This window comes from Bubalus kerabau, chromosome X (genome assembly GCF_029407905.1).
Source record: "Bubalus kerabau isolate K-KA32 ecotype Philippines breed swamp buffalo chromosome X, PCC_UOA_SB_1v2, whole genome shotgun sequence".
NCBI classification, from domain to species: Eukaryota; Metazoa; Chordata; class Mammalia; order Artiodactyla; family Bovidae; genus Bubalus; species Bubalus kerabau.
In genome coordinates, this window is record NC_073647.1 from 65012765 (window position 1) to 65152358 (window position 139594).

At 38.1% G+C, this 139594-nt stretch overlaps 1 protein-coding gene across 7 annotated transcripts; it reads right to left on the bottom strand.

Moving 5' to 3' along the window:
• Positions 1-64912: 64912 nt before the first annotated feature.
• PWWP3B (PWWP domain containing 3B) lies at positions 64913-99471 on the bottom strand. Of its 7 annotated transcripts, XM_055564540.1 has the most exons (9): positions 99346-99471; positions 96234-96419; positions 93572-93651; positions 91770-91875; positions 90957-91055; positions 89336-89525; positions 88122-88239; positions 68256-68334; positions 64913-67508 (listed from the first exon to the last, which is right to left on the bottom strand). In XM_055564540.1, exon 9 carries the CDS (start codon positions 67281-67283, stop codon positions 65199-65201), a length of 2085 nt encoding a protein of 694 aa, XP_055420515.1. In that variant the 5' UTR covers positions 67284-67508; positions 68256-68334; positions 88122-88239; positions 89336-89525; positions 90957-91055; positions 91770-91875; positions 93572-93651; positions 96234-96419; positions 99346-99471; the 3' UTR covers positions 64913-65198. The 7 variants fall into 7 exon arrangements, 5 of the variants coding, with proteins under 5 accessions (XP_055420515.1, XP_055420516.1, XP_055420512.1 ...); XM_055564541.1 differs by lacking the exon at positions 88122-88239 and having other exon boundaries at positions 68256-68330; XM_055564537.1 differs by lacking the exon at positions 88122-88239.
• Between the last annotated feature and the right edge of the window lie 40123 nt (positions 99472-139594).

A 139594-nucleotide genomic window follows, 5' to 3' on the forward strand; every position in this document is an offset into this window, starting at 1 on the left:
GATGGCATCACCGACTAGATGGACGTAAGTTTGAGTGAACTCCGGGAGTTGGTGATGGACAGGGAGGCCTGGCGTGCTGCAATTCATGGGGTCGCAAAGAGTTGGACATGACTGAGCGACTGAACTGAACTGATTATGAAAATAACTTTTACGTTATGAAACATAAAATTTTGAAGTAAATAATGCATGAGCTAAAATATACAAGTGAATTATAATACATATTTCTAAAATGAATACAGAAAGCTGTAAAAAATATATATGCCAATCCATTAATACAGAAAATGGCCAACCCATTAACAGAATATCTGGGTGGGAAGGTGGGAAGAGAGATTGAGGGAATGATTTCACCTTTCACATTATTCATGCCTGTTTTCATTGAATTTTTAAAAAAGACATTTTGGAAACATTGATACATGTTGAAAATCGTTTTAAAAGAGGTTTACTAAAAATGACATTGAAAATAGTTATTTAGGTTAAAAAGTACTCAAATATGCTGTTGAGTGAAGAAATATAGTTTTATGTAATATGTGCATGTTATATGTATACAGATGCATAGGAAATGTGTTGGAAGAACACACACTATCATATTAACAGTGAGCATCTTCTCTGTATACCTTTCTACATATGTTATAGGCTCTCTAAGCTCTTTTAATGTTGTTTTAGAATAAAAATATGTTAACATCAAAAACCCCAGTTGGGTTTCATACACACAATCACACTGTTACATACACACACACACACATAGAGTAGTATTAAATCTCTGTGTCCAAAAAGGATGTTATCATGAAAGCAGTAGCTTGCATTGTTCTGAAATAGGAAAGAACTAGCATAATCTAAGAAACATAACATGGAAATACTTTGATATGTAGCAGAAGAAGGAAAATAAATATGACATCTACAATATGACTGAGATTAAGTTATCACTTCTCTTTCAGAATAACATATTTTCTAGAGTTGGGTAAGGAAATTATTATCTTTAAAATTTTTTTTGATGTGGACCATTTTAAAGTCTTTATTGAATTTGTTACAATATTGTTTCCATTTTATGTTTTGTTTTGTTGGCCAAGAAGCTTGTGGGATCTTAGCTCCCTGACCAGGTATTGAACTCTCATCCCCTGGGTTGGAAGGTAAAGTCTTACCACTGGACCACCAAGGTAGTCCCTGGGGTGGGGAAAATTATTAATCAAATCCATTTGATATGATTTTGTTCCTACTTTGTATTTTATAATAGAAATTAGACGTGTACCATACCTGGATTACCATATTTGAAGCACTTGACCCTGGGAAAGCAGTGTACTTCAGAAGTGCTGAACAGGGTAGAGGCTCTGGTGAATAGTAGTTGGAGTAAGGATCAAGAGATCTAGCTATTGATACTATTAATATGTATAAAACAGATAGCTAATGAAAACCTACTGTATAGCTCAGGAAACCTTACTCAGTGCTCTGTGTTGACCTAAATGGAAAGGAAATCTAAAAAAGAGAGGATATTGTATATGTATAGCTGATTCACTTTGCTCTACAGAAGAAAATAACACAACATTGTAAAACTATACCCCAATAAAAATTAATTTAAAAATAAATAAATAAAAATAACCCTAAAAAGAGATCTAGCTAGCAGAACCAGACTTGATCCATGTAATAATGGGTAAGATTGTTTCCATTTTCCTAGACATGTTTTCCCAATCATTTTATGTTGAGACTTTTGTGGTACTCCTTGCTCTACAGCTACTTCATAATGTAATAGCAGAAATTTGGTGTTGGCAAACAACAAAATGATTTAAAACTATAATACAGGAATGAGGATAGACAGGTCCCAGTTGAAGGCTTGTGTCTCAAGAAATCTTATATTTTAATCATGATAAAATATGTATATCATGCACTTTATCATTGTAGCCATTTTAAGTGTACAGCTCAGTAGCATTCAGTACATTCGTAGTGTTGTACAATCATCACGATCATCCATCTCTAGAATTTTTTCATTCTTCCAAAACTGAAACGCTGTACCTATTAAATAGTAACTCCTCATTCCTTTTTCCATCTGGCCCTGCAAACCACTATTGTACTTTCTGATTCTATGAATTCGATTATGAATTTGAGACACTTTCATACTCACATAAGTGGAATCATACATTAGTGGTCCTTTTGTGTCTTGCACTTAACATAATGTTTACCACTTTCAGCATTTTTAAAGCTTGTGTCAGAATCTGCTTCCTTTTTAAGGCTGGATAATTTTTCCACTGTATGAATATATGACATTCTGTTTATTATAATCATCTTACAATCAACATGGGTTAGACATTTTGGCTGTTATGAACAATGCTTCTTTGAACATGGATGTACAAAAATCTGTTTGATTATCTGACTTCAATTGTTTTGGGCATATAGCTAAAAAGTGGAATTGTTGGATCATAATGCTATTTTTCATTTGGAAAATTATATTTAATTCTTATAGAAATAAAATATATTTAATTTTATATATAATTATATTTTAATTTAATTTATAATTTTTTGATATGCCATATTTTTTTCCATAATGGCTGCCCCAGTTTACATTCCCAATAGCAGTGCACAAGGGTTCCAATTTCTCCACATTTTTTCCAATGCTTGATACATTCTCTTTTGTTTTTTTTTGTTTGTTCATTGTTATTTGGATAATAGCCATCCTAATAGTTGCCATATAGTATGGGACTGTGGCTTAAAATTGAGTTTTCCTAACAAGCCAGGCTTCAGCAATACGTGAACCATGAACTTTCAGATGTTCAAGCTGGTTTTAGAAAAGGAAGAGGAACTGGAGATCAAATTGCCAACATCCGCTGGATCATTGAAAAAGCAAGACAGTTCCAGAAAAACAGCTATTTCTGCTTTATTGACTATGCCAAAGCCTTTGACTGTGTGGATCACAACAAACTGTGGAAAATTCTGAAAGAGATGGGAATACCAGACCACCTGACCTGCCTCTTGAGAAACCTATATGCAGGTCAGGAAGCAGCAGTTAGAACTGGACATATAACAACAGACTGGTTCCAAATAGGAAAAGGAGTTCGTCAAGGCTGTATATTGTCACCCTGCTTATTTAACTTATATGCAGAGTACATCATGAGAAATGCTGGGCTGGAAGAAGCACAAGCTGGAATCAAGATTGCTGTGAGAAATATCAATAAGCTCAGATATGCAGATGACACCACCTTTATGGCAGAAAGTGAAGAGGAACTAAAAAGCCTCTTGAAAGTGAAAGTGGAGTGTGAAAAAGTTGGCTTAAAGCTCAACATTCAGAAAACTAAGATCATGGCATCTGGTCCCATCACTTCATGGCAAATAGATCGGGAAACAGTGTCAGCCTTTGTTTTTTTGGGCTCCAAAATCACTGCAGATGGTGACCGCAGCCATGAAATTAAAAGACGCTTACTCCTTGGAAGGAAAGTTATGACCAACCTAGATAGCATATTGAAAAGCAGAGACATTACTTTGCCAACAAAGGTCCATCTAGTCAAGGCTATGGTTTTTCTAGTGATCATGTATGGATGTGAGATTTGGACTGTAAAGAAAGCTGAGAGCCAAAGAATTGATGTCTTTGAAGTGTGGTGTTGGAGAAGACTCTTGTGAGTCCCTTGAACTGCAAGGAGATCCAACCAGTCCATCCTAAAGGAGACCAGTCCTGCGTGTTCATTGGAAGGAGTGATGTTGAGGCTGAAATTCCAATACTTTGGCCACCTCATGCAAAGAGTTGACTCATTGGAAAAGACTGATGCTGGGAGGGATTGGGGGCAGGAGGAGAAGGGGACGACAGAGGATGAGAAGGCTGGATGGCATCAAAGACTCAATGCACATGAGTTTGAGTGAACTCTGGGAGTTGGTGATGGACAGGGAGGCCTGGCGTGCTTCAATTAATGGGGTCGCAAGGAATCAGACACAACTGAGTGACTGAACTGAACTGAACTGAATGATTAGTGACAATGAACAAATCTTTTGAGGGATGCAATATCCAATGACCCAGGAATTAGAAGAAATATACAAACCTGTCCTTACTGCACCTACAGGAATCACATGGCCTTACTGGGTGAAGGATCTTTGTTGGGCTAACACAGCAAAAGGAATCAGAAAGGAAAGGCTCTCTCCCCTCAATTTCCTGTCTCCCTATGGCAATCTGAATGATCAGACCCAAACAGGTAGTAAAGGACAAACAGGGCTGCCAAAGTCCTGGCCACAGCACCTGCACATATTCTAAGGAATGTTGATTAAGAGATTCAGATATCACTTGCCTACCATCTTCTTCCTCTTAAAGCATATTTCATACGCAGAAGGAAGGAAAGACTATGCTTCTATCTCAAAACATAATTAATAGAATTGATTACTAATTGCATCATCAACAACATCAAATAGCAGGCACTCAAGCTGACATAAGAGTCTTTGTTAAGGGACTTGTGCTTTATGCTACAGGTAAGGGGAAGTTATATTGAGATTTAAATGAGTGGTGGGAAAAGACATAAATATTCCTTTTGAGAATTGGTTCCCAAAATGATGCTCAGCTATGTGAGCAGCTGTAAGCAAAATGATAACGAACTGGAGCTCAGAAAGATAATATTAGATTTTTCCAAACATTTAAAATTTAATCCTTTATAACAAGATCACAAGCTAGAGTTTGGTGGTTATATCTGGCCTGCTCTCTTTTTTTTAAAAAATCAATTTTGGAACATAGCTATCTTCATTTTTTATCTTATTGTCTATGGCTGACCTTCTGTTACAATGGCAGAGTTAAGTAATCGGGACAGAGACTTGTATGGCCCTCAAAGTCTAGGTTATTGAATATCTGGCATTCTACTGAAACATTTACCAACTCCTGTTTCATAACTTTGTTTACTTGTTTCCCGAAGTGTAAAAAGATTATTTATGTAGATACTATCATGACATATGACACATCTTTAAAGTATTAGAAAAAAGCTTTCTTAAACAAGGATGCTTGCTTAGAAAAATATAGAGACTTTTGTATCATTAAATTGGATATCAAATTGCCACACCTAGCCTGCCAGGCTCCTCTGCCCATGGAATTTTCCAGGCAAGAATACTGCCATTTCCTCCTCTTCCTGACAGGAAGATCTTCAGGGGATCTTCCTGACACAGGAATTGAACCCACGTGTCCTCTGGCTCTTGCATTGGCAGGTGGATTCTTTACCACTGAGCCACTAGGGAAACCTTCAAGGAGCATACTAGCAACTTTTAAATAGTAAGTGTTTCATGAACCAAACTTTTCAGCCAATGGTAATGGACAAATTTTTGGATTGTTTATAGGCTCAGATTTCTCCTCAGATTCACTGTTAGGATTAACTTGGAACTGACAATCCCACATGCTTGCTCCTGAAGGGATGCCCAAATCAAGCCTCCAACATTACCTCCAATACTAAGTTGCCAAAGTTGCCTCCTAAGACTCAAGAACAGGGAGGAGGCATTGGAAACATGCCAGAGATGCCCTTCACTTAGTGCCTCAGAACAGACTCTTCTGCCAAGAGGTCTCTAACTGTTACCATTGGCCAACAAAAGCACACACTCAGTTCTAATATAGCTATTTCACAGGAATTCCTGATAGCAGACTCTGCTGCACAGAAGACCCAGTCCACTGAGTTCCTTGCAGTGCTCTATTACCTCAACCTCCAGTCGTAGGTCAATGGAACCTCCAATCAATAAGAAATTCCCTTGGCACTTGAGTCACACTATGAATATGTACTTTTGGTGACTCATTAGATTTAGTATTAGAATATCAGCATCGTCCCAGACCACAAAGTCTTAGATGTGACTCACATTGTTACAATAAAATAAAAGTAGAAGAGGAGATGTCAGAATCTGTCATTGTGATGACTCTGTGCACAACTAAGGGCTAAAGCAATATATAGGAAAGGGCTTTTTTTTTTTTTTTTTTTTTGCTCCTTTGAACAATGCTGGAGTTGTGATCAGAGATACTCTAGTTATAACAGGCTGTCATAAGGTTAAGTAAGTTGCTTACTTACTTCGTGGTGGAATGCCCACGATTTCTCATGATACTTTGAATAAACTCATAATGGTGAAAGTAGAGCTGTAAAACTCTACAGGTACAGAGGCAAGCAAGTTTCACATGGATTTAATGTTTGGGTCAAAACAGGCAGAACAATATACAGAAAAATATATATGAAGAGAATAGCAAAAAGGAAAAGAATTCTGACAAGAAACTGAACTCCCACAGTCTGCCCTATCTTTGGCAAACACAGAAATGAATTTCAACCAGTTACATTTAAGGTTCGCTTCCTTCAGGACATGAGGAAATTTGCATGCTGCCAATGCATAAGGATGTTCAATTGTATGACTCTTACAGATATGATAGATTAAGAATTTTGAAAAGAAACTAAATGATAGTCAACAAAGAATACACAGATTTATCAATGTACACGAATATATAACGTTTCTGTCACACACAGCTCTACAAGGATTTATCAATGTACACAAATATATACAGTTTCTGTCACACACAGCTCTTCAACTTAGAGAGACACAACTGTTCTATGTTATGTTAATCTCAGAATTAAAAAGCAAAGATAAAATTCCCTTTTTATTTCGTAGTCCTGGGCTCTCTTAATTAAGAAGCCACCACATTCTTCCTGGGATACATAGGAATAAGGCCAGGTGGGACAGAGTCATACCTGCATATTAGTGAAAGAGAGTTTTCAACAGTTTCTCTGTGAGGAGAAAACCAAGACAGATATCACAGCCCACATTCTAGCTGTTACATTTTTTCATGGATGTAAAACAGTAGGGAAATTCCATGGGTAGCTTTCCAACTAGAGAATCATTCAGTACACTAACTGAGGTTTGAGTGCATGGTTGTAAGCATTTTCCTTAGCTGATCTGTGTCCCAGTCTCCTTTTCTGACAAATAGACAAAATATCAATATCTCTTCAATGCAAGGCTTGATTAGAGGTCAGAAATGTATGCTATGTTTCATCTGGAATATCAAGGATGAAAAAAAGTGTTTAAAAGAAGTCCAAAGCTATTTCTGGTAGTGTGGAAGGACCCACAGTTCATGGGAGCATAAGATTTCAGTCTAGAAATGCTAGACTACAATTTTCAGTATTTAAATTGCCAGTAGATAAATATTTATTTATTTATTTTTAAATTGGAATTTTAGATAAACAACAAATCATTTTTATTAGTATAAGTATATTCCAGCTATTGTGTGGAATATACTCATAGTTGAATTTTCCCCCAATTTTATCTAAAATTAAAATTTAACTCAGCATCTAGTATTTGTCTGGCAATGCTGCCAACTAATCCTTCAGCCATTCTATGGAAGCACTTAACCTCAGGCTCATACACAGTAGATATGTAGTCATATTTACTGGGTAGCAATCATCCATATTATTTGTTCAGTGTACACGTCCCTGCCTCTATGGATGTACCCAAGTATGTCTCAGGCAGTGGGCTCCAGGGGAAGGGGGCTAATTGCACAGCTTGCCTTTGTAACATGGTGAAGCCACTGGAATGAAAGATGTGGGGTGCCCACCAGTTCTGCCAGAGGCAGGTGGGTGAGACTTGAGGCTATTTATACTGAATTCTGAGATCGGAAACTGGCCCAGGGATTCACTGTGAGCTCAGCTTCCTGGAGGATGAAGGCCTTCCTCAATGTCGCCATCAGTTGTTGCCACAGCTTTTCTTGAGCCCCTCCCTGATAAGGAGGCTCATTACCTCATAAGCAGCTCACCACCTGTGGAAATAACAGTATCTGTTGGTCTACTCTTCAACCCGGCTCCTTCATCTCTGGCCAAGGAAAGCTTGCCTCCGGAGGGAAGGGAGTTTCCCTCAAATCAGGGTGTCCAATGAGGACTTCTGATCTTGAATTCTGCTCCTTTCCCTATGAACTCTGCTTTCTATTTTCTTTCTTCCTTTTAAAATTTTAATTGGGGTATAAGTGAAGTTGCTCAGTCGTGTCTGACTCTTTGCAACCCCATGGACTGTAGCCTACCAAGATCCTCCATCCATGGTATTTTCCAGGCAAGAGTACTGGAGTGGGTTGTCACTTCCTTCTCCAGGGGATCTTTCCAACCCAGGGATTGAATCTGGGTCTCCCACATTGAAGGCAGACGCTTTACCAACTGAGCCACCAGGGAAGTCCTAATTGGGGTATGCTGCTAAGTCACTTCAGTCTTGTCTGACTCTGTGCAACCCCATAGATGGCAGCCCACCAGGCTCCCTCGTCCCTGGGATTCTCCAGGCAAGAACACTGGAGTGAGTTGCCATTTCCTTCTCCAATTGGGGTAGAGTTGCTTTAAAATGTTTTGTTAGTCTCTGCTGTACAGAAAAGTGAATCAGTTATACATATAAATAAATACCCTTTTCTTGGATTTCCTTCCCATTTAGGTAGCCACAGAGCATTGAGTAGAGTTTCCTGTGCTATACAGTAGGATCTCATTAGTTATGTATTTTATACATAGTATCAATACTGTAAGAGGAGGGCATGGTAACCCACTCAAGTATTCTTGCCTGGAGAATCCCATGGACAGAGGAACCTGGCAGACTAAAGTCCATGGAGTCACAGAGTCAGACACGACTGAAGTGACCTAGTGTGCACATCAGCAGTGTGTGAAAAGTGAAGTCGCTCAGTCGTGCCCGACTCTTTGGGACCCCATGGACTGTAACCTACCAGGCTCCTCTGTCCATGGGATTTTCCAGGCACTAGTACTGGAGTAGATTGCCATTTCCTTCTCCAGGGGATCTTCCCGACCCAGGGATTGAACCCGGGTCTCCCGCATGGTAGACAGACGCTTTACAATCTGAACCACCAGGGAATTCCTTCAATAGTGTATATGTTAATCTAAATCTCCCAATTCATCCCACCACCCTTGCCCCAAGCTGGTTTTAGAAAAAGCAGAGGAATCAGAGATCAAAATGTTAACATCAATTGGATTATCAAAAAAGCGAGAGAGTTCAAGTTAAACACCTATTTCTGCTTTATTGCCTATGCCAAAGCCTTTGACTGTGTGGATCACAAAAAAACTAGAAAATTCTTCAAGACATGGGAATACCAGACCACCTGACCTGCCTCTTGAGAAATCTGTATGCAGGTCAGGAAGCAACAGTTAGAACTGGTCATGGAAAAACAGACTGGTTCCAAATCGGGAAAGGAGTACGTCAAGGCTGTATATTGTCACCCTGTTTATTTAACTTGTATGCAGAGTACATCATGAGAAACGCTGGGCTGGAAGAAGCACAAGCTGGAATCAAGATTTCCGGGAGAAATATCAATAAGCTCAGATATGCAGATGACACCACCCATATGGCATAAAGTGAAGAAGAACTAAAGAGCCTCTTGATGAAAGTGAAAGAGGAGAGTGAAAAAGTTGGCTTCAAACTCAACATCCAGAAAACTAAGGTCATGGCATCTGGTCCCATCACTTCATGGGAAATAGATGGGGAAACAGTGGAAACAGTGGCTGACTTTATTTTCCTGGGCTCCAAAATCACTGCGGATGGTGACTGCAGCCATGAAATTAAAAGACACTTACTTTTTGGAAGGAAAGTTATGGCCAAACTCGACAGCATATTAAAAAGCAGAGACGTTACTTTGCCAACAGAGGTCTGTCTAGTCAAGGCTATGGTTTTTCCAGTAGTCATATTTGGATGTGAGTTGGACTATAAAAAAAGCTGAGCGCCGAAGAATTGATACTTTTGAACTGTGGTGTTGGAGAAGACTCTTGAGAGTCCCTTGGACTGCAAGGAGATCCAACCAGTCCATTCTGAAGGAGATCAGCCCTGGGATTTCTTTGGAAGGACTGATGCTGAAGCTGAAACTCCAATACTTTGGCCACCTGATGCAAAGAGCTGACTGATTTGAAAAGACCCTGATGCTGGGAAAGATTTAGGGCAGGAGGAGAAGGGGATGACAGAGGATGAGATGGTTGGATGGCATCACTGACACAATGGACATGGGTTTGGGTGGGCTCCAGAATTTGGTGATGGACAGGGAGGCCTGGCGCACTGCGGCTCATGGGGTTGCAAAGAGTCGGCCACGACTGAGTGACTGAACTGAACTGATACCCTGTCCAGCATTTATTTTTGTAGACTTTTTGATGACAGCTGTTCTGACCGGTGTGAAATGATACCTCATTGTGGTTTTGATTTGCATTTCTCTAATAATGAGTGATGTTGAGCATCTTTTCATGTGTTTGTTAGCCATCTGTATGTCTTCTTTGGAGAAATGTCTATTTAGTTCTTTGGCCCACTTTTCGATTTTGTTGTTTGTTTTTCTGGTATTGAACTTCATGAGCTGCTTGTGTATTTTGGAGAATAATTCTTTGTCAGTTGCTTCACTTGCTATTATTTTCTCCCATTCAGAAGTCTGCCTTTTCACCTTGTTTATAGTTTACTTTGTCATGCAAAAGCTTTTAAGTTTAATTAGGTCCCATTTATTTATTTTTGTTTTTATTTCTATTGCTTTGGGCAGTGGATCATAGAGGATCTTGCTGTGATTTATGTCAGAGAGTTCTGCCTATGTTTTTCTCTAATAGTCTTATAGTTTCTGGTATTACATTTAGATCTTTAATCCATTTTGAGTTTATTTTTGTGTTTGGTGTTAGAAAGTGTTCTAGTTTCATTCTTTAACAGGTGGTAGACCAGTTTTCCCAGCACCACTTATTAAAGAGATTGTCTTTTCTCCATTGTATATTTTTGCCTCCTTTGTCAAAGATAAAGTGCCTATAGGTGCATGAATTTATCTCTGGATTTTCTATTTTGTTCCATTGATCTATATTTCTGTCTTGGTGCTAGTACCATACTGTGTTGATGACTATCTTTGGGCATAGTCTGAAGTCAGGCAGGTTGATTCCTCCAGTTCCTTCTTCTTTCTCAAGATTGCTTTGGCTATTCGAGGTCTTCTTGTATTTCCATACAAACTGTGAAAGTATTTGTTCTAGTTCTGTGAAAAATACCGTTGGTAGCTTGATAGGGATTGCTTTGGGTAATGTACTCATTTTCACTATATTGATTCTTCCAATCCATGAACATGGTATATTTCTCCATCTATTTGTGTCATCTTTGATTTCTTTCATAAAGTGTTTTATAGTTTTCCATATATAGGTCTTCTGTTTCTTTAGGTAAATTTGTTCCTAAGTATTTTATTCTTTTCATTGCAATGGTGAATGGGATTGTTTCCTTAGTTTCTCTTTCTGTTTTCTCATTGTTAGCGTATAGGAATGCAAGGGATTTCTGTGTGTTAATTTTATATCCTGAAACTTTACTATATTCATTGATTAGCTCTAGTAATTTTCTGGTGGTGTTTTTAGGGTTTTCTATGCAGAGGATCATGTCATCTGCAAACAGGGAGAGTTTAACTTCTTCTTTTCCATTCTGGATTCTTTTTATTTCTTTTTCTTCTCTGATTGCTGTGGCTAAGACTTCCAAAACTATGTTGAATAGTAGTGGTGAGAGTGGGTACTCTTGTCTTGTTCCTGATTTTGGAGGAAATGCTTTTAATTTTTCACCATTGCGGATAATGTTTGCTGTGGGCTTGTCATATATGGCTTTTATTATGTTGAAGTATGTTCCTTCTATGCCTGCTTTCTGGAGAGTTTTTATCATAAATGGGTACTGAATTTTGTTAAAGGCGTTCTCTGCATTGTTGAGATAACCATATGGTTTTTATCTTTCAATTTGTTAATATGGTGTATCACATTGATTGATTTGTGAATATTGAAGAATCCTTGCAACCCTGGGATAAAGCCCACTTGGTCATGATGTGTGATCTTATTAATGTGTGGCTGGATTTGGTTTGCTAGAATTTTGTTGAGGATTTTTGAATCTATGTTCATCAGTGATATTGGCCTGCAGTTTTCTTTTTTTGTGGCATGTTGTCTGGTTTGGTGTTAGGATGATAGTGGCCTCACAGAATGAGTTTGGGAGTTTACCTACCTCTGCAATTTTCTGGAACAGTTTAACTAAGATAGGTGTTAGCTCTTCTCTAAATTTTGGGGGTGGTACTCTAATATAAAATAAGTTGTCATTTTTTTTTAATATGTGATGCATATATCCAATGGAATGCTACTCAGGCATAAATAAGAACAAAGTTGTGCCATTTACAGATACATGGAGAGACTTAGAGACTGTCATACAGAGTGAAGTAAATCAGAAAGAGAAAAACAAATATTGTATCACTTATATGTGTAATCTAGAAAAATGGTAGAAATGAACTTATTTGCAAAGCAGAAATAGAGACAGATGTAGAGAACAAACTTATGGATACCACTGAGGAAAGAGTTCAGTTCAGTTCAGTCGTTCAGTAGTGCCCAACTCTTTGTGACCCCATGGACTGCAGCACGACAGGTCTCCCTGTCCATCAACAACCCCTGGGGTTTACACAAACTCATGTCCATTGAGTCGGTGATGCCATCCAACAATCTCATCCTCTGTCATCCCCTTCTCCTCTTGCCTTCAATCTTTCCCAGCATCAGGGTTTTTTCAAATGAATCAGTTCTTCGCACCAGGCAGCCAAAGTATTGGGGTTTCAGCTTCAACATCAGTACTTCCAATGAACATTCAGGACTGATTCCTTTAGGATGGACTGGATGGATCTCCTCGCAGTCCAAGGGACTCTCAAGAGTCTTCTCCAACACCACAGTTCAAAAGCATCAATTCTTCAGCATACATGACTACTGGAAAAACCATAGCCTTGACTAGATGGACCTTTGTTGGCAAGGTAATGTCTCTGCTTTTAAATATGCTGTCTAGGTTGGTCATAACTTTTCTTCCAAAGAGCAAGCATCTTTTAATTTCATGGCTGCAGTCACTATCTGTAGTGATTTTGGAGCCCCCCAAAATAAAGTTTATCACTGTTCCCACTGTTTCCCCATCTATTTGCCATGAAGTGATGGGACCTTTCCCAGTCCTGTGGCCACTGCTGAGTTTTCCAAATTTGCTGACATATTGAGTGCAGCACTTTCACAGCATCATCTTTTAGAAATTGAAATAGCTCAACTGGAATTCCATCGCCTCCACTGTGGAGAAAAGGGAACCCTCTTACACTGTTGGTGGGAATGGAAACTAGTACAGCCACTATAGAGAACAGTGTGGAGATTCCTTAAAAATTGGAAATAGAACTTCCATACAACCCAGCAATCCCACTGCTGGGCATACACACCGAGGAATCCAGAGTTAAAAGAGACACATGTACCCTGATATTCATTCCAGCATATTACAATAATTAAGACATGGGAGCAACCTAGATGTCCATCGGCAGATGAATGGATAAGAAAGCTTTGGTACATATACACAATGGAATATTACTCAGCTATAAAAAAGAACACATATGAGTCAGTTTTAATGAGGTCCATGAAACTGGAGCCTATTACACAGAGTGAAGTAAGTCCAAAAGAGGAACACCAATACAGTATATTAATGCATATGTATGGAATTTAGAAAGATGGTAACAATGACCCTATATGCAAGACAGCAAAAGAGGCACAGATGTAAAGAACAGACTTTTGGACTCTGTGGGAGAAGGTGATGTTGGAATGATTTGAAAGAGTAGCATTGCAACATTTATATTACCACATGTAAAATAGATGACCAATCCAAGTTCCATGCATGAAGCAGGGCACTCAAAGCCAGTGCTCTGGATCAACCCAGAGTGATGAGGTGGGAAGGGAGTTGAGAGTGTGTTTCAGGAGGCAGAGTCACATGTGCACCATGACTGATTCATGTCAATGTATGGCAAAACCCTCCACAATACGGTAAAGTAATTAGCCTCCTATTAAAATAAATAAATTAACTTAAAAAATAAATATTGGAGTATTGGTGATTAACAATATTGTGATAGTTTCAGGTGGACAGCAAAGGGATTCAGCCATACATATACATGTATCCATTCTCCCCCAAATTCCCCTTCCATTCAGGTTGCCACATAACTGAACAGAATTCCCTGGGCTACACAGCAGGACCTTGTCGGTTATCCATTTTAAATATAGCAGTGTCATATATGTATAATAATAATACATTATATATGTATTAAATATAATACCTGTCGATCCAAAACTCCCTAACTGTCTCTTCCCCCAGTCTTCCCTGCTGGCAACCATAAGTTAGTTCTTTTGAGTGAGTTTGTTTCTGTTTCATAAATATATTAATTTGTATCATTTCTTTTTAGATCTGGCATATAAGGGATATCATACAATATTTCTCCTTATCTGTTTGACTCACTTCACTCAGCATGATTATCTCTAGGTCCATCTATGTTGCTGCAAATGATGTTATTTCATTCTTTTTAATGGCTAGATAATAGTCCATTGTATATATGTACCACATCTTCATTATCCATTCCTCTGTTTGTGGGCATTTAGGTTGCTTCCATGCCCTGGCTATTGTAAATACCTGCCTCATTGAACATAGTGGTATGTGTAACTTTTTGAATTATTATTTTCTCCAGATATATGCCCAGGAGTGGAATTTCTGGGTCATATTGTAATTCTGATGTGAAAATATTGGCTGTCTGTGCACCAATGCCAAAAAGAAATACAAAGACAGTGTTTTGGAGGAACAAGAGAAACTAGCTTTATTCTTCGTCAGGCAAAGAGGGAACACAAGAAGATACTGTCTGAAAAACTGCAGCCCCTTCCTTGGGAATAGGGAGAGGTTTTATATCGTATATAATGGTCTTGCTTTTTTTTTTTTCTTTTCCTTTTTTAAGATTTCAAATGGCCACAGCTGGCATAGGCAGTTCTGTAACTAGGGTTTGCCTTTTCTAAAGTTATCAGCCCGTGACCTTCCTGAAACAAAGAATGCTACAAGGGAGTGTGTGTGTGTGTCGCGGGGGGTGGGGGGAGTGAGAATGCCAATTGCAGTGTGTAATTTACAAAGAGTCAGAGTAATTAACTTTGTGAAGGACAAACTAACTACAAGTGTTTGTTAGTAGTAACAGCTAAAGAATAACCAAGATTGCTTAAATCTCTTGTTTATGCTGTTTCCCCAACCTGTTCATTTTCTTATTTTCCTTATTTATCAGAAAAGACTCATTTTTATTTAAGAAAAGCCTCATTTCAGTTTTGCTGCAACAGTTCTATTTTTAGTTGTTTTCTTTTTCTTTTTTTTTCTTTTTGAGGAACCTGCATACTGTTCTTCATAGTGGCTGTACCAATCTGCCAGTAGATAAATAGTTAGATATTATTCCAAAATTTTCAACAAGTTCCATGAGGAAGAAAAATGAGATTTATTGTGTACCCTCAATTCCATAGTAAGGAAACATTAAAAAGATAATGGCCAGTAAATAGTAAAATTGTCTTCTTCGTTAATAAAGAATTTCAAATGCAAAAGTATCCCATATTTTTACCTCTTAAGATTGGTAAAACAACAAAAAATTGGCAAGGGCGCCCCTGGTGGCTTAGGGGAGCCACCTGCCAATGCAGGAGACACGGGTTTGATTCTTGGGATGAGAGGATCCCATTCACTGCACAGCAACGAAGCCTATGAACAACTATTGACCCTGAGCACTGGAGCCCAAGAACTGCAACTACTGAGCCCATGTGCTGCAACTACTGACAACCGTGTGCCCTAGAGCCTGAGCTCCGCAACAAGAGAGTAGCCCCTGCTTGATGCAACTACAGAAAAGCCCACACAACAATGAAGATCCAGCACAGCCAAAAATAAATAAATACAATTATAAAAAATTGGCAACATCAGATTATAGAAAGTTTGATGAAATAGACACAGGGGCATGGCGGGGGGGTCAGTTCTATTTCTTAAGGCCGCACAGGTGGGATGTGAAGCACCCAAATCAGAAATCGAGTTAATCGAGCACCAAAGAAGATAGTTATCTCTCCTCAATATTCATTACCATAGAAATGCCTATTGGAAATGCTAAAAAAAAAAAAAAGTGGTAAAAAGATTAATGTCAACAGTTGAGACTTTTTAATTTATCTTTTCTTTAGGTCTTTTTTAATTTTTAGAATAAAAAATCTATATTTTGGGTTCTACACTAGATATTACCAAATATACTATATTTGTATATCACTTAGAAAGTGTGACATATTGATGGTGTATTTCCTACATATCCTCAAAATAAAAATATCAGTTCTTTTCCTGATTACAAATGATGCATGTTTAATATAAATGAATAATAGTAGGAAAATCTCTTTCATAAAAAAATGTCTAAATGAATTGGCACAGCACGCAGTGGCCCTTCTCAATATATCCTCTACTACCAAGTTGATATATAAAGTTCCAATAATTTTATTTCATATTCTGTATCTATAGAAATCTCATTCTGTCACTTTTCTTTCTTATTTTCTTTATTTCACTCTTCCTTTCTTTTTCTTTCTTTCTCTCTCTTTCTCCCTGTGCTCTCTTTGTTCATTGGTGCTTGCACTGAACAATATGTAGCCTGTTAAAGTATCCCCCAAAATCTCAGAAAATTTCAGCTCTTATCCAAACACTTATTCTGATCCAGATCTTCTAGAACCTGGTGTAATATTTAAATACAAAATCAAATTAATATAAATAACAAATATTAATCTTGCTGAATCCATAACTCATTAATGCATAGTTTTTAATGATCAAGAAATAAAATATTCAAGAGTTACATCAGCAATGTGGTGGTGTAATAAGTCTTGGACCCTCCTTTCCCTCAGAAACACATCAGTTTAGCAACAATTCATGGATGAATTCCCTTTGTCATAAATCCAGAAACTAAATGAAATGCTCTTGCACCATGGGCAAACTTTAAACCAGACTCACTGAAGTCAACAGGCAGATTCAGGACACCTTCTCACCTCAGTCTCTGCCTCTGGCTCAGGGCTATATGATCAGGAAGAAACCATTTAAGTCTCAGCTTCTCTCAGGGGAGGGAAGAGATTGACTCAGCACCCCAACTTTTCCTGAGGGGCTCCCCAAAGCACTGGCTTTTGGTCTTTCTAGTCATGGAGCTCAGATAGGCTTGATACAGACTAGCCACCTGGGGGAGAATGGAGATGATAGCTTAAACTGTTAGATACCAAAGACCCTTCCTTTCTGCTAGGCACAGGGTGAGTGAATGAAAAATTCTAGGTCTCAGCCTCCCGGTGTGAGGTTAGAAGTAGATTTACACATCTAATACTCCATCTATTCCAGGGATGCCCAAAGAAACGGCATCTGACTTTCCAGTCTTGGGGTTCTCATAGGTCTACCACAGTCCTAACCATCTAGGGGAGAATAGCAGTTTGGACTTGTAGAGGCCATAGATCCTCCCCTGCTCAGGACCAAGTGAGCAGACAAAATTCAGCAGCTTACTTCTCCTTGCAGAGGGAAAGAGTTGCTGGAAAGCCCCCAAATCTTCAGCCAGAGTGATGAATAGAGATCTTCTCCTGTGAAAGGCCAGTTCATGAACTGATTTGGAGAAGTGACTACTTTGTCTAATGTACAGACATCAACACCAAGAGTCAAAAAAAAAAAAAAAAAAAAAAAGAATAGGCAAACATGCTCCAAACTAAAGGAACACGATGAGTCTCCAGAATCTAACCTTAATGAAATCAAGATACATGATTCACAGAGATTGACAGAGAATTCAAATTAAGTGTCATAATGTTGTTCACCACAATCAAGAGAACAATACACAAACAAAGCAAGAATTTCAATAAACTGAAAGACAATCTTAACAAGTACCAAAGAGAATTCATGAAACTGAAGAACACAATAACTGAAGTGAAAAATCTACTAAAGGAGTCAACTGAGACTAGATCAAGTAAAAAAAAAAAGATAATCAATTGGAAATAATTTAGTCAGAAGATTAAAAAAAAGAGAGTGGGAAATTGTATGGGATATTGTCACATAGATTATGCCTTGTGGGAGTCCCAGATGGAGAAGAGAGAGAGAGAACCAGAGAGGTTATTTGAATAGCTTATTTTCTTCTTTGAAGAAATAATGGATGAAAACTTCCCAAATTTAGAGAAACAACACACATATCCAAGAAACCTAGTAGATCCTAAATAAAGAAACCCAATTGATTCCAAACATGTAACCAAAGAAATACACAGTGAGGCACATTTTAATTAAACTGTCAAAGGTCAGAGATAATTTTGAAAGCACCAAGATGAGTGACTTTTCACATACAAAGGAACCTCTTAAGACTATGAGTGGATTTTTGAGGAGAAAACTTGCAAAGGGAGTGGGATGATATATTCGGACCGCTTAAAGAAAAAAAACGCCAACCAAAAAAATTACACCTGGCAATACTGTTCTTTAATAATTAAGGGGAGAAAGAGACTCTGCCTACCAAAAAAGTAAATAAAAAGAAAAGCTAAGGGAGTTCATTCCTACTTGCCTGCTTCACAAGAAATGCTAAAGAGAGTTGCTCGAGTTGAAACAAAAGGATCCTAAACAGGAACACAATAGCATAGGAGAGTATGAAACTCTTTGGGAAAGGAGTATTTAAATAGAGAATACTTTATTACTGTAATGGTGTTGGGAAAGAAATGCTTTTAATTATAGTATTAAAGGCAGAGGACAAAAGTATTAAGATAAATATTAAAACAACTATAATTTAAAAATACTTTAAAAGATACACAATATAAATATTTGTAAACTGTGACAACAATACATGAAGCATATGTGGGAGGCGGTTTAAATGGTTTTTGTATGTGATTAAAGTTAAGTTGTTGTCAGCTTAAACTATATTAAAAAAAATGACACGTTTACCAAGAATATTCAATGCAGAAAGGATAGTCTGTAACAAATGGTGATGAAAAACTGAGTATTCACGTGTAAAACCTGGACTCATGTTACACTACACACACAAAAAAAAATCAACTCAAAATGGATTAAATACTTGAATATAAGACTTGAAACTGCAAAAATCCTAGAAGAAAACATAAAGAAGAGCTTCATGACATGGATCTTGAAAATTACTTCATGGATTTGACATCAAAATCACAGGCAACAAAACCAAGTGAAACTATATCAAATTAAATATCTTCTGCACCACAAAGGAAACCCTCAACAGAGAGGACAGGCAACCTATGGAATGGGACAAAATATTTGCAAAACATTTATCTGAGAAGAGGTTAAGCTCCAAATTATATGAAGAACTCCTACAATTTAATAGCAAAAGGAGTAATAACTCACTTTAAAAAATGGCAAAAGAATTGAAAAGAATTTCTCCAAAGAAGACATATATGACAGCAGGGATATGGAAAAATGCTTAACATTATTAATCATCTGTGAAAAGCAAATTGAAACTGCAATAAGATATCACTTCACAACTGCCAGATTGGCTATTATTTTAAAATAATAAAAGATTGCAAATGGTGATAATGTGGAGAAACTGGAATACTTGCATATTGTTGTTGGGTATGCAAAATGGTGCAGTCACTATTCAGAGCAGTGTGAAATATCATATGATCCAGTGATCCCATCTGGGTATTTGTCCAAAAGAATTGAATCAGGATCTTGAAGAGACATTGACATTTCCATGTTCACTGCAGCACTATTAACAATAGATAAGATGTGGAAACAACCTAAGTGTCCACCAACAGATGGATGAGTAGAGAAAATGTGGTGTATGCACAGTGGAATATTATTCTGCCTTTAAAAAGAAAGGAATTGAGCCATATATGACAACATAAATGAACCTTGCTTGCATGCTAGTCACTCAGTCATGTCCAACTCTTTGTGATCCTTCAGACTGTAGCCTGCCAGGCTCCTCTGTCCATGGGATTTTCCAGGCAAGAATACTGAAATGGGTTGCCATTTCCTTACATAGGGGATCTTCCTGACCCAGGGATTGAACCCATGTCTCCTGCATTGCAGGCAGATTCTTTACCCATTGAGCCATTGGGGAAGTCCCCCCACCATCCCCTGTCAAATGAACCTTGATGACATGTTAAGTGGAAAAATCCAGTCACAGAAAGATAAATACTGCATGCTTCTATTTACATGATATACATAAAACAGTCAAAGTCATAGAATCAAAGAGTGAAATGATGATTTCCAGTGTCTAGGAGAAGGGGTAAATGTCAAGTTACTAAAGTTTCAGTTAAGTGAGATGAATAAGCTCTAGAGATCTGCTACATAACATTGTACCTATAGTCAACAATAATGTATAAATTAAATTTCATTGAAAAGGTAGATATAATGTTAAATGTTCTTACCACAATAAACTTAAAAATTTTTAAGTATTAAAATGTAATAATTAAGAGTTTTAATTCCTAAACTTTTAACAAAAATGAGTTGTTTTCTTCAATTGCTCATTGGTTGAAATAAAATCACTAATCAAAAAAGTTTTCATTTATCCAACTGATAGTCATGCTCTATAGAAATAGTATTTTGGAAGCTATATTCTGATTACCATGTATCCAGGTGACTGATTAACATATACCTCAGGGAAAAGAAACTCTAGTACGGAGTTCTCTTTCAATAAGTGCACATGTCTTAAAATGACTCCCATGAATACCAACATCCATGGACTGAAATTCATTTTTTTCATTTTCACCAAATCCACATCACCAAAATTCCAAGCTATTATCTTAGAGCTTCTTGTAGCATGTAGCCTGTGGAAATTTATAGGCATCTCAATGGAGTATTTCCTAAAAGTAATGTGTAAGGAGACTTTATCACACTAAAAGATCAATTTGTAATGGTCTGACATAGTAAAAATATTTTAGCTATTCTGGCACCTTACTGATACATTTTATAATTATTTACTAGATATATTTTATAATTGCCTTGTGTAATTAGAAGGAACTTTTGATAATTATTTTGGTATTACATATATAGGACAATTAAAGGAGAATTTAGGTCCTTACTAAATATTTTTTCTGGTAAGTTATACCCATGTTGTCAAGGGAGTTCCTTTTTGGTTTTATTTTTTAACTGAAGGATAATTGCTTTACAATTGTGCCTTTGTATAAGTATATATGAAGCTTCCCTCACTCTTGAGCCTCCGTCCTACACCACCCCGCATCCCACCCCTATAGATCATCATAGAGAGCTGGGCTGAGCATTGTCAGGGGAGTTTTCAATACATAATGTTAAAACTGAAAAATATTACATACATTTTTTAAATCATGAAATTAATTTAATCCTCTTTTGAATTGCCCACATTTTACTCTATGTCCACCAACAGAATCTATTTGAAAGAATCAAAGGCTTAATAAAGCTCTCTGCTCACAGATGTCAGGCTATTTTAGAGCACAGAGGCAAGGAAATTGAATAAATAACTGATGACTCAGTTATTTACCACTCTCATTAGGACCTGACAGGCTCTCCCAAATTACAGGGGGGATCAGAAATTCAGGCTGTCCAATAAAATAACTCATTCCCTCAGACTCATACACATGAAAAGACACATAATAACAGTTATAGTGATGGTAGAAGCCTTAATAGGTCTGTTATAGATGCATGTATACCATTCTTTATCTATGAATATCTTTGCTAACTGTTTCTACCTCTGACCATTAGATAGCATATTCCAGTTGTCATGGAAACCAGCATATCAGCATAACAATCACTTTTACATTAGCTTTCTTAGGAAACTGAAGTACAAATTCTTCCTCAGAATCAATGCAGTAAATGAATACATGAATAAAATATTAAGAGAGATTATTTCAGCAATTCTCCCAAAATTTATTATTGGAATAAAATAAAAGGATTTTGAAACAATGAGTTAAAGTGGAAGAAAAGGATAATTAATTATTCTGAATTTCCTGTCAGACACACAAAAACCAGGTTCACTGTCTGTTGTGGACCACCTTAGAACCTGAAGAAACAGATGCTTGTGCTGAAAGGGATTTCAAAATACATATAGCCCCAAACCCAGTGTCAACATTTAATAGCTTCAAATGGCCTGATTTACAAGATTATCATTCTTTCTTTTCTTTTTTTTTTAATTTTATTTTATTTTTAAACTTTACATAATTGTATTAGTTTTGCCAAACATCAAAATGAATCCGTCACAGGTATACATGTGTTGTACCTTAAATTTATCATCAAAATCAAAGCATTGTACAACAGCTTAGTGGTTTATTTATTACTCAGATGCTAAAACTAAATGACTGACTGACTCAATGAATGAATGAAGTAGAACAAAAAATGTTAAAATTTGGACATCTAGATGACTCTAAGGATGAAGCAGAACCTGAGTAAAATGTGAACAGGAGATTTTTCCCTCCACCAAAATTCTTGTTGATAATGGAGACAGTTGATTAAAGCAGTCTCCAGGAATGTACTGAGGCCATGTCCAAGAATTTTTGGTACTTTTGGAACAATATGGTGAGGAGAAAATTTAGTGACTGTTAACTTTTCAGATATAGTACTAGGAAAACCAGGCATGGAAGAGCTGCATGGGCTAAGGAAACTGGCAAATTTTTGCAGAAATGCTTATGAAAATGGTAGGATGAAGAAAATGATTACAGAAAAGATAAACTGACTTCTAGTTCCAAAAAAATTGGCACTGACTAACTTTCCATTTTTCTCTTCTCTAAATACCATGGGAGCAAAAGGCAAAGGGGAAAAGGAAAGATATACCCATCTGAATGTACATTTCCATAGAAGAGCAAGGAGAGGTAAGAAAGCCTTCTTAATTAAACAATGCAAATAAAGAGGAAAACAATAGAATGGGAAAGACTAGAGATCTCTTCAAGAAAATTAGAGATACCAAGGGAACATTTCATGCAAAGGTGGACACAATAAAGGACAGAAATGATATGGACCTAACAGAAGCAGAAGATATTAAGAAAAGGTGGCAAGAACACACAGAAGAACTATACAAAATAGATCTTAATGACCTAGATAACCATGATGGTGTGGGCACTCACTTAGAGCCAGATATCCTGAAGTATGAAGTCAAGTGGGCCTTAGGAAGCATTGCTATGAACAATGGAGGAAGCTAGAAAGGTGATGGAATTCCAGGTGAGCTATTTCAAATCCTAAAAGATGATGCTGTTAAAGTGCTGTACTCAACATACCAGCAAATTTGGAAAATTCAGCTGTGGTCATAGAACTGCTAGAACTGAAAGGTCAGTTTTCATTCCAATCCCAAAGAAGGTCAATGCCAAAGAATGTTCTAACTACCTCACAATTGCACTCATTTCACATGTAGCAAGGTAATGCTCAAAATCCTTCAAGCTAGGCTTCAACAGTACATGAACTGAGAACTTCTAGACATACAAGCTGGATTTAGAAAAGGCAGAGGAACCAGAGATCAAAATGCCAACATCCACTGGATCTTAGAAAAAGCAAGGAAATATCAGAAAAACATCTACTTCTTCTTTGTTGACTACCCTAAAGCCTTTTCCTGTGTTGTTGCTGTTCAGTTGCTAAGTCATGTCCAACCCTTTGCAACCCCATAAACTGTAGCATGCCAGGCTTCCCTGTCTTTCAGTTTCTCTCCAGTTTGCTCAAATTCATGTTCATTGAGTCAATGATGCCATCCAACCATCTCATCCTCTGTCACCTGCTTCTCCTTTAGCCCTCAATCTTTCCCAGCATCAGGGTCTTTCCCAATGAGTCGGCTCTTTGCATCAGGTGGCCAAAGTATTGAAGTTTCAGCTTCAGCATCAGTCCTTCCAACAAACAGAATATTCAGGGTTGATTTCCTTTAGGATTGACTGGTTTGAATCCCTTGCTGTCCGAGCAATTCTCAAGACTCACAAGTCAAAAGCATCAGTTCTTTGGCACTCAGACTTCTTTATGGGACAACTCTCACATCCATACATGACTACTGGGAAAACCATAGCTTTGACTAGACAGATCTTTGTTGGCAAAGTGATGTCTCTGCTTTTTAATACACTGACTTGGTTTGTTATAAATTTTCTTCCAAGGAGCAAGCGTCTTAATTTTGTGGCTGCAGTCACCATCTGCATTGATTTTGGAGTCTAAGAATGTGAAATCTGACACTGCTTCCACATTTTCCCCATCAATTTGCCATGACATGATAGGACCAGAAGCCATGATCTTCATTTTCTTAATGTTGACTTTTAAGTCAGCCTTTTCACTTTCCTCATTCACCTTCATCAAGAGACTCTTAAGTTCCTCTTTGCTTTCTGCCTTTAATGTGGTATCATCTGGATATATGAGGCTGCTGATATTTCTCCCAGCAATCTTGATTCCAGCTTGTGAGTCATCCAGCCAAGTATTTCATATAATGTACTCTGCATATAAGTTAAATAAGCAGGGTGACAATATACAGCCCTGACTCACTCCTTTCCCAATTTTGAACCAGTCCATTATTCCATGTTCAATTTGTGGATCATAGGTAACTGTGGAAAATTCTTAAAGAGATCACAAAAAAAAACAAACAAAATTTCTTAAAGAGATGGGAATACCAGACCACCTTCCCTGCCTCCTGAGAAATATGCATGCAAGTCAAGAAGCAACAGTTAGAATCGGACACAGTATAATGGACTGGTTCAAAAATGGGAAAGGACCCTGCTTATTTAACTTCTATGCAGAGTGCATCATGCAAAATACCAGGCTGGATAAAGCACAAGCTGGAATCAAGATTGCTAGGAGAAATATCAGTAACCTCAGACATGCAGATAACACCACCCTATTGACAGAAAAAAAGAGGAACTAAAGAAGCTCTTAATAAAGGTGAAAGAGGAGAGCAAAAAAGCTGGCTTAAAAGTCAGCACTCAAAGAACTAAGATCATGGCATCTGATCCCATCACTTCATGGTAAACAGGCATGTAAACAATGGAAACAGTGAAAGCCTTTATTTTCTTGGGCTTCAAAATCACTGTGGATGGTCACTGTAGCCATGAAATTAAAAGACACTTGCTCCCTGGAAGAAAAGCTATGACAAACCTAGACAGTGTATTAAAAAACATAGACATCACTTTGCTAACAAGGGTCTGTCTAGTCAAAGCTATGGTTTTTCCAGTAGTCATGTATGGATGTGAGAGTTGTACCATAAAGAAGACTGAGCACAGAAGAACTGATACTTTTGAATTGTGGTGTTGGAGAAGACCCTTGAGAGTCCTTGGACAGCAAGGAGATCAAACCAGTAAATCCTAAAGGAAATCAACCCTGAATATTCATTGGAAGGATTGATCCTGAAGTTGAAGTTTCAATACTTTGGCCACCAGATGCGAAGAGCTGATTCATTGTACAAGACCCTGATGCTGGGAAAAATTGAGGCCTAGAGAAGAAGGGGGTGACAGAGAATGAAATGGTTGGATCGCATCATTGAATCAATGGGCATGAATTTGAGCAAACTCTGGGAGATAGAGAAGGACAGGGAAGCCTGGTGTGCTATAGTCCATGGGGTCGCAAAGAACAGGACAAGACTGAACGACTGAACAAAACAAAAATAAATTCAACAGACAATCATAAAAGGACTCTAAAGATAGAAGAAAGAGCTGACAAGCCATAGAACTTAAGACTTGAGGAAAGACACCACTGTGAATCTCTTGGACTTTCTCCATATCTCTTATATATCCCTAAGTTCCAAAGAAACCCACAACCTGGAAGTTCTCACAGGCATAAAACAAACACATAAGAAAACAAACTCTTTCTGTCCCAAGGAGTTGAAATAAACCAACCAGTTAAACACCTGGAGGGAAGAGCCACCGTATCCAACAATAGAAGCAGTGGTGACCCAATCAACAGCAGGGGTGCAGTCATGAAGGTCCAGCCAGGGACTTGTTCCAGAGGCCATGCATGGAGCAGTGGTGGGTTAGACCACCACATTATCAGCAACCAAGACCCAATATTTCATCTGCTCCCATACAGTGACTTTGGGTACACAGGTGAAACCTGCAGAGATTGAGAGGGAGCCTAGTAGAGCTAGAACGAAGCCAACCAGCTTAATACTGAATTGGGCTTGAAAATTAAATTACCATTTGAACTAAAGGTCACAAAAGTTGGCCAGGATCTATAAGCTAGACCTAAAAAAGGATGAGTGCCTGTGTGTTGAAATAGAATGGTTACATAAAATCAAGTATGTCCCAACAGAGTAAAGTGTCCAGGATTTGTTGGAAAGTCACTCATCATACCAAGGACCATGAAGAACAACTTGAATGAGATGGATTCACTGCTCCATAGTGCTCAGGAACACAGGACAGAAGATAAATATGAGGCTGCTACATTAGGGATTATGCTGGTCCCTAGGCAACTATAAAACCTACAGATTATCATTGATAATATGTTCATAGGTGTTTTACATTTATGCTATTTTAAAATTAATTTTAAAAACAAAATTTAGGTACATTTGGTGAATACCACACTAACTTATAAACAATACATAAGCACACACACAGTTTCTATAATATATATTTATTCAGGTTAGAGAGGCTGAGATTACCACAGTTTTACTTCCTACTAGCAAGCATAGGCGGAGAAGGCAATGGCACCCTACTCCAGCACTCTTGCCTGGAAAATCCCATGGATGGAGGAGCCTGGAAGGCTGCAGTCCATGGGGTCGCTGAGGGTCGGACACGACTGAGCGACTTCCTTTCACTTTTCACTTTTATGCATTGGAGAAGGAAATGGCAACCCACTCCAGTGTTCTTGCCTGGAGAATCCCAGGGACGGCGGAGCCTGGTGGGCTGCCGTCTATGGGGTCGCACAGAGTCGGACACGACTGAAGTGACTTAGCAGCAGCAGCAGCAAGCATAGGCAGAGAAGGCAATGGCACCCTACTCCAGTACTCTTGCCTGGAAAATCCATGGACGGAGGAGCCTGGTAGGCTGTAGTCCATGGGGTCATGAAGAGTTGGACACTTACTGAGCGACTTCACTTTCACTTTTCACTTTTCACTTTCATGCATTGGAGAAGGAAATGGCAACCCACTCCAGTGTTCTTGCCTGGAGAATCCCAGGGACGGTGGAGCCTGGTGGGCTATCATCTATGGGGTCACACAGAGTCAGACAAGACTGAAGTGACTTAGTAGCAGCAGCAGCAGCAGCAAGCATAGGAGCATCCCCTGAGTGGCTAGCCAAGGGACTCAAAAGCAAGAAAAACCTGTCTCAAACCTCCTAGGACCCATGGTGTATGTCCCAGGCAAGTTCAGAAATATACCTGTATATAAACCAAAAGATTTTCAAACTTTTTCTTTGTGTGACGAAAAAAATGAAAAAGGAAACCAAGGCACAGAGCTTTTATACACAGAAGATAAATAAGATAAATATTGGTAGGATTGCCAGATTTAGCAAATAAAATAACAGAAAGTCCAGTTAAACCTGAATTTCAGTTACACAACAAATATTTTATGGATCATGCTTACACTAAAAAAATTCCTCATGTGACGTTGAAATTAATTGCGTGTTCTGTATTTTATCTGGCAACTTTTGCCCTGAGATCATTCACAACTGTACTTCCTAATCAGAGAGATCCACAGAGACATTTGTGGGCTTGAATCCTAGCTCTGTCACTCACTACCTCTGTTACTTTCAGTATAACCTTTCTGTTTCTTAGTTTTATCTTCCTAGTTTTATTTGCAGGGAGTATTTTTTAACACTACAGAAAATTCCTCTTAATTTAACACTCTCAATAGTTTTCTATATAAAACTCACAATTAGTCCAAGTTTCACTGGGCCAACTTTCTTTAAATAATACATTTCATTTCTTCCTTTCTCTATAACCTCAAAGACAGGAGATTTCCTAAATCTCATATAATTGTAAATTACTCAGGCATCAGCTTGGGGATTTAAAAACTAGTTGTCTCCTTATTTTGGAAGTGAGAGGTTTGTGAATTGGGTGCGTAAGTCTTTCAGCATTTATTGATATCTCTTTGCTGTGCTTCAGGAGAGAACTGACTATTGCCATGACTATTCACTGCATTGGTTTTGTAATAAAACAAAACAAAACAACTGGTAACAAAGTAGCACTAGAAGGGATAGAATAATTGATATAAGGTCTGTGTGTGTGTGTGAGTGCTCAGACGTGTCTGACTCTTTGAGATCCCATGGACGGTAGCCCGCCAGGCTCCTCTGTCCATGGAATTTCCCAGGTAAAAATACTGGAGTGGGTTGCTATTTCCTTCTCCAGGGGATCTTTTAACCCAGGGACTGAACCTGCATCTATTGCATCTCCTGCATTGGTAGGTGGATTCTGTATCACTGCACCACCCTATGCATCCAACAAAAGAATGAGATGGATTTAAATATATTAATATAGAAAGAGAATCATATTACATACCAAAAGATAACATGTCATTAATTTAAAATCCCATACAGATGGAAAACAATATTCTCTATATTATTTTAGTTTAACATAAAGGCATCCATATTTATGGAAAAAGATCTTTAATGGCATATACAAAACTGATAAAATAGATTTGATCTGAAAGAAGTGGAGGAAGAAGAGTATACTCAGGTAATGAGTATCTAGTTAGATACTAATATTATAGTCATATTGTAAGATTTAACTAGAAGAATGTACTTGTATTTAATTTATGCATCTGAAAAATAATGCTTTGTGAAAAACAATAAAACAATGAAAAGATATAAAGTTTATGTCAAGATATATTTAAAGAATTGAAGAATGGGATATTAATACAACAATATTAATACAACATAATTATTAATGGGATAAGTATTAATATAAGTAATAACATAAGTATTAATGGGATATTAATACAATATTAATACAACATAAAAGAGAATTCAAGGGGAATAGCTTTGAAAACACATAGAAGACATTTTATATTTAGTAAGAAATTGTGTACAACTAAGAAAAAAAGCTAAACAAAAACATTAAAAATTAATAGAATTGGAGACAGTGACAAATTCAACAATATATAAAATTTACTCAAATATAGAAATCAAGAATTTTTAAACAGATTAGTCAGAGTGAAAAGAGAAAAAAGTGGATAAAAAGTAAAAAGAACTTTTAGTAATAAAGCAGAGGCAACAAAATGAAAGTGTAGAAAATGACATAAATTTGTAAGTCACAGTGCAAAGAAGAGTGAGAGAGACTGAAGAGTAAGCAATATTTGAAGAGATGGAAAAAGTTGTCCAAAAAGTATTGAGGAAAATCAAGTACCAGATTCAAGAGGTGATCCTGAAAAGCACAGGCTAAGAGGAAACCTGAAAAACCACCACAGAAAAAAAAACCCTTAACATTTGTCAGGGTCCAATCAGAAAAAAAAGCATATCAGTTAGACTGTAGTCAGGAAACAGAAACCACACATGTTGATAAGAGTGAAGATTAAATAGACGAAATTGGCTAAACAGTCTGGGAGCATTTAAATAAACATAAAAGGAAGACTAAATTTATATAGAGACAAAAAGGAATGCCACTCCAAAGCTGGGCAAACCAAAGGAAGATCTGGGTGTTCTGAAAACTGTAAGAGGGGAGGATGATTCCCTCAGTGCTAAAACTCGGACCTCTGAGGAAAAGAGACTGCATAGCTAGTGTTGGTTCCTAAAATGGTTCAGCAAAGGAAAACCACACACCAGGGAATGCTATCTTTGAGAAGAGGGAGCTTCCAGGCTTGAGAAGAGGGAGCTTCCAGGCTGGTGCTGAGCCTCAGAATCTCAGAGGAGGATCCCACTCCACACACTAGTTGGGAACCAGACATCTGAGGAAAGCGGATCCCAGAAGACTTGCTGTTGGTCTTTCTGAGTGGTGCAATCATGAGTGCCTTGGAGTTGGAGGATAAACAGAAGAAAGGACATTGCTGAAGGTCCTTTACTAATATGACACTATGAATGGGAAGCAGAGAGGGAATCCTTTCTTTCTCTCCCCCTTTCTCCCTTCTGTTTTAACCATTTTAGCCTTGGTTGAGTTATGGTGAGGTTTGCATGTATTTCAATTTTTGGTGCACCTATAAAAATACTCTTTGTTCATTTCAATTTCCATTTCTTATTGATTATGCATAGAAATACGATTGATTTATATATATTCCAAACCTGCAACCTTGTTAAACTCAATTATTAGAATGGCTTTTTAGTAAATTCTTTGGGATTCTTTATGTCAGGAATTATGACATCTGAAAATAAAGACAGTTTTATTTTTTATGTTTTATAAAATCTCTTTTCCTTGTTTAATTTTAATACCAAAGGACACCAATATGTTAAAGACGAGTGCTGAGAGAACACTTCTTTGTCTAGTTCCCAAACAGGGGGAAAAGCATTGTCATTCACCATTAAATACAATGTTGAGTGTAAAAACTTTTTATTAGTACCTTTCATGAGTTTGAGGAAGTTTCTACTTATTACATGTTGTTGGATGATTTTTGTCCATTTGATTTGGACAAATTCATATTGAATGTTGTTAAATGCTTCTGTATTGATTGAAAATACTTTTTTTTCTTTTGTCTTCATATGGTGAATTGCATTAATCGATTTTTGAATTTTTTGTTGTTGTTGTTTAGTCATTAAGTTGTGTCTGACTCTTTGCAACCCCATAAACTGTAGCCATCCTCTGTCCATGGGATTTCCCAGGCAAGAATACTGAAGTGCTTTGCCATTTCCTTCTTCAGGGGATCTTCCTGACACAGGAATAGAACCCTGGTCTCCTGCATTGCAGGCAGATTCAGTTTAGGCCAACTTGAAATTCATGAGTATTTCCCATTTGTTGATGATATATTATCATTTTTCCATGTACTGTTAGATTCAATTTGCTAGTATTTTGTTAAGGATGCTTGCCTCTATATTAATAAGTCATTAGTCTGTAGTTTCAATTGTTTAACATGTTTTTGTCTTTTTATGCCTTCAGTAAAATTGTGTTCTCATGAAATGAGTGTGAAGTAAAGCCTTTATTTTCTATTTTATAGAAGAATTTGTGTAGAATTGGTAATATTAAGCATTTTGTAGAATTCTCCCCAACGAAGTCCTGGTTCTGAAGTTTTCATTGTTGGAATGATTTTCACTATGAATATAATTTCTGGAAAAGACATAGAATTATTAATTCAGAGGAACCAGAGATCAAATTGCCAACATCCACTGGATCATGGAGAAAGCAAGAGAGTTCCAGAAAAACATCTATTTCTGCTTTATTGACTATGCCAAAGCCTTTGACTGTGTGGATCACAATAAACTGTGGAAAATTCTGAAAGAGATGGGAATACCAGACCACCTGACCTGTCTCTTGAGAAATCTGTATGCAGGTCAGGAAGCAACAGTTAGAACTGGACATGGAACAACAGACTGGTTCCAAATAGGAAAAGGAGTACTTCAAGGCTGTACATTGTCACCCTACTTATTTAACTTATATGCAGAGTACATCATGAGAAACGCTGGACTGGAAGAAACACAGGCTGGAATCAAGATTGCTGGGAGAAATATCAATAACCTCAGATATGCAGATGACACCACCCTTATGGCAGAAAGCAAAGAAGAACTAAAGAGACTCTTGATGAAAGTGAAACAGGAGAGTTAAAAAGTTGGCTTAAAGCTCAACATTCAAAAAACTAAGATCATGGCATCCAGTCCCATCAATTCATGGCAAATAGATGGAGAAACAGTGGAAACAGTGTCAGACTTTATTTTTCAGGGCTCCAAAATCACTGCAGATGGTGATTGCAGCCATGAAATTAAAAGATGCTTACTCCTTGGAAGGAAATTTATGAGCAACCTGGACAGCATATTAAAAAACAGACATTACCTTGCCAACAAAGGTCCGTCTAGTTAAATCAATGGTTTTCCCAGTAGTCATGTATGGATATGAGTGTTGGACTATAGAGAAAGCTTAGTGCTGAAGAACTGATGCTTTTGAACTGTGGTGTTGGAGAAGACTCTTGAGAGTCCCTTGGACAGCAAGGAGATCCAACCAGTCCATCCTAAAGGAAATCAGTCCTGAATATTCCTGAATATTAGAAGGACTAATGTTGAAGCTGAAACTCCAATACTTTGGCCACCTGATGCGAAGAACTGACTCATTTGAAAAGACCCTGATGCTGGGAAAGATTGAAAGTAGGAGGAGAAGGCTATGACAGAGGATGAGCTGGTTGGATGGCATCACCGACTCAATGGGCATGAGTTTGAGTAAACTGTGGGAGTTGGTGATGGGCAAGGAGGACAGGTGATTGACAGTGTGCTGCAGTCCATGGGGTAGCAGAGAGTTGGACACGACTGAGCGACTGAACTGAACTGAATGCTGTAGATTTCTTCTTGAATGACTGCTGATAGTTTATTTCAGACAGTAGTTGATATAAAGCATGTTGTTGAATTTATGCATAAAAACATTTATAATATTTCCTTATTATATTTTTAATGTTTACAGTATCTGTAGTGATATCCTACCTTTAACTTCTAGCAATTGGTAATTTTTTCTTCTTTTTTGATCTCCTTTTTTTTTCTGGTCAGTCAGGCTAGGGTGCTATCAATTTTCTTATAATGAAAGAATCAGCTTGTATTTTCATTCATTTTCCTCACTGATTTTCTTCTTTCAAATTCATTGATTTCTACTCTTATTTTTATGATTTCATTCTTCCTGCTTGCTATGGGTATAAATTGCTCTTCTTTTGCTAATGTTTTAATGTGGTAGTTTAGATAATTGATTAGGGATCTTTATTTCCTCTTCCAAATATTTCATGCTATAAATTTCTCTCTAAATATTGCTTTAAAAAGCATCACAAAAATTTGGATATCTTGTGTTTTATTTTTATTCCTTTCAAAATAGTTCCTAACTTTTCTTATGGCTTCCCATTTGACATATTATTTATGAATGATGTTTAATTTTAGAACAATGGAATTTAAACAAATTTTTTCTATAATTTATTTCTAGTTTAATTCCATTATGGCCAGAGAAGATATATTGTATAATTTTAACATTTTAATCTTATTGAAGATTTTTAGTGGTCCAAAATATCATTTATCTTGGTAAATGATGCATATGCATTTGAAAAGAATATTTATTATGCCAGGTGCCGTGTGGAGTGCTTCACAAATATCAATTAGATCAGTTATTTGATAGTCTTGTCTAAATCTTATTCAAACTCACTATTTATAAGTTATTCAGAAAATAGTGTTAGAACATCTAACTACAAATGCCTAATTTTCTATTTCTTCTTTAATTTCCTTCTTTTTTGTTTCAGTTATTTTGAAGCTCAGTTAAGCACATATCTGGGTTTCCCAGGTGACGCTAGTGGTAAAAGATCTGCCCGCCAAGGCGGAAGATGAAAAAGAGTCATGTTTGATCCTTGGAGTAGGAAATGGCCACCCACTCCAGTATTCTTGCCCAGAAAATTCCATGGACAGAGGAGCCCGGGGCTGCAGAGTCAGACTGAGCACACACACAAGGCACATATCCATTTGGGATTTTCAATCCTTCAATTGAATCCTTTAGCATTGTTATACCCTTCTTCATCCCTTAAATGACCCTTGTTTTGAAATATAATTTTTACCATAGTAATATATCCACTCCAGCATTATGTTTAATGTTTGCATGGTTTGTCTTTTTCCATTATTTTACTTTATTAAATGGATGTATGAGGGTATGTTTGACATAAAACATGCTGTTACACATTTAAACTATACAGTACAGTTTTCAACATATATGTGTGTGTGCGCTCAGTCACTTAGTTTTGTCTGGCTCTCTGAGACCCCATGGAATGTAGGCTGCTAGGTTCTTCTGTCCATGAAATTTTCAAGCAAGAATACTGGAGTCGGTTGCCATGCCCTCCTCCAGGGGATCTTCCAGACCCAGGGGTCTAACCCATGTTTCCTGCTGTAGGTGCATTCTTTACTGCTGAGCCACCCAGGAAGCCTTTTGACATATATATGAGCTCATAAAACTCTCTCCACTCTCAAGATGATGACATTTCATTTCATTGATTCCTAGAAGCTTCTTCATTCCTCTGATAATCCTTTCTTGTTCTCTCTGCACCCTCCCTCCTGTTCCATGGTTACTCACAGGTCTTGAATTTTGTGTGATTTCATACTAATGCAATAATGCAGTGTGTGCTTATATTTTGGTGGTCTTGTTTCACTATGATAATTGTTTTGAGATTCATGTATATTGTAGCATATATTACTAACTCATTTCTATTACTGATATATTTCTATAGATATCTGGATAGATAGGTATAGAGATGTAGCTGTAGGTATAGATGTAGGTGTGTGTGCATGCTCAGTCGCTTCAGTCGGGTCTGACTCTTTGTGACCCTATGGATTATAGCCCGCTAGACTCCTCTGTCCATGGGAGTCTCCAAGCAAGAATACTGCAGTGGGTTGCCATGCGCTCCCCCAAGGGATCTTCTTGACCCAGGGATCTAACCTGAGTCTAGGTGCATCTCCTGTATTGCAGTTGGAATCTTTACTGCTGAGCCACTGGGGAAGCCCAGGTAGAGGGATAGGTATAGATATATTACAGTTTGTAGTTTATTAATTTATTTCCTTTCTAAAATTGAAGTATAGTTGATTTACAGTGTTGTGTTAACTACTGATGTGCAGCAAAGTGATTCAGATATATACCTATATACATTATTTTTAAAAAATATTATTTTCCATTTTGGTCTATCACAGGATATTGAATATAGTTCCCTGTGATATACAGTAGGAATTTGTTCTTTATCTATTCTATGTATAATAGTTTGCATCTGATAATCCCAACCTTTCATTCCATCCCTCTCCCACCACCCTCCTCCTTGGCAATACCAGTCTGTTCTCTATATCCCAATTCTGTTTCATAGATAAGTCCATTTGTTCATTTGTGTCATATTTTAGAATCCACATATAAGTGATATCATATGGTATTTGTTTTTCTCTTTCTGACTTACTTCACTTAGTGTGATAGTCTCTAGTTACATCCATGTTTTTGTAAATGGCATTATTTTTATGGCCAAGTAGTATTCCATTGTATATATGTAACACATCTTCTTTATCTATTCATCTGTTGATGGACAATTAGGTTGTTTACTTGTCTTAGTTATTGTGAATAGTGGTGCTATATTTATTTACTTCTCACATTCGAAATTTTCCTGTTTACAGTATTTTTTACTAATTCAAATTAAATTGCTATGAACATTCATGCACATATCTTCTATGGATGTATTGTTTCATTTCTCTTGGGAAATATCTAAGAGTGAAATGTCTAGATAATATGATAGGCATGTGTTTAATTTTTAAAGAAACAGCCAATCTTTTTTTTCCAAGCAATCATGTTTATTTATAACCCTGTGATCAGAAAGAGGCCAATTAGAAGCCTTTGAGAGAGGTTGAAATCAAAGGAAAAGAAATGTATTAAAAAATATAAAAAACACCTACTACAAAAACATAACATTTGTATTTATACATAACCATTCATTTCATATAGATGTCTCTGGTGACACTAGTGATAAAGGACCCACCTGCCCACTAATGCAGGAGATGCAAGAGATGTGGGTTTGATCCCTGGGTCAGGAAGATCCCCTGGAGGAGGGCATGGCAACACACTCCAATATTCTTGCCTGGAAAATTCCATGGACAGAGGAGCCTGGTGGGCTACAGTTCATGGGTTCACAATGAATCAGACATGACTGACCACAACAGCAATAGAGGAATAACAAAAAATGGGAGGTAGGAAGCAAATGCCCCATTCACCACTCAGCTGGCACAGAAGACCATAAAGCCAGCTGACAAACATTTTCCATAGCATCAATCCCTTAGAATTCTGTCTTCCTCTTTATTTTTATTTTTATCAATATATAGTTGATGTACAACATTATGTAAGTTACAGGTGTACAGCACAATGATTCAATATTTTCATAGATTATACTGCATTTATATTTATTATTAAATATTTGCTATATTATCTGTGATGTATAATATATCCTTGTAGTTTATTTATTTTATATATAAGAGTTTGTACCTCTTAATCCTCCACCCCTATCTTGTCCCTTCCCCTTTCCTTCCCCACTGATAACCACTGCTTTGTTCTCGACATCTGTGAACAGATATCCATTTGCTTTTTGTTACATTCACTAACTTGTTTTACTTTTTAGATTCCACACATGATATTACATGGTATTTCTCTCTGTGTGTCTGAATTATTACACTTTAGCAAAAAACTCTCCAAGTCAATCCACATTGTTATGAATGGCAAAATTTCATTCTTTTTATGGCTGAGTAGTATTCAGTTATATATATACATATATATATATATATATAATTTTATTTATCCATTCATCTTTTGATGGACACTTAGATTGTTTCCGTATCTTGACGATAGTAAAGATGCTGCTATGAACACTGGGGATGCATGTATATTTTTGAATTAATGTTGTTTTTTTTTTCAGATATATACAGAGGAGTAGAATTGCTGGGTCATTTGGTGATTCTATGTTTAGTTTTTTAAGGAACCTCCATATTGTTCTCCACAGTGGCTATACCAATTTACATTCCTATCAACAGTGAGTAAGTGCTCTTTTCTCTACATTCTCAGAGACATTTGTTTCTTGTGGTCTACCAAACTGTTTTTTAATGTGTCTGTGACATTTCATATTCCCACAGTTCCAGTCTTTCTACATCCCATTCAATACTTCTGTACATCCCATCCAGTACTTAGTGTGGTTAATATTTTTAATTTTATTCATTTTAAAATGTGTGTGATGCTAACACATTGTGGTTTTAATTTGAATTTTCCTGATAATTAATAGTGTTAAACATCTTTTGATGTACTAATTTGTGATTCCTATATCTTCTTTAACAAAATGTCTGTTAAAATTCTTTTCCCATCTGATGTTTAATGTTTATTATCATATTATTGAGTTTTGTGATTTTATGTTGGTTTGTTTATTTGCTTCCTGAGTTCTGAGTTTGTGTGTATGTGTGTATGTATTCTGGATACATGTCCTTTATCAGGTGTGATATGAAAATATTTTCTCTCTGCAACTTTTTTTTTTCATTCTCTTAACAGTGTTTTTCAAGGAGAATAACTTTAATTTTGATAATGTCAAGTTGTCATGGATCATGTTTTTGGTGTCATATCTAAGACGTCTTTGCCTCCCTGAAGGTCATAAAATTTTTTCCCTATATTTTATTTCAGATGCTTTACAGTTTTAGATTTTGTATTTAATTTAATGATGCATTTTGAAAAAAAATGTATGTAATATGAAATGTGGGCTTCCCAGGTGTCTCGGATGGTAAAGAATCTGACTGCAATGCAGGACACACAGGTTCGATCCCTGGGTTGGGAAGATCCTCTGGAGGAAGGCGTGGCAACCCACTCCAGTATTCTTGCCTGGGAAATCCCATGGACAGAGGAGCCCACAGTCCATGTGTTTGCAAGAAAGTTGGACACAACTTAGCAATGAGAGGTGCTAACAATGAGAGGTGTATTTCAAAGAAAGGAAGGAAAGGGCTATATAGGTAATCTCAATGAATGTTAGGCATTTTTCGTCCAACTAGTTCAAGCTCTCTAAACTCTCACTTTCTACACCACAGTACTCACTTTCAGAGTGTATTACATTCAAGACAGAGAGTACAAGAAGTAAAAAATATGTTAAACCCACTGTCAGTTCCCTGATATTTTGAATTTGGTTGTCCTTTCTCAATTTGCCCGCTGCTATTTATATTTCAAAGTCCTCAGCTTCTCCACTCATTCTTTCCCAGCTGTAGCTGTATTCAGTGGAGAGATGGGTGGCATGTTTTCATTTTGTATTACCTGAAATCAGAATCAACATTCCCATTTCCATATGTTTCTACCACTATGTTCACCTCACAAGCACACACATAGCTTACAAAACAACTCCCTATTCTTCAGTGGACTAAATATAAATGTTGATCAGTCCAGAAGTCAATAGCCCAGACTTGCTTTGGATGCCAGAAGCACCAAAAAGTAAAGATGCATAAAATATACTCTATTGTTCAATGAATAAGCCCTGTATACATGAAAGAAAAGTGAAAGTGTTATTTGCTCAGTCGTGTCTGACTCTTTGTGATTCCATGGACTGTAGCCCACCAGGCTCCTCTGTCCATGGGATTTTTCAGGCAAGAATACTGGAGTGGGTTGCCATTGCCATTTACTCCTGACCCAGGGACTGAACCCGGGTCTCTTGTGTCTCCTGCATTGCAGTCAGATTCTTTATTTTCTGAGCCACCAGGGAAGCTCCAATAATGCAATGAAAGAATTCTGTTTCTCACAAGTGTGCATACAAAACTGTCCTTTGTTGTTGTTGTTTTTTTAAATGTACATTTTACTCTGCTAAGTAGTTCAATTGCATACGTATCTGCTGGACTCTCAATCTGGATAAACAGAATGTTTTCTCATTGCATACCATTTGTGCCAATAACTTACCCCAAACTTCTCAATTTCAAGGGAGGATTTTTTTAAACTTCTCATTTAGTATAATATTTCCTTTTATCCTAAAATTCCAAATATAATTGAATTTTCTCTTTTAACACAAAGGCAGGTTTATATAAAGATGATATATAAATACATCTAAAGACAATTGCTTTTGAAAAATATTCTGGGATTAGAAGTATCTCAGACTGTAGCCCGAGTTCTGTATTGCTCACCCAGGAACAGAAGTGACAAAGGCCTTTCAAGAGCAATCTCACAGAAAAAGAAATATATTCTCAGTGTCTAGTACAATGATTTTTAAATTTGAAGCTTGAAATATCTTCCAAAGTTCCTGAAATGGAAGAGTCCACAAAAAATATTTCCACTTTTATCTTCCTGCTAATTATTCATATTTATATTAAGTCATCCTGGAAAACTCATGAGATTTGAACTGCTTTATTTTTCTTTTTGAGGTTAATACAGCAGATGTGTTAAGCACTTTTTAAATGTTTCCTAATTATAATCAACAAAAAAATAAGACTCGGATGACAGAGAATAGTCAAAATGAAAGTCACTCATTTATGTCTGATTCTTTGTAACCCCATGGACTATACAGTCCTTGGAATTCTCTAGGCCAGAATACTGGAGTGGGTAGCCTTTCCCTTTTCCAGGGGATCTCCCCAACTCAGGGATAGAACCCAGGTCTCCCATATTGCAGAGGGATTCTTTACCAGCTGAGCCACAAGGGAAGTCTACACAGTGAAGTGAACATCAAAATGTTAGCTTTATTCCTGATACTTAACCAAAGTGCTTGCAAATAATTCCCCCTTGAGCTAGACAAATTTAGTGACCCAATCTCTGTTACTGCTAGAAAATTGCTGCCTTCCTCATCTCCTAGCACCACAGAACAAGTCCATTTTAACTTACAGCATAAAGAAGGCTGGACTGAATCTTCATTGTAGACAGTAAGATCCAAAGACAGATGACAAGACCGACCTAGGAACTCAATTTCTTCTCCCAAGCTCACCAATCATCCTCCCCAAGGGAGGGAAGCTTAGGGAGAGAGATCAGGAGTGCAATTGTGAAATCTTTCAATGTGGAAACAAGTAGCCAGGGAAATGGAGGACCTTTAATCCACCTTCATTCCAATGTTTCATAAAGTCTTTGCTCTTTTAACTCACATATCTTAATCATTAATTAAACTTATGATAAGTCAAGTGTGTAGCTGCATATCCCATCACCAGATTTTATTAGAGTTGTCTTTTCACTCAGCATATGAAAACTTTTTATTAATAATTGCCGATTGAGCCCTGTGCTCCTGGTGCTATAGATAGTAGTACCATGGATTCATTCTGGATTTTGTCTAGCCACCTGGCTACCATGCTCTCATTAGCAAGATTTCCCACACCTATAGCAGTAAATTATTCATTACAAAGATAGTCTTTCTCTGTAGTTCTAGTTTTGCTCTCCTATTTCTCATCCTTCCTTACATCCACCTATGTTGTAATAAAGTTCATCAGAAGTTCTAATATTAGATCACATTTAGATAGACCAATAATAAAATGACCAGAATGTAGAGATGCTCTGAATTTGAAAACAAACAAAAAACCCTCTCCTTTCCCTTTATGAATTTCCCATAAATAAACTCCAAAAAATTTAATAAAAATTAATTTTCTCCTGTGTCAAATTAAATTAAAATCCAAGGATTTTAGGGGCTTCCCAGGTGGTGCTAGTGGGAAAGAACACACCTGCCAACACAGGAGATGGAAGAGATACAGGTTAAAGCCCTGGATCAGGAAGATCCCCTGGAGGAGGGCATGGCAACCCACTCCAGTATTCTTGCCTGGAGAATCCCACGGACAGAGGAGCCTGGCAGGCTATAGTCCATAGGGTCACAAAGAGTTGTACACAGCTGAAATGACTTAGTATGCATGCACTAAGATCTTACACTCTTCCATCATATTTTACTTTCTATTTAATTTTTGCCAAAGGTGTTCCCGATGCTTGGATAATGCTGGGCTTATGTCAAAAGCTCCATCCTCTGATATATCTCATTGGAATGAGTATAGTGCTTTTTTTTTTTTTAATCACTCTATTGAGATAGAATTGACATAAAAAGCTGTACATTTTCCACCTATACAACTTTGAATATGGAGGTAAGTATACAGCCAGGAAAACATGGCCACTATCTGTTATGAATATATCCATCACCTCCAAAAGTTTTTTCCTGTCTTCTTTATTACTATCATTTTTGTGATAAAAACACTTAACATATGATCTAGCCTCTTAGCAAAATTTTCAGTATTAAATGCATTATTAGCTACAGGAACTATGCTCTATGGTAGACCTCTAGGACTTATTCATCTTGCATAACTGTTTGTACCTTTTGGTTAATACCTTTCTGTTGGTAAAGTATTTTTAAGCCTCAGAAATCAAAGGAGTTGAATGACAGGTTTCTCAGGAGCTTCACTTTTTAAAAAAAGTACAAATAAAGAGCAGATCTCAAGAGACATGATTTCCATTTCCTTCATTTAACAAATATTTTGAGGGTACCTCTTATATGCCAGGCACTGCTCAGAGCATTAGATATTAAGCAGAAATAAAAGAGCAAAAATTCCTTTGAAGCTGGTCCTGAAGCTGACATTCAAGCTCATAATAAGTATAAGTAGAAAACAGAAGCAAATTCCAGATTTTTAAGGCAATTATTCCATGGAAAATTATGTTCCCATAGCACAGTACATGATGTTGCCAAGGACCATAGCAACAACTGAATGGTACTTGATGAAAAGAGGGGAAATGGACACAATCTTAGCTTCAGTACTGCCAATCATTTATGTAGCCTGTTTAGATGATAAAGCCAAATTGTAAATTCAATGAAAGAAATGTCCTTTTAAAAAGGCAATACAAAAAAAAAAGTCAATATGGAACCATATTATTTAAACATCTATGGTTGGTTAGGAAAGATCTACTCATGAATACTGAATTCTGACTCGTCTATTAGAGGTGTCATTTGAGACACTGTTATCTTCTAAGATTAGAAATTTAGAGTTATTGGCAGCCTCAATGACAAGTTCTTACCTGAAGTGCATGTCTTTGTTATTAAGTATATTTACGTCTTCTTAATTTCCATTTCTACTCCATGTTTCTCATATGATGATACATAGTGCATGTGAGTTTTGTTTAGTGACATAGTTTCTAGGCTCTTTCATGAGTGTACATTTTTATTCTATGCCATAATAGATCATGAACTCCTTATTACCTAATTCAGACTTAAATTGAAGAAAGTAGAGAAAAACCACTAGACCATTCAGGTATGACCTAAGTCAAATCCCTTATGATTATACAGTGGAAGTGACAAATAGATTCAAGGGATTAGATCTGATAGAAAGAGTGTCTGAAGAACTATGGACGGAGGTCCATGAATTATACAGGAGACAGGGATTAAGACCGTCACCAAGAAAAAGAAATGCAAAAAAGCAAAATGGTTGTCAGAGGAGGTCTTACAAATAGCTGTGAAAAGAAGAGAAATGAAAAACAAGGGAGAAAAGGAAAGATACACCCATTTGAATGCTGAGTTCCAAAGAATAGCAAGGAGAGATAAGAAAGCTTTCCTTAGTGATCAGTGGAAAGAAATAGAGGAAAACAATAGAATGGGAAATACTAGAGATCTTGTCAAGAAAATGAGAGATACCAAGGGAACGTTTTATGCCAAGATGGGCACAATAAAGGACAGAATGGTATGGACCTAACAGAAGCAGAAGATATTAAGAAGAGGTGGCAAGAATACACAGAAGAACTATACAAAAAAGATCTTCATGACCCAGAGAATCACGATGGTGTGATCACTCACCTAGAGCCAGACATCCTGGAATGTGAAGTCAAGTGGGCCTTAACGAGCATCACTGCGAGCAAAGCTAGTGGAGGTGATGGAATTCCAACTGATTATTTCAAATCTTAAAAGATGATGCTGTGAAAGTGCTACACTCAATATGCTAGCAAATTTGGAAAACTCAGCAGTGGCCACAGCACTGGAAAAGGTCAGTTTTCATTCCAATCCCAAAGAAAAGCAATGCCAAAGAATGCTCAAACTACTGCACAATTGCACTCATCTCACATGCTAGCAAAGTAATGCTCAAAATTCTCTAAGAGAGGCTTCAACATTACGTGAACCATGAACTTCCAGACGGTCAAGCTGGATTTAGAAAAGGCAGGGTAACCAGAGATCAAAATGCCAACATCTGCTGGACCATGGAAAAAGCAAAAGAGTTCCAGAAAAACATCTACTTCTGCTTTATTGACTATGCCAAAGCCTTTGACTATGTGGATCACAAAAAAACTATGGAAAATTCTTCAAGATATGGGAATACCAGACCACCTGACCTACCTCTTGAGAAATCTGTATGCAGATCAGGAAGCAACAATTAGAACTGGACATGGAACAACAGACTGTTTCCAAATCAGGAAAGGAGTACACCAAGGCTGTATATTGTCACCCTGCTTATTTAACCTATATGCAGAGTACATCATGAGAAACGCTGGGCTGGAGGAAGCACGAGCTGGAATCAAGATTGCCTGGAGGAATATCAATAATCTCAGATATGCAGATGACACCACCCTTACGGAAAAAAGTGAAGAAGAACTAAAGAGCCTCTTGATGAAAGTGAAAGAGGAGAGTGAAAAAAATGGCTTCAAACTCAACATTCAGAAAACTAAGATCATGGCATCTGGTCCCATCACTTCATGGCAAATAGATGGGGAAACAGTGGAAACAGTGACAAACTTTATTTTGGGGGCTCCAAAATCACTGCAGATGGTGGCTGCAACCATGTAATTAAAAGATGCTTACTCCTTAGAAGAAAACTTATGAGCAACCTAGACAGCATATTAAAAAGCAGAGACATTACTTTGTCAACAAAGGTCCATCAAGGTAAAGCAATGGTTTACCCAGTGGTCATGTATGGATGTGAGAGTTGGACTATAAAGAAAGCTGAGCACCAAAGAAATGATGCTTTTGAACTGTGGTGTTGGAGAAGACTCTTGAGAGTCCCTTGGACTGCAAGGAGATCCAACCAGTCCATCTTAAAGGAAATCAGTCCTGAATATTCACTGGAAGGACTGATGCTGAAGCTGAAACTCCTATACTTTGGCCACCTAATGTGAAGAACTGACTCATTTGAAAAGACCCTGATGCTGGGAAAGATTGAAGGTGGGAGGAGAAGGGGATGACAGAGAATGAGATGGTTGGATGGCATCACCAACTCAATGGACATGAGTTTGAGTAAACTCTGGGAGTTGGTGATGGACAGGAAGCCTGGCGTGCTGCAGTTCATGGGGTCGCAAAGAGTCAGACACAACTGAGCGACTGAACTGAACTGAACTGATAATCGTTGTTACCACATATTTACACAAAGGAATTGTAGAGCCATATGAAATATGCTCAGAAAAATTTTAGTTCAATAAGGTCACAGGATAAAGGACTAACATACAAAAATCAATTGTATTTTTAGATGATGACCATGGACACGCAGAAACCAAAATTGAAAATATCAGATCAGATCAGATCAGTCACTCAGTCGTGTCCGACTCTTTGCGACCCCATGAATCGCAGCACGCCAGGCCTCCCTGTCCATCACCAACTCCCGGAGTTCACTCAGACTCACCTCCATTGAGTCAGTGATGCCATCCAGCCATCTCATCCTCTGTCGTCCCCTTCTCCTCTTGCCCCCAATCCCTCCCAGCATCAGTCTTTTCCAATGAGTCAACTCTTTGCATGAGGTGGCCAAAGTACTGGAGCTTCAGCTTTAGCATCATTCCCTCCAAAGAAATCCCAGGGCTGATCTCCTTCAGAATGGACTGGTTGGATTTCCTTGCAGTCCAAGGGACTCTCAAGAGTCTTCTCCAAGACCACAGTTCAAAAGCATCAGTTCTTCAGTGCTCAGTCTTCTTCACAGTGGGGACATAGATACAAAGTTTAAGGGAACAGAATTGATAACCCAGAAATAGACTCATACAACTATACCCAAGTGATTTTTTACAAAGTTGCAAAACAACCCACTTTTCAACAAGTAGCATGGAGCAAAATAAGTAAACTGTCACCTAAACATCATACCTTATTAAAAAGCTTAACCCAAAATGGAGCACAGCTTTAAATGTACAACCTAAAACTATAAAATCTCTGGAAAAAGATAAAGCATAAGGAAAAATCTTTGAGAAATAAGGCTAAGCAGTGTTCTTAGTTCTTAAATGAACAACACAGTGAAAAAAAGGAAAAAAAATGGATCAATTAGACATCATTTAAATTGAAGGCTTTTGCTCTTTAAAGTCCATGTGAAGAGGATGAAAAGTACAGCTACAAACTGGACAAATATTTGCACAGTACACATCCAACGAAAGACTAGTGTTTAGATTATATTAGTGAACTCTGAAAACTCAACAGTAAATAGAAGCTAGAAAGTAGGCCAAAGATATGAATAGACATTTTACCAAACAGAATATACAGGTACAAAACAAGCACATGAAAATGTATTCAATATATTTAAACATTGGAAAAACGCAAGTTAAAACCACAATGAGATATTGCTACATACTTAATAAGAAAGGCTATAACTTCCAACATATTATTTCAAAGAACTGGTGAAAGCAGACATTATCATCTGGCTTCTGATCTCAGGGGAAAAGAGTTCAAAGCAGACATTATCATCTGGCTTCTGATCTCAGGGGAAAAGAGTTCAGTCTTTCATCAGACATATATAAGGTGTGTATTTTTCTTAGAAGACTTTTATCAGGTTGAGGAAGTTCTTTACTATTCTGAGATTGTTGAGTGTTTTTATCACGTTGAAAATTGTTAATATTTTTTTCTACATTAGTAGAAATGATCATTTGGGGGTTTTTCCTTTGTTCTATTAAGGTGATGTATTACAGTGCTTGATTTTTATATGATGAACTGCCACTGAATTCCTGAGACAAATTCCATTTGGTCATAGTGTCTAATCTCCTTAATTTGCTGTTGTATTTAGTTTGCCTGAATATTCATTGTAAGGACTGATGCTGAAACTGAAGCTCCAATATTTTCGCCACCTGAAATGAAGCACGGACTCACTGGAAAAGCCTCTGATGCTGGGAAAGATTGAGGGCAGGAGGAGAAGGGGGCAACAGAGGATAAGATGGTTGGATGGCATCACCAACTCGATGGACATAGTTTGAGCAAACTCCAGGAGACAGTGACGGGCAGGGAAGGCTGGCGTGCTGCAGTTTATGGGGTTGCAAAGAGACATGACTCAGCAACTGAACAAAAATTCAGTTTGCTAGTCTTTTTTGGAAGATGTTTGCATTTATATTCATAGGGATATTTAGTCTGTAGTTTTCATGTGTTGTTTTTGTCTGGCTTTAGGTACAGGGTCATGCTGGCTTCACAAAATGAAGAAGGAAGAATTTCCTCTTTTTTCGAAGATTCTGAGAAGGATAAATGTCCATTCTTATTTAAAAATTTCATTTTGATATTTGGCAAAACTAATACAATTATGTAAAGTTTAAAAATAAAATAAAATTTAAAAATAAATAAATAAATAAAATTTAAAAAAAATAAATAAAATGTAAGGTGAGAAAGAAAAAAAAAATAAAAAAAAATAAAAGCAAAAAAAAAAAAAATTTGGTAGAATTCACCAGTGAAGACTGGTCATGGGCTTTTCTTACTTGAGAAAGAACTTATTACTTATTTTAATATCCTTATGTATTGCAGCGCTATGCATATTTTCTACTTCTTCCTGAATCATTCAAAAATATTTATTTATTTTAATTGGAGGATAATTACTTTACAATATTGTGATGCTTCTTGTCATACATCAATATGAATCAGCCATAGGTATATGAGTGTCCCCTCCATCCTAGGACATGGAAGCAACCTAGATTTCCATTGGCAGACGAATGGATAAGGAAGTTGTGATATATATACACAATGGAATATTACTCAGCTATCAAAAGGAATGCATCTGAGTCAGTTCTAGTGAGGTGGATGAACTTAGAGCCTATTATACAGACTGAATCACTTTTGATAGTTTATTTCTAAGAATTTTTCCATTGCAGGTAACATACAATTTGTTGACATCCAGTTATTCATAGTATTCTTATTACTCTTCTGATTTCTATAAGTTCAGTAGTAATGTACTCACTTTTATTTCTGGTTTTAGCAATTTTTATCTTCTTTTTTTGTTAGTCAGTCTACATAAAAGTTTTTTAATTCTGTTGATCTTTTCAAAGAACCAATTTTGGCTTTGTTGATTCTTTCCATTGTTTTTCTATTCTTTATTTTTATATCTCTGCTGTAAGTTTTATTATTTTCTTTATTCTGTTAGCCTTGAATTTAGTTTGCTCTTCTATTTATAGTTCTTTAATATATGAAGTTAAATTATTGATTTGATACTTTTTATTATAGACAATTATGATCATTTTCTCTTTGAGCCTTGCATGTTTTGCACCCTATGACTTTTACATATTGTGCCTTTCATTTTTTCATTCATCTCAAATTAACTTTCAAATTTCTCTTGTGTTTTCTTTTTGAGCCAGTGGTTGTTTAAGTGTCTGTTTCATAATTTTCACACCTTTGTGAATTTTAAAGTTTTATTTTTGTTACTGATTTCTAGTTATATTCTTTCATGTTCAGAAAATATACTTTGTATGATTTCAATCTTTTTACATTTATTGAGGCTTGTTTTGTTGTCTAATATATGATTTATCCTGGATCCATGTGCACTTGAGATGAATGTGTGCTCCACTGTTGTATGGTAAAGTGCTATATATATATATATATATATATATATATATATATAATGCTTTGTTGGTTTATAGTGAGTGAAGTTGCTCAGTTGTGTCTGACTCTTTGCAACCCCATGGACTGTAGCCTACCAGGCTCCTCCGTCCATGGACTTTTCCATGAAGAGTACTGGAGTAGGGTGCCATTTCCTTCTCCAGGGAATCTTCCCAACCCAGGGATTGAACCCATCTTCCGCATTGCAGGCAGACACTTTACTATCTTAGCCACCTGGGTTTATAGCATTGTTCAAATCTTCTATTTCTTTACTGATCATTTCTGTAATTCTATCCATTATTGAAAGTGGGACATAGAAGACTATATTATTGTAGAATCTATTTTCCTCTTAAATTCTATCAATTTCTGTTTCATATATTTTGGGGTTTTATTTTTACCTATGTATATGTTTTTAACTGTCAAATATTCTTGCTTACCTGACCCCTTTATAAATATATAATGTCCTTCTTTGTATCTTAATTTTTAAAATCTAATATTAATATAAACAATTAATTCTCTTTTGGTTATTCTACTCAGGTTTATTTTATTTTTTTCTGCTGTTATATATTGTAGTTTTCTGTTAGTGACTTTTCTAATTTTTCTGTCTTTGAAAAGACTGTATTGTTTGCTGTGTGTGGTCACTGAAGTCTCTGTTCCATTAGCCTAGTGGACAGCTAGTAATTTGACAGAGATTTCCTTAAAAGCCTGGAATCAATAGAAAAAGAGAAAGTACAAGTAGAAGAAAGAGGAGGAGGAGAGGGGGAGGAGGAAGGAAGAAGAAGAGGAAGAAGGAGATGAGGAGAAGAAGGAGATGAGGAGAAGGAGGAGGAAGACAAGGAAGAGGAAAAGGAGGAGGAAAGGAACAAAGCACAAACAAATAAGCAAGAAAACCTCTCCTGTTTGTGCGCTGACTCTGAGTTGGGGCATGCTTTCAGTGCTTAGCCGGCCATTAAGAACTCAGCCTTAGGTTTTACTTCCTGCTTATATTGAGGCTTAAGACTGAGCAGAGGTTAAAGCTTGGGCCTTCTTAGGTCTTTTGTAACTATGCATCTATTCTTGGGTATGCATGTGTCCTTCGAGAGTCCTCAAAATAAACAAAAGCATTTCAAAACCCTTATTCCTCCATGTTTCTCCTTTCCCAGCTTCTTCCTTGCAAGACTTTTCAGTTTGTCTGCTTCTTGCCATGTCTGTTGTTCCTTGCTCCAGATGGTGACTTGTATACCTTTACACGTGTGCTTGGTTGATCAGTCATGTCCAACTGTTTGCAACCCCATGGACTGTAGCCCACCAAGCTCCTCTGTCCATGGAATTTTCTAGGCAAGAGTACTGGAGCAGGTTGCCATTCCCTTCTCCAGGGGATCTTCCCAAACCAGGGATTGAACTTGGGTTTCCGAAGATAATCACAATGGCGTGATCACTCATCTAGAGCCAGACATCCTGGAATGGGAAGTCAAGTGGGCCTTAGAAAGCATCACTATGAACAAAGCTAGTGGAAGTGATGGAATTCCAGTTGAGCTATTACAAATCCTGAAAGATGATGCTGTGAAAGTGCTGCACTCAATATGCCAGCACATTTGGAAAACTCAGCAGTGGCCACAGGACTAGAAAAGGTCCGTTTTCATTCCAATCCCAAAGAAAGGCAATGCCAAAGAATGCTCAAACTACCGCACAATTGCACTCATCTCACACGCTAGCAAAGTAATGCTCAAAATTCTCCAAGCCAGGCTTCAGCAATATGTGAACCATGAACTTCCTGATGTTCAAGCTGGTTTTAGAAAAGGCAGAGGAACCAGAGATCAAATTGCCAGCATCTGCTGGATCATAGAAAAAGCAAGAGAGTTCCAGAAAAACATCTATTTCTGCTTTATTGACTATGCCAAAGCTTTTGACTGTGTGAATCACAATAAACTGTGGAAAATTCTTCAAGAGATGGGAATACCAGACCACGTGACCTGCCTCTTGAGAAACCTATATGCAGGTCATGAAGCAACAGTTAGAACTGGACATGGAACAACAGACTGGTTCCAAATAGGAAAAGGAATACGTCAAGGCTGTATATTGTCACCCTGCCTAACTAACTTCTATGCAGAGTACATCATGAGAAATGCTGGACTGGAAGAAACACAAGCTGGAATCAAGATTGCCAGGAGAAATATCAATAAACTGAGATATGCAAATGACACCACCCTTATGGCAGAAAGTGAAGAGGAACTCAAAAGCCTCTTGATGAAAGTGAAAGTGGAGAGTGAAAAAGTAGGCTTAAAGCTCAACATTCAGAAAATGAAGATCATGGCATCTGGTCCCATCACTTCATGGCAAATAGATGGGGAAACAGTGGAAACAGTTTCAGACTTTATTTTTTGGGGCTCCAAAATCAGTGCAGATGGTGACTGCAGCCATGAAATTAAAAGACGCTTACTCCTTGGAAGGAAAGTTATGATCAACCTAGATAGCATATTCAAAAGCAGAGACATTACTTTGCCAACAAAGGTCCATCTAGTCAAGACTATGTTTTTTCCTGTGGTCATGTATGGATGTGAGAGTTGGACTGTGAAGAAAGCTGAGCGCAGAAGAATTGATGCTTTTGAACTGTGGTGTTGGAGAAGACTCTTGAGAGTCCCTTGGACTGCAAGGAGATCCAACCAGTCCATTCTGAAGGAGATCATCCCTGAGTGTTCTTTGGAAGGAAAGATGCTAAAGCTGAAGCTCCAGTACTTTGGCCACCTCATGCGAAGAGTTGACTCATTGGAAAAGACTCTGATGCTGAGAGGGATTGGGGGCAGGAGGAGAAGGGGACGACAGAGGATGAGATGGCTGGATGGCATCACTGACTCAATGGATGTGAGTCTGAGTGAACTCCGGGAGTTGGTGATGGACAGGGAGGCCTGGCGTGCTGCGATTCATGGGGTCACAAAGAGTCGGACACGACTGAGCGACTGAACTGAACTGAACTGAACTTTCCACATTGTAGGCAGATTCTTTACTGTCTGAGCCACCAGAGAAACCTTTGTTCCTTTCTTTACATGCTTTCGACATATACCACCAGAGGCTACTCAAAACCTTGAGGAGGTTCTGAGGGATGCAAAACAAAGGGAAGCCTCAGAACGGCTTTCAGGGAGCTGCCAGAGAGGTCACAATACACAGCCACATTTCTCTGAACAAAAGGTTCATGTTGCTCCTCTGGCACTAGCAAGCCATATCAGGTATGTAGACTATCATCCTTATGGACATCTCCGAGCTGACAAATGACAGATGATAATCAGGTAAATAAAAGTGTTTCAACAAGCTCTTACCAGCAATTATCAACTTCTTTCTTCTTTACAGACTCTCCAAGTGTTATGTTTTTAAAATTGTGGTTAAAAAAGCCACATAACATAAAGTTTACCATCAGAATTATTGGTAATTGTGTAGTTCAGCAGGGCTACATATATTCATATTCTTGTGAAACAGATTTTCAGAACTTTTTTATCTTGCCAAACTGAAACTCTGTATCTCTTACATAACGATTCCCCTTTGCCTTGTCCTGTATCTACTGGTAACTCCCATTTGACTTATATTTCTATGAATTGGACTATTTTAAATACATAGTGAAGTGAAGAAGATGCTTGAGAGTACCTTGGACTGGAAGGAGATCAAACCAGTTAATCCTAAAGGAAATCAACCCTGAATATTCATTGGGAGGACTGATGCTGAAGCTGAAGCTCCAATACATTGGCCACCTAATGCAAAGAGCCGACTCATTCGAAAAGACCTTGATGCTGGGAAAGATTGAGAGCGGGAGGAGAAGGGGATGACAGAAGATGAGATGATTGGATAGCATCACTGACTAAGTGGACATGAGTTTGAGCAAACTCCAGGAGATGGTGAAGGACAGGGAAGCCTGACGTGCTACAGTCCATGGGGTCACGAACAGTCAAATACAACTTAGCAACTGAACAGTAATAACAGTAGAAGTGGAATCATACAGCAATTTGTCTTTTTGTAACTCACTTATTCCACTTAGCATAGTATCCTCAAGGTTCATCTATGTGATAATGTGTGATAGGATTTCTTTGCATTTTAAGGCTGAATAATAGTGCATTGTATGTATATACCACACTTTGTTTACTTGTGCATCTGTTAGTGGACATTTGAGTTCATGTTCAATGTGTTTGATTAAATTCAATAGTTTCAAAAATGTTGATTCTCACAGTTTTTGGAAGCTTATTTGTTGCTTCAGTGGATTGAAAGTTCCTTGGACTTCTCTACACCACAATTTCGGCAGAGCCACTTAATAAATATTTTAAAAATATTATCTGTCACACATTGAAATGAATAATGAAATGTGTATCACATTTAACAATTTTTATTTGCAACTATTTACCTAAATGTCTATCTTTTTCATAAAATATTAACTTATGAAGTAGAAGGAAAATGGATTATCACCCATTGAATAGGAAATGCAATATAATTTTTATTAAAGGAGCTTCTGTAAAGTAAGGGAGAAATCAAGAAAGTGGTCTCATTCTTTAGATAAACTCAGTTACATCAGTCATTATTGTGAAAAAATGTGTAAATGACATCATATGTGAGGGCAGTTCATGTACCATAAAGCTTAAAAATGCAGTTAGGCCTAGGTTAAGATCTTAGTATTTATTTTCACATCAAGTTTTTTTTTTTTTTAAATAATTTCTCTAACTTCTTTTTTTAAAAATCTTGTTTCAAGCTAAGATAAACAATTAATTGGCTTTAGATTTAAACTTTTAATTGTGTATGCAGGCATATGTCATTTTATTGTATTTCATTTTATTGTGCTTCACAGATATTGTGTTTTTAATTGAAGCATAGTTGATTTAAAATATTTTTAGTTTTAGGTGCACACATAGTGATTTGGATATTTTTGCAGGTTATATACCATTATAAATTATTACAAGATATGGAATATAATTCCATATCTGTGCTATACAGTAAACAACTACTAATCCCAAATTCCTCATTTGTCCTTCCCTCTCCCCTTTGGTAACCACTAGTTTGTGTTCCTGGAGAAGGCAATGGCACCCCACTCCAGTACTCTTGCCTGGAAAATCCCATGGACACAGGAGCCTGGTAGGCTGCAGTCCATGTGGTCGCAAAGAGTCGGACACGACTGAGCGACTTCACCTTCCCTTTTCACTTTCATGCATTGGAGAAGGAAATGGCAACCCACTCCAGTGTTCTTCCCTGGAGAATCCCAGGGACAGGGGAGCCTGGTGGGCTGCCGTCTATGGGGTCGCACAGAGTTGGACATGACTGAAGCGACTTAGCAGCAGCAGCAGCAGCAGTTTGTGTTCCGTGACAGAAACAGACTCACAGGTTTCTTGCATACACATTCATTTGCATTATTTTTTAGCTTCCACATGTAAGTGATACCATATACTATTTGTCTTTGACTGGCTTATTTTACTAAGCAAAATATACTCTAGGTCCATCCATGATGCTGCAAATGAAATATTGTCCTAAGTCACTTCAGTCATGTCTGACTCTTTGTGACCCAAAGGACTGTAACCCACCAGGCTCCTCTGTCCACCAGATTCTCCAGGTAAGAATACTGGAGTGGGTTGCCATGTCGCTTTCCAGGGAATCTTCCCAGCCCAGGGATTGAACCCATGTCTCTTAGGTCTCCTGCATTGGCAGGCAGTTTCTTTACCACTAGTGCCACCTGGGAAGCCCCATTTTCCTTATAAACATACTTGTATATGTATTTTCTTACATACTTGAATAGGTAAGAAAATGAAATATTATATTGTATCTTGTGGCAACCCTGAGTCAAGCAAATCTATCAGTACTATTTTTCCAGCAGCATTTGCTCACTTTGTGTCTCTGTCACATTCTGGTTAATTCTCACAATATTTCAAACATTTTAATTATTATTATATTTGCTATGTTGATCTGTGATCAGTGACTTCTGATGTTACTAATATAATTGTTTTGGGACTCCATGAACTCATTAAGATGGCAATCTTAATAAATGTGTGTATTCTCATCGCTTGACCAACTGGTCATTCCTCTATCTCTATCCCTTTTCTTAGGCCTCTCTATTCTCTGAAACACAGCAATTTAAAATTAGGTTAATCAATAATTCTACAATGGTGTCAAAGTATTCAAGTGAAAAGAAAAGTCACTTGTCTCTCACTTTAAATCAAAAGATAGAAATAATTAAGCTTATTGAGAAAGGTGTGATTTCCCCCTCACTTTAAATCAAAAGCTAGAAATGATTAAACTTAGTAAGGAAGGTGTGTTTTGAAAGGTGAGATAGGCTGAAAGCTAGGCCTCTTGTGCCAAACATTAGCCAAGTTGTGAGCGCAAAGGAAACATTTTTGAAGGAAATTAAGAGAGCTGCTCCAGTGAACACATGAATGATAAGCAAGTGAAACAGCCTTATTACTGATATGGAAAAAGTTTAAGTGGTCTGGATGGAAGATCAAACCAGTCACATTTCCTTAAGCTAAAGCCTAATTCAGAGCAAGGTCTTAACTTCAATTTTGTGAAGGCTGAGAGAGGTGAGGAAACTGTAGAAGAAGAGTTTGAAACTAGAAATTGGTTCATGAAGTTTAAGGAAAGAAACCATCTTAGTAACATCAAAGTGCAAGGTGAAGCAGCAAGTCCTGGTGTAGAAGTTGCAGCAAGTTATTCAGGCCATCTAGCTAAGAAAATTAATGAAGGCAGGTACATGAAACAACAGATTTTCCTTGTAGAGGAAACAGTCTTATGTTGGAAGAAGATGCCATCTAGGATTTTCATAGCTAGAGAAAAGTCAATACCTGGCTTCAAAGTTTCAAAGGACAGGCTAAATCTCTTATTATGGGCTTACACAACTGGTGACTTTAAGTTGAAACCAGTGCTCACTTACCATTCTGAAAATCTCAGGGCCCTTAAGAATTATGCTAAATCTAATCTGCCTGTGCTTTATAAATGGAACAACAAAGTCTGGAAGACGGCACAACTGTTTGCATGATTTAGTGAATATTTTAAGCCCTCTGTTGAGACCTACTGCTCAGGAAAAAAAAAAAAAGATTCCCTTCAAAATATTATGGCTATTGACAATGCACCTGGTCATCCAAGAGCTCTGATGGAGATGTGCAATGAGAAACTGTCCTTGAAAGAAAGTCAATCAATGTGGCAAATTTCGTTGTTCTTAGTCTAAGGAATTGCAACAATCACCCCAACCTTCAGCAACCACCACCCTGATCAATCAGCAGTCATCAACATCGAGGCAAGACCCTGCATTAGCAAGAAGATTATGGCTTGTTGAAGGCTCAGATGATGGTTTGTATTTTTTAGCAGTAAAGTATTTTAAAATTAAGGCATGTACATTTTTTAGACACAAGACTATTGCACACTTAAGACTACATTGTAGTGTAAATATGACTTTAATATGCCCTGGGGAACAGAAAAATTTGTGTGACTAGCTTTAGTGTAATATTTATTTTATTGAGGTGGTCTGGCACTGAGCCGGCAATATCTCTGAGGTATGCCTATATTTAACCATGTTCGGGTAACTGTCATATTTACCTAACTGGAGTCTTTTTTATGTAACACATTTCTAAATTCTTAAATCCTGGTTCATTTACTCCTTCTAGGAACTTGGAATGACTTACCAGTCAGCATTTATATTACTGAAACTTATTGGAGCTACTCTATGAATAGACAAGATGATAAAACTTGCCTGGCTTATAACTATGTTTTTGGAGATACAGGAGTCAGAACAAAGTGCTTAAATTTCCTACATATTATATCAAACTAGATGGGCTCTTAAGCAATCAGCCTGGCCTCCTACTCATAGAGTAGTCTAATCGTTGAATATAATGATTCTAGCTGCTCTTTACATGTCAGATGGCTATATTAAGAAACCCAGACACTTTCATTTAGGAAGACAGACAAAAATCTGTCTGTTTTAAGAAGTCACCCAGCCACTGAAGAAGTGATACTCCTATAAATGAAATTTCAGAGAAGTATATAGTGAACAATCTTTCTCAAGGCTGCCAAAATGATTTATTGCATGCTGAGATTTCATACACACACATATAGACTGCATAATACTATTTTTTAAACACAAGTTGTTTTCTTGCAAAACCGACTGAAGTTAGTGATAATATATATTATCTCTGTCATTGGTTTGATATCTAAAAGGTAGTTTTTCAAAAATAAATAGTCATAATGGGAAATTTAGGAATTATGTTAAAAAGAAACACAATAATTTATATCAATCATGCCTACTACTGTGGGCAAGAATCCCTTAGAAGAAATGGAGTATCCCTCTTAGTCAACAAGAGTCCAAATGCGGTACTTGGATGCAATCTCAAAAACTACAGCATGATCTCTGTTCGTTTCCAAGGCAAACCATTCAATATCACAGTAATTCAAGTCTATGCCCCAACCACTAATGCTGAAGAAGCTGAAGACAAACAGGTCTATGAAGACCGACAAGACTTTCTAGAACTAAAAATACCAACAAAAAACAGATGTTCTTTTCATCATAGGGGACTGGAATGAAAAAGTAGGAAGTCAAGACATACATGGAGTAACAGGCAAGTTTGGCCTTGGAGTACAAAATGAAGCAGGGTAAAGGCTAACAGAGTTTTGCCAAGAGAAAGCATTGATCATAGCAAACACCCTCTTCCAACAACACAAGAGAAGATGCTACACATGGCTATCACCAGATGGTCAATACCAAAATCAGATTGATTATATTCTTTGCAACCAAAAATGGAGAAGATATATACAGTCAGCAAAAACAAGACAAGGAAATGACTGTGGCACAATAAAGATCATGAACTCTTTATTGCAAAATTCAGACTTAAATTGAAGAAAGTAAGGAAAACCACTAGACCATTCAGGTATGACCTAAATCAAATCCCTTATGATTATACACTGGAAGTGAGAAATAGATTTAAGGGACTAGATCTGATAGATAGAGTGCCTGAAGAACTATGGACAGGGTTTCATAATATTGTACAGGAGGCTGTGATCAACACCATCCCCAAGAAAAATAATTGCAAAAATGCAAACTGGTTGTCTGAGGAGTCCTTACAAATAGCTGAGGAAAGAAGAGAAGTGAAAGGCAAAGGAGAAAAGAAAAGATATACCAATCTGAATGCAGAGTTCCAAAGAAGAGTAAGTAGAGATAAGAAAGCCTTCCTAAGTGATCAGTGCAAAGGAATAGAGGAAAACAATAGAATGGGAAAGACTAGATATCTCTTCAAGAAAATTAGAGCTACCAAGGGAACATTTCATGCTAAGATGGGCAAATTAAAGGACAAAAATGGTATGGACCTAACAGAAGCAGAAGATATTAAGAAGAGGTGGCAAGAATACCAGAACTATACAAAAAAGATCTTCATGACCCAGATAACCATGATTGTGTGATCACTCACCTAGAGCCAGACATTCTGGAGTGTGAAGTCAAGTGGGCCTTAAGAAGCATTGCTATGAACAAAACTAGTGGAGGTGATGGAATTCCAGCTGAGCTATTTCAAATCCTAAAAGACGATGCTGTGAAAATGTTGCATTCCATATGTCAGCAAATTAGGAAAACTCAGCAGTGGACACAGGACTGGAAAAGGTCAGTTTTCACCCAAAGAAAAGCAATGCCAAAGAATGCTCAAACTACTGCATAATTGCACTCATCTCACAGGCTAGCAAAGTAATGCTCAAAATTCTCCAAGCCAGGCTTCAACAGTACGTGAACTGAGAACTTCCAGATGTTCAAGCTGGATTTAAAAAAGGCGGTGGAACCAGAGATCAAATTGCCAACAGCCATTGGATCATAGAAAAAGCAACAGAGTTCCAGAAACACATCTACTTCCGCTTTATTGACTATGCCAAAGCCTTTGGCTGTATGTATCACAACAAACTGTGGAAAATTCTTAAAGAGATGGGAATACCAGGCTATCCTACCTGCCTCCTGAGAAACCTGTATGCAGGTCAAGAAGCAACAGTTAGAACCAGACATGGAACAATGGACTAGTTCCACATTGGGAAAGGAGTACGTGAAGGCTGTATATTGTCACCCTGCTTATTTAACTTATATGCAGAATACATCATGTGAAATGCCAGGCTGGAGGAAGCACAAGCTGGAATCAAGATTGTTGAGAGATATATCAATAACTAGCCTCAGATATGCAGATGACAGTATCCTTACTGTAGAAAGCAAAGAGCAACTAAAGAGCCTCTTGATAAAAGTGAAAGAGGAGAGTGAAAAACCTAGCTCAAAACTCAACATTCAAAAAACGAAGATCATGGCACATGGTCCTATCAGTTCATAGCAAATAGATGAGGAAACAATAGAAACAGTGACAGACTGTTTTCTTGGGCTCCAAAATCACTGCAGATGGTGATTGCAGCCATGAAAGTAAAAGATGCTTGCTCCTTGAAAGAAAAGCTATGACAAACCTAGACAGCATATTAAAAAGCCGAGACATTACTTTGACAACAAAGGTCTGTCTAGTCAAAGCTGTGGCTTTTCCAGTAGTCATGTATGGATGTGACAGTTGGACCACAAAGAAAATTGAGCCCCAAAGAATTGATGCTTTTGAACTGTGGTGTTGGAGAAGATTCTTGAGAGTCCCTTGGACTGCAAGGAGATCAAACCAGTCAATCCTAAAAGAAATGTCTTACATATTCATCGGAAGGACTGATGCTGAAGCTGAAGCTCCAATACTTTGGCCACGTGATGCAAAGAACTGACTCATTGGAAAAGACCCAGATGCTGGGAAAGACTGAAGACAGGAGGAGAAGGGGACAGCAGTTGATTAGATGGTTAGATGGCATCACTGATTTGATGAATGTGAGTTTGAGCAAGCTCCAGAAGTTGGTGATGGACAGGGAAGCCTGGCGTGCTGCAGTCCATGGGGTTGCAAACAGTTGGACACGACTGAGTGACTGAACTGAACTGATATCAGTTAAGCAAAAAAAAAAAAAAAAGGAATAGTTATGGGAAAATATACATTAAATTTAAACAATTACTCTTACTTAGTGTCTGACACCAATGAATTTTTGTGTTAAAAAAGAGAATGTGAATTTTATTATAAAACGTTAAGTATACATAAATGAAATACATATTTTCCTTTAAATTTGAGGAACTGAGTCATTTCATCTAAGTTTTAAAATCTGTGCTTATAGTGTTATTGATAGAATTTTATCATTCTTTTAACATCCAAGGAATCAGTAGTGATGTCCCCTCTTTCATTCCTGATACTGGTCATTTGTATCTTCTCTGTTTTTCTTGGTTATCTAAGCTAAAATCTTATCAAAACCTTTTCAAAGAAGCAGATTTAGGTTTCATCAATTTACTCTATTATAGTTTCCTTGTTTTCAATTTTGTTGATTTCTGCTCTAATATTTATTTGATTTCTTCTACTTGTTTTGGATCTGATGTGCTCTTCTTTTTCTGGTTTTCTAATGTGAAAACTTAAGTTATTGATTCTGGTAAAGGGGATGGGGGAAATGTTGGATTCCATTGTTGCCAGAACTGGAAAATTACTAATTTTTAATAGTTTTCATATATGAATAAGTTTTAAATCTTTAATAAACATTTTGATCCAAAGATGCCTTATATTTTATAAAATATTTAATTATTGCAGGTTATTTTAGCCTGAGTGTCCACAAAAGAGAGTTTGACACAAAAGTTTTCATTTGAGTAGCTCATTTGGAAAGTGGTTCTAGTAAGTCAGAGTAAGGAAAACATATGTGAGAGCTGGACAATAAAAAAGGCTGAGTGCCAAAGAATTGATGCCTTTGAACTGTGGTGTTGGAAAAGGTTCTTGAAAGTCCCTTGAATAACAGGGAAATCAAACTAGTCAATCCTAAAGGAAATCAACCCTGAATATTCATTGGAAGTACTGATGCTGAAGCTGAATCTCCAATACTTTGGCCACCTGATGTGAAGAGCCGACTCATTGGAAAAGACCCTGATGCTAGGAAAGATAGAAGGCAGGAGGAGGAGGGGACAACAGAAGATGAGATGGTTCGATGGCATCACCAACTCAATGGATATCAGTTTGAGCAAACTCCGGGAGATGGTGAAGGACAGCGAAGCCTGGTGTGCTGCAGTCCATGGGGTCACAAAGAGTCAGACATGACTGAGTGACTGAACAACAACATGGTTAAGCAAGGAAGGAGGAAAAGTCAAACAATGGTATGTTAGACATTGCACATCACTATAGGCAAGTGGTGCTTGACCCTATGGGCCTAAAGTTGGCATCCATACTTGTGATGATGAATAACTACCACCTCTAAGATAGAGTGGATGCAGTGTATTCTATGTAGAATGAGGTAGCTGGATGATATCCTTGAAGGAAGGGATGGAATCGAGTGTCCAGCATCAGATGTTGCTCTTGGGGAGTTATACATTTAGAAGTGGGAGTAGCTTGATCACCCATGGAGAGAACCAGTGTTGTTGAACTCAAGCTTAGGCTCCAACCCTGCCACCAAGATAGTTCATGGGCTCATTGTGCCAGAACCATGATGACTGAGGAGAGAAGCTGTTTGATATCCAAATGAGTCATCAGATACCCTTGGTTTTTAACTGCCTTCTCTACAGTCAGTTCCTTGGATGACCATTAATTACAGAGTGAAGAACCTGATGTAATGCCCACATTTCTGCCAACCAGAAGTTTCCTGCTTCAACATTATTCTACTCTGACTGAAACTGAAGTGTGGTGGCAGTCCATTTACAGCTATCATCGATATTTAATGCTCATACATCTGTGCACTAAGTTTGAGATTAATAATTTCCTCTTCCAGTAGTTGTTCAGAGACCACCCCCTGCCTCATGAGGAGCATCATTGTAACAGCAGTCAAAGGCACGAGGGTTTGTGCAGTCAGCCAATTTATTTGTGCTTTCTCAGACTGGATCCTGGAGCGTGTCCATGGTACTATGGACTGCTATTGAGTTTGCCAGATCTTATCACTTGGTGAGTATCATAAGGTTCAGCTTGTGGTGGCCAGATCCTGTCGTATAGCACCTTACTTGCTATCTCTTGGTAAGGCACTCCATATATATTTCTACTGAACTCAATAGCATGTAAGGAGCTATGTTTTAATTGGCAAGCAGTTTACTGACATAGGAGATATGAATTTTTCTCAGAACCTCAGGATTCTGTGTTATAACTCCCATATTATGGCTTATAATGACTTAGATAATGCTTCCTTATCCATCAGAGATACTGTAAGCATTATAAAATATACTGAGGCATATGGCCTGAGTAACAGAAGAACTTGCACTGCAGATCTGAAAACGTGATAGGGGACCAAGTCTGTTAACATCAAACTTTTTGACTTGTCAAGTCTCATGTTTTTCTTTTCATACAAAAGAACTGTTCATATATTTAGCCCTGAAATACTATCAATAAAGCATTACCACAGACTTCTGTCAGTCAAACTAGTTTGATTCCCCTCTAACTGTGCTTCCCATTATGGTAACTATACTTGTCCCTGAGATTTTGTGCAGCAACCTGGGCTGTGAAATCTTATTATTTCCATTAGAGCATAGTTTACTTCTAATGATGACTTGCAGAGGACAGCATGACTTTTATAAAAATGTCAAATGTTCCCCTTCACCAATTTCAGGTGTTCCTCCTCACTACTTTATTATAGTAGTGTCTTCTCTGCCCTCTGAAGGAAATATACTTGAGAGATAGGTCCTCTTGTCTCATGTTATTCATGTTATGAAAGTATTTATTTCTAATGCCTTCATTCCTTTTGACCTTCTCAACAATTCCTCAGTATTCTGGCAAGCAAGTTCTAATATCTTCTATCTCATTTACCATACATAGCCTGTTGCCCAAGCTTCAACATGTCACCCAAACAGCATATGTAAAGGCAGCTCCAGGTCATTGACCTCTGATTCATAAGTATGTACTCCCATGTCAGTGAGTCCTCAAAATCCATTCTAACAGGTACTATCCCAGTTCACACAAGTACCTATTAGCCAGTTCCTAGAGCTCATTCTGGATATTCCACCTGAAGAGAGACTGCATTTTGGTCTTGTGCTGTGATAACCTTACCCTTGCCATGAGTTGGAAGCAGTGAAAAACATCAGTGTTGGCTGTTGAGTAAGACAAGCAGTCTTTTCGAGGCAGCTGCCTTAGGTGAGGCTATTGCCCTGGTTTCCAGGGACAGGGAGGTTGCTCTCCAATAGTTAGGGTTAGGGGGCTACTTTTGCCAGACTGAGTGTACAGAGGATGATAGGGATTCAAGATTTTTTCACTCATTACTATTTCAGGTATCAGAGGTCTACTCTTTCCTTATTAGGATGCATATATTGATATAGAGATCTAAGTGTTATGTGAAAAATTCTGAGAGATAGGAATACCAAACCACCTGACCTGTCTCTTGAGAAATCTGTATGCAGGCCAGGAAGCAACAGTTAGAACTGGGCATGGAACAACAGACTGGTTCCAAATCGGAAAAGTATGTCAAGGCTGTATATTGTCACCCTGCTTATTTAACTTATATGCAGAGTACATCATGAGAAACAGTGGGCTGGATGAAGCATAAGCTGGAATCAAGATTGCTGGGAGAAATATCAATAACCTCAGACATGCAGATGACACCACCCTTATGGCAGAAAATGAAGAACTAAAGAGCCTCTTGATGAAAGTGAAAGAGGAGAGTGAAAAAGTTGGCTTAAAGCTCAACATTCAGAAAACTAAGATCATGGCATCCGGCCCCATCACTTCATGGCAAATAGATGGGGAAACAGTGGAAACAGCGGCAGACTTTTATTTTGGGGGGCTCCAAAATCACTGCAGGTGGTGACTGCAGCCATGAAAGTAAAAGGTGCTTCTCCTTGGAAGGAAAGTTATGACCAACCTAGACTGCATATTAAAAAGCAGAGACATTACTTTGCCAACAAAGGTCCGTCTAGTCAAGGCTATGGTTTTCCCATTAGTCATGTATGGATGTGAGAGTTGCACAGTGAAGAAAGGTGAGTGCCGAAGAATTGATGCTTTTGAACTGTGGTGTTGGAGAAGACTTTTGAGAGTCCCTTGGACAGCAAGGAGATCCAACCAGTCCATCCTAAAGGAGATCAGTCCTGAGTGTTCATTGGAAAGGCTGATGTTGAAGCTGAAACTCCAATACTTTGGCCACCTGATGTGAAGAGCTGACTCATTTGAAAAGACCATGATGCTAGGAAAGATTGAAGGCAGGAGGAGAAGGGGACAACAGAAGATGAGATGGCTGGATGGCATCACCTACTCAATGGACATGAGTTTGGGTAAACTCTGGGAGTTGGTGATGGACAGGGAGGCCTGATGTGCTGCAGCCCATGGGGTCACAAAGAGTAAGACACGACTGAGCGACTGAACCAAACTGGTGTTATGAATGCAATTTCCATGCAGGTCTGCAACCTTGGAATTAGAATCAGGGTCTGCTATTCAGCATTCTGTCTTATGACTGGCGATGAGGGTCTTCTTAATCCAATGTATTAGGGTGAATGACAGGCTGTGTATTCCCATTAGACACACAAACCTAGATTACAGATCCAGTTTAGGGCACTCTTAGAGCCTGCCCTAAAAACCACTTGAGGCTGAAAGGGATTTCTGAATTCATGCTGAGCTGGAAGCCAAACTCATCTATTTCCACATTCCAAATGCCAACTCACTCAAAAGTGAAAGTGTAAGTCGCTCAGTTGTGTCTGATTCTTTGCAACCCCATGGACTATACAGTCCATGAAATTTTCCAGGGCAGAATACTGGAGTGGGTAGTCTTCAGGAGGAAAATAAATGTATATTTGAGGCACGTCTCCCTTATTTCAATATATGCCACAGTATAAAAAATGTCCTAGGAGCAATTTAGGTGCTCTTCCTTTACCCCAAGGTGCAATCCCTGGTAACTCAGACAGTAAAGTGTTTGCCTACAATGCTGGAGACCCAGGTTCGATCCCTGGGTCAGGAAGATCCCCTTGAGAAGGAAATGGCAACCCACTCCAGTATTCTTGCCTGGAAAATCCCATGGACTGAGGAGCCTGGTAGGCTACAGTCCATGGGGTCGCAAAGAGTTGGACACGACTGAGCGACTTCACTTTCACTTTCTTTCACTTTTTCTTTACCCCAAACCAGACACCCAGGAACTCACAAATATGGGGAATCCTGGGGCTCTGTTTTTCAAATACAGACAGTCTATAACGTTAAGAAATATTTCCCACTATTATGATGAAGTGTATCACTATTATGAGGAAGAAGTGATCTAAGATGACTCAGGTCATCTGGTTCGCTTTAAATCTGGCATCTTAAATCCCCAGAGCAGAGCTTTAAACCACACATAGCTTTTTTTCTGACTCACAATCGTATGACTAAATGAATGAATAAATGAACTAGGTAGTAAAGAAATATGAGAACCAAGGAGATAGAGTTAGCTCCACTGAGAAAATAGAAGGTGAGTAATATATTATATTCAAAGGAACACATTATAGAGTAAATAGTGTGTTTTCCCAGGGTATAAGGCCCACATATACTGTGGTGATGGTCTGTTGTCAAATGATCCTCAGGATCATGAGGAAACGATGTGGATTGGTTCAGGCTGTAGGCCCGAGGAGTCTTGGTCATTGTCAGGCAGGAGACAGGGTCTAGAGAAGGTTCTGTAGAATCTGAAGCTTATATACTTTTGAAGGTTTTCTTTTAAAGTAACACAAAATCAATCACAATAGTGAGTATTTATTTAGCATGATAAGATAATGTATAACAAGCATTAAAATTATGACAACTGCAATAAGAAAAATTCCAAACAAATCATGTGTGTGTGTGTGTGTGTGTGCAGAAACACCACTTATGTAGCTGCACAATCTGAAGTATGGTGAAGTGAACATCCAAGGTGAAAGGTATAATAGTTTTATTGAAAAGCAAAACATCAAATTTCTGCAATTTTTACATAAACACAAGGCCATGTGAACACATAACAAAACCCCAGGAGTGACATTTGTGTCACTTTGAAAAATGCAGACAGGTTCACATTAAGCCTTTAGGATTTAATTTTACATCAAGTTTTTAAAATAAAATAGCTCTCAATATTTATTCTCACTAAAAGTCTTGTTTCAAGTTAGAATAAACAGTTTATTGACTTCAGACTTCAACTTTCAATTGTATATTTTTAAACATGTTGGGATAATTGTCATATTTGTCCAAAAAGAGACTTTTTATGTGACCCATTGCCAAATTCACAGATTCTGGTCCATCTATTCTTTCTAGTAATGTGGAATGATTTACCAGTTGGAATTTATATTATTGAAAGCAACTGGAACTACTGTACAAATAAGCCAGATGATAAAAAATGCTTGGTTTGAAGCAAGCAACTCTGTATATGGAGATACAAGATTCAGAACAAAGTGCTTGCATTTTCTACAGTTTATATCAAACTAGGTGGGCTCTTAAGCAGTCAGTCTGGACTCATACATCTAGAGTAGCCAGACCATGAATATAATGATTCTAGCTGCCTTCTATATGTGCTCAGAAAGCTATATTAAGATACAGCCAATGTTAGTTATGAAGGCAGGAGAAAGCCTGTCTGTTTTAAGAAACTGTTCTGGCTGTTGAACAATAGACACTCCCACACATGGAACTTCATGGAACTGTAGAATGAATAATCCTGTTCAAGGCTGCCAAAATTATTTTCTGCATGCTGAGATGTTATTCACACACACATCGACTGCATGCAGATAATCCATTTACTTTATTTTTGAAGTCCAGATTGTTTTCTTGAAAAAGCAATTGCACTCAGTTGTAATATATAGCAAAGCATCTCTATCTTTGGTTCTATATCTCAGAGATATTTTTCCAAAAATAAATAAGCTTGACAGGAAAAATAATTCAGCTATCTTAAGAGAAAGTCTAATATTTTATAAAAATTAAGCAAAAATATATGATTGATGCTTTTTTCTAATTATCTTGCTTAATATCTCATACCAGTGCAACTTTAATATTAAAACGATTGCGCACACTATATTTAACTATACAGCATAGACACAAAAATGTCAAAAAACAAAATAGTACTCTCCTTTATTAATCATATTGGAATTATGCTTTCTAAAAATGCACAGGAAAGTAGAACAGCTAAAATATGTTAATAATTTGATGTTGAAGAAGTGAAAGAAAAGGAAATGAAGATGCAGAACAGATCATAGATCCTAGATATTGCAAAAAGAAGTGAATGTATCACCCAAAGTCTCCCATTTCTGGAAAAAATATGTTAGAATAATTCAGAGATTTTTCTTTTAAACTAGAATCTATGGAAGCTCCCTGTTACTGGACCCTCAGAAGATTTAATGATCTTCCTTTGTTAACGGTTTCCGCCTCTTTTCAAACAAGATTTTTGAATCAAATAATTCTCTTTCCCTGTATCCTAGAGATGGCCCCTTCAGATACTTTGCTTCTGCTGCCTTGTAATCTAATCCATCAACAGCAGAAATTGAACAGATGATTGCTTCTGGCAGAAGAACTTCCAGGATAAATTTAATTTTATCATTTCTTATCCGAGTCAGCATTTTTTCATCTATTTGTTTGTAGACTTCTTGCAAATATTTCACCACCTCATCCAACTGATCTTCATCTTCAAAGTATGTTTCAATACAGGGTGTGAATCTATGTGCATTCAAGAATGATTTCAGCCACCTGGACCCTTTCGTGCCATTTAAAATGGCTAAGAGATGGCTCTCTGTTCCCTTTGCATTCACGATGAAGTCCACTAGGTTCTTGTTGGCTCGGTCCCGAGCAGACTTCATTCGGTCTGGAAGAAGTTTCTGGAAGGACATTTTCTTGGTCTGGGAAGTCACAGACATTGATCTCCCAGTATTTTCATTTTGCAGCTTTGGAAATAAATTCCTGAAGGTATCCTGTTTGATTATTTTCCTAACTGGATAACTTATGTCAGCAGCGTAATACTCAAAAAATGAGCCTGCAAAAGAACCACAACCTAATCTAACTCTGTAGTCACAAATAAGCGAGATGCACCAGTCAATACTTTCACTGTATTCCTCCCTGGCTTTCTCCACTAGTGCCTGCTTCTCTTTACAGTCAAATTTCTTTAATCTTCTAAAAGGCACTCTAACGCCTCTTTTTTCAGGATTCATATTTGCCTCAACAAAAACCACACTTGCTTTTCTCTCTTTTCGCCTGATGCTTTTTATCACTGATGGCCAAAATGGATATTTTTGATACTTAAACCAGACAATCATCCCTGTTTCAAATGAACGTTGCTCATAATTAAAAAGGAAACGTGGAAGTTCTTCATCTTCTTCATTGTCATCTAATATGGATGCAGCAATCGAACTTACACGCGCTGACTTGTCAGAAGCTTGAAATTCTTCCTCAAATTCCTCAAAATCCAGTCTCTGAAGATTTCTTTCATTACTCCCCAGGAGTGAATAATCCCCAGAATGGCTAGAGGCACTAAATGAAACCTGATGTTCCTGTGAAGAAGGCTGAGGGAAAGCTTCAGCACCCATCTCTGATTCCACAGTAGGTTGATTCTGGCTGGCAACCGAGCATGGATCAGAGGGACCCTCTCCAGGATCTTCAATATTCTCTGAGAAGGCAGAGCATTCAGAGGAAGCGGCCGGGGCCTCTGGGTAGATGTCTTCTGGCTCCTCTTTTAAAGCTTTGGGCACAATGAAGCCATCTGATGGTAAAATTGGACTGAATTTTTCTTCTTTAACATATACATCTTCCTCTTTAATTGTGGAAAGCAAAGGCAAAATTGAGAGGTCAATCTTTTTCTTGCTCTCTTTTTCATCCTCATCTTCTGAAAGTGAAGGGAAAGTCTGGCACCAGCTGAGGTTTTGTGATGATTTTGTTTCTGTTTCATTTGGAATATTATCAATCATTGCATGCACCTGTGATTTATCATCATACAGGGAATCATCACTCTCTGATGATACTAACAGGATTGTTGAATTTTCATTTTCCTCCAGATACTTTGGTAAGTCTCCTTCTCCTTCGTGCTTCCGATACTTTTTACGAGGGGGTGAATCAGATGGCTTTTGTGGTATGTTTTGAGACAGTATAGTGGTCTCTTCCTCATCTGAACTGCTTACTTGAATCAAATTTTTTCTCTCATTCAGAATATCCAGTGCCATTTTTAGTGACCTGGCATAGGCTGTTTCCTCTCCAGGTGGGTCACTGACCTCTGACTGTGTGGCTAGTGAGGAGGCAATAGCTTCAACTTGAGATTTAGTTAGGATCTTTGTTTCTGTGCTTTCCATTTGAATTTTTTCATCCAGTGAGAGTATTTGAACTTCCAGGGAAAATACCTTTTTTCTCTTACTATTTGATGAAGCCTCGGATCGGGACAAAACTTTTGCTGGCCACAACTGGTCTTGCCAATTGCATAAGACATACTCAGCATCCATTATGATTTAGATTTATGTGCCAAGAGGTTAATATCAGAGATTTATGTGTCTGGCTATTCTCGTCACTGTGAAGGAAGTCCCTACCACAAACAATACTTTGACCAGTGCCCCTTTTAGAACTACAAAGAGTTACAAAGTGTTTATAGCTTGTGTGGCCTGTTGTCCTCCAGCTGAACTTCCCAAGGATGCTTGAACACGTTGTTTGAATGGACAATGTGGAAGATACTGAAATAGCAAAAAGGAAAAGAAGAGTATCAGCAAATAAAATTATTTTGCCAAAGTAGGTGAGCAATTGCAAATAGAGAAGAGACAGACAGACAGTGGGGTATCAGATGGAGGAGGAAAATGCAGAATAATATAAGGTGCAGGATAAGAATTGGAAAAGTGTTTTTATAACATCTCAAAGAACTTACTTTCATTATTGCACACGATTATTAAAGTGTGACTCTATGTGCATGATGACAGAAGTGGTGTGTCAGGAACTCTATGTATTAGACATTTTGGGACTGGTGCCCCTAGTGTTATACCTAGAGAAGCAGGACTCTGAACTTGGTGTGCATCAAATTCATCTGGAGAATTCTTAAAACTAGATTTCTAGGCCCTATCCTGAGAATGGCTGCCAGGTTCACATATTGGATGAGGTAATTATCAAGGATTTTTTGAGAGTCAGGTGGCTGGCTAGGACTTCAGGTAGAAATCTGATTAGTCTTTGGCATGAATTCTTCATAGCAGTTTGACACATGAGATTCCTCCCCCAAAGTAGAAGCTATTACTTTTAATTACAAAACATTATGGCTACGGAACAGGGAGCAAAATGGATTACATCTTAAATTCTCAACCTAACATGATTTTAATATGAAATGTAGTTTTTAATATTGCTAAGGCTTTAGAGAAATAAGCAAAATAAATTATACCCTGAGTTCTCAACATGTTTTTAATGTGAAGTATTTTGCAAAATGAAAAGAGCCTTACCCAATGTCACGTGGATCAGGAAGGGTCTGGCTCTGTGATCTGGTTGTCTTGATTCTTACTCCAAAAGGAGACAGGCTGTCTAAAAGGAGACAGGGAATTAAATTAAGTGGCCAAGGCATAAAGAAACTTTACTACCAAAACTTTAGCACACATGTCATTTAGAAACACAGGAATGAAACGAAATCTTATCTATGATGTAGATGTTTATTGTCCCCCTTGTTTATATTATTTTAACTTCTCTCTGAGTGATACAGTTATGATATCTGGTTCATGTTTAAATCATATTTCTCAGGAAAAGTGCGAGGCAAAGACAAGAAAGGGAAGTAACAATTGCCTTGTGTCTACTATGCCCTTCCCCAATAGCTCAGAGGATAAAGAATCTGCCTGCAATGGAGACACAGGAGACAAGGAATTGATCCCAAGGGAAAATACCCTGGAGAAGGAAATGGCAACCCATTCTAGTAGTCTTTACTGAAAAATCCCATGGACAGAGGAACCTGGTCGCAAAGAGTCAGACATGACTGAGACACTAAACACATTCACACTACTATGAACAAGACTACAGGTTTTGTTTGAATCCTCAAATCAACCACTATGTGAATTTTTCATCCTTTACACATATAATTTTTTCAACAGAATTTTATTCACACTCTACATGCTGTCTCCCAGTTCACTCATACAAAATATATTTCATTGCTTTATTGTCCACTTCATAAAAATGGTTGCCTGGAGAAAATTTAGGAAATTTGGCCACCGCCATCTTGTGACCAGAAGCAGAACTGCAGATCTTGCAGGTGCTGTATGCAGAGCTTCAGTTGCTCAGATTTTTCTTAAGAGAGAAGGATGGGAACTACATTTAGCCAGCCAGGAGTCTTTCCAGGCTTATGCTATGCTATGCTAAGTCACTTCAGTTGTGTCTGACTCTGTGCAACCCCATAGACAGCAGCCCACCAGGCTCCCCCGTCCCTGGGATTCTCCAGGCAAGAACACTGGAGTGGGCTGCCATTTCCTTCTTCAATGCATGAAACTGAAAAGTGAAAGTGAAGTCGCTCAGTCGTGTCCAACTCTTAGCAACCCCATGGATCGCAACCTAACAGGCTCCTCCGTCCATGGGATTTTCCAAGCAAGAGTACTGGAGTGGGGTGCCATTGCCTTCTCCGTTCTAGGCTTATAGAACTTTCTAAGTTCAAGGGGTTTGGCTGTGTACGATAAGAGGATCATAATGTCTTCAACTATAATCTTTCTGGTTATAAAACATGCAGAAGCTTATTAAAAATCAAAAAGATGCAAAGAGATGTAGGTAAAACTAAGTACAAGCTTCAATATAAATAATCTGAATATTCTCCATTTTCCAGACTTTTTTACATGTATAGATAAATGCATACCATTTCAAAACAACATCAGATCTCTGATGTTGAGCAGTCTGAACATTATTCTACCTAAGTGTTTTTCACATGATTTATGAATTACTTTAAATGAGTTTTTTTTCTCACATTTGTAACATTTTATCTCAGTATTTTTCCTGATGATGTAAACAAGTAAATGTGTAAGAATATATTAATACTCTAAAATTAGACAGCAGTAAAGCTAGTCCTATCTGTCCAACTACACAAATAAATATTCATTTTAATAGTATGGCAGGTATGTTTTCCCAGAATTGGCTGCATGAATTATATAGTAGCATATATATGTTCTGCTAACACACATATTTAATTTTGTGAGATAACGTTACAATTGTATGCTACAATTTACTTCTTTCACTTTATTTCTCAGACATTTCAAATCTCTACATGTAGAGATTCACGTTTTTATTTTCGAGACACATAGTATTCCACTGTATGAATGCACCATGACCTATAATATTTTTAAAACCTGCTAATAGAAATAAACCAAATCCTCTGTCTCAGTCTTAAAAAAACTTTAAAGATACCAGAAAATGGTTATTGCTGACCACAGCTATACCTGTGATCTGAAAGAATGAGTTGGAAGGAAGATACAGACAGGGCTGTAGCCAACACAGCAACCAGGCTACACACTTGATTATGTCCAGGAAAATTTCCACTATTGGCAAAAGATGGGGGGTCATGTCTGCATGTCTGTGTGTGTCTATGAATGCTTACGTGTTTGAAGCAAATTGGATATGCTGTCAGCTTCATTTTTCTTTCATGATTATAAAAGTAATCATGGGGAGATGCTGATATTCACTAGGAATTAATATTAAAATAGTACCTTGACTATCCAGAAATGCTGAATAACATGGGAGCTTATTTTCTCCCAGATTTTTTAAATCATGAGAATATACAAGCATATATATGTATAAGTGTCTTCACTCAAATACATACTTGTTCCCCTCTCCATGTTCATGTACAGGTGACACACACATAGTCTATGTGCCAATCAAATTATAGAAGTATTTCCCCTCAAGCTGCCATACATTTTTATCCATCATTTTCTGTGTAGATTAATAAATGCTTAAACATTCAAACAGTAACAGAATCTCTAGCAATATAAACATGGAATGCCAAGTCAATAAATTAGCATGAATGCCTGCGCTGCACTGAAGTCTTAATATAGAGGCTGTAATCTGATCACTCCTTCTTCCACTTGTAGACTTTTAAAGGATTGGGAGATACAAAAATTCCAAAGGATTAATTCTTTCATAATGCCAACAATTATCTCAAATCCACACACCTTTCCCACCACTTTAAAACCACTGTTCCTATTGCTCTCATCTTCATCCTAGGGTCTTGAGAAATCCCTATAAAATAACTAGATTTAAGACAGCCATTACATCCCAGGGACGGGGGAGCCTGGTGGGCTGCCATCTATGGGGTCACACAGAGTCGGACACGACTGAAGTGACTTAGCATAGCATAGCATAGCATTACCTTGAAGCTTCTTGTCAGCTGCAGCCTGGTGAAATGCTGCTCCTCCCCCAAGACTGGCCAGGTACAGCTCACTCTGAAGCTTCTCAGAGAATGCTGTGCCCCTCCCTGTGATGAAGTCAGATGATCCTTCTCTGAATTAGGTGAGGGAGAACTGCCAAATTAAACTGCTGAAGTATAAAAGGGTAGAACGGAGAAGGCGATGGCACCCCACTCCAGTACTCTTGCCTAGAAAATCCCATGGACGGAGGAGCCTGGTAGGCTGCAGTCCATGAAGTCGCTGAGTTGGACATGACTGAGCGACTTCACTTTCACTTTTCACTTTCATGCATTGGAGAAGGAAATGGCAACCCACTCCAGTGTTCTTGCCTGGAGAATCCCAGGGACGGGGGAGCCTGATGGGCTGCCGTCTATGGGGTCCCACAGAGTTGGACACGACTGAAGCGACTTAGCAGCAGCAGCAGCAGCAGCAAAGGGGTAGAAATGTTCCTTTTTAAAGAACTTGAAAGTGAATTAGCAACAAGTGTCTGTTTAATTTCCCTTAGGGTGGTGATTTCTTGGGGGAAAAAAGGGTGTAAATCACTTTACTTTAAAAAAAAAGTCTGATTTAAACTATTTCGCCATGTTTTTTTTTTTTTCCTTGCCTTCTCTGCATCTTACCTTGGTAGGTCAATTTAAAACCCAGCTGGTCATGCTTCATTAAAATAGTTCACTAAGGATGTTTATTTGGATCGCACTAAAACTGTACACCGTTTTAGGGAACATGACTTATAATTTTCAAATCTGTTTTCAGGACATGGTATATCTCTCCTTTTATTCAGTTCTTTTCTTAAATGCTTCAGAAATTTCTAGTATATCTTCAAGGAACATGGATATTTCTGACCAGAGGCTGGAAATCACTGGTTTGCAGGCAAATGCCCATTTCATATACCCTCATCAATAACTGGCAAATCCTCCTTCTTATATTTTATTAGTATTTTTCACTCACACAAGTCAATGTGGGGAAATTAATTTTTTAAAAAGTTACAAGTATTTGTTTTTCTGTATGTCTGAAACGTATCTTGCACATTTTTTTCATTAAAATTCTCCTGTGTTAGATTAAAATTCAGCTTATTTAACTTAGAAAGCTAATTTAAAATATTGCTAGGGATAATTTTGGAAATGAAAATATTTGGGAATGAAGTGTTTTATTTGACTTCTGTATTATCTAATACATATTTATATATAAATTTATTGTTATATATTTTATTTTATATAAAATTTATTTATATAAACACACACACACACACACACACATATATATATATGTATATATATATAATCTCCTATTACAGTAGAAAAAGTAAACTAATACATTGGCCAAAGAGAATGACTACATGCTCCTGATTAATTTAGAACCCAGTTCAACATCTAGAAATACACATACTTAACAAATGTCTGACAGCAGTCAATGTGTAAGCCCCTTTCAAATCCAGAATGTGAGATGTAAAGGGACACAAGATATGATGGGTTGTTAAGATCTCAGTTCTAGGATTCTCCCAAACTTTGGATGATGTTAGGTATCCCTCTGACAAAGCAGCCAAGGCCTTTATTTTCTGTGGTTGGTTAGTATCCACAGTAAGTTTTACTTTATTTCTTTTTTAGAGAGGTGTAGAAAACACTTTTATTAGTTTTGACTAGGTATCTATGGAAACAACTCTATATTAGCACTCAAAATACATAATCATTTTTTGTTGTTAAGTGTACAATATAGTGGGTCACGGGCTTCTCTGGTGGCTCAGCTGGTAAAGAATCCGCCTGTAATGTGGGAGACCTGGGTTCAATCCCTGAGTTGGGAAGATCCCCTGGAGAAGGGAAAGGCTACCCACTCCAGTATTCTGGCCTGGAGAATTTCAAGGACTGTATAGTCCATGGGGTCTCAAAGAGTTGGACACGACTGAGCAACTTTCACAGATAGTGGTTCACAATTTTAAAGATTATACTCCATCTACAGTTATTATAAAATACTGGCTATAATCCTTTTGCTGTACAATAGTCTTTGTAGCTTATTTTATACATAGTTGTTTATACCTCATAATCCCCTACTCCTATATTGTCCCTTCCCACTTCTCTATTTCCACTAGTAATCATTAGTTTGTTTCTTTATCTTGTGAGTCTGTTTCATTTTTGTTATATTTACTAGTTTGTGGTATTTTTTAGATTCCGCATGTAAGTGATATCATACAGTACTTGTCTTTCATTTAGCATAATACCCTCTAAGTCCATCCATGTTACTGCAAATGGGAAAAGTTTACTCTTTTTTATGGCTGAGTAGTATCTCATTGTATATATACCACATCTTCTTTATCCATTTATCTGTTATGTACAGTTAGGTTGCACTCGTATCTTGGCAATAGTAAATAATGCTGCTGCTACAAACATTGGAGTGCATGTATCTTTTCAAATTAGTGGTTTTGTTTTGGTTTTTGGATATATACACAGGAGTGGAACTACTGGGTCATATGGTACTTCTATTTTTAGTTATTTTGAGAAACTGCCATACCGTTTTCCACAGCGACTGCACCAGTTTACGTTCCCACCAACAGTATACAAGGGTTTTCTTTTCTCCACATCCTCACCAAAATTTGTTGTGTTCTTTATTTATAATAGCGATTCTGATAGGTGTGAGGCAGTATCTCATTGTGACAATTTGGGGGATGCAGTGTATTATATAATATGTAAATGTATATAAATATATATTTATATATAAATTTTATTTTATATACTTTATATATAAATGTGTTTGTATGTAAAACCACCTCTATGTAAGTATTAATATTAGAAAATATATAATAATAATGAGGATAATCCCCAGGCTAGTATTTTATTGACCGTGCTAATAGTTACAGTATGTAATCTTTTGTACTATGCTGCTGCTGCTGCTGCTGTTGCTAAGTTGCTTCAGTCATGTCCGACTCTGTGCAACCCCATAGAAGGCAGCCCACCAGGCTCCCCCGTCCCTGGGATTCTCCAGGCAAGAACACTGGAGTGGGCTGCCATTTCCTTCTCCAATGCATAAAAGTGAAAAGTGAAAGTGAAGTCGCTCAGTCGTGTCTGACTCGTAGCAACCCCATGGATTGCAGCCCACCAGGCTCCTCCATCCATGGGATTTTCCAGGCAAGAGTACTGGAGTGGGGTGCCATTGCTTTCTCCGTTTGTATTATAAACCACCCCTAAATCTCAGAGGCTCAGCCCCAAAAGAGTTTCTAATGCTGATGTCAAAGTTCAACGGAGGTCATCAAGCAGCCAGAGAGGGAGAGGAGTCTCCGTTCTAAGCAGGCATTAAAAGACTCAAACTTCCTCCATTCTATGACCCTACCATATTCTTTGGCCTTGAAGTCCTCCACAGTCTTTGCACCTGGCTAACGAGGGTCACAAAAGATTCAGACGTGACTTAAGTGACTAAACAACAACTACAAAGGATCTTATGAAGATGGTCATTGGAGAATCCCAGGAAAGGTTTCAGAGGCCAGGACCGGCAAACATCATTATTGGTCACAGTCAACTAGATAAAACTGTTATAGAGGCTGGGGAATGTAGTCTCCTTATGACCCAGGAGGAAAATGAAACACAATTTGGTGAACACATAGCATTCTCTCTGCCAGAGGAAGTTTTCCCTTTCCATCTTTTATGAACTTTTGTTGTTTAATGTTTTTTTTTTCTTTTCTTTTTCGGCTGTGCAGCATATTTACAAAGACCAGGACAGACATTTCTATTTGCCCACCCTACATTCACTTTTTGCATTCTTTGTCATTAACAGAACTCCAGTTGCATTCAAGGTGGCAGTGTAAAGTCTTAAAATATTTTTTCCCCACAATCCTCCAAATAAGCCCTGGCCACAAGATGGAATTTATTGCTGAAGAATGTAAGCAGAAATAGTTCTGAAGATTCTAGAGAAGGTACCTCCAAAGGGGAAAACTGTCTTCTTGGGCTTTTTCTTTTTCCCTCACTTTCCCTCTTTCTCTTACTCCCCCCTAGAATTTGACCACAACAGGATTCAGACAGCCAATCTGGACCAAGAAGTGATTTAGAAAAAGGATGCAACTCATTAGGGATGAATGATCCTGAACCCCTGAATAATGGGTCCATCCCATTCCAATCACTTTAACCCAATGGAACAATACATTTCTATCTTACCTAGGTCACTGTGTTTTCTAGTCTCTAGTGGTAGGAAATAAAGTTGATCTTATATACAATTACCAACAAAAATAATAATATTATTATAGAATTAATCTTTTCAAAGCTTTCAAATTATTATTACATAATTTAAAGAGGATTACCAGGTTAGTATAAATATGAATTTATATAAATGAAGAGATATATTCAATTATATATTTTACAAGTAATATTTCTCATTCCATCTTCTCATTTCACACATTTTAGAAAAGTCAAGTGCACACAAAATGTGATCATTACATTAAGATTATACTCTTCTGTGTTTATTTTGTCTATTTTCTATATTGCATGCTCAGTCACTAAGTCATGTCTGACTCTTGGCAACCCCATGGACTGTATCCCACCAGGCTCCTCTGTCCATGGAATTTTCCAGGCAAGAATACTAGAGTGGGTTGCCATATCCTTCTCCAGGGGATCTTTTTCACCCAGAGATTGAACCCACATTTCCTGTGTCACCTGCAATGGCAGGGGCAGATTCTTTACCACTGAGCCACTTGGGCTAAATCAGTAAATACTACAACACCTCACCATTTTTCAAACAAAATACAAAGGAAAAGATTAATTCCTTGGACAATATTTTATGTTTCATTGTTCTATAGAAGGAGTGGGAAAAGAAAGATAACCAATAATAATTAATGCTGATACTACTACTACTATTAATGAAGATATAGAATAATTACAGATATAATAATATCTAACATTTATAGTTTTCCATGTGCCAGGTATTGTTCCCAGCACTTGACATATTATTTTATTTAATTATTAGATGGCTATTTCAGGTAGGAGAGTCCCATGCCTGAGTCATTCTGCATAACACGAGTAGTAATATTACTAATAATAATGACAAAGAATGAGAGAAACCAAAAGTGTTTTTTTACCATGAGCCAGGCCCTCTGCCAAGTGCTCTGTTTACACCATCTCCCTCTATTCTCGCAAAATCTTGTTAGGTGGGTATTCTGAGTATTACCACTTTATAGATGAGGCATTAGAGAGGTTAATTAACTTTTACAAGGATACCTAGAGACTATTGGGCACATGGGATTTGAATCCACGTACTCTGACTCTCAAGTCCATGTTTTTAATCACTAAAACACACTGAACCTACCTCATCCAAATGAAAAATGCTCTATAAATGTGGACTGGATGAATGGTGAATTAGTGAATTTGAAATAGCTATGTACTAGAAATCATGGAAACTTAAAAGAGAATCCTGTATTTAATTTAACATATATTAGTCTTTTATAACATAATTATAAGAGTGAGTGACATCCCATCACTTTTGCCATATTCTACTGATTGGAAGCAAGTCATAGGTTCTGGCCATACTTAAGGGGAAGGAATTACATAAGGGGGTGGGTCACTTAGAGTGTGCCCACCACAATACTGTATGATTCCACTCATGTGACATTTTCAGAAAGAGGAAAACACAGTGACGTGATCAGTGGCTGTCAGGGATTACAGGTAGATGGAGGGTGTGACTACACATGGTTGGCATAGAAAGTTGTCAGGGTGATAGAATCTTCCACATCCTGGCTGTGACAGTGATTTTATGAATTTACACATGTGTAAAATCCAAAGAAGTATATACAAAAAATCACATATTGTGTATGATGATTTAAGTATGATTTTAACATATATAATAAAAATAAAAATTTAAATGGAAAAATTTAATAATTATTGTATAAAAATAAACTATTTATATAAACATGCTTTAGAGATATGCTTCTCCCTGAAGCATATTTCATAACAAAGGAAAAAAAAAACCACCCATACATGTATTATTAGAAAGCATCAGTTCCATTTTGACTTAAGATACAATAAGCCATAAGAGAATGTCACCCATAATTTAATGATAAAAAATGTAAGTAATCCACAAAACCATAATATCCCTTGAGCTCATCACAGAACTGAGGTAAAATGAATTCCAAAGGGTAACCAGCCCCTTTGGCAAAGCATGGAGACAGAAGTAGCTGTCATGCAAGCAAGTTTAAAAAAAAATCAGCTGAACGCTTAATGAATTTTTAAAATCTTAAACTCTTAATGGGCTAGTGTCTCAGCAGTTTGGAATATGTGGCACTCAAGACACTTATACATTCACTGCCAAGTTATTTTCCAGTCCTTAACCAGAAGCACACAAACATGACTGTGGACAATGCAGAAGACCAAAAGAGCCCATGTCAGTGGTTCAGGTATGCAGGAGGCAGTCAGCTGTTGCTGGCAGACAGACATGAAGCCCCACACACTTATACAAACCCTTCTATGATGGGAAGCAAAAGTCTTAAGCCACCAGGGAAAAAGCAAAAGCCACCTTCCCAGGGAAGGGAACATAGGAAACCCTCCTATCCCCAAAACAAAGGCAGAAATCCATAGCTGCTGGGGAGCAGTCAAAGCAAAAAACCTCTGCCCTTGAGGAGGAGCAGGAAACCTTTGAGTTCAGGATTCTCTATGAATAAAAAGCAGTGGTCAGCTACTGCTGAGGAAGGGGCAAGATATCAACCTTAGATCCCTGGTTGTTCAGATGGTAAAGAATGTATCTGCAATGCAGGAGACCTGGGTTCAATCCCTGGGTCAGGAAGATCCCTTGGAGAAGGGAATGGCAATCCAACTCCAGTATTCTTGCCTGGAGAATTCCATGGACAGAGAAGCCTGGTGGATTATAGCCCATGGGGTCACAAAGAGTCAGACATGACTGAGCGACTAACACTAGATATAAATCAGAGGTTAGCTGCCATTTGGAGAGGAAAGAATGCTGAGAAAGTACAACCATCAGATCTAGCTACATAGGGCCTCCCTAAAGCTGAGGCTAGACAAAAAAACAAAGAACACTCCCTGCCTCACCAGGAACCTAGCATCTAACAATAACAGCAGCTCACTGCTGGAAAACAGGCAAGGGCATGAAGAGAGATACCACACTCCCCAACATGTGGCACAGATGTAAAGAAACTATTGAACATTTAGAATTGAAAAAGACCACTGAGAAAAAACCTCTGGCACTCAGGCTGCACTCTAAGCAAAAAGTTTATTATGCAAGTCAAATGATAATGAAATGAGAAAAGGAGGACACAATCTTCAGCTTATTTTATGATACCAGTATTAACCTCATACTAGAGGAAAAAGTATAAAAGGAAAGAAAATTACAGATCAATTGTGCCTCAGAAACAAAGACACAAATCCAATGATACAGATATAGAAATTATATAGAATTACATAGAAAATGATTATAAAATTATTATGGATAAATCATAAGGATAAAATATTATGACTAAATGGTGTTTATCTTGGAAGCGTAAGGATGGTTATACATTTGCCAATAAATCAATGTAATTCACTATATCAACAGACTAAATAAAGAATATTAGAGGTCCTCTCAACTGATGCAGAAAAGCATTTGACATAATTCCACAGACATTCATGATAAAAAAATGTTGGCATACCAGTAATTAAAGGGATCTCAATGGCACCCCACTCCAGCACTCTTGCCTAGAAAATCCCATGGATGGAGGAGCCTGGTAGGCTGCAGTCCATGGGGTCGCTAAGAGTCAAGACACGACTGAGCGACTTCACTTTCCCTTTTCACTTTCATGCATTGGAGAAGGAAATGGCAACCCACTCCAGTATTCTTGCCTGGAGAATCCCAGGGATGGGGGAGCCTGGTGGGCTGCCGTCTATGGGGTCGCACAGAGTCGGACACGACTGAAGTGATTTAGCAGCAGCAGCAGCAGCAGCACTCAACTTGATCAAGGGCATCTACAAAAAAGCCTGAAGTTAAAATCCTACTTAATAGTGAAATATGGAATGATTTTCCCCTAAAATTAGGAACAAGGATTTCTGCTTTCAACACTTCTACTCTACATTATATTAGAGATCCTAAAATAAATAGCAACTGAAAAATAAAGGCATGCAGAATGAAAAGGAAGAAATAAAGCTGCTTTTAATTGCAGACATGATCATCTATGCAGAAAATTCCAATGAATTTAACAAAAGAAAACAAAAGCTACTAAACCTAATACCTGTTTATCAATATCATCAGCTGTAAGGCCAACATAATTTATTTCTATAGAATAAAAATTAGAAGTTGAAATTTAACAAAGTACCATTTGTAATATCAAACCCAAGGAAATACTAAGTTAGAATAAATCTAACAAATATGTGCATGATTTGCACACCGAAGACTTTAAAAATGGTGAGAGAAATTAAGGAAGAGATGAATAAATGGAGAAAGATATCAAGTTCATTGACTAAAAAATGAACTATTTCTAGGCTGTAACTTCTTCCCAAACATATCTATAAAAATCATTGCAATTTCAATCAGAATCCCAGCAGGCTTTATGTAGAAATTGAGAAGGTATCTCTAAAATGTATATGGAAAAGCAAAGGAAATAGGAGAACAACCAGAGTAATTTTGAAAAGAAAACACAAAGTTGGAAGACTTACACTACCTGATTTAAAGACTACAGTAAACAAAACAGTGTATTGAATATTATTGGCACAGGATAGACATATAGATAAATAAAATAGAAACAGACCAGCAAATATGGTCTATGGCAATGGTAATTAAATGGAGAAGGGATGGTCTTTTCAACAAATAATGCTGGAAAAATTAGATATTATATGCAAGAATGTTCACCCTGAACCCTTAGATAAGACCATACACAAAAATTAGCTCAAAATGACAGACTGACTTTAATGTAAAAGCAAAAACTATGAAACTCATGGAAGAAAACAAAACAGGAAATCTTTGTAGACCTTCATTTAGACAAAAGATTTATCAGACCACAAAAAACATGGACTATAAAATTTTGATAAATTTGACTTGAAAAGTTCTTTGCTCTTCAAAAAATAAAATGAAAATCCAGAGTGGGAGAATATACTTGCAGAAAAAGTATCAGATTAAAAAAAAAACTTGTATATAGAATATATAAATAACTTACAATTCAATAAGATTAATGGCTCAATTTAAATAGATCCTCATCAAAGAAGATATATAAATACCAAATGAACACATTAAAAGATGCTCAACACTATTAGCAATTAAGGATATACAAATAAATCTACAATGAGATACCACTAACACCTTTATAAAAATAGCTAATATTATAAAGAGAAAATATCTGACAGTATCAACTACTGGCAATGATGCAGAGCTACTGGAACTTATACAATGCTGGTGGAAATACAAAATATCACAGCTACTTCAGAAAACAGTTTGGCAGTTTCTAATATATTTAGACATACATTTATCAAAACCAGCTAAGAGAAATGAAACTTATGTACAAAGATCTGTTCTGGAATGTATGTTGCTGTTGTTTATTAGCTAAGTTGTGTCTGATTCTTTTGGGATCCCATGGACTGTAGCCCACCAGGCTTCTCAGTCAATGGAATTTTCCAGGCAAGAATGCTGGAGTGGGTTGCCATGCCCTCTTCCAGAGGATCTTCCTGACCCAGGGATCAAACCCATGTATCCTGCATCGCAGGCGGATTCCTTATTGCTGACCCACTGGGGAAGGCCTCTGGAATGTATACAACAACTTTAACCATAATCAGCAAAACCTATAAATCTACTGGTGAGTGAATATATAAGTTGTAAAATAACAGAATACCTGTAAGCTAATTTTAGAAATAAACCTCTGATACATATACCAACATGAGTAAATTATCAGAAACATTATGGTAAGTGAAAGAAATAGATGCAAAAGGGTAGAAACTGTACAATTCCATTTATATGATATTCTGGAAAATGAAAACTATAGGGACAGAAATCGGACAAGTGGTTGCTAGGAACTGGGGTAGAGAGAGTATTGACTATAGTGAGACAGTAATGGAACTATTCTATAGCCTGACTGTACTGGTTATTACATGACTGTATATGTTTGTCAAAACTCATTGAATTACATATCAAAAAGACTGAATTTAACTCTATGTAAACTACACCTTAATAAATCTGAGTCTTAAAAAGGTGTCCAATCAGAATATAACCTATATAACCAGTTGATGTTTTACAGTGAGCATAATGGGAATATATATAGGAATTTTGTTTGTACTTTGGTCAATGATTACCTAAAGAGGTTGCGAGTACCGCAGGTATGTGTAAAAATATCCTCTGTAGTGTATAAAGAACATATTAAATATTCTATTTGTTTAACCTCTTTAAGTAATTCTTTTGTTATGCCTAGCCTAGCATCTTTATTTTTTTAATTTTTATACTGAAATATGGCTGCGCGGGCGCAGGAGGGCCTAGAGGAGCTATTCCACATTCAAGGTCAGAAGGGGCAGTGGTGAGGAGATAGCCCCCGTCCAAGATAAGGAGCAGCAGCTGCGCTTTGCTGGAGCAGCCGTGAAGAGATACCCTACGTCCAAGGTAAGAGAAACCCAAGTAAGACGGTAGGTGTTGCAAGAGGGAATCAGAGGGCAGACACACTGAAACCATACTCACAGAAAACTAGTCAATCTAATCACACTAGGACCGCAGCCTTGTCTAACTCAATGAAACTAAGCCATGCCCGTGGGGCCACCCAAGACAGGCGGGTCATGGTGGAGAGGTCTGACAGAATGTGGTCCACTGGAGAAGGGAATGGCAAACCACTTCAGTATTCTTGCCTTGAGAACCCCATGAGCAGTATGAAAAGGCAAAATGATAGGATACTGAAAGAGAAACTCCCCAGGTCAGTAGGTGCCCAAAATGCTACGGGAGATCAGTGGAGAAATAACTCCAGAAAGAAGGAAGGGATGGAGCCAAAGCAAAAACAATACCCAGCTATGGATGTGACTGGTGATAGAAGCAAGGCCTGATGCTGTAAAGAGCAATATTGCATAAGAATCTGGATGTTAGGTACATGAATAAAGGCAAATTGGAAGTGGTCAAACGAGAGATGGCAAGAGTGAACGTCAACATTCTAGGAATCAGTGAACTAAAATGGACTGGATTGGGTGAATTTAACCCAGATGACCATTATATCTACTACTGCGGGCAGGAAACCCTCAGAAGAAATGGAGTAGCCATCATGGTCAACAAAAGAGTTCGAAATGCAGTACTTGGATGCAATCTCAAAAACGATAGAATGATCTCTGTTTGTTTCCAAGGCAAACCATTCAATATCACAGTAATCCAAGTCTATGCCCCAAACAGTAATGCTGAAGAAGCTGAAGTTGAATGGTTCTATGAAGACCTACAAGACCTTTTAGAACTAACACCCAAAAAAGATGTCCTTTTCATTATAGGGGACTGGAATGCAAAAGTAGGAAGTCAAGAAACACCTGGGTAACAGGCAAATTTGGCCTTGGAATACAGAATGAAGCAGGGCAAAGGCTAATAGAGTTTTGCCAAGAAAATGCACTGGTCATAGCAAACACCCTCTTCCAACAACACAAGAGAAGACTCTACACATGGGCATCACCAGATGGTCAACACCGAAATCAGATTGATTATATTCTTTGCAGCCAAAGATGGAGAAGCTCTACACAGTCAAAAAAAACAAGACCAGAAGCTGACTGTGGGTCAGATCATGAACTCCTTATTACCAAATTTAGACTTAAATTGAAGAAAGTAGGGAAAACCACTAGACCATTCAGATATGACCTAAATCAAGTCCCTTATGATTATACAGTGGAAGTGAGAAATAGATTTAAGGGCCTAGATCTGATAGATAGAGGGCCTGATGAACTATGGACTGAGGTTCGTGACATTGTACAGGAGACAGGGATCAAGACCATCCCCATGGAAAAGAAATGCAAAAAAAGCAAAATGGCTGTTGGGAGAAGCCTTACAAATAGCTGTGAAAAGAAGAGAAGCGAAAGCAAAGGAGAAAAGGAAAGATATAAGTACCTAAATGCAGAGTTCCAAATAATAGCAAAAAGAGATAAGAAAGCCTTCCTCAGTGATCAATGCAAAGAAATAGAGGAAAATAACAGAATGGGAAAGAATAGAGATCTTTGAAGAAAATTAGAGATACCAAGGGAACATTTCATGCAAAGATGGGCATAATAAAGGACAGAAATGGTATGGACCTAACAAAAGCAGAAGATATTAAGAAGAGGTGGCAAGAATACACAGAACTGTACAAAAAAAGATCTTCATGACCCAGATAATCACAACGGTGTGATCGCTCACCTAGAGCCAGATATCCTGGAATGTGAAGTCAAGTGGGCCTTAGAAAGCATCACTACGAACAAAGCTAGTGGAGGTGATGGAATTCCAGCTGAGCTATTTCAAATCCTGAAAGATGATGCTGTGAAAGTGCTTCACTCAATATGTCAGCACATTTGGAAAACTCAGCAGTGGCCACAGGACTGGAAAAGGTCAGTTTTCATTGCAATCCCAAAGAAAGGCAATGTCAAAGAATGCTCAAACTACTGCACAATTGCATACTTATCTGACACGCTAGTAAAGTAATGCTCAAAATTCTCCAAGCCAGGCTTCAGCAATACGTGAACCGTGAACTTCCAGATGTTCAAGCTGGTTTTAGAAAAGGCAGAGAAACCAGAGACCAAATTGACAACATCCGCTGGATTATCAAAAAAGCAAGAGAGTTCCAGAAAAATATCTATTTCTGCTTTATTGACTATGCCAAAGCCTTTGACTGTGTGGATCACAAGAAACTGTGGACAATTCTGAAAGAGATGGGAATACCAGACCACCTGACCTGACTCTTGAGAAATTTGTATGCAGGTTAGGAAGCAACATTTAGAACTGGACATGGAACAACAGACTGGTTCCAAATAGGAAAAGGAGTACATCAAGGCTGTATATTGTCACTCTGCTTATTTAACTTATATGCGAGTACATCATGAGAAACGCTGGGCTGGAAGATGCACAAGCTGGAATGAAGATTGCAGGGAGAAATATCAATAACCTCATATATGCAGATGACACCACCCTTATGGCAGAATGTGAAGAGAAACAAAAAAACCCTCTTGATGAAGATGAAAGAGGAGAGCGAAAAAGTTGGCTTAAAACTCAACATTCAGAAAACGAAGATCATGGCATCTGGTCCCATCACTTCATGGCAAATAGATGGGGAAACAGTGGAAACAGTGTCAGACTTTATTTTTTGGGGCTCCAAAATCACTGCAGATGGTGACTGCAGCCATGAAATTAAAAGACGCTTACTCCTTGGAAGGAAAGTTATGACCAACCTAGATAGCATATTCAAAAGCAGAAACATTACTTTGCCAACAAAGGTCCGGCTAGTCGAGGCTATGGTTTTTCCAGTGGTCATGTATGGATGTGAGAGTTGGACTGTGAAGTAAGCTGAGCGCTGAAGAATTGATGCTTTTGAACTGTGGTGTTGGAGAAGACTCTTGAGAGTCCCTTGGACTGCAAGGAGATCCAACCAGTCCATTCTGAAGGAGATCAGCCCTGGGATTTCTTTGGAAGGAATGATGCTAAAGCTGAAACTCCAGTACTTTGGCCACCTCATGCGAAGAGTTGACTCATTGGAAAAGACTCTGATGCTGGGAGGGATTGGGGGCAGGAGGAGAAGAAGACGACAGAGGATGAGATGGCTGGATGGCATCACTGACTCGATGGACGTGAGTCTGAGTGAACTCCAGGAGTTGGTGATGGACAGGGAGGCCTGGCGTGCTGGGATTCATGGGGTCTCAAAGATTCGGACACAACTGAGCGACTGAACTGAACTGAACTGAATAGCTGATTTACCCCCTGGAGGAGGAAATGGTGACCGAATCAAGTAGTCTTGCCTAGAAAATCCCATGAAAAAAGGAGCCTGGAGGGTTACAGTTCATGGGGTCACAAAGAGTTGGACATGACTGAGCACACATAGTTTATTTACAATGTTGTGTTAGTTTCAGGGGTACAGCAAAGTGATTCAGTTATACATATAATATATGCATTCTTTTTCAGATTCTCTTCCCATATAGGTTACTGCAGAATACTAAGTAGAGATCTGTGTTCTATACAGCAGGTCCTTTGTTGATTATCTATTAATATATACAGTAGTGTGTATATGTAAATTCCAAACTCCTAAGGTACCCCTTCCCCACTTTTGCCTTTTGTTTACCATATGTTTGTATTCAAAGTCTGTGAGTCTGTTTCTGATTTGTAGATATGTTCACTTGTATCATTTTAAAAGATTCTACATATAAGTGATATCATATGATATTTGTCTAAATTACTTCATTTAGTACAATAATCTTTAGGTTCATCCATGTTGCTGCAAATGACATTACTGCATTCTTTTCAACGGCTGAGTAATAATCCATTGTATATAGGGACTGCATCTTCTTTATTTATCCCTCTGTCAATGGACATTTAGGTTGCTTCCAGGTATTAACTAATTTTTATTAACTTCTATTTTTGAATTTGCTTTAAAAATGTTGGTGGGTACCTGACTTTTGATGCAGTTCTGTAACTCTTTGCACAAATTCAAATCTCCACTAAGTATCTGTTTCATTGAAGTTAGTTAACAGAAGACAAATGTCAAGAATCTGGAGGACATCAGTACTCTACAGCTTGTGAAATTTATCCTTATTGACAGAGCTTTAACTCCACTGACATTCTGGCATGCCATTCAAGCATATGAGCAGAAGGAAAGGAAGGAGCAGAAGCCAAAGTGCCATAATCTGGAGACAGAGGTCTGGTTAAGAATACATTCCCAGTGAGAAAGTGGAAGCCAAATAACATATGAAAGACAGAATGGTTATAGAATAAACAAATGTCAATATTTTTTAGCTTATAAGGTCCATGTAAAAGAGTAGAAATTGTACATTTGGAATACTACCAAATACCATGAGGGGGCCATGAGCATAGGTAAAGCAAGACATTTTAGATTCTAAATGGATATTCAAAATATTGAATGACTGCTAAGGCACAGGCACAGAGTTGAAACTGCCTGTAAACAAAGTTAAGTTCTTATTATTAATATTCACTGGCAGAAAGTGAAGAAGAACTAAAGAGCCTCTTGATGAAAGTGAAAGAGGAGAGTGAAAAAGTTGGCTTAAAGCTCAACATTCAGAAAACTAAGATCATGGCATCCGGTCCCATCACTTCATGGCAAATAGATGGGGAAACAGTGTAAACAGTGGCTGACTTTATTTTTCTGGGCTCCAAAATCACTGCAGATGGTGATTGCAGCCATGATATTAAAAGATGCTTACTCCTTGGAAGGAAAGTTATGACCAACCTAGACTGCATATTAAAAAGCAGAGACATTACTTTGCCAACAAAGGTCCATCTAGTCAAGGCTATGGTTTTACCAGTGGTCATGTATGGATGTGAGAGTTGGACTACAAAGAAAGCTGAGCGCCAAAGAATTGATGCTTTTGAACTGTGGCGATGGAGAAGACTCTTGAGAGTCCCTTGGACAGCAAGGAGATCCAACCAGTCCATCCTAAAGGAGATCAGTCCTGGGTGTTCATTGGAAGGACTGATGTTGAAGCTGAAACTCCAATACTTTGGCCACCTGATGTGAAGAGCTGACTCATTTGAAAAGACCCTGATGCTGGGAAAGATTGAGGGCAGGAGGAGAAGGGGATGACAGAGGATGAGATGGCTGGATGGCATCACCAATTCGATGGACATGGGTTTGCCTGGACTCCGGGAGTTGGTGATGGACAGGGAGGCGTGGCGTGCTGCAGTTCATGGGGTCGCAAAGAGTCGGATACACTGAGCGACTGAACTGAACTGAACTGGTCAAATGCCAGTCCACCTAAAGGGGAAAGACATCAGAAGAAAACTCACTAAGGGTGAGCATTTCAGGTAAGAAAAAGGCAAGTTAGACAGAAAATCACTGCCAAGGCCAAAGGGACATGATAAATTCTGGTCAAATGTATGTAAACATGATAAGGAAAAAAGAAAAAAAAGACCAACCAGTGACCTAGAGATCACAAGAATATAAACTTGTCACGTTTGGAGAATTTTGTATTTCCCGAGTAATGCAAAAGCTTAACACAGTGCCCATGGATGATGCTACTAGGAATTCAAAAATTAGGATGATGGGATGGAAAACATTAAAAGAAATAAAATTAAAGAAAGGTAGATGAGGACCCCACAATGTAATAATCACAGAACACAGCAAATAAACTTTTATTACTCTCTCAGTATTTAAGCAGATAAACTAGGCTGCAGTGCTCTTCACAGGATTATCAAGCAAAGAGAAAGACCTTCATTGGATTTGCCTTGGTGGATTTAAAGATAAAGGGAATTCCCTTCGTACTGTGATCCCCCATCATCCTCTGAGAATCCATAGTAAAAGAAAGATCCAGTCTGGACCAAATTTATTCCTGTCAGCACCCTGAATAAAGATACTTATCAGTTCTTTACTGAGGAGATATAAGAGACTGTTATAGATATACTCTCTAAACTTCAGAGTTTCTCAGACAAGTGTTATGGCAAGGTTGTTATGTGTTAGAAGTTCTCAGACAGATATTCAGGCATGGGTTTGGGACTGAGTTCTAACTTTAATAGCTCACCAAAGAAATCACTGGTACTACCATATATCAAAATAGATTACAAGGTTAAAATAATTGGTAAAAGATCAATTAACAGTCTAAGTGCATAGCAAGAAGTAGATTTGAACATAAGGACGAAGGGGAAAAGATGTTCAAAATGAGCACTAATAATCTGAATGTGCATGTGATTGACTGGTACATCTAGATATAAACTGGAAATCAACCAGTGAACTCTGAGTCATCTAGAAAAATCTTTAGGTCATTGGTCTGTGTACCTGGTTAACCATAAAAACAGTAATTTTAGAGGCATCTATTGCTTAGGTCTGGGGCTTCCCAGGTGGCTCAGTGCTAAAGAACTCACCAGCCAATGCAGGAGATGCAGATATGGGTTAGATCCCTGGGTGGGGAAGATCCCCTGGAGAAGGAAATGGCAGCCTGCTCCAATATTCTTGCCTGGAAAATTCCGTGGACAGAGGAGCCTGGTGGGGTACAGTCCATATGTCACAAAGAGTTGGACATGACTGAGTGCCTGAGCACACAAAGGCACACACATTGCCTTAGGGCTACTAACTAGTTTCCTCCTTCAGTGCTTATACATATTCTCCTGAAAACTTGCAAGGAAGCTTAAACAAACATTCTGAATGAGCGATATTCACTTAAAGAAAAAGGAAAGAGAATAAGCAAAGGGGTTTCCCCTGTCAAAGGAGAAGGAAGGTGGAAAATAAAAATAGAGCAGACAAAAAGATGAATAAATACTGGGCACCAAAGAAACATACTGTGGTTGGGGAAAATATTTAACAATATAAGAAAAGAGAAATAGCTCTATACTGCCCCTGTATTTAGGCATATAATAGCTATTAAATATAAAGAATGAATGAGTGTGTGATGACAGGAGCTTCAGGAAGGGGAGTGTTGAACAATGAAATGCATCAGGGACACCATTGCTTTTATGGGGTGTTTTGAAATTTTGGGACCTCTTGAGGTTTATTCTAAGGTAATCTTTTAATTTTTTAAAGATATCATACTGCCCTATCTACCCAAGGCAGCCAGACACAGATCCTGAGGTTTGTGTCTCTTGCATTCAGATAAGAGCACAATGATCTCATTAAGAGGATGAGCTTAGGAATCAGATATTTGGAATGACTGTCATGGCTATTTATTGGATAGGATGGTTTTCAAGAATTTATTGAGAGTCAGACAGTTGGCTGAAACCTGAAAGTCTTCCATAAGTAGACATCATCATACTCATTTGCAGAACTTCTTTTTTTTAAAAAAAAAAAAAAACAAAAAACGAAGATATCTACTTTAACTTCAAAGCACAGAAATATTCTACTTGGTAGAATAGCTCTCCTCAGATGGCCAGCACAGGCCTTGGGGGACACAAGGGTGGTATGACCTGGACTGGGGCTGTGTCATTTGTATAATTTCTTTACAGGAGTTTAATACATCTAATTCTTTACTGAACATAATTTGTGATTTTTCATTTAAAACATGGTCACTGAACAGAATCAAAACAAATTGCACTCCATATTCTCAATTTAACCATGTTTTAACAAGAGATGTGCAGAGCCTTACCCAATGTCACATGGATCGTGCAGAGTTGCCCCTGTGATCCCGTTGTTTTTATTCTCACTCTAGCTACTTGTCCGCAGCAGGGCCTTCTTGTTCAGCACTTCTATGGCCACGCTGCCCTTCTGGGGCTCAATTGATGTCACAGATTCCTGAAGATTCCCCAGGTCATGTGCATCTCAGATATTAAGCTAAGCTGTCCAAAAGGAGACAGGGAAGTGAACTAATTAAATGGAAAAGGTGTAAAGAAGCTTCCCTACCAAAACTTTTAGCAGGCATGCTCTTCTGAAACACAAGAATGATATAAAATCTCAACTGTGATATACAGGCCTTGTTTATTTTCCTTCTTGTTCTTGGTATTTGAAATGTTCTCTGTGACACAGTTATGTTATTAGGTTGATACTAAAATCATCTCCTTCATGAAAAGTATGCTTTGGGGGCAGGAAAGAAGGAAAGTAACAATTGCGTTATTCCTTTTTTTGGCCAAATCTGTGTAGCTCTCTCTTTCTGTTTCTTTTTTTTTTTTTTTTTTTGCTTTGTTTGAGTTCTCACATCAGTCCTCATGTGGGGCTTTGTCTTCCAGACATGTACAATTTTTTTTAGTGAAACTAAAACCACATTCTACAAGCTGTCTTGTAGTCTGCTAATATAAAATAGGTTTCACAGCTTTGTTTGCTCACTTCAAAAAAATAGTTGCCTGGAGAAAATCTGGAAAATCCTAGAAGCGCCATCTTGTGAGCAGTACCAGAGTTGCATCCTGTTACTACTAGATCCTTAGAGCAAAAGAGTGGGAACTTACATCCTGGCAAGCCAGCAGTTTTCTCAGGCTTCTAGGATATACCATACTAAAATTTAGAGTTTCGTTATGCATCACAAAAAATGCAATGCTAATGCCTTTAGTTGCAATGGTCTGACAAAAATATGCATGCTTACTGAAAAGTGAAAAGATATGATTTTTAAAAGAAAGTATAATTCTGTAAGAATAATCAATATTATTGTTTTCTGAATTTTCTGAATTACCTTTCAATATCTTATATATATAAAGATATATATATCTTTATATATATAAATGTGTGTGTGTGAATACATATTACTTTAAAATCAGCTTTTTACTGTGCTCAAGCACACAGTTTGAAGAATTTTCCTTATAAATATTTCCAATGTGATTTTGTTTGAATCACTTCAAATGTAATTTCCTCCTAATTTATAACATTTTACCTGAAACTCTTTCTCTGATATTGTTTAAAAAATGTTTTTTAATAGAGAGAGCAAGAACTGTACTGTCTCTCAAACTATACAAATAATCCCATTTAGTGAGGTACCCTTCTATTTTTCCTGATGTTACACATATTGTATTAACACAGTCCTCTATCTTTAAATGACATAATATGGTGTTTGCCATTCTGCAATTTTCATTTTCACCTAATACTACTTTTCAGACATCTTTTCAAATCACTACATGCTCATACTTCTATTTGTCAGCTATATAACATTCAATTGTAACTGTATGGATGTACCATGTCACATATTTTTAAAATGGCTAGTAGAAACAATCCAAATCCTCTTCCTGATTCACTATTAAACTTTAAAGATACAGAAAAATGGTTATTGCTGACCATGGTCATACCTGTTGTCTGAAAGAATGAGTTGCAAGGAGGACACAGATAGGGCTGTAGTCAACACAGCAAACAGGCTACGCACTTGATCAGGTCCAGGAAAATTTCAACTATCGGCAAAAGATGGGGGGATTAGTTATGGCTGCATGTCTGTGTGTTTATGAATGATTATGTGTCTAAAACCAAACGGTACAAATTTGTTTCAGTATCATTTTGCTCTACTTTTTTTTTTATCATTTATCAATGATAAAAATGATCATGGAATAAAGCAGTTCTAAAAATGCTGAAACTGGTTAAAAATATATTTTGAAATCCCCAGTAATCTGAATACTCCGGAGATGCTGACTATTAACATGTAAATCTAGTTACCAATAACACGTTTTTTTAAAACAAATTGTTGATCACTCAACAGCATATCTGAATCCCTTCCATGTTCCTTGTACATTTATATTTTACATGTCAAGCACTTTTTATGGTTACATTTTTCTTATCAGTTATTTTTTGAAGAATAATAAACACTTCAATAAAACCTGTACCAAGGATAGAAACATGGAATGCCATGTAAAAAATTAACATGAACAGCATGCCTCACTGAAGTCTTAATTTAGATGCGGTAATCTGATCACCCATTCCCACACTATGGACTTCAAAAAATATCGGAGAAACTGAATTTTCAGGGGATTGATTCTGTCACAATAACGGGAATTTCCCCCAAAATATATTCTATTCCCACCTCTCCCAGGAAACAGCCTCTATTTTCTTCCACCGTAACACTAAAGCCCAAAGAAATCCCAGAAAAAAACTAGCTTTAAGACAGCCATTACCTTGAAGCTTCTTGTCAGCTGCAGCCTCGTGAAATGCAGCCCCTCCCCCAAGAGTGGCCAGGCACAGCTCAAATCCAAGCTTCTCAGAGGATGCTCCGCCCCGTCCCTGTGATGGGGAAAGGAGGGGGCCTTTCCTCAATTAGAGGGAGGAGAATTACCAAGTTAACTGAAATTCACTTAAAGGAGAAAAACGTTCATTTCTAAAGGACTTGAAAGAGAAATGGCAACTTGCGTCTCTTTCATTTCCATTCAAACCACAAGGGTAGGTGACTTCCTAAAGGGAAACAGTAAATCCCTTTATCATATAGTAAAGACCCAGCTGAAAATATCTCTTACATATTTTCTTGCCCTTTCTGTTAACATTTTTACAAAAGATTTTAAGACTCAACTGGTCATGGTCCACTAAAAAGACCTGCTAAGTCCTTGCTTGTGATTACAGTGAATGAATACACTGTTTTGTGGAGAATTAAAATTGTACAGTGTTAATTCTTCTGGCCCTGGGACATGATATGTTTCTCTGTTACTCAGTTTCTCTCATTCATCCTTCAGAAAGTTTCAGCTTTTTTCAAGTCAAGTCATTTTTTAAACATAAACATCTACCAAAATCCTTAATGAAGAGAGATATGAGAAATATATCTCTGAATATACTAAAACTGAAAAAAAAACAACTATTTATGGTTTAAAAACACTATAAAGCAAGTTGAAAACACAAGAATAAATTTGACAAACTGGTTCTGATTCAAAAAATAGCCCTAAAGTAGCTCTTATATATTAATAAGGAAAAGAGTGAAGTTAAAAAAAATGAGCAAGAGACATAAATAGACAATTCACAACGTTCTGAGGGAAAAGTTCTTACCCACTCCCAATATTAACTTCCCTGTGAGCAAGCTCATACAGTGTAACTACAGGGACCTCTGTCCTTCCATATAGTTGCAAACCTCCAGGCTGTTTGGTAAAGTTGTTTAAATTTGCTGTTTTAAAGTCCACTTGACTCAATAATCAATACCCTGCAGCTTACTTTCACCTTGTACAAAAGCTGATGTTTAGGCTTCCATCTGCAACTTCATTTGTTTTATATCAGTTTGTTCAATTTGTTCAGCAGAGAAAGGGGATATGCTGTTCAATGGGGCTCCTCAAAATTCAAATATCCAAAATAAAAATTAAAACTAAACAATCCATAAAGATATTCACCTTCCCTAATAAAGAAATGCAAATGTAAACAGCAATGAAATTTCAATTTTACTTATAATGAAGTGGGGAAAAAATGATTCAATGGAGAGTTGAAAAGAGTAAGAAAATGAGTACTCTTGCTCATGTGCAAGGTCACAAAGCTGGGAAGAGGGCAAAAAAAATTAAAGCAAAAGTCTTCGAGACTTCCCTAGTGGTCACTGATTAAGATGTCACCTTTCAATTCAGGGGATACAGGTTTGAAGGCTTCCCTAGTGGCTCAGACGGTAAAGAATCCACAGTGCAGGAGACCTGGGTCTATCCCTGGGTTGGGAAGATCCCCTGGAGAAGGAAATGGCAACCCATTCCAGTATTCTTGCCTGGGAAATCCCATGGACAGAGGAATCTGGCAGGCTACAATCCATGAAGTCACAAAGAGTCAGACACGACTGAGTGACTAAGCACAGGCACAGGTTTGAGCCCTGCTTGGGTAGCTAAGATACCGCATCTCTCGTGGCCAAAATGCAAAAACATAAAACAGGAGTACTGTCACAAATTCAATAGAGACTTTTAAAAAGATGGTTAAGATGGTAAATTTAAAAAAACAAAATAAAACACCCAAAACCCAGTTTTACCTGAGTTCCAAACAGAAAGATATGTTCTCTTGATCAGTACTCGTGGCTTTCTGCACTTGGAATCCTGTCTCTTGAGGATTCTGGAGTAGAACAAAGGATTATGTCATTCACTTTCTAATTGTAGGGGAATTAATGACTGCAACCCCCAGTGAGTGTTAATTAATCTATGTCCTTGGTGAACATGCTGGTGAACCACAATTTTCAATAATTGCCAAACTTATCTATGAACCCCCCATCTTTCACATACATCCACATTCTCACACAAATTAAAAAATATATTTCTGCACTATGCTCTTACACTGACCATATCTGCATTATAGTTTCACTCAACCATAGACTAGTTACAACATATTTTTTCTGTGTCACAGGGACCTAGCAGTATGACAATTGATAATCGTTGGTTATGGAGAGAAATGTTCATTTCATCCAATCCTCATTTAAATTGGCAACTCCTTGTTCTTGTGCTTTTGTTGTTTGCAATTCAATATCCTCTTTATTGAGCATTTTTGTTCACAAAATATTCAAGAAATTAAGAGTTAAATTTAATTTTTATTGCCTTTAACCTAGGGGTGTCATTTCCCAGGAAGTGACAAAACCTACATACTGCCAAATGGATCATTCCCTGAGGGTTAGTTCTCTTAAGATAATGTTTTGCTAATTCACAAACTTTATATATATATAAAGTGTAGGTAAAGTTGGTGAAGCCCTCACACCATTCATCATCAAAATGAATAAGTAAACACGACCCCTGTCTCTTGGCACCTCTGACTAATTCAGGTTAGAGAAACAGAGCTGCAGTATGACACAGCTCTTCCTGTGATTAACAGAGAGGAAGAAAACTGTGCATCAGGGGATCTAAAGAGAGAAGCCATCATTCTTTCACAGACATATAACAGGAGGGTCAGGCTAGATAAAAATTATTCCATTAAGCAATCTAAGTAAAGGACATCAAGGGTTCTTCAGTGAGGAGATATGGATTTCTCTCAGCAGAACCCCATGTTTAGCCTTTAAGTTTGTCACAGAGGCATTATGACAAGGAAGCAGGCAGACAGTTGTGGGTTTGAGACCTTTACTAGCTAAGTGGAGAGAACATTTTCAAATGTTGATAACTATGCTAACTTTCATGTCTCCATACTAGATCCCAGTTAAGAAACATGCATAACTCAAAAGCATCTCTGACAATAACCTAGGTTGTCTAAATATGAAAAAAAGAATTTAGTAGCTAAGTGTGTAGTGAGAGCTAGATGAGACAGGAAGGATATGGAAACGGGTAAAAGAAATCCTAATTTAACCACAGAGAAACTGAATTTGCGAACATACTGTTACTATACCAGGATATAGACAGGAAGTCAATCAATAGATATGCAGTGTCCTGGAAAATTCCTCAGGACACTGATCCAGTTCTAGCTGCCTAGTTTTGTAGAAAAGCAGTTTTTGAAGGGCCCTTAACTCTACTGCAGTAGGGCTAGTAAATGGCTCTCACTGCTGTAGCCTCTTCTTATCCTCTGAAACCCACAAAGTAGCCGGAATAAAGTGTTTTCAATGGGGGCCAACTAGATTAAATTAAAATATGGCAAAAAAAAAAAAAAGGATCAGATAAGAAGTTTACCCTGCTAAGCAGAAAGAACATGGACAATGATGATGGAGACAAGATACAAATCAGAATAATAATATCAGAGAGAGGAGATTAGAGACATGGACATCTTTTGGAGGGGAGGGGAAGAAAAACAAGAAAATTATGATAACACAAACCCAATATCACATCTTTATTATTTCTGTTGTACTGTGAGAAAAGAATGCATGTGGGAAGGGCTTTGGAAGTGGCAGGACATTATTTATGTTCCTGGATAATTTGGGCCTTTTAAATCCCACAGGGTTATCACAACAGAATTCTGGGCTTTAATGTTTCCAAAGCTGCTAGTGCTGCCTTGCCTGTCCAAAGCAATCAAAGATCTCATGGACACAGATAATGAGGTTCGGCATCAATAGCCTTATTCAAGAGAGTGTACAGAAGTCTATTTGAGGAAGGCTGTGAGACCTTAAGCAGGTCTTAAGAAATACTTGTAACTATGCTATCTAGTGCTTCCCTGGTGGCTCAGTGGTAAAGAATCTGTCTGCCAGTGCAGGAGACTTGGGTTCAATCCCTGGGTCAGGAAAAGCCCTTGGATAAAAAAATAGCAACCCACTCCAGTGTTCTTACCTGGAAAATCCCATGGACAGAGGAGCCTGGTGGGCTACAGTCTACAGGGTCACAAAGAGTCAGACACAACTTAGTAACTAAACAACAACATGCTGTCTAGTATGTGGTGACAGCAACTGAGCAAAGCTGTCAAGGATTGTAGAGTCAGGTCCCTGGCTGCAACCTCTGGTAGACACCTGAATAGCCTCTTCAATTATTTCTTCATAGTGGTTAAACACATGAGATATTCTCTCCAAAACTAGAAGCAATGGCTTTTAATTACAAAACATTAGGGCTGCAGAACAGGGGCAAAAGAATTGTATCTCGAATTACCAACCTAACATAATTTTAGTATGAAATGTGTCTTTTAATTTAAAATGTTATGGCTACAGAGCAGGAAACAAAATAAACTATACCTCTTATACCCCAAGTTCTCAACATGTTTTTTATGTGAAATATTACATGAGATGGGAAGAACCTTACCCAATATCACATGGATAGTGCAGGGTATGCCCCTGTGATCCGGTTGTTTTTATTCTCACTCCAGCTGCTTGTCCAGCAGAGCCTTCTCCCTGTTTGGCTGTTTTGTGGTCGTGCTGCCCTTCTGAGGCTCAACTGGTGTCATACACAGATTCCGCAGGCCATGTGCATCTCAGACATTAACCTAAGCTGTCCAAAAGAAGACAGGGAAGCAAACCAATTAAATGGAAAAGCTGTAAAGAAGTTTCCCTACCAAAACTTTAGCAGGCATGCTCTTCTGAAACACAGGAATGAGATAAAAATCTCGACTGTGATGTAGAGGCCTTGTTTATTTTCCTTCTTGTTCTTGGTATTTGAAATGTTCTCTGTGACACAGTTATGTTATTAAGTTGATACTAAAATCATCTCCCTCATGAAAAGTATGCTTTGGGGACAGGAAAAAAGGGAAATAACAATTGCCTTGTCAATCTCTATAGGCCCAATCTGTGTAACTACCTTTTTTTTTTTTTTAATGCTTTCTGTTTGAATTCTCATATCAGTCTTGGTGTGTTTTTATTTTATACATGTGCAATTTTTCAACGAACTGCAATCACATTCTACATATTGTCTCATAACAGAAAATACATCTCATTGCTTTGTCTGTCCACTTCATAAATATGGTTGCCTGAAAGAAAATTTAGGACACCTGGCAAGTGCCATCTTGTGACTTGAACCAGAACTACTGCAGATACTCAGGTCTTTGGTCAGGAAGGGTAGGAACTATACCGACCAGACTGTAGCCTTCTCAGGCTTCTAGATGGGTTTTTTTTGTTTTGTTTTTTTGCTTCTAGACTTGTTCATTCTCAACTTCAGAGTTGTGTAGGTGTCATATAAAAGTGGGATTCTATTTCCTCATTTTAATGTTTGTTGTTATATCCTTCATGCATATTGCGTATCTTCCTTCATCTTTTGATTTTCCAAGAAAGCAAGCAAATTCTCACAATAATGGTCAAAATATAATGGCTTGCTCTATATATTTTTCTTAAACATATTAATAAATGTGCATGTTTTTGGAAACCAGACCTTTATCCTTCCTAATAACATATTTTAACATCTTCTCACATCAATAAATATTTTCTACATCATCTTTTGAGCTTCCCTTATAGCTCAGTTGGGAAAGAATATGTCTGCAATGCAGGAGACGTGGGTTCGATTCCTGGATCAGGAAGATCCCCTGGAGAAGGAAATGGCTACCTACTCCAGTATTCTTGCCTGGAGAATCTCATGGACGGAGGAGCCTGATGGCCTACAGTCCATGGGGTTGCAAGAGTCGGACATGACTTAGTGACTAAACCACCACCACCACCACATCATCTTTTTGTGAATAACTTTTATAAGATAATCCTACATTTCTCAAATTTTATCTCATTTTCTCATAATGAATCTGATTCAAGCTTACTATTTTCAGAATAAGATTTTTTAAATGGAGAAATGTAATATATAAAAAGTTGAAATGTTCTGTTTCCAATTATACTTATATATCTCCAATTAATAAAGTACACACATATTTCCAAAGTTTTCTTGCATAAAATGTACCTATATTATTACAGGCCATTCTGCAACGTGCTTATTTTTAGAATATACCTTCTATATATTTTCTTATTTTTTGCACTTAGCTCACTACATTAGCTTATTTTTTTTACAGCTGCATAGTATTCAAAATTATGGTGAACTATCCTACATGACTATTCCATAATATGCTTTGAACATTTTTTGAATTCTTTCTCAAAAGTACATAAAAATACAAATAAATATTTTCTGCTTGAACCAAAGTCTGGACATAGTCTAAATATTTGAACTGCAAGCAAAGCACAAGCAACCAGAAAACCAGCTTTCTCAGGTCCACAGAAAAATCCACCTTTAGTTAAAGACAGTGGAGTGTGTTTGAATATTTAAATGTCTGTAAAAAAATGGATTTTTCTCTTTCAGCTCCATCCCGTGCTTCCAAAAACATAAACAAAACAAAACAAAACTAAAGGTACATAAAAGTCTAAAGAAGAAAATACACATCATTCTTACTCCAACCCCTGAATTGGTTTACTGCTTATATTTGAGCAAAATCCCCTTGATTTTTCCCTCATCATATGTGTTTGTCTGTGTACATATGTAATTTCAAATAATGTATTCATATATATATATATATATACACACATATATGTCCTTTTCTCATTCTACATACTAGAATACACTACTTTAAATTATATTTCTCCAGTAACAAATTTGAACACCTTTCCCATGTTTCCATATTTACTCATTTTTTTGGCAGGTAGCTTTTTCCCCCATGTTTTTAAATTCTCATCTCAATTTTTTTATGCTGACATAGCTACTCATGCTAAGTGAAATCTGGGCAGAGTAGTGGAAATTTTCCTCTTTTTTCCTTAGACATCATTACTAGATATATTGTTGTGTTTTATTATATCAGTATAAGCCTATTATTCTTCAGCTCATGAGCTTACAGATATTTTTCATATTACAGTATAAATTGGAATATATCATTCTTTTGATAGCTTGGTAGAGATATAGACAATGATCATCTTTTATACATCCATAAAAAAAGTTATCCTTTTAAGACACTGAGTATTCCCTGACAATAAACTAAACTTCTTACTGTCTTTAGTACTTAAATTCGCAGTTATACACTATTTCAGATTATTACTATACAAACTCCACCAAAACAGCAAGATTTGTTGGAAATACAATCAACAACCAAAGTAATATAAAAACCCAGCACTCCCAACTAATAACTTCATTTCTCATTTGGCATTATCACAACATAATCTCTTTTTTTTTAATAAGGAAGATTAATTTTTCAAGTTTTGTTTCATCATTTATTTCTGTTACTATTGCTTTTTGACTGAAACATAAAATGCCCTACTCGAATGTCTGCTTTTGCAACCTCCCAAGTATTTTTTCCGCAGGTGTAATCTGATCACCTCCCCCACTCTTAAAGTGTGGAGTTTTAAAATATCTCGAAGGAATACAAAATTCAGTCAGAATTCCCTCAAAGAAACTACGACTCTCACAAAACAACGCTCCTTTTCCACGACTCCAAAGCAGCAGCCCCTTCTTTTCTCACCTTTACTGCCAAGTCTCCAGAAATCTCCGAAAATAACTATCTTTTCACGACAGCCATTACCTCCAAGCTTCTCTTTCTCTCTTCTGCGAGGCCTCTGAAGTCTGTATGTAATGCAGCTCCTCCCCCAAGACTGGCCAGGGCTGGCTCACTCTTCTAAGCTTCTAGAGGATGCTCCGCCCCTTGCCTGTGATGGGGAAAGCAGGAGGTCCTTCCCTCATTTAGAGGGAGGAGAATCTCCAAGTTGAACCGAAATACAATTAAAGGAAAGAAGTGTTCATTTTAAAGAACTTTAACGTGTATTGGAAACATATGCCTGTTCAATTTTCTTTCAAACCCCTAGGGTCTGTGTTTTCCTGAAAAAAGGAGAAAGAAAAAGAAATAGCAAATCTCTTTTTCATATAATAAAGATACAGTTAAATATTCCTTATATATTTTTTTCAGGCTTTCTCTTGTACTTTATCTCTGGTAAATTTAAGACCTGATAGTCAAGCTTCACTAAAATCATGCTAAGTGTCTTGACTGGGATTGTAGTGGATTAAGAACTTTATTTTAGATAGAATTAATTTTTTACAATTTTGAATCTGAACCTGGACCACATTACAGTATGTCTCTTCTTTCATTCACGTCTACTAATACTTCCTTACTTCGGCCATTTCTGAAGAAAAATCCCCAAACAAAATCTGACTATACTGAAATTGAAAAAAAAAAAAATCAATGGTAAAATCACAATAAGCCACAGTCAAATATCAACCACAAACAGAGATGCTTTTAATGTATATGACTGGATAAACAAAAATATCCTTAAACTAGCTGTTATATTTCAATGAGAAAGAAATGATCAACATAGTAGAATCAGGCAAAGAACATTAGCAGACAATGCATGATGTTCTTTTGTACTTCTGATATTTGTGTGCCCAGTCTTGTCTGACTCTTTTCGACCCCATGGACTGTAGCCTGCCAGACACCTCTGTCCATGGACTTTTCCAGACAAGAGTACTGGAATGGGTTACCATTTCCTACTCCAGGGGATCTTCCTGACCCAGGGATCAAACCCACGTCTCCAGCTTTGGCAGGTGGTTTCTTTGCCACTGTGCCACCTGGGAAGGTCCTATTACTTCCCTATTAAGAAGTTCAAGCAGTGAAACTCCTAGGTTCTCTCTGCTTCTTCTAGACTAGAAAGGCCTCTAGGTGATGAATAAGTTGATAAATTTGTGTTTCTATTACTCATTTATTCTCATAATGAGAGTGTATGCATGCTAAGTCGCTTCAGTTATGTCTGATTCTTTGCGACTCCGTGGTACTGTAGCTTGCCAGGCTCATTTGTCCATGGGATTCTCCAGGCAAGAATACTGGAATGGTTGCCATACCCTCCTTCAGGGGATCTTCCCAACCCAGGGATCAAATCTGTGTTTCTTACATCTCTTACATTGGCAGATGGGTTCTTTACCACTAGCAGCTTCTTTAGCACTAGCGGCCACTTGGAAAAACCCCAAAATGAGCAATGTCCTGCAATTTATTTTCCCCTCTTAATAAAGCTGACATTTTGTTTTCATTTGCTATTCCATTTGTTTTATTTTTATTTGTTCATTTTCAAGATATGACAATTTTCTAGACTTTTGTGAACCCACTAAATAACCTCAGAATGTGTAATACTGCAGAAATATATAGAAATACATGACTCTATACATGGACATCACCAGATGGTCAACACTGAAATCAGATTGATTATATTCTTTGCAGCCAAAGATGGAGAAGCCCTATACAGTCAGCAAAAACAAGACCAGGAGCTGATTGTGGCTCAGATCATGAACTCCTTATTGCCAAATTCAGACTTACATTGAAGAAAGTAGGGAAAACCACTAGACCATTCAGGTATGACCTAAATCAAATTCCTTATGATTATACAGTGGAAGTGAGAAATAGATTTAAGGGCCTAGATCTGATAGAGTGCCTGATGAACTATGGACTGAGGTTCGTGACATTGTACAGGAGACAGGGATCAAGACCATCCCCATGGAAAAGAAATGCAAAAAAGCAAAATGGCTGTCTGGGGAGGCCTTACAAATAGCTGTGAAAAGAAGAGAAGCGAAAAGCAAAGGAGAAAAGGAAAGATATAAGCATCTGAATGCAGAGTTCCAAAGAATAGCGAAAAGAGATAAGAAAGCCTTCCTCAGCGACCAATGCAAAGAAATAGAGGAAAACAACAGAATGGGAAAGACTAGAGATCTCCTCAAGAAAATTAGAGATACCAGGGGAACATTTCATGCAAAGATGGGCTCGATAAAGGACAGAAATGGTATGGACCTAACAGAAGCAGAAGATATTAAGAAGAAGTGCCAAGAATACACAGAAGAACTGTACAAAAAAGATCTTCATGACCCAGATGATCACGATGGTGTGATCGCTGACCTACAGCCAGACATCCTGGAATGTGAAGTCAAGTGGGCCTTAGAAAGCATCACTACGAACAAAGCTAGTGGAGGTGATGGAATTCCAGTGGAGCTATTTCAAATCCTGAAAGATGATGCTGTGAAAGTGCTGCACTCAATATGCCAGCACATTTGGAAAACTCAGCAGTGGCCACAGGACTGGAAAAGGTCAGTTTTCATTGCAATCCCAAAGAAAGGCAATGCCAAAGAATGCTCAAACTACTGCACAATTGCACTCATCTCACACGCTAGTAAAGTAATGCTCAAAACTCTCCAAGCCGGGCTTCAGCAATATGTGAACCGTGAACTTTCTGATGTTCGAGCTGGTTTTAGAAAAGGCAGAGGAACCAGAGATCAAATTGCCAACATCTGCTGGATCATGAAAAAGCAAGAGAGTTCCAGAAAAACATCTATTTCTGCTTTATTGACTATGCCAAAGCCTTTGACTGTGTGGATCACAAGAAACTGTGGAAAATTCTGAAAGAGATGGGAATACCGGACGACCTGACCTGCCTCTTGAGAAATTTGTATGCAGGTCAGGAAGCAACAGTTAGAACTGGACATGGAACAACAGACTGGTTCCAAATAGGAAAAGGAGTACGTCAAGGCTGTATATTGTCACCTTGCTTATTTAACTTCTATGCAGAGTACATCATGAGAAACGCTGGACTGGAAGAAACACATTCTGGAATCAAGATTGCCAGGAGAAATATCAATAAGCTCAGATATGCAGATGACACCACCCTTATGGCAGAAAGTGTAGAGGAACTAATAAGCCTCTTGATGAAAGTGAAAGTGGAGAGTGAAAAAGTTGGCTTAAAGCTCAACATTCAGAAAATGAAGATCATGGCATCCGGTCCCATCACTTCATGGGAAATAGATGGGAAAACAGTGGAAACAGGGTCAGTCTTTATTTTTTTGGGCTCCAAAATCACTGCAGATGGTGACTGCAGCCATGAAATTAAAAGACGCTTACTCCTTGGAAGGAAAGTTATGACCAACCTAGATAGCATATTGAAAAGCAGAGACATTACTTTGTCAACAAAGGTCCAGCTAGTCAAGGCTATGGTTTTTCCTGTGGTCATGTATGGATGTGAGAGTTGGACTGTGAAGAAGGCTGAGCGCTGAAGAATTGATGCTTTTGAACTGTGGTGTTGGAGAAGACTCTTGAGAGTCCCTTGGACTGCAAGGAGATCCAACCAGTCCATTCTGAAGGAGATCAGCCCTGGGATTTCTTTGGAAGGAATGATGCTAAAGCTGAAACTCCAGTACTTTGGCCACCTCATGCAAAGAGTTAACTCATTGGAAAAGACTCTGATGCTGGGAGGGATTGGGGGCAGGAGGAGAAGGGGACGACAGAGGATGAGATGGCTGGATGGCATCACTGACTCGATGGACGTGAGTCTGGGTGAACTCCGGGAGTTGGTGATGGACAGAGAGGCCTGGCGTGCTGTGATTCATGGGGTCGCAAAGAGTTGGACACAACTGAGCAACTGAACTGAACTGAACTGTGCAAGCAAGAAAATTTTGTTTAGGTTTAACGGAAGTGAGATTAAGCATGGCCAGCTCTTCCTGAGGCTCTTATAGCATACAAAGCATTTTGATCTCTCCCAGATTGAAGTCTATGTATTTAGGTTCTCAGTGTCAAATATGACTTCTAACAGCACATTTTCTCAAGTGCTCTGATACAGTTTCAAAAACCAAGGCTTCTCAATACTGCCACTCTATCAAAGCAGCTTTCTTTTCATGAGAATTTCTGCAAAATTGTGGGATCAGTTCTGCTCTTTATCAAGGACATAATACTAAGAAACATTGTTCATTGTAACATAACAATATCGAGAACAGAAAATGGATAAACTTTGTTCTTTAAAGTTGTAAGACCTTGAGAAACTTTGATATCTAGAATGAAAAGATTTTATTCGAGGGTTGCTCTTTTATTGATGTTATTTTAATTTTATTTGATATTAAAATGGATTTAAAAGAAATTAGTGGAATACAGAAAAAAGATATATCAAAATATAAAATATCAAATATTTCAGTTGTTGGTAAGGGATGAAGAACAACTTGAAGGTACATACACTACTGGAATGTAAATTGGAATCAATATTTTGGGAAGTGTTTGATATTATCTCCTAAAGTTGTACGTTGTAAAAGTTAACAGAGAACATTTCAGGCTTTCAAACAGCAGAGTTACATGTCTAAACTGGTAGTAGAGAAATGATCCCCACAGAAAGTTATGCATATTCCAGAGCACATATAAGACTATCCAGTGGGATATATGAAGTATATAATTGAAATTAATTTATTTTCATTTTTGTTTCAAAAACTTTATTTATAAGTATTTTTAAATATTCTTAAAATTATTGAACTGTGGGAGGTATCAACAAGTCTTTTACAGTAGTGATGGAAAAAAAAAATATGTGGAGATCTCTGCTTTGTAGTCTCATAGCCCAAATAGTGCTCCCATTTGTCTTCTCTCTGATTTGCATATTTTTGGATTATAATCTCATAAAAAGACTACTCTGAACTTCCTAGATTGCCTATATACTGGTTTCACTGCTCAGAAAAGCTACTGAGCTTTAATTTAGTTTCATTAAATATTTAATATAATAATGAGAAAACTGCTGACTTGCAAGCATGTAGCTCTCAGACAGGTTGAAAGCAGAAGGTTGGTGATGCTTTAAATTTAACCTTGCCAACAAATCTGAGAATTGTGCACAAGCTGATCAAGCACCCTGTAGCCCCTTCCTTAACTCTGCCTTTAAAACTCCTTTCCTGAAAGCCATTGAGGAGTTCAGGTCTTTTGAACATGAGATGCCCGTACTCCTTGCATTTGTTGTTGTTGTTCAGTCACTAAGTTGTGTCCTACTCTTTGCCACTCCATGGACTGCAGCACACCAGTCTTCCCTGTCCTTCACTATCTCCCATAGTTTGCTCAAATTCATGTGCATTGAATTGGCGATGCCATCCAGCCATCTCATGCTCTGTTGTTCCCTTATCCTCCTGCCCTCAATCTTTCCCAGACCCTGAGGTCTTTTCCAGTGAGTCAGCTCTTCACATCAGATGGCCAAAGAATTGGAGTTTCAGCTTCAGCGTCAGTCCTTTCAATGAATATTTAGGGTTGATTTCCTTTAGGATTAACTGGTTTGATCTCCTCGCTGTCCAAGGGACTCTCAAGAGAGAATATCAAGCATTTTCATCTGGTGGGGGTCTGCTTCCTGTAAAAACAATTTAGGAATGTGTGTCAGACCTTTATCTATATCTTTCAGGGAACAGGGAGTTTGGTGATTCTGCTTTGTGGTGGATTTACAGTCTACATTGTTACCAGTTTCTCTGCTCAACAGCTACTCTTTGTTTCTACATCTTCACATTTTCTAATCATTAACTTTTGAGCTGGCCTTTCAAGACTCTGGGGAGGCCTGGGAGACTAAAGCCAATCTTTTGTTTCAGAAGACAGGGACACTGGGGTTTGTATATGGTTTCAATACCTTCTTTACTTTGATACTCCTCAATCTTTTTTAAAAAATAATTTTTACTTATTGATTTATTTTTGGCTCTGCTGTGTCTTCATTGCTGCTCAGGCTTTTCTCTAGTTGTGGCAAACAGGAGCTACTCTCTTGTTGCAGTGCATGGGCTTCTCATTGTGGTGACTTTTCCCATTGCAGAGCATGGACTCTAGGGCATATGGGCTCAGTAGTCGTGCTCCCAGGCTCTAGCTGCTGCTGCTAAGTCACTTCAGTCGTGTCTGACTCTGTGTGACCCCATAGACGGCAGCCCACCAGGCTCCCCCGTCCCTGGGATTCTCCAGGGAAGAACACTGGAGTGGGTTGCCATTTCCTTCTCCAATGCATGAAAGTGAAAAGTGAAAGCGAAGTCATTTAGTCGTGTCCAACTCTTTGCGACCCCATGGACTGCAGCCTACCAGGCTCCTCCATCCATGGGATTTTCCAGGCAAGAGTACTTGAGTGGGTTGCCATTGCCTTCTCTGCCCAGGCTCTAGAGCACAGGTTTAATAGTTGTGGCACCTGGGTTTTTAGTTGATCCTCATCATGTGAGATCCTCCCAGATCAGGAATTGAATCCATGTCCCCGGCATTGGTAGGCAGATTGAGGAAGACCACTAAACCACCAGGGAAGCCCCCATACTCTTCATTCTTGAGGGGAACAGGCACAGGAGAAGAAAGGGAATAAAGTTGTGAATAGAGAGGTTAATCACAAACTTAGCTTTAGGGGGAATTCAGTTTTGGTAACACTCGATGCATTTATGTAAATATATCAAGGTATATAGAAAAAGAACACAATTTAAAAGCCCAGATTCATAGATAAAATTAGTTTGTTACCATTAAGATTGATTTACTTTGGAATTTTATTTGGACATTCTTCCTAGATGTTGAAGGTTAAATTAAAGGAATAATATCAATATAAGTACAAACTTTACTGATTATCATGATTGTAATAACAGTGTATAAAGTAAACCTATGTTCAATTTTTGCTAAATTCAAAATTGTAAAAAGCTAATTAATCAAACAGTAAGTCAAAATGGGAATGAATTGTTGTTTGGAGGGGGAAACCAAGAGGAGTGATATCTAAAGAAAAAAAAAATCCTCAAACCAAGAAATAGACAAACTTTATATTTTGCCTCTTCATTTCAGTTTTGAAAAAAATTGCTGATGCTAAATTATTATTTGGTATTCTGTTTCCAATCTCTATTAACTGTTTCATGCTTTCCTGATAGGTGGTCCTCTTATTTACTATTGCTGGAGGATGCAAACATAATCCCAATCTCAGGCAGATATATTCAGAACATTTGCTGCATAAATGCACTGCTTTTTAAAAATCTTCTGACTGATAGTTAGCCTGTACCTTATTGCTACAAGCTTTCTTAGTAACAACTGGCAAGGACATTATGTGTTTAAGACTTCCTAAAACGAAACTTGAATTAGTATAAAAACCAGCTCATATTTATCTAAGTATTCATAGTCTCCAACTTTGTAACATTCCATTTCAATGTCCTTTTGGAACAGGCACATTCTGTTCTAAACGTTTTTGTTGTCTTGCTGTCTCCCTCACTAGCAATTTAATAAATTTTGACACATGTTACAGATAACTTTATCTAAAGAAGAATTTTTATCAGACTATATACAAAGTATATAACTGTCCCTAAGTCATTGGCCTTGACCAATATCCAAGCCTGGCTATGAACAAACAGCATGATCATAGGCATGCATACTGCCTAAATGTTGGCACATCTTAGGTGCAAGAGCAGGATAGAAGAATTCACTGGAGTTGAGTCCTCACATACAGAAAAATGCAAGCTAGCTAGTGTCACTGCCAGGGCCAAAGTGGGCTGAGAAATCCCTGGTCAATGTGGGGGAACATGGCAGTGAAGGAAAAAAGTGCTTCTAGTGCAGAGAAATGAACTCCCACAGAGAACCCTCTGACCTATGACCTCCAGGAATACAACTTTGAGTTGCCCTATTTGGAGATTTTGTTTTGCTCAGTCAATACTAAAACTTAGATACTGTCAATGGCTAATGATCCTATGAGTTAGACCACTTAGGGCGATGCTACAGTAAATTTCTTTAAAAAATTTAAGTAAAGGTGATGAAGAATTGACAATTACATTGTCACAATGTGTGTGTGTGTGTGTGTGTGTGTGTTAGTCACTCAGTTGTGACCAACTCTTTATGACCTGATGGACTGTAGCCCACCTGGCTCCTCTATTCATGGAATTCTCCAGGCTAGAATACTGGAGTGGGTTGCCATTCCCTTCTCCAGGGGATCTTCCCAACCCAGGGATTGAAACTGAGTCTTCCACATAATAGGCAGATTCTTTAATGTCTGAGCCACCAGGGAAGTCCCAATCACAGTACATAGGTAATTTGAAAAACAACAACAAATTCTTGCCACACTCTGAGATCACAGGTGAGAGCTGCAGTGTGATACAATTCTTCTTGGAATTAACACCCCAAAGCTGGTCCCTTTCTGGTCTTTCTTGAGGACTCTAAAGTAAGAAGGAATTATCTTACTCTCTACTGCTGCTACCGCTAAGTCGCTTCAGTCGTGTCCAACTCTGTGCGACCCCATAGACGGCAGCCCACCAGGCTCCCCCGTCCCTGGGATTCTCCAGGCAAGAACACTGGAGTGGGTTGCCATTTCCTTCTCCAATGCATGAAAGTGAAAAGGGAAAGTCAAGTCGCTCAGTCGTGTCCGACTCCTAGCAACCCCATGGACTGCAGCCTACCAGGCTCCTCCGTCCATGAGATTTGCCAGGCAAGAGTACTGGAGTGGGATCTTACTCTCTAGGGGGCCCATAAAAGAAAGACCAAGCTGGACCAGAATTATTCCTGTATGTACTTTGAATAGAGGTTATCTTCATTTTCTAGATGAGAAAATCTAGAAAATGAGATGATAGATATCCTCTAGAGATGATAGATAGGTAGATAGATAGATAGATGGATAGTTGTTCACAAGGCTTTCTATTTAGTCTGTGAGAGTTGTCAGGGAAGTGCAGGGAAGTGCAGGGAAGCAGGATTGTTATGTATTTGATATTCTCAATAAGACACACAATCTGATAAATATGAATTTATTCTCCAGATTGCCATTTATCAGTCATGTGATCTCATGACTCATAGAAGTTTTTTAACTTCTATATACCTCAGTATTTTGAGTATATAAGTATAAAATTAGAGTAATCTTAATACCTATCTCTGGAGTTGATAGAAGTAATCAAAACAATACTATAGCTCAATTGAAAAGAAAATATCTTGGAATTTTCAGGAAACTTATGGAAAATAATTGCAAGTATGGAACTAACACTACCATATAAAGAAGGCATAGCAAGAAGAGGAGAAAGGGAAAAAGAAGCCCAAAATGAACCATAGAGTATTTGAAGATACACATGGCCCATTAATGCATGTGAATACGGACAAGAAATCGAGCATAGATTTTCTATGCTCCAGAAAAGTCATTGGGGGTATTGGTCTGCATTTAATTCCTGGTTTTCTTTTAATCAGACTCTTTTGTTTTAGGATTACTAGTTATTCTCACCTTTGAGGCCCTTGTCTTTTCCTCCTAAAACTCCAAGGGGGCTTGAAAACTTGTTTTGAATGGGCAATATTTGAACATACTGGATTAAGGACAAGACAGAGAAGAAGAATCAGCAAAGGAATGTCTTATGTCAAAAAAAGAATCTTGTCAATGAGAATGCAATAGATATATAAGAATGAAGAGAAAAGTTTGGGGATCAGACAGGAGGCCTCATGCATGAAAAGTAGAGGGGGCTTCCACTTGAAAGAAAAGAACTATATGAGTAGTATCATAATATCCCAAGACCAACATATTCTCATTGTTAATTTATTTTACAATGTAGGTATGTCTGCCTGTATTCATGTGTGTGAGAGAAAGCAACACTGATGTTGTAGAAATCTGCATGCTTGAAGTCACCTGCTATTTTTGTCATTGGAGCCAAAAGGACATGAGTGCACTGAAACTATAGGGATCAGAGCAAACAAGTGCTGTGTTAGCTTCTGGAATTCTCATGGCTACAATTAGAGCTAGAGTCTGGAGCACACTGCTGCCTATCCATGACTTAACTGCACAATTAGGCCCATTCTGCCTAACCAGGAATCAAGCAAAGAAAATGGGAGGGAACACATGTATGCCTGTGGCGGATTCATTTCGATATATGGCAGAACCAATACAATATTGTAAAGTTTAAAAATAAAATAAAATTTAAAAAAAAATTAAATTAAAAAGAAAAGAAAATGGGAGGGAAGGAAAGGGAAAGGAGGGAAATAAAAGAGAGAGAAGAAAAGAAAGAGAAAAAGAAAAGAAAAAACAGAACAGAAAAATGGCTTCTTTCTTTCTCTCACTTTCTAGTTTCCTTATAGTACCTCCCATTGATACAACCTAATAGACACAAAGCTGGAAATGGCATCTGGGAAAAGTAGTCTATGGGTTTTTATCACCTATAATACAGAAGGATGAGAAAGATACAATAGGTACAGTAAGAGTATAGTGTCTTAATTGCCAATATTTTTCTGTAGAATAATTACATGTTATTTCTTTTTTTTTTTTCGCTTTTTGACAGATTTTTTTTCTTTATTATTATTATTATTTTTTTTACTTTACAATATTGTATTGGTTTTGCCATATATCAACATGCATCCACCACAGGTGTACACGTGTTCCCCATCCTGAACCCGCCTCCCACTTCCCTCCCCATACCATCCCTCTGGGTCATCCCAGTGCATCAGCCCCAAGCTTCCTGTATTCTGCATCAAACCTGGACTGGCGATTTGTTTCTTATATGATATTATACATGTTTTAATGCCATTCTCCCAAATCATCCCCCCCTCCCTCTCCCACAGAGTCCAAAAGACTGTTCTATACATCTGTGTCTCTTTTGCTGTCTTGCATACAGGGTTGTTGTTACCATCTTTCTAAATTCCATATATATGCATTGGTATACTGTATTGGTGTTTTTCTTTCTGGCTTGCTTCCCCCTGTATAATAGGCTCCAGTTTCATCCACCTCATTAGAACTGATTCAAATGTATTCTTTTTAATGGCTGAGTAATACTCCATTGTGTATATGTACCATAGCTTTCTTATCCATTCATCTGCTGATGGACATCTAGGTTGCTTCCATGTCCTGGCTATTATAAACAGTGCTGCATGTTATTTCTACATATGTTATAGAAAATGCATAAATATAAGAAGATATATATATATGCATATATGTATATATTGTCTACTACAACACATCAGAGATACTCACTGTTACTGTCTGTAATTTTATCTTTCCTAAATTTTCACACATATGAATGCTAATTGAAATGGGAATTATTTTATCTAACAATTTACTTGAATATTCATATCAAAATATTTGGGCTTCCCAGGTGGCTCAGTGGTGAAGAATCTGCCTGCAATGCAGGAGACGAGTGTTCAGTCCCTGGGTTAGGAAAATCCCCTGGAGGAGGAAATGGCAAACTTCTCCAGTAGCTTAACCATGTAAGTGCCTTTAACTTTTGTTGTAAATCTGGTTTGGTGCTACTGAATTCTCTTAACTTTTGCTTGTCTGAAAAGCTTTTGATTTCTCCATCAATTTTGAATGAGAATCTTGCCAGGTACAGTAATCTTGGTTGTAGATTTTTCCCTTTCATCACTTTAAATATATCCTGCCATTCCCTTCTGGCCTGCAGAGTTTCTGCTGAAAGATCAGCTGTTAAACATATGGGGTTTCCCTTGTAAGTTATTTGTTGCTTTTCCCTTGCTGCTTTTAATATTCTTTCTTAGTATTTAATCTTTGTTAGTTTGATTAGTATGTGTCTTGGTGTGTTTCTCCTTGGGTTTATCCTGTATGGACTCTTTGTGCCTCTTTAACTTGATTGACTGTTTCCTTTTCCATGTTGGGGAAATTTTCAACTATAGTCTCTTCAAAAATTTTGTCAGTCCCTTTCTTTTACTCATCTTCTTCTGGGACCCCTATAATTCAAATGCTGGTGCATTTGATATGGTCCCAGAGGTCACTGAGACTATCCTCAGTTATTTTCATTATTTTCACTTTATTCTGCTCTTCAGAAGTTATTTCCACCATTTTATCTTCCAGCTCATGGATCCCTTCTTCTGCTTCAGATATTCTGCTATTGATTCCTTCTTGAGTATTTTTAATTTCAATAATTGTGTTGTTTGTCTTTGTATTGTTATTTTTTAATTCTTCTAGGTCTTTGTTAATTGATTCTTGCATTTTTCTCCATTCTGTTTTCAAGGTTTTTTGATCATCTTTACTATCATTATTCTGAATTCTTTTTCAGGTAGTTTGCCTATTTCCTCTTCATTTCTTTGGACTTCTGTGTTGCTAGTTTGTTCCTTCATTTGTGCAATATTTCTTTGCAACTCCATGAACTGCAGCATGCCAGGCCTCACTGGTTTAAAAAATTAAAATTAAAAAAAAAAGGAAAAACAAAAAGAAGAAAGAAAGAAAAAAAAAAAAAAAAACAGAAAGCTCCACAGAACTTCAAAAACCCAACATAGGGAGAGGTTTATAACGACAATAAAAAGTGCGATTGAAAAAAAGAACTCAAAAGCCTTCTTGGATTTCATAGTGCCAATAATATTGACATCTACAACAATGGAGGGTGGGAAGAAAAAGAAAAAAAATCCAAAAGAAACTACAGAACAAGTCAAAAGATAAGAATAAAAATGTTTTTCTTGAGTCACTGCTGTCAGAGTTCTTTCCCTTCCTGGGAGTCACAGTCCACCTCACCTCCCTAGGATGCCCTTCAACACTGTTCTGGTCTCTGGATCTGCTGTGGGGGAAGCTCTAATATGGTCCTACTCCTGTGTTTTCTTGCCCCGAATGTTCACAGCTATCAGAACTAGTGCATTTTCTTTTGTGGGAGCACTCAATGTCCTTTTATATATTCCATAGGCATAGAGTCTGCCTAATTGATCATGTGAATTTAACCTGAAGCTTGTACAGCTGGTGGGAAGGTTTTGGGTCTTCTTCTTTAGCCGCACTGCCCCTGGGTTTCAACTGTGGTTTTATTTCCACCTCTGCATGTGGGTCATCCACTGGGGTTTGCTCCTGAGGCTTCCCTGAAGGACTTGGGTCTGCCGCAGTGAGGGGCAGGTGCAGAGGTGGTGCAGCTGCTAGGGTCACAGAGGTTCTGGCAGCACCAGGTACTCAGGGGAGTTAGCAGCTAGGGCAGCAGGAAATATAGTGCTCTAGGCTCTCTGATAGCTCAGTTGGTAAAGAATCCGCCTGCAATGCAGGAAACCCCGATTCTATTCCTGGGTCGGAAAGATCCTCTGGAGATGAGATGGGTTACCCACTCCAGTATTCTTGGGCTTCCCTTGTGGCTCAGCTGGTAAAGAATCTGCCTGAAATGCAGGAGACCTGGGTCTGATCCCTGGGTTGGGAAGATCCTCTGGAGAAGGGAACGGCTACCCACTCCAGTATTCTGGCCTGGAGAATTCCATGGACTATATAGTCCACAGGGTCACAAAGAGTCGGACACGACTGAGTGACTTTCACTTTTTGGCTTCCCAAGTAGTGCAGATGGTAAAGAATCTGCCAGCAATGCAGGAGACCCGGGTTCGATCTCTGGGTCAGGAAGATCCCCTGGAGAAGGGAAAGGATACCCACTTCAGTATTTTGGCCTGGAGAATCCCATCTATAATCCTATTCAGTGAAATATCTGCCCATTTCTAATCAGATTGTTTCCTTGTTACTCTTGACTTTTCAGTATTTTATATATTCTAGATATTACTCCTTTATCAGATATGTGGTGTTCAAATACTTTCTCCCAGTGTATTACTTATAATTTCATCCTCTTAATTTTGTCCATCAGAACAAAAGTTTTAAATATTGATGTTACAATTTTTTCATTTTTATCTTCTATGGATTATGCAGTTGGTTTCAAGTTTAACACCTTTGCTTAGTCTTAGATTCTGAAGACTTTTTTCTCTATTTTTCCTGAAAGTTTTATAGTTTTAAATTTTATATTTAAGTAGATGCCTTTGAACTGTTGTGTTGGAGAAAACTCTTGAGAGTTCTAAGGAGATCAAACCAGTCAGTCCTAAAGGAAATAATTTCTGAATATTCATTGGAAAGACTGATGCTGAAGCTAAAACTCCAATACTTTGGCTACCTGATACAAAGAACTGACTCATTGGAAAAGACCCTGATGCTGGGAAAGATTGAAAGCAGGAGGAAAAGGTGACGGCAGAGAATAAGATAGTTGGATGGCATCACCGACTCGATGGATATGAATCTGAACAAGCTCCCTGGCGTGCTGCAGTCCATGGGGTCACAAAGAGTCAGACACGACTGAGTGACTGAACTGAACTGAACTGAGATGACAATTTTGAGTTAATTTTTGTATGAAGTGTAAGGTTTAGGGTGATTTTCATTTCTTTGCCTATGACTGTTCAAGAGATCTAGCACCGTTTGTTGAAAAAGATTATCCTTCAACCTTTGGATTGCCTTTGCTTGTCATCACTCAGTTGAGTATATGTTTGTGGGTGTATTCCTGGGTTCTTTATTCTGTTCTATTGATCTACATGTCTGTCTCATTGCCATTATCACACTGTCTTGAGTACTCTAATTATGTATTAAGTATTACTCTCAGTAGAGTGACTTAGGTATTTTAATTCCTTTGCATTTCCATTTTAATTTTAGAGTAAGCTTGCCTATGTCTGTAAAAACATGCTGGGATTTTGATAGAAAATCAATTAAACTTATAGATTAGTCTGGGGAGAATTGACATCTTTACTGTGTTAAGACTTCTAGTCCACTAACACACAATGACTGTCCAAGTATTTAGGTCCTCTTTAATTTCTTTCATCAGCATTTTGTAACTTTCAACATATAGAACCTGTTTTGTTAAATATACACCTGAATATTTAATTTACTTTGGAGGGAATGTAAATTCTTTCTCGCTTCTCTCTCTCTCTCTCTCTCTCTCTCTCTCTCTCTCTCTATATATATATATATATATATATATATATATATATGAACTGTGAACTTCCAGATGTTCAAGCTGGTTTTAGAAAAGGCCGAGGAACCAGAGATCAAATTGACAACATCCACTGGATCATGTAAAAAACAAGAGAGTTCCAGAAGAACATCTATTTCTGCTTTATTGACTATGCCAAAGCCTTTGTGTGGATTACAATAAACTGTGGAAAATTCTTCAAGAGATGGGAATACCAGACCACCTGACCTGCCTCTTGAGAAACCTATATGCAGGTCAGGAAGCAACAGTTAGAACTGGACATGGAACAACAGGTTGGTTCCAAATAGGAAAAGGAGTTCGTCAAGGCTGTATATTGTCACCCTGCTTATTTAACTTCTATGCAGAGTACATCATGAGAAACGCTGGACTGGAAGAAACACATGCTGGAATCAAGATTGCCAGGAGAAATATCAATAAGTTCAGATATGCAGATGACACCACCCTTATGGCAGAAAGTGAAGAGGAACTCAAAAGCCTCTTGATGAAAGTGAAAGTGGAGAGTGAAAAAGTTGGCTTAAAGCTCAACATTCAGAAAATGAAGATCATGGCATCTTGTCCCATCACTTCATGGGAAATAGATGGGGAAACAGTGGAAACAGTGTCAGCCTTTATTTTTTTGGGCTCCAAAATCACTGCAGATGGTGACTGCAGCCATGAAATTAAAAGACGCTTATTCCTTGGAAGGAAAGTTATGACCAACCTAGATAGCATATTAAAAAGCAGAGATGTTACTTTGCCAACAAAGGTCCATCTAGTCAAGGCTTGGTTTTTCCAGTAGTCATGTATGGATGTGAGAGTTGGACTGTGAAGAAACCTGAGTGCTGAAGAACTGATGCTTTTGAACTGTGGTGTTAGAGAAGACTCTTGAGAGTCCCTTGGACTGCAAGGAGATCCAACCAGTCCATTCTAAAGGAGATCAGTCTTGGGTGTTCTTTGAAAGGAATGATGCTAAAGGTGAAATTCCAGTACTTTGGCCACCTCATGCCAAGAGTGGACTCATTGGAAAGGACTCTGTTGCTCACAGGGATTGGGGGCAAGAGGAGAAGAGGAGGACAGAGGATGAGATGGCTGGATGGCATCACTGACTCGATGGATGTGAGTTTGAGTGAACCCCGGAAGTTGGTGATGGACAGGGAGGCCTGGCGTACTGCTATTCATGGGGTTGCAAAGAGTTGGACAGGACTGAGCGACTCAACTGAACTAAACTGATATATATGGAGTATATATTTATGAAATATTTATGAAATATATATGAAAGTGTTAGCTGCTCAGTCATGTCTGACTCTTTGTGACCCCATGGACTGTAGCTTACTAGGCTCCTCAGTCCATGGAATTCATCTAGGCAAGAATATTGGAGTGGGTAGCCATTCCCTTCTCCAGGGAATCTTCCTGACCAAGGATCAAACCCAGGTCTTCTGTATTGCAGTGAGATTCTTTACTGTCTGAGCCAACAGGGAAGCCTATATATATGTGTGTGTGTTTTAAATATATATAAATTTTTGGTCTCTGCATGTTTATTGTTAGTATGTAAAAATATGATTGACTTTGCATATTGATCTTTTATCCTGAAACATTGCTAAATTCACTGATTAGTTGTAGAAGTTTTTTGGTAAATTCATTGGGAATTTCCCCATAAATAATTACGTCACCTGTAAACAAGTCTAGTTTTCTTTTTTATTTGCCAGTCTGTAAGCCTTTTATATATTTTCCTTGCTTCATGTGGAATAAGAGTGGTGAGAGCAAACAGTCTTGTCTTGTTTCCTGTCGGTGTCTCAGTATATTCAAGCTGCTGTAACAGAATATCATAGATTGGGTGGTTTATACACAACCAAAATTTATTTCTCATAGTTCTGTAGGCTTGAAAGTCCAGCAGATTCAGAATCTGGTGAAGCCTGCTTATTGGTTTATAGTTGGCTATCTTCTCACTGGGACCTTGCATGACAAAAACTGCAAAGGTGTCTCTAAGAGCACTGGAGTGGGTTGCCATTTCCTTCTCCAATGCATGAAAGTGAAAAGTCAAAGTGAAGTCGCTCAGTCGTGTCCGACTCTTAGCGACCCCACAGACTGCAGCCCACCAGGCTCCTCCGTCCATGGGATTTTCCAGGCAAGAGTACTGGAGTGGGGTGCCATTGCCTTCTCCATTTTATAACCACACTAATCCCTTTATGATGGCTCCATTCTCTTGACCTAATCATTTCCCAAAGGCTACACTTTCACTGGGAATTGGATTTCAGCATACGAATTTTGTGGGGACACAAGCATTCAGTCTATAGCAGAGGGAGGGTATTGTATTTCTCCATGAAATATGATGTAGATGCTCTTTATCAAATTGAGATAATTCCTTTGGATTCCTAGTTTTCTGAAAGTCTTTCTCATGACTGAGTATTGGGTTTTATCAATTATGTTTTCTGCATCAATTGATATGATTATATAATATTTCTTCTTTAGCTTCTTTATATGGTATAATACATTAATCAATCAAATTTTCAAACATTGAACCAGCTCTGCATAATTTAAATAAATTCCACTTGGTCTTGTTGCATAAACACTTTTATATATTGTTGTATTTAGTTTGCTAGTACAGTGTGGAGGATCTTTTGTGTCTTAGATCATAAGAGATATTGCTTTTTTTGTTTTCGTTTTTACTGTCTTTTTCTTGTTTCAATAGCAGGATAATACTAGCCTTATAAATGAGTTAGGAAGTATTCTCTCCTTTTCTATTTTCTGGGAAAGATTATATAACACTGGTTTTAATTCTTCTGTAAATGTTTGATAGAATTCTTCAACAAAACCATATGGAGATTTATTTTTCCTCTGTTTTTAAAAGTTTTAAATAGTTTATTTAACACTTATGGAAGTATTATGAGTATATGTTTCATATTGATTGAGTTTTGTTATTTTGTGGTTTTTGAGAAGTTGGTCTTTTCTTTTAAGAAGTGGAACTCATGAACAAAATTGTTCATAGTGTTCCCTTACTATCCTTGAAATGACTAAAAGATCTATAATCCTGTTCTTTCTAATATTGGTGATTTTTTCTTTCTTTTTATCTTTGTGCTTTTTACTAGGTTTATTGATTTTGTTGATTTTTTAAAAATAATTTGCTTTTGTTTCATTGCTTTTCTTTATCATTTTTCTGTTTTCAAGGATTCCTGCTCTCATCTTTATTATTTATTTCCTTTCTTCTACTTGTTTTGGGTTTGCATTCTCTTTTTGAAATATCCCTAGGTAGGAAATTTGGCTATTAATTTGATACGCTTTTTTCTTTTTTTAATGATTTTTTTAATTGAAGGATAATTGCTTTATAATATTGTGTTAGTTTCTACAATACATCAACATTTTATTGCTATAAATTTGCATTTCATCTCTGCTTTAGCTATGGCTGACATATTTTATATTTTAGAGGCTGCATTTTAATTTTTATTTAGTTATGCTTTTATTTCCTTTTGAACTTCTTACTTGATTCATAGACTATTTAGATGTATTTTTGCTTACACTTCAAAAGTTCAGGAGTTTTCCCAGTGTCTTTCTGTTATTGATTTCTGCTTTGGTTCTATTATGGTCAGAGAACATACTGTGTATAGCTAAAATTCTTTTTTTTTTTTTTTTTGACTGTCCCAAACTTCTTTTATTATTTTTTTAATTTTATTTTATATTTAAAATTCTTTTAAATTTGTTAAGATTTGTTTTATAGTCAAGGATATGATCTATCATGGCAAATGTTCCATTGACACTTGAAAAATAATGTCTTCTGTTGTTGTTAGGTGGAGTGTTGTTTAAATGTCAATTATATCCTATCAATGTTGTATTCTTTTGTTCTTGTATATCTTTGTTCATTTTCTGTGCAATATTTCTACTAGTTTCTGAGAGCAGAGTATTGAAGTATCAAAGTGTAATTGTGTATTCATATATTTGTACTTTCAGCTATATCAGTTTTTGCTTCACGTATTGTAACAGTCTGCTGTTTGGTATATACCTATTAAAGATTGTTATATATTCCAAGTGGATTCATCCTTTTATTATAATGTAGTATCCCTCTTTGTCTCTACTAATTTTCTTTGCTCCAAAGTCTATTATAGCTAATATTAATATAATCATTCTTGGTTTTGTCAGTTAATGATTGTATGGTATATTATTTCCATCTCATTACATTCAACATACCTATGTAATTGAAGTGAATTTCTTATTGACAGCATATTATTGGCTCATGAGGTTTTGCTTGTTTGTTTTTGTTTGTTTTAATATTAAAATCCCCTTTATTTTGATACTTCTATTGGAATGCATATATTGGAAGTCTTTCTATTTCAAGTTATAGAAAATTCAACTTAACCAATTTTTTCCAGTTTTATTGAGATATAATTGACATACAACACTGTATAAGTTTAAAGTACAGACCATCATGAGTTACATACATCATGAAATGATTATCACAAAAAGTTTAGTTAACATCCATCGTCTCATATAAATAAAAAATGTTTTTCTTGTGATGAGAACTCTATGATGTTTATTACTTTCTTATATAGCATACAGCACTGTTAATCATAGTCATCATATTGTATATTACATCCCCAGGACTTATTTGTTTTATAACTGCAAGATATTTTATACCTTTTGACCATTTTCATCCAAATCCCCTATACCCACCCACTCCCTTGTCTGTTAACCACAATTATGGTCTCTTTTTTTCTGTGAGCTTGATTTTAGTTTTGTTTTTGATTACATATATCAGGGAAATAATACAGTGATTGTCTACTGTATCTGACTTGACATAATGGCCTCAAGATCTAATCATATTGTTGGAAATGGTAGGATTTCCTTCTTTTTTTAATATGGCTAAGTATTATACCATTGTATAAATATCACAACTTCTTTATTCATTCATCCATTGATGGATTCTTATGCTATTTCCATGTCTTGGCTGTTGTAAATACTGCTGCTATGAACATGGGGTGCAGAAATGTTTTTTTTTTCCTTCAGATATATCCCAGAAGTGGAATTGCTTGATCATATGGTAGTTCTATTTTTAATTTTTTATAAGCCTCCATACTCTGCTGTTTTTCATAGTGTTTGTACCATTTACAATCCCACCAGCAGTGCACAAGGCTCCCTTTTCTCCACATCAGCTGCCTGCTAGCCCCTCCATCACCTGGCTGAAGAATCACAATGCTGCCTGCTTCTTCCAAGTGGGGCATGGATTAGCTTCCTGGCCAGCCCCACTGAAACTACCAGGCAGGGAAATTAGAATGCAGATGATTCCATGGAGTGGGTGTATAGAATGGATAATTCTCTTTCTGCTCACCCCCATTGAAACTGGGAAAGAGAGGTGGTTTTATTGTTGATGTTTCACTGGAGTAGGGTTGAGTATTATCAAAAAGTTTTTCTGTTTTTAAGCCACTCATCCAGAATCTGGCCAAGGGGAATGGACTTTCATTGGAACTTTTATTTATTTACTTTGTCTATGCTTGTTGGTGTTTACAAGTTGGAGGATTCTGCAATGCACTGTCTGGGTCATATGGAAGACAATAAGGAAACCGAAGTACTTTACTTGCTCTGTTCTTTAAATCTCAACTCCCTAGCCAATCTATCTTCTTGGTTCCAGTTTTAAGAGTTTTCTTTGCTTGTTTGCTATGTTATTTCTTAGTTGTTTTAGTTGTAGGTATAGAGGGGAATGATCATCCTCACTAATCTCTAAAAATGCGTGTGCAAAAAATGATATAAAATCAATGTGTGCTTATCATTTTTGCTAACTTTAAAAGTAATCTTAATACCCTAATTTAAAGTATGCAAGAAAAAGATACACTGTTTTTGGTGTTATGATTTTGGAGTAAGAATCTTTAAAAATTTAAAAGCACCTCTCACAGCTATCACTATTAAAATAGTTTTAATTTCATTACAACTGATGTATTTATATACTCTCTTTGATTCTACTCTTTAAACTTGTTTAAAGAAAAAAAATTAAGATATATATATATCTAATGGTTGATTCATTTTCATACATGAAATGTACTGAATTTAAAATCAGCAGTTTTATTTTTCCAACATTTTTCCCCATTGTTTTTCATTTTTTGCAGTTGAGGCATACTTTTCACAAATTAAAATTACAAATATTAACTGTGCAACTCAATGTCATTTTATAAATAAAAACACTCTCATAATCTCGGCGCAGCTCAAAACACAGAATACTTTTCCCAGTATAGAAAAGTCTCTTTTGCCTTTTCTTTTCTTCCCCAAACTTTAAACTTTTTATTTTATATTGGGGTATAGCCCATTAACAATGTTTTGTTAGTTTTGGGTGAACAGTGAAGGGACTCAGCCATACACATACATGTATCCATTCTCTACTAAACCCCTCTCCCATCCAGGCTGCCTTGTAACATTGATCTTGTGCCCTTTTCTAAGCAGTAACCAGACTTCCTAAGCCAATAGTTTTTCTGACCTGTATCAATGTGGATTAGTTTTATTCTGATCTTGAGCTTCATATAAATGAATCATATAGCACATGTCCTTTTGTGTATGATCTCTTTCAAATAAACACATATGTTAGATTCATCCATATTGAATTTATTGATAATTCCTTCTTTTTTATTGTTGCATGGTATCTCATTGTATAAATTTCACATATACCTTAAGAGAATTCAGGGAGTGACTTCATCAAGATGGCAACATAGTTCATTCCCAACTCAGTCCCCCTTACAAGAGGATCATTTAGCAACTACCCATAGACAAGACTGCTTTATTGACTAGGCCAAAGCCTTTGACTGTGTGGATCACAAAAAACTGGAAAATTCTTAAAGAGATGAGAATACCAGACCACCTTACCTGCCTCCTGAGAAATCTGTATGCAGGTCAAGAAGCAACAGTTAGAACTGAATATGGAATAACAGACTGGTTCCAAACTGGAAAAGGAATACATCGAGGCTGTATGTTGCCAACCTGGTTATTTAACTAATATGCAGAGTACATAGTGTGAATTGCCCAGCTGGATGAATCACAAGCTGTAGTCAAGATTGCTGGGAGAAATATCAATAACCTCAGATATGCAGATGGCACTACCCATATGGCAGAAAGTGAAGAGGAACTAAAGAGCCTCTTGATGAAAGTGAAAGAGGAGAGTGAAAAAGCTGGCTTAAAACTCAACATTCAAAAAACGAAGATCATGGCATTCGGTCCCACCACTTCATGGCAAATAGACAGAAAACAATGGAAACAGTGAGAGACTTTATTTTCTTGGGCTCCAAAGTCAGTGTGGACCAGTGACTGCAGCCATGAAATTAAAAGATACTTGGAAGAAAAGCTATGACCAACCTAAACAGCATATTAAAAATCAGAGACATTACTTTGCCAACAAAGGTCCTTGTAGTCAAATCTATGGTTTTTCAGTAGTCATGTTCAGATGTGAGAACTGGACAATAAAAAAGGTTGAGCACCGGAGAATTGATGCCTTTGAAATGTGGTGCTGGAGAAGACTCTTGAGAGTCCTTTGGACTGCAAGGAGATCAAACCAGTCAATCCTAAAGGAAATCAACCCTGAATATTCATTGGAAGGACTGATGCTGAAGCTGAAGCTTCGATACTTTGGCCACCTGAGGAGAAGAGCTGACTCATTGGACCCTGGTGCCGGGAAAGATTGAAGGTGGGAGGAGAAGGGGACAACAGAGGATGAGATGGTTGGGTGGCATCACTGACCCAATGGACATGAGTTTGAGCAAACTCTGGGAGATGGTGAGGGACAGGGAAGCCTGGTGTGCTGCAGTCCATGGGGTTGCAAAGAGTCAGACATGACTGAGCAACTGAACAACAACAACAACAAAAAACAGATGTAAAATAAGAAGTAAACAGCAACACAGTTGATAGTTGGGATCTTTGGTATCCCACTCTCAAAAACAGATAGATCACCCAGAGAATCAATGAGGAAACGGTGAATTTGAACACGATAGATCAAATGAATCTAACAGACATACAGAACATTTCATTCAACAGTAACAGAATACACATTGTTTTCAATCACACATGGAACATTGTTCTAGGATAGGCATACATTAGGTGAAAAACAAGCCTGAACATATTTAAGAAGTTAGAAACTATGTCAAGTACCTTTCCTGACTAAAACTGGAAAATAACAATAAGAAGAAAGTTGAAAATTCACAAATAACTGACAAAATCCAACATCTATTCATGAGAAATCTTTTAATCAAAATTAATATAGAGGGTACATACTTTCAACATAATAAAGGCCATTTATGACAAACCCACAACTAGCATCATTCTCAATGGTGAAAATCTGAAAGCTTTTCCTCTAAAATTAAAAACAAGGATGCCCACTCTCACCGCTGCTATTTAACAGAGTATTGGAAACCCTAACTACAGCTATCAGACAAGAAAAAAAAAGACATCCAAATTTGAAGGGAAGGGAATTCCCAAAGAAAGAAAACAAAAGGGTAAGACCAAAAGTGGGCTATATGTTTTCCCATAAGACATTTTTTTTATTTTGAAAGTAGCAGCTGATGTTTTAGAACTGAGCAGGTCTTTCAACAGCAACTTGGGGTTTGAGGAACAAAAACTGGATTTTTCTCTGATACTGAGAAAAAGTCCTCTGCATGTCGGAGGATTTCTGTTAGGAATTAAAAAGGGCTAAGAATGAGAGTAAACTGGAAATTGATCAGCTCTCCCAAACAATCTCAGCATTGAGTCACCTGTCTGAATTAAGGTTCTCTGTCTTAACAGACATAAGTACCTTGATGCAAAGGACTAAGGGATGTGTATTGCAATCTCAGAATGAGAGCGGATACAAAATTAATGAAAAAAAATATTGTAAGTAATATAGCTAGGAATTTTTAAAATATTGAAAGTCATCAAAATATGCATTCAAGAAATGCCACAAACATCAAAGGGAATGCAAATAACATCACAATTAACCATATTATGATGAAAGTACTGAAAATCAAATGCAAAGGAAAAATAACACACATCAGTCATTTAAATAGATTAAGTGATTAGTTTTTTTAAAAACTGGAATATTGAAAGGACAAAAACGGGAAGGAAACATTGAGATAGCATAGAGGAAGTAACAGTGGGAAGAAATTACCATCATGTGATACAGATTGAAAATTGGAGAAGAGGTTGGGATTATTCAGATATGTTTGGGAACCTCTCTTTCTAGAACTCAAAAGTCACATGACCCTCCAGTCACAGGTGTCTGTCATCTTAAATGACATAATAAGAGGTCTATAGCGCACAGTTGGAATGTCAGTCTCTCTTGTCAGAAGCAACCAGCTTCTCCCACACAAGAGGATGTATCAGATGGCACTTATTTCGAATTATATTCTCCCCCTCAAAAAATACAAAAGCTCATATTAATGGTAAACAATCAATAGGCCTGTTACTGATGGAAGTGTTCTTCCATCTAGAGTAGATATGCTTCTAAATATTTTTTCTTACAGGATATATGAGCATAACCCTGGTAGCATAGAAAGCAGTATGCCATTATAAAGTTCTGATTATTGTTAGGTTTCTATGGAAACTGGAAAATACAAATTTCTAACCAGAGGTACCCCCTTAGACTAGACATCAACCATTTATCCTCATCCTAATCCAACTAATGAATTAGTAAATAAAATGTTAAAGGTAATGTAAACAATCCTCAAAAAAGGCATTGAGGGAAAACATCTTTTCAGATAGTGAGTTATGGAAGACAAAAAGGAACAGGTTTATCTTTTCCAGCAAACATAGACATAGGTTACAGTTACTTTTAAGGGCTGCCGTAACAGATACATAAGGTGGAACAGATCTCAAAGTCTACAAAGCCCCAAATTCAATCCTAACATTTTGTTGCTGTGATTGATCTCGAGACTCAAATGGAGAGATGGAGAGAATAGAGGCATGTATGAGATACGTCTGATGACCTTCCCTAAAGGCCTCGGGTTTGAGTCACTTGCCAAGGGGCCATAGGCCCTTAGTCTCAATCCCTAGGCAAACATACACATTAAAATCTGCAAAGATTTGATCATTAATGATTCCAGATATATCCTGGTAGGGCTTCCCTACTGGCTCAGATGGTAAAGAATCTGCCTGCAATGCAGGAGACCCAGGTTTGATCCCTGGGTCGAGAAGATCCCCTGGAGAAAGGAATGGCTACCAACTTCAGTATTCATGCCTGGAGAATCCCATGGACAGAGGAGCCTGATGGGCTACAGTCCATGGGGTTGCAAAGAGTCAGACACGACTGAGCGACTACACTTTCACTTTAATATAGCATATAATTTCAGTGCATAACTGTACTTAATAACTGGACCTTCAGGCATGAATTACTTCATCCCAGGCAACATAAAAACTAAAATATGATGGGTCACAACATTAATGTATCAGTTCAGTTCAGTCGCTCAGTCGTGTCCGACTCTTTGCGGCCCCATGAATCGCAGCACCCAGGCCTCCCTGTCCATCACCAACTCCCGGAGTTCACCCAGACTCATGTCCATAGAGTCAGTGATGCCATCCAGCCATCTCATCCTCTGTTGTCCCCTTCTCCTCCTGCCCCCAATCCCTCCCAGCATCAGAGTCTTTTACAATGAGTCAACTCTTCGCATGAGGTGGCCAAAGTACTGGAGTTTCAGCTTCAGCATCATTCCTTCCAAAGAAATCCCAGGGCTGATCTCCTTCAGAATGGACTGGTTGGATCTCCTTGCAGTCCAAGGGACTCTCAAGAGTCTTCTCCAACACCACAGTTCAAAAGCATCAATTCTTCGGCGCTCAGCCTTCTTCCCAGTCCAACTCTCACATCCATACATGACCACAGGAAAAACCATAGCCTTGACTAGCCAGACCTTTGTTGGCAAAGTAATGTCTCTGCTTTTCAATATGCTATCTAGGTTGGTCATAACTTTCCTTCCAAGGAGTAAGCGTCTTTTACTTTCATGGCTGCAGTCACCATCTGCAGTGATTTTGGAGTCCCAAAAAATAAAGTCTGACACTGTTTCCCCATCTATTTCCCATGAAGTGATGGGACCAGATGCCATGATCTTCATTTTCTGAATGTTGAGCTTTAAGCCTACTTTTTCACTCTCCACTTTCACTTTCATCAAGAGGCTTTTGAGTTCCTCTTCACTTTCTGCCATAAGGGTGGTGTCATCTGCATACATGGGTATAAATACATGAGTCACAGTTCAGTTCAGTTGCTCAGTCTTGTCTGACTCTTTGCAACCCCATGAACCGCAGCATGCCAGGCCTCCCTGTCCATCACCAACTCCCGGAGTACACACAAACCCATGTCCATTGAGTCGGTGATGCCATCCAACCATCTCATCCTCTGTTGTCCCCTTCTCCTCCTGCCCTCAATTTTTCCCAGCATCAGAGTCTTTTCAAATGAGTCTGCTCTTCGCATCAGGTGGCCAAAGTATTGGAGTTTCAGCTTGACATGGGTCACAAGATTAACATATAATTTCTGTGGAGCATTCACAAACAGTGGCTTAAAATACTTTTTAATGATCACACATTCCCCCCAAAGTTAGAAATGAATGGAGGGATGAAGCAAAAGTGAAAAAGTTAGAACCTGGGATGGAGAAGACTCAGGTTAGAAAGGAGACCCTAAATAATATATCTAAGTTTCTTATTAGAAATCCATATAAAGAATGAAAATTGGGACTTCCCTGCTTGGTCCAGTGGTTAAGACTTTGCCTTCCAATACAGGGGGATGCAGGTTCGATCCCTGGTTGGGAAGCTAAGATCTCACATGCTTCTCAGCCAAAAAAACCAAAACATAAAACAGAAACAATATTACAACAAATTCAATAAAGACATCAAAAAGTCTTTTAAAAAAAGAGTGAAAATTGACCAATTGTAACAGTTAACAGGATTCTAATAAGGAAATATTAGAATATGGACGATTATTAGAATATTAGAATGTGGAAGATAACCTCCATATGTTTAGAGAAAACAACCCACATTGAGGCAATTTCAGGGCCAATCATGTAAATAATCATTAAACAAATATGTACAATGATATTGAGGGAAAATAAAACTCCCAGAGTGGAGAAGCAAACACTAAAACGAATCCTATGTGCTTATGACCACAGGTAGAGAAACCGAGCCTGTCATATTTGGGAAATTGCATTCCCCAGGAAATGCTACAATTGACACCTTGTAAATGTGTAAGGGGGCTTCTCTGGTGGCTCAGTCGGTAAAAAATCCGCCTGCAATGCAGGAGACCTGGGTTCAATCCCTGGGTCAGGAATATCCCCTAGAGAAGGGAATAGCAACCAGTATTCTTGCCTGGGGAATCCCATGAACAGAAGAGCCTGGTGGGCTACAGTCCATGGGGTCATAAAAGAGCTGGACACGACTTAACCACTAAACAACTACAACAAAATGTGTAAGGATGGCTGGAGTTAAGGAACTTTTTATCTTCCTATGATGAAACGATCAGACAAAAAAGTAAGTAGCTTTGCAGAGACTTCACAACATCATCACCAAAGTACACAAGGAAGGACACTCTGACACTTAAACTCTTACACAAATTCATGTTATTCCAGTTAGAGAGACAGAATTGTAATATGGTCTTGATTGATCCGGGGAGATTAATAATAAAATTGCTTTTAATTTTTACTAATATATTAATAATAAAAAGCCTTGTCTGTTTGGGCCTCAGTAGTCTAAACAAGATGAAGCTATCTCATACCTCTGGGACTCAAAAAAGAGGAACCATCTAGGACAAGATTATACATGTAGCCAAACTGGATTGTTTTCATTTCTCTCAGAGACAAAAGGTAAATAAAAAGAGAGACATCTTCAGAAATAAAATACTGAGAGAATAGATAGAAATGTGATTCCACATTTTAAACTTGTTTTGAGTGGCCTACTAGACCATTAGCAATGTGTGAGGAAATGGTCACTCTCAGGCATGTGCCCAGAGTCACATAGCTGGGAAGCAGAGGAGCCTTTATTGCACTCAGATCTGTGTCCTCCATGGCTGAAAGCTGTACTCTCACCACCACTCTTCCTCACATCCTATTGAGGAATCAGGCTTTGTTTTAGCAACCAGGGTAATGCTCATCCACAGAATGATAAAACTGGTGTTTATAATACCAGCATGTTTTGTTTAATTCTATGCCCCTAGTAGAAGGTTTTGGAAAATTCTGGCTGTTTTCAGTAGACTTTATCCATATTTTTTCACCCTCCTTCACACTCTAATACTTTCATACTGTCATTGTCATACACACATATTCAATCCTAGACATATTCAATCCTAGACTTTTATTTCCAAACTTTCACATTCTTAAACTTTCACATTTCACTCACAGACATTTACATATTTATCTACCTATCTACTATCTATTTATTTATTTTGTCTTAATATCGCTCACCTATTTCTGTTATCCTCTCATTCCCTTCCACTCTGGTGATCACTTGTTTGTCCTCTGTATCTATGACTCTCTTTCTGTTTTGTTAGGTTTATTCATTTATTTGGTGCTTTTGATTCCACATATAGGTGAAATCATACAGTATTTTTCTTTCTCTGTCGGACTTATTTCACTTAGCATAATAACCTCTATGTCCATCATGTTTCAAATGGCAGATTTCATTTCCTATGGCTATATAATACTCCATTGTATATGCATACCACAACTTCTTTATCCATTCATCCTGATGTTGTAAAAGATTGAGGGCAGGAAGAGAAGGGGATGACAGAAGATAAGATGGTTGGATGACATCACAGACTCAATGGACATGGGTTTGGGTGTATTCTAAGAGTTGGTGATGGACAGGGAGGCCTGGCATGCTGCAGTTCATGGGATCGCAAAGAGTCAGACAAGATGGAGCAACTGAACTGAAGTGAATGATGGGCACCTTGGTTTCTTTCATATCGTGATTATTATAAATAATGCTGTGATGAACATAGGGGTACATATCTTTTCTAATTAGTGTTTTTGTTATCTTTGGATAAATGCCCTGCAGTAGTATGTAATGGCTTCCCCACTGGAGAAGTGGTATGCAATGGCTTCTACTCAGCAGGTAAAGAATCTGCCTGCAATGCAGAAGATACAGGTTCAATCTCTTAATTGGGAAGATCCCCTGGTATTCTTGCCTAGAGAATTCCATGGATAGAGAAGCCTGGTGGGCTTCAGTCCATGGGGTCACAAAGAGCTGGACACAACTGAGCGACTAAACACACACATACACCCAGTGTTATGTAATATCCTTCTTTGTCTCTTGTGATAGTCTTTGCTTTAAATTCTATTTTGTTTAATACGTGTTGTTACCCTGGCTTTCTTTTTTATTCCATTTATATGGAGCACCTTTTTCTATTTCTTCACTTTAAGTTTGTGTGTGTGTCTAAATCTGCCGTGATGCTTGATGTTGTCTCAGAGGTCTCTTAAATGACCCTCATTTTTAAAAAATTCTTTTTTTTTCTGTTCAGCTTGAATGATTTCCCCTACTCTGTCTTTCAGTTCATCAATTTATTCCTCTGTATCACCTAACACATTGTTGATTCCTTCTACTGATAGTATATTTTAAATTTCAGTTATTGAAATTTTTAAACTCTATTTGGTTCTCTTTTATATTTTCTAACTCTTTGTTAAACTTCTCACTGTGTTCATTCCATCTTCTCCCAAATTTATTGATCATTTTAATGATCATTACCTTAAACTCTTTTGAGTAGATTGCTTATCTCCACTTTGCATAGCTCTTCTTCTGGGGTTTTATCTTGTTCTGTTGCTTCAAAAATTTTCCTTTGTCACTTCATTTTGCCTGATTCTTTGTTTTCGTTTCTATGTATACATGTATGAGGTAGGTCAGGCATGCTTCCTGATATTGGAGAAAGGGACTTCAGTAGGAGATGTTCTATGGGTCCCAGAAGCATACTTCCCTCTGTTCACCAGAGCTATATGCTTTAGGGGTACTTCCTATCTCTCTATGTGCACTGCATGGACCCTTCTTCTGTAGTGAGACTGACTACTGTGGCTGTTCTGCTAAGTGTGGCTAGTCCCCAGCCTCATTGGTTGTCAAGTCCTGCCTGATGTGGGAGCTGCTAGCCACTGGTGGGCAAGGCCGGGTCTTGAGGTAGTTAGCTACAGAGCTCTGGGGAATCCCAGGGCAGTGCCAGCCCACGGATGGGTGGATTAAGGTTCTGGAGTGGGTGGATGTGAAGCCCAGGGGTCCCTAAGATGATATCAGCCTGTAGGTAAGGTGGAGCTGAATCTGAACCCAGCTGGCTGCAGGGGCCATGGGGTCTTGAGGTGGCTGGAGTGTTAGGGAGGAACTGCAGCTGCTGCTGGCCTTCTGATTGGTGGAACTATGTCCTTGCATGGCTAACTTCTTGGCCTGATGAGTCCCAGAATTGGGATTGACTGGCTGGCAGGCATGGCTGGAACCAGGTGCCAATAAGCTAGAGGAAGGATTACAAAATGTCTTCATAGTAGAACAGTTAAAGTGAAAGTGTTAGTCACTCAGTCGTGTCCAACTCTTTGCAACCCCATGGACTGTAGCCAGCCAGGCTCCTCTGATTCTTTACCGTCTGAGCCACTAGGAAGCCCTCATGGTAGAATAAGCTTCCCCAAATGGCTGCTACCAGTGTCTGTGTCTCCAGGTTGAGTCCCAGTTGCCTTCTGACTCTCTAGAAGGCTGTCCAAGATCAGCAAGTTGGTTCGATCTAGGCTCCTTTCACATTACTACTTCTTCCCTTGGTCTTAGAGTACGTTAGTTAGATTTTGTGTGCACCCTTTAAGAGCTGAGTCTCTGTTTCCTACAGTCCTCTGTGTTTAGTTGCTCAGTCATGTCTGACTCTTTGCAACCCCATGGACTGTAGCCAGCCAGGCTTCTCTGTCCATGGGGATTCTCCAGGCAAGAATACTGGAGTATTGCAGTTCCTCTGAAACTAATTCTGATATCTGTTCTGGCTATTATTATGCATAACAAGTTATCTCTAAAATAGTGGTATAGTACAAAATTTTGTTTGTGTGAAGATGTTTGCGACATGCCATGCCCTCCTCCAGGGGATCTTCCTAATGCAGGGATCGAACCCAGGTATCTCGCATTGCAGGTGGATTCTTTACTGTCTGAGCCACCAGGGAAGCCCTCTGGATCCTATGAAAGCAAGCCACACTGACCTTCAAAGCCAAACATTCTGGGAGATCATCTTCCTGGTATAGGACACCAAGCTGGGGAGCCCGATTTGGCACTCAGACCTCTCCTTAGGGAGAACCTCTGCAGTTATTATTATCTTGCTGTTTGCCAGTCCTTTACCCAGTGGTGTGGGTATTAGCTATACTGTGACTCTAATGCTCTTACTTATTGCACAGTTCCTTCTTTGTATGTATCTTCGGTTGTAAAATATTTTTTTTTTCCAAAGAAATCTGTGACATCATCTTCCATCTCACATACCGTTTGAGAATATTGCTATATCCCATTGAGAACTGGGGTCTATGTCCCTAACCTTTTTAAATGGGCAGGTTTGGAGGGAATGTTTCATTTAATAGATTTGTTGAAGGTGATACTATTTGATTTCCAAGGATAGATCATGAAATTCAATGCAACTTTCATGTGGTATACTGTAACACTTGTCTTTGAATTGTTGAGCTGCCATATAATATGTCTAACTATCCTGAGGCCACTATGCTCTAAGGAAACCAAGACATCTAGAGAGTTCATATGCATGCATGTGTTCTAACTGGCAATCCTGGTTTTTGTGTCCTTTCAATCCAGGCATCTTATGTATGAGTGAATGTACCTTCATGTTACTGCATTCCCCAGCTAATGAAAGACTCCTCGATTTCAGGTCTATCCAGCTGAGGCCCACGGTATAATGAACCAGAGAAGAATCTTTTCTGATATGCCATCTAAGAATTCTTGACCTACAAAATGTGATGGCTAAACAAAATTTTGTACTATACCACTATTTTAGAGATAATTTGCTATGCATAATAATAGCCAGAACAGATATCAGAATTAGTTTCAGAGGAACTGCTTTAAGGATGGTCCCCTGAATTTGTTCTCCAATCTGATTATATTTCAAGACATTAATAACTTTTTCCATTGGCAAAGGGCACGGTTGACAGCTTACGGTATACAGCAGCAATACAGTTTCTTATATCATCACCTGTAGACACCTTTGGCCACCTGATGTGAAGAACTGACTCATTTGAAAAGACCCTGATGCTAGGAAAGACTGAATGTGGGAGGAGAAGGGAACGACAGAGGATGAGATGTTTGGATGGCATCACCGACTCAATGGACATGAGTTTGAGTAAACTCCAGGAGTTGGTGATGGACAAGGAGGCCTGGCATGCTGCAGTCCATGGGGTCGCAAAGAGTCAGACACGACTGAGCAACTGCACTGAGACACCTTGAAGCAAATGCATATACATGGCAAGAGTTTGAGTGACTGAAAAACACTTGCAGCCATAAAACATTTTATTGAAAATAAGGATTATAATGAGGTTGACTGTTTCCTTTTACATGTTTCAGAGAACTTAGGAAAGAAAATGATGAGTTCAGGGTTTTTAATTCCCAGATCAAGTTCCCGGTAGGGAAGCAAATCACATCTCTGACTGCTCTAAGCAATAATTGTTATCTCATGTAGCCATAAGATTCAGATTTCTGAATAAAAGCAAAACTAAAGTATAATCTTGTTAAGGACTGAAGTACAATGAAAATTTATTTTCCAGCCTCATGAATTCTTTTATGTTAAAGTAAGAACATTGATGCAAAAGTAAATGCACAATGAAAATTTAGATAGGGACATTCAGAACATGATGAAGAACATGATGAAACTGAAATCCTTGAAACCATAAATTCTGCCAATCTACCTTTGCTATTAGTAGCAGCCTTTACAGTTGTGTGTGAAAAGATCAGTCTTTCCTAGTATTAAAAACCTATAATGGCCTAACCTGAGGTAACTGACCTGCAAGAGACTATAGATTCTCATCAGGATCTACCCACACCAAGTGTCATTGTTTTTATTTTTATTTTCCTACCTTTATGAAGATACAATTGCCATATAATATTATGTAAGTTTAAGGTATACAATTTGTCATGACAAAATGATCCCCACCACAGTGTTAGCTAACACCTCCATCGTATCACATAGTTACCATTGCTTTTGGATCTATAACCAGACTTGTATTTTTTTGTTTGTTTTGTTGTTTTTCAGCTGTACTGGGTCTTAGTTGCAGCATATGGGATCTTTAGTTGTGGCATGAGGACTCTAGTTTCCTGACCAGAAACTGAACCTGCACCACCCCCTACATTGGGAGTGTAGAGTCTTAAGTGCTGGACCACCAAGTATTCTTGCCTGGAGAATCCCAGGGATGGAGGAGCCTGGTGGGCTGTCATCTATGGGGTCACACAGAGTCGGACACGACTGAAGCGACTTAGCAGCAGCAGCAGCAACAGCACCAAGGAAGTCCCTAGACCCATATATGTATGGAATCTAGAAAAATGGTACTGATGAACCTATTTGCAGGGCAGGAATGGAGACACGAACATGGAGAGCAGACTCATGGATGTGGTGGGGGAAGGAGAGGGTGGGATGAATTGGGGAAATGGTATTTACATGTATGCACTGCCACATTTGGAATAGATAGCTGGTTGGAAGCTGCTGTGTAGCACGAAGAGTCCAGCCTGGCACTCTGTGGCAGCTTGGAGGGGTGGGGTGGGGGGTGAGGTGGGGATCAGGAGAGAGGGGATATACACATAGCTGTGACTGATTTGCACTGTTATGTGGCATGAAGTCAATGCAAGGTTGAGGGGCAATTGTCTTCCAATTAAAATAAAATAAAAAACCTTAAGGCTGCCAACTCGAAAATATTTCCTCTCCTATGTTAGCCAAAAGCACATTTGGTTTTAACTGAAGTAAAGATTGTGGATACAGGAGTAATAATGATCTGTGCTATAAAAATAAAGTTTATTCTTTATTAAAAGAAAAAAAAAAAACTATAACCAGACTCAAGCCCTAGAAGGCTTCCCTGTTGGCTCAGACAGTAAAGAATCTGCCTGCAGTGCAGGAGACCTGGGTTTGATCCCTGGGTCAGGAAGATCCCCTAGAGAATGGAATGGCTACCCACTCTAATATTCTTGCCTGTGGAATTCCATGGACAGAGGAGCGTGGTGGGCTACAGTCCATGGGGTCACAAAGAGTCAGACAGGACTGAGTGACTAACACTTTCACTTTCAAATCCTAGCAGCTTTCAGATCATGAGAAAAAAGCATAGCCTTCAAGGAGGTGTTATACACATCAAAACAGTTGTATGATTTTGTCCACTTACATTAATGAAATTTGGGGGAAAAGTGTGAAAATAGATTCTGAAGTTTTTGGATCAGGATGTTAAAAGATATGTTGGATTGGGCCAAATTCATTGATATAGTCTCACTAGGTAGAGATTCCATATTTAATACATCAGTTTGAATGGGGAGAGTGACTATAACAATTTGCTGTTAGTTGGACCAAATATGGACCCAAAGGCACTCTACACGAAGTGAAGTCAAAATGCCAGTACTTCCTTAGAACACTGGAGATGAAGGTATCTAAAGGTTTAGAGAGTTTGAAAGGATAGAGTGGATTTATCACTTAAGACCTACTCTCAACACCCCACTGTGACATCCAGAAAACCCAGGAGACTCTGTCTTTAACGAAGCTGTCAGAAACATTCATGAGGGGAGCATCAGCATCACTGAAGACTCTGTGATGTATAATCTTTGTAGGGCATAAATGATTTGGAACTGCTGCTTTCAAATTAAACTTCCTGCATTGAAGGGGGACATTGTATTCCTGGTTTGGAAGGAGCCAAGTGGTGACATGTATTTGCCAGAGACAAGATGGGTATGGTTACCATAATAAGTTAAGTAGTAATAAGAACTTTCTCACTCACAATGAGCTTTAGTGTTGATAAGTTGATTGTGGTGTCCCTAGAACTAAATTAGATGAGCATCTTACTAAGTTGTACTTCATCTGTATAAATTAGACAGCTCTATATCTAATGAATAGAATTCTGACTTGAATGACTATGGTAAAAATTCACAGGTCCTCTTGAACTCAACTCCAGTACTTGAGCCACTTCAAAAATTCAATGCCCTGTGACCAAAGATGAGGCCAGATTCCTTTAAAAAGGACTCTGCTACCCAGTCAAATGAAATATTGTAAATCTGCATTTCAAAAAAGTGAAAGTGATAGTTGCTCAGTTGTGTCAGACTCTGCGAGTCCATGGACTGTAGCTCCTCTGTCCATGGAATTCTCCAGGCAAGAATACTAGAGTGGTTGGCCACTTCCTTCTCCAGGGTATCTTCCCAACCCAGGGATAGAACCCGAGTCTCTCACATTGTAGGCAGATTCCTCAACATCTGAGCCACCAGGCAAGCCCTTAATCACTGGACCATCAGGGAAGTCTTCCCTAAAGGGACTTGTCTCCACTTATCAGGGTAACTGCATTGAAGAAAGAGGGAAATAATCATATATTTTTCAAAGATTACTAGACACTGACTCTGAAGTAATCCTAATTCCTGGAGACTCAAAATGCCACTGTGGAGATTTTACTCAAGTCAGTGACATATCTCCTGCTATGCTTACAAATAGCTGTGAAAAGAAGAGAAGCGAAAAGCAAAGGAGAAAAGGAAAGATATAAGCATCTGAATGCAGAGTTCCAAAGAATAGCAAGAAGAGATAAGAAAGCCTTCTTCAGCGGTCAATGCAAAGAAATAGAGGAAAACAACAGAATGAGAAAGACTAGAGATCTCTTCAAGAAAATCAGAGATACCAAAGGAACATTTCATGAAAAGATGGGCTCGATAAAGGACAGAAATGGTATGGACCTAACAGAAGCAGAAGATATTAAGAAGAGGTGGCAAGAATAGACAGAAGAACTGTACAAAAAAGATCTTCACGACCCAGATAATCACGATGGTGTGATCACTGACCTAGAGCCAGACATCCTGGAATGTGAAGTCAAGTGGGCCTTAGAAAGCATCACTACAAACAAAGCTAGTGGAGGTGATGGAATTCCAGTTGAGCTATTCCAAATCCTGAAAGATGATGCTGTGAAAGTGCTGCACTCAATATGCCAGCACATTTGGAAAACTCAGCAGTGGCCACAGGACTGGAAAAGGTCAGTTTTCATTCTAATCCCAAAGAAAGCCAATGCCAAAGAATGCTCAAACTACTGTACAATTGAACTCATCTCACATGCTAGTAAAGTAATGCTCAAAACTCTCCAAGCCGGACTTCAGCAATATGTGAACCATGAACTTCCTGATGTTCAAGCTGGTTTTAGAAAAGGCAGAAGAACCAGAGATCAAATTGCCAACATCCGCTGGATCATGAAAAAGCAAGAGAGTTCCAGAAAAACATCTATTTCTGCTTTATTGACTATGCCAAAGCCTTTGACTGTGTGGATCACAAGAAACTGTAGGCAGATTCTTTACCGCTGAGCCACCTGGGAAGCCCATGCTAATTGAACCGGATGAGCAGGATTTAACAGCAATCCTAGACACCTGGTTGAGAGGAATGCATTCCAGAGAAAGGGAAATGAACCCCATAAAAATTCAGGGACTGGCTTTCTTGGTGAATTTTCTAGGGGTTTACTGGTCTACAGAACATTGAAATATTCTGTCAAGAGGAAGGACAAGTTGATGCATCTGGCCCCTACTAATGAGTTTCTTTTGGTTTTGAAGGTATCATGTATCTTACTTGGGAGCACTATTAATAATTCTACCCATTTACTGAGTACACTAAAAGGCTATCATGTTTGAGTAGGGTCCAGAATGAGGATGGAGAAGGCGATGGCACCCCACTCCAGTACTCTTGCCTGGAAAATCCCATGGATGGAGGAGCCTGGTAGGCTGCAGTCCATGGGGTTGCGAAGAGTCGGACACGACTGAGCAACTTCACTTTCACTTTTCACTTTCATGCACTGGAGAAAGAAATGGCAACCCACTCCAGTGTTCTTGCCTGGAGAATCCCAGGGACGGGGGAGCCTGGTGGGCTGCCATCTATGTGGTCGCACAGAGTTGGACACGACTGAAGCAACTTAGCAGCAGCAGCAGCAGAATGAGGAAAAGCTTTGCAGTATTCCCAGGCTGCCATGCAAGGTGCTCTTTCACTTGGTCAGTACAGTCAAGCAGATCTAGTGGAATTTGCTGTGACTCTGCATATCAGGATGCTGTGTGGAGCACTTTTCATTCTTTTATAAGTGATGAAAGTGAAAAGTGAAAGTGAAAGACTGTCAGTCATGTCTGACTTTGCAACTGTATAGTCCATGGAATTCTCCAGGCCAGAATACCGGAGTGAGAAGACTTTCCCTTCTCCAGGGGATCTTCCCAACCCGGGGATCGAACCCAGGTCTTCCACATTGCAGGCAGACTCTTTACCAGCTGAGCCACAAGGGAAGCCCAAGAACACTGGAGTGGGTAGCCTATCCCTGCTCCAGCGGATCTTCCTGACCCAGGAATCGAACTCGGGTCTCCTGCATTGCAGGCAGCTTCTTTACCAACTGAGCTATCAGGGAAGCCCAAACTGACAGTTTGCTTATATTTCCTTCAAATGTCCATAACAAATAGTTTATTTGGGTTGATACCCTTCCCCAAGATAATTGTAACATGTTAGCTGCTACTCCTCTTACCCCTTTGTTTTTTTCTTGGAGGGGACCAAGGTAAAGTTATTCTCACTCTGACAATTCCTGCATTAATATTTTATTTTCCAAAATGAATAGTATAACTTTTGCAGAAAAAAGAGGTTAAGAATTTCTAAATTCACAGAGGCACATTTTGATAAGTTTCCAGATTCTTTGTAGCTTTCTTGGTATTTTGCTCCGTGAAAAACTACACTTACAAAAATAGAAAATATTCAGAGAGTGGAGATTCTCAACTATTTTGTAGCTCATCACAATCTATCAGTAACAGACAGAAATCAAATAGGATATTGACAGGTCAGAATGGAAGGTTGTCAGAGAAGCAAAATGTTCTTAAGAAGGATTGTTCTGTATGATCCTTATAGGTATGGACTCCATATAGGTATGTATGAACAAGCTGATGAATGTAGCCTCAAGGTGACTATTTGCATGGGAGAGGAGTAGTTTTGACTAAGAGGATTTGTGCACACAATATGTTTGAAGAAAGTGAGATGTGAACGGGAGAGACGGTGTATGTAGTTGGGTGTGGGAATGGGGGTGGGCAAGATGGTTGGTGGTTATACTTTAGCCTTGCCCTGGGACCAGATCCATGGGTCCATCCAGCACTGTGAATGATGGACTATCCAGCTTCAGAGACTATTTCCAAAGCAAGGTCAACACTGTTACTGTGCCTAGGTAACAAAGCATGACAGGGAGTGAGGATGACGAAAGGGTAACAGATCAAATATTTAAACTGGACCACCTGCAACATTTGAAATATTTGAAGGTTTAGGTCAAGAGTTTAGTTGGGGGTCTATATTCCATGGGGGCTTCCAAGGCAGCGTAGTGGTAAAGAATCTGCCTACAATGCAGGAGATGTGGGTTCAATCCCTGGGTCAGAAAGATCCCCTGGAGAAGGAGGTGACAACCCACTCCAGTATTCTTGTCTGGGACATCCCATGACCAGAGGAGCCTGGCGGGCTACAGTTAATGGGGTCACAAAGAGCCAGACATGACTAAGCAACTGAGTATACACACACACACACACATATGCCATATGTGAAAGGCATGTGAAATATGTAAAAGGTTTAAATCAACTAATAGAGTGCTAAATAAAATATCTTCACATTAACCTGAATGGTTACATTTGCATTTGAATAGTTGGTCTATTTTGATGTTTTTCCTTATATAATTGATTGAGGAAATTTAAAAACAAACTTGTCAGAAATAGAGGTGTAAACATAGAAAACAATCTTTGGTTACCAGGAAGTGGGGGAGGGATAAATGGGAGATTGAGATTGACATATACACACAACTCCATTAGATATAAAATATAATTAATAAGAACCTACTGTATAGCATAGGCTACTCTACTCAATATTCTATAATGACCTATATGAGAAAAGAATCTAAAAAAAAGTGGATACATGTATATGCATATCTGATTCACTTTGCTGTATAGCAGAAACTAACACTACTTTGTGAATCAACTATACTTCAACTAAAAATTAAAAAAAAACAAATCTGTCAGTAACAGGTATATACCAGGAATGGTTCAGTGATACTCAGGATCACACATCTAGATACCCGTCTCCAGGGCTGCCCTGTGCTAGATCCAGTGTATTAACTTTCTACTGTTACATAACAAATTGCCACACAAAAGATCTCTCTCATCTATAGTCATGTATATCTTCACCCTTCTATATTCCATGTGTTAGAAGGAAGTCATTAGTCCTGTCAAAGTCCAGGACAAGGGATTACACAAGGGTGTGAACACCAGAAGGTGGGGATTATTGGGGGCCAGCTTTTAGCCTGTCCACCATACTTGGACTCCTCTAAGTTCTTTTCCAGTGATGTGGGAAGAATGGATCCACCACCCTAGACCCATGATCCTCTTCCCAGGCCCCAGTCTCTTCTCTACCCCTTCTCTACAATCACTGAGTGCCATTTCTCACTTCAAGAGGTTTTACTTGCATATATGTATATAATGTAACTAACTTATCCTCTGTTCCCTGCCTATAGCCCTTATTTCTAAGCTACTTCTTAGTCCTGGGCATATTTATTTTGGCCGTGATCTGAAGCCTCAGAAGCACAGGCCTTCTGAAGAGAACTATGTAGGCCTCTTGGAGCTTAGGACTTAGGTCTACATGAGGAGCAAATTCAGGGCCCCTGATACACAGAGCATGGTTTGAGGTTGAGAGGCAAATGTCCTGAGTACACACATCCACTTAACCACACACGTGGGATTCTTGGCTGTTTGCAGAGTTGAAGCCCACCATGTTACCCTCCCCAATTAAACTTTATTCACTCTCTCCATTAGATGTAGCCACTATCCTAAATAAGTTGTTTATAATTCTCATGACTTTTTGTCTGCTATATATGTGTGCATAATTCTTATGCATTCCTTTGATTACATGTATGTTTGTGTGTGTGTGTGTGTGAGTCGCTCACTCATGTCTGACTCTTTGAGACCTCATGGACTGTAGCCCACCAGGCTCCTCTGTCCATGGGATTCTCCAGGCAAGAATACTGGAGTTGGTGGCCATTCCCTTCTCCAGGGGATCTTCCCCACCCAGGTATCAAACTTGGATCTCTCCTACATTGCAGGCAGATTCTTTACCACCTCAGCCACAAGGGAAGCCCATATGTATATTCACAGGTAATCAATTTATGGTGATTGTTTTGAATGTCTCTAGACCTTGTATACAAGGC

What these genes read in the sequence shown, in the direction of transcription:
- PWWP3B (XM_055564541.1), bottom strand. Translation starts at nt 67,283, where the DNA reads ATGGATGCTGAGTATGTCTTATGCAATTGGCAAGACCAGTTGTGGCCA.